Raw genomic sequence first — 144,179 nt, 5'->3', positions numbered from 1 at the left:
ATCTCAGAGCTTCTTCATCATTTTGCATTGTAAACATTCCTCAAGCATCTGGTAGCTATAATTTAACCACATATAAGAATGAAATATTACAAAAAAGCAATTAGCAATTTAGGAATTTAGTGGGTCTTATCAACTGGCAAACTTTGCTTTAGGTTAATTAACTCTAAATACCAAAGCTTTGAATCATTTTCTCTAGGACCACTGAAATTATCCAATCAACTTACCAGCTATCTAGGGGTATAGAAATCTTTTAATTAATTAATTAATTAATTAATTAACTTATTTATTTATTTTGTATATTTTTTTTTATTGGAGTTCGAATTGCCAACATATAGCATAACACCCAGGATATCTGACTCTTTATACTCTGGATACAAGGACTGGGACAAGTTTTCAATACTGAAAACGTCAATTGCCTCCCAGCTGTTGTCTTATCCTTACCCTTTGAAATGGCATTTGTCAACCTATATCTCTCAGAGGTTCTGTGGTAAAACCTACTTCTTTACTGTCCATATCCTTTTGATGTACAATCTTTGAGCAGCTTTCCCTTCCACTATTTTTAAAAACCTATTTGAGGGAGAGAGAACATGAGCAGAGGGAGAGGGAGAGAGAAAAGTAGATCCTCTGCTGAGCAGGGAGGCCAATGTGGCACTCCATCCCAGGACTCCGAGATTATGACCCAAGCTGAAGGCAGACACTTAATAGACTGAGCCACCCAGATACCCTTTTCTTTCTTCTATTTAACATTACATCTATATGACACCATTTAACTGCATGCTTCACAAGCCATTTTTATTTTAATTTCTAAAAATCTTATGTATGTTTATCCACTCCATACTTTAAGATAAGGGATAAATATTTATAGGGAATTCTTCACCTTTATTCAGAATGCTTTTAATATTTTAAATACCCCAGGATCCAATTCTCAGGCAAGATTTGAAGTCAGACTTCATAGCCTAGGATGCAAGAAGGTTGTGATGACTCTGTCCATGAAAAAGCATAATAAGTCAAATATCTTCTAGAGCAAATCCCAATGACTGTGTCTTTTAATACAGGCTACAGACATATCTGAAACACTAAAAACTTAAGCAAAGACTAAAGGGATTCAAGTTAGGAGTCATGGAACTATCTGGAGAAAGAACATTCAGAAAAGGAAAATATTATTCAAGACTAGTGAATAGTAACTGCAAGACCTACCTTGACATAGGACTGTGTCTGTCATGTTAAAGGAGCAGTAATTAAGATCGCATGCCTATGAGTGTGAAAAAGATCATGTAAGATTTCATAGTCTATTGAGATTTAGATTGTTAATCTGAGAGATGGAAGTGTACTAAAGAGGTTTGAGCAAATGAATAATGAGATTTACTCATATTTAGAAAGGATCAGTCTGCTTGATGTATTGATATGCTGGGAATAGAGTTTAGCAAGGCAAGGACAAAAAAAGGACAGTTAGACAATTCTGTACCTTTAAAAGAGATACATCCCTTGTATTTATTTAACTTAATTACAAAATGCATTATTATGTTTTTGTTGTTAAAAATTTATAAAATATAAAGGAATTTGCTATCATGATTGGACTATTTCCATCAATTTGATTATCATCTCAGATCCAGGAAACCACAAGAGCTTTGAGAATTTAATGAGGTTCATACAGCTTCCTCAAACATTACCAATGCTAATAGGATAATGGAGTTTGATTAAATTCCATCTCTTTGGAGCCAGGGCTATTGCACATCATTTTACTTATTTATACTTATAAACAAAAGGCTTGTAGAAATTTCCCATATGGATACTAAAGGAACTATATACTTAGTGCCTATTAATAGTATAGGTACCTGCCCAGCTATATAATATTACATTAATTTTGAATAAAAGTTACAATCATTCTTAATTAGAGGAATGGGAATATATTATAGATGAGTCTGAACAAAATAATAAAGTCACTACTAGAAATAACTGCAAAAATGGAGATTAAGTTAGCTGATTTAGAACAGTAAATGCAGGTGATTATTCAGTCATGTTTGGAATGGCTGAAATGTTAGTTAAGAATTATATTTGGTAAGAACAACCACTGAAATAAGTTGAGAGTTAAGATCATAATATAAAGCATGAGGGAGGTAGGGGCTGTGTTACAGGGTCTCCAGGAAATTTTTGTAAGTAACAAGTACGGAATCTGTACTTTCTGGATCACTGACACATAGTTTATTCTCTTTCTCAGAAACTATTGCCATATGTCTTGTTAAAGTCTTAAATTCAACTGAAGAGAGGAAGCTGGCAACAGACTAGGAGGACCCTAGGTTGGTCTTGGCCCATAAACACAACTAGATATCTATCAAATCATCCTAAATACCCCAGAAATCAATCTGAAAACTGAGAGAACAAACTCCACAACCAAAGGGAGAGAAGAGATCACATCAAAGAAGGCAGGGGGTGGGAAGATATAGTTTAGGAAAGAAACAGACCACACGTGCTGTGTAGGAAAGGGAGCTGTGGTCATGGAGAAGGGCAAAAAATAAAGGAGCAAACAGGGGAATGCAAAAGAAGAACATCTCCCCAAAGCAATTGGCTTGGAAAATGAGAGGAGCTGAATTTAGAAAATTCTTTCAACCAGCTTAGAGCCTGGAAATTTAAAAGTCAGTGGGCTTGGCTGGGATAGAGCCAGGAGGGTAATGAGCTACTCTAGAGAAAAAGCAGGCAAACAATCCAGAGACAGATGGAGTGGAAACAGCAATCTACAGAAAGCCTAGGGCACAGAAGAGGGGGATTATTTGCTCTTCTAGAAGTACCTCCCTGAGAGGTTACTCTTCTAGAAGTACCTCCCTGAGAGATAGCTTTGATGACTCTCCAGGAACAAAGTGGCTGGCTGGTGCTATTCCCTTTCCCAACTCCTCAGTATAAACACAGAACCACTTGAAGGAAGCAACTCAGCATGAACACTGGCTGCTAATTTGTTTACACCAACTACCATCCTCATGTATTTTGGCAGTATTCTCCTCCGTCATACTTGCCACAGTATGACTGTGGCATGGCAGGCCCCCTCCACAGAAGATTAGCACAAACCCCTGCCCACACCTCATCTTCCAACCAGAGAGATCTGCAGAGGCTCAGTTCCAGTGGAGGTGGTGACAGGTCTCATCTCATAACCAGACCAGAGTACACTAGTTAAAATTTGCTACATTCATGCCAGAGACCAAACCCTGGTGACAACAAGCAAAGAAAGCCTCTGCAGATAACTGGCCTAAAGGACAGAGTCAAAACACAACAGCAAAGTACAAGCAGCATACAGCAGGGACATTCCCTGAAATGTCAGGCCCTGTGCACTGCATGACCTCTTCTTTATAAGACTATTACTTTCAGGAGCAGGATACATAACTGACTTTTCTAACACAGAACAGAAGGCGTAGACTTAGACAAAATGTCAAGACAGAGGAATATATCCCAAATGAAAGGCCATGGCGAGGCATCTAAGTATAACAGATATAAGTAACATGCCTAATGGAGAATTTAAAGCAATAATCATAATGATACTTATTGGGCTTGAGAAAAAATAGAAGACATCACTGAGATCTTTGCCACAGTGATAAAAGAATAAAAAAATCAGAGATAAAGAATGAAATAAATGAGATTGGCAACAGGCTTGATGCAATGGCTGGAAGAAATAGAAGAATGAATTAGTGACCTAGAGAATAAAGTAATGGAAAATAATGAAGCTGAACAAAAGAGAGACAAAAGAATCACACAACATGACATTGGACATATGGAATTCAGTAACTCTGTCAAACATAATACATTTGTATTACAGGCATTCCAGAAGAAAGAGAGAAAAGGGGGCAGAAAAATTTATGTGCATAAATAATAGCTGAAAACATCTCTAACCTGGGGAAGGAAACAAACCCAGGAGGCAGAGAGAATACCCACCAAATCAACAAAAGTACACCAACACCAACATATAAAATTAAATTTGCAAAATATAGTAACAAAGAAAAAAAAAAACTTAAAAACAGCAGGAAAAAAGGAGTCCTTAACTTAAAAGGGAAGACTCACAAAGCTAGCTGGAGATTTCTCAACAGAAACTTGGCAAGCCAGAAGGAAGCAGCATGATATACTCAAAGTACAGAATGGAAAAATCTGTAGCCAAGAATACTTTATCCAGCAAAGATATCATTCAGAAAAGAAGATAAAGAGTTTCCTAGACAAATAAAAACTAAATGATCTGTGACCACTAAACCAGCCTGCCAGAAATAATAAAGGGGAATCTACAAGTGCAAAGGAGAGACCAAAAGTGACAAAGACAAGAAAGAACCAGAGAAAATTCCTGTAAGCAATGAGAAAAGAAGTAATAAAATGGCTATATATATATATATATATATATATATATATATATATAGCAGTAATTACTTTGTAAATGGCTTAAGTGCTCCAATCAAAAGACATAGGTGGCAGAATGGATAAAAAATAAGACAGATCTATATGCTACCTACAAGACACATTTTAGACCTAAAGATATCTGTAGATTGAAAGTGAGGGTATGGAGAAATATTTATCATGCAAATGGGTGTCAAAAGAAAGCCAGAGTAGCAATACTTACATTGGACAAACTAGACCTTAAAACAAAAACTGTAACAAGAGATGAAGAAGGGCACTATACTATAATAAAGAAGACAATCCAAAATGATCTAACAATTTTAAATATGCATGGGATCTCACAAATATATAAAACAATTAAAAACAAACATAAAGGAAATAATTGATAGTAATATACTAATGGGGTATTTAATATGCCACTTTCATCAATGAACAGGTAAACAGAAAATAAACAAGAAAACAATGGCACTGAATGACAAACTGGACCATTTGGACTTAACAGATATATTCAGAACATTCCATCATAAAACAGCAGAACACACAGTCTTTTGAAGTGCACATGGCACATATTCCAGAATAGATCACATATTACGTCACAAATAAGCCTTCAACACATATTAAAAGATTGAAATCATACCATGCACCTTTTCTGACCACAATGCTATGAAACTAGAAATCAACCACAAGAAAAAAATTAGAAAGACCACAAATAAAGGAAGGTTAAACAACATGCTACTAAACAATGAATGGGTCACAGCCAGGAAATCAAAGAAAATTTTTTTAAAAAACATGAAAACAAATGAAAATGAAAATACGACACTCCAAAACATTCAGGAGCCAGTAAAAGCAGTCCACAGAGGGAAGTATTCAGCAACACAGGTCTACCTTAAGAAGTAAAATAAACAAATAAACAACCTAACCTTACATATAAAGGAGCTAGAAAAAATAATAAAGCCTAAAGCCAACAGAAGGAAGGAAATAATAAAGATTATAACAGAAATGAATGATACAGAAATTTTTTAAAAAGGTGGGGGGGGCACCTGGATGGCTCAGTTGTTGAGCGTCTGCCTTTGGTTCAGGTCGTGATCCCAGGATCCTGGGATAGAGTCCTGCATCAGGCCCCTTGCAGGGAGCCTGTTTCTTCCTCTGCCTACATCTCTGCCTCTCTCTCTCTGTATTTCTCATGAATAAATAAATAAAATATTTAAAAGTAAAAAGAAACTAAAAAAATAGAACAGATTGATAGCCAGGAGCTGGTTCTTTGAAAAAATTAATAAAATCGATAAATACCTAGCCAGATTTATCAAAAGAAAAAAGACCCAAATATATAAAATAACAAATGAGAGAGGAAAAATCCCAAACAACACATAGAAATACAAACTATAAAGAGAATATAATGAAAAACTACACGCCAAAAAATTGAATCACCAGTAAGAAATGAATAAATTCCTAGAAATGCATACTATCGAAACTGAAAAGGAAGAAATAGAAAACGTGAGCAGACTTATAGCCCAGTAATGAAATTGAGTTAGTATTCAGAAACCTTCCAGCAAACAAAAGTGCAGGGTCAAATGGCTTCCCATGGGAATTCCACCACACATGTAAAAAAAGAGTTAATATATAATTATCTCAAACTATTCTAAAAAATACAAATGAAAAGAAAACTCCCAAATTCATTCTATGACACCAGCATTACCTTGATTTTAAAACCAGATAGATTCCACTAAAAAGCAAAAAACTACTGGCCAATATCCCTGATGAACATAAATGCAAAAATGTCCAATAAAAATTAGCAAACCAAATCCAACAATACATTTAAAATATCATTCACTACAACCAAGTACAATTTATTCCTAGGTTCCAAAGGTGGTTCAATATCAGGCACAAGACAGGGGTGTCCACCCTCACCACTGCTAATTTAAAATAGTATTGGAAGCAAGCCAATACTTACTGTTGCCACAGTAAGCAGGCAACAAAAACAAAAGAAAAGGCATTCAAACTTGCAAAGAAGTAAAACTTTCACTATTTGCAGGTGTGATATGACACTCTATAGAAAACCTAAAAGACTCTACCAAAAAATTGATACAACCTACACACAAATTCTTTAAAATCCCAAATACAAAATCAACATACAGAAATCTGTTGCATTTCTTTTTTTTTAATCTGTTGCATTTCTATACACCAATAATGAAGCTGCAGAAAGAAAAATTAAGGCATCCCATTTACAATTATAACAAAAATAATAAGATACCTGAGAATAAAACTAACCAAAGGAATGAAAGACCTGTACTCTGAAAACTGTAAAACACTGATGAAAGTAATTGAAGATGACACTAAGAAATGGAAAGACATCCCATGCTCATGGATCAGGAGAACACATATTGTTAAAATGTCTATGCTGCCCAAAGTAATCTACAGATTTAATGCAATCCCTATAAAAATACCAAAAGCAGTTTTCACAGAGCTAGAACAAACAATCCTTAAATTTGTATGGAACCACAAAAGACCCCAAATAGACAAAGAAACCTTGGGAAAGCAAAGCAAAGCTGGAGGCATCAAAATTCAGGACTTCAAGTTATATCACAAATCTGTTATGATCAAGACAATATGGTACAAGCACAAAAACAGAGACATGGATCAAAGGAACAGAATAGAAAACCCAAAATTAGACCTGTAACAAAGAAACAAAACATGAACATAGAGGGGAAAAAAAGAAATAAAAGGGGCAAACCAGAAAACAGACTCTTAACTATACAAAAAAACTGAAGATTACTGGAGGGGTGGCGGGTGGGGGGATGAGTTAAAGGGCTGATGGGTTAAGAGGGGCAATTATTGTGATGAGCACTGGATGTTGTATGTAAGAGATGTATCATTAAATTCTATACCTGAAACCAATATTACATTATATGTTAACTTATCAAAATTTAAATAAAAACTTGGGGAAAAAAAAAGAGGGACACAAATCAAGACACAGACTCTAAAGTATAGAGAACAAACTAATAGTTACCAGAGAGGACATGGTTGGGGGGGATGGGTGAAACTGGTGATGGGGATTAAGGAATATACTTGCTGGGATGAGCACCAGATGTTGTACAGACGTTTTGAATCACTATATTGTACACCTAAAACTAGTATTACTCTATATGTTTAACTAACTAGAATCTTTATCTGGTTTTGGTATCAAATTTTTTTTAAGTTTTAAATTTATCTAAAAACAAACAAACAGGGGAACCTGGATGGATCAATTAAGTATCTGCCTTTGGCTCAGGTCATGATCCCAGGATTCTGGGATGGAGTCCCACATCAGGCTCTCTGTTCAGTGGGGAGTCTTCTTGTCCCTCTTCCTCTGCAACTCCCCCTGCCTGTGCACCCTCTCTATCTCTGTCAGGTAAATGAATAAAAACTAAAAAAGAAAAAAAAAGAAAAAAAAAGGAATGTAGGGATAGATGCTAGCACCTGGAATGAAAAACGACATGAACTGACAAGAAAAAAAAAAAAAAATAGGGCTTAGAAGTCAAAGGCAGTCTAATGGAGGAAATCAGCTCTTGTGATTTATAGAAATTATAGTAGAGCTGAACTTAAATGGACTATTTTGAACATATAGGGTTTCTATAAATAGAAATTCTGTTTGAGGCAGCTAACATGGAGAACAAACCTAGTTCTCAACTTTTCTGCAAAGGCTTTATAATATTATGTGAGGTAGCTTTTCTGTATCAAAGATCTATCTCCTGACCAGGATAAATTTCAGAATTTTTGAGGAGGATTATGCATAAGCATTCATAATTAAATTTCCCTGAAAACACAAAAGAACAACAAAATGAATGTCTCTGAACATATGGGAAAAAAGAGAAGAAAGCAGGTAAAATAGTGTTAACAAATACTTAGACTGTTCACATTTATGTATCATTAAATTATATATGGACACACAAAGGTATATACAATAAAAATGGATGAGAAATATACAATAAGGGTATAATAAAACACAAAGGTATACAATAAAAATAGATGAGAAAATAAAGAAAAAGAAGAGAATGAGCAAATATTTCTGACTTCCTGTATAAGGCTTCACACGCAAATAACACAAGCTGACCCTGGAAAATTTCAAGACAAGAATATACTTATTAGTAAAATATGTAACCTACAGGAGCTTTGGTAGAGAATTAGATTGGGAGCCATACCATCTACAGTCACAACAAATTCACTTGACCGAACTGGCTCAGTTAGGCACTGCTGGACCCTCTCGGCATCATACCCAGTGACTTTCTGGCTGATACCATGAACAAAGGGCTTAGTACACTGCAGCTTGCATCACTAATACTACTGATTCTGGCCACTGAATGCTGTTGTCAAAACTACTCTATTTCCTTTGGAAACTAGATTTAAGAATCATCTTTTTTTTTTTTTTTTTTCCTTCAAAATGAAAGAAAACATATATTGGAAAATCTTTTGATCCTGGCAACTGAAGAAAATTTCTAAGTTTATATACTTAACATTTTGAGAAAATACACAATCTTTCATTCTGGAAGAGAAAGTCTTGGGATGCCCGGGTGGCTCAGCAGTTTAGCGCCTGCCTTCAGCCCAGAGTGTGATCCTGGAGCTCCAGGATCGAGTCTGACATCAGACTTCTTGCATGGAGTCTGCTTCTCCCTCTGCCTATGTCTCTGCCTCTCTCTCTCTCTCTCTCTACGTCTCTCATGAATGAAAAAATAAAATCTTTTTTTTTTTAAAGGAAACTAGGGACAGATGAAAAACAGAATGAAAGTATTTAGCAACATTTGGTATAATAAGGAATGTTCTTAAAATGTAATAGAATTAAAACATATAATGAGGTAAGAAAGTGTATAATTCACACTACTAAAAACTTAATTAAGTGGAGGGACACTTGGGGGGCTCAGTTAAGTGACCAACTCTTGATTTCAGCTCAGGTCACTACATCTCAGAGTCATGGGATGGGGCCTACATTGGGCTCCTTGCTACAGGGGGAGCCTGCTTGAGGATTTTCTCTCCCCCTCTTCTGCTCCTTCTCCACTCTGGTACACACACTCTTTCTTTCTTTCTCTAAAATAAAGAAATCTTGTAAAAAATTAATTAAGTGGAAACTACCATGAGAACCCTTCCTGGTATGCAAAGAGAAATGACAACAAGATGAAAACAGTGAGAAGTGAGATAACAGATCTTAAGACAGGGAAGAGAAAAGTTTCAAAGAAGAAGGAAAAAAAATATTTGAAAAACTGTCATAAAATCTATAATGGCCAAAGCATTACTGAGTTGAAAAATATACCAGTATATACATTAAAATTCTGATCCTGTTTTTTGAAGAAACAAATAATCATCCAGAAAAAACCTTCAATTTTTTAAAATTACAAGGATGACAAAAATTTGTACAGAAAAAGAGATTTTCTTTTTCAAACTGGATAATTACTTCTCAGCATCACAAAATTTAAGAAGAAAATGAAGCAATCACGGCAAAATTTAGGACCAAATTTTTTGACTTACAGTTCTGTATTCAGCCAAGCTCTCATTTATATGTGATGAACACAAATGATACTCTTATACATGCAGGGGCTCACAAATATGTCACCAACAGATAAATCTTTAGAAATTGCATGCAGAAGAGCCCCAATAAGTAAAGAAATTAATAAATATTTATAACTTGAGAAGGGATATCTGTGTAATAAAATTTTTGGCATGTCTTCCTTCATTCAGCTAAAGGCTAAAATCAGGAATCTAAACGTACAATATGAAAGTGAATTACTGAAATGGAGACCAAACTTGGCTTTGCTTTACTTCCATATTTGCTTTTGTTGCCTCCCCTTCACTGCCATGAAGCATTGTTTTTTTATCTTTGTCTATATTCCAGTTGTGAATGTATTATTCAATTGCTAAAAACTTAGCACTACTGTTTAAATACATCTGTAATAAATAATTTGGATCATTTATACACTGGATAAGGTTAGTAGATTCATTTATCTTAATTGGTTCATGGAATAGGTTTTATTTTATTCCAAAAGGATCCTTTTTATTATAAAGGAGTAATGAAATTTCCCATCTTTTGATTTCATATTAGACAACCTGAATCATTTTCTAAAAATAATTCCTTTTATCAATAACCTAGAAGGAACTGTGAAGGTTTTGGGATAACTAAAAATCAATTCATATAAATTGATTTCAAAACAGTAGTATTTTTATGCAGCAGAAAGAATCACCAAAAATAAAAGACAAAAACCTAAGTTTTAATAATAATTATATTTGGGTGATAGTTAAATTCAAAGTTTTACATTTCATTATTTTTCAATGAATCTGGCTTATCATAAATCAGATAAAATGAAATTAACACTAAGACATATAAAATCCTGGGACGCCTGGGTGGGTGGCTTACTGGTTGGGCATCTGCCTTTAGCTCAGAGTGTGATTCCGGGGTCTGGGGATTGAGTCCCACATCGGGCTCCCTGTGAGGAGCCTGCTTCTCCCTCTGTCTGTGTTTCTGCCTCTCTAGGTGTGTCTCTCATGAAGCAATAAATAAAATCTTTAAAAAAAGACATGTACAATCTTATATGAACTATAACTATAATCATTTCATATGAAACTATTATTATAAAAAAAAAAATTAAAAAAAATAAAAAAAAATAAAAATAAAAATAAAAAAAAAAGAAACTATTATTATAGTGGATAATTGGTGGAGAGTAAACATAATGAAAAATACGAATTACTTTTAGTATTATAACAAAGTATCTGAAAGACATGAGAATGCCCATGTAATTGATGTCCTAAATTAAAGCATTTTAATTATGATAAATTTAGTTTCTCAAGACTCTGTGCTTTTCTCAGACTTTCAGTCTTTCATCCTGCTTATCCTAAATGCTTACTAAATATGCCCATTTGTAGCTGGTTAACTCAAATGAGACCAACCGGTAGGTATTATTTTCAGTTCGACCTATGTTACTTAGAGTAGTTATTCAGCACTAAAAAGTTAAATATTTCTAGTTGCATTCATGTTTTTCTATCTCCCTCTCCCCAACAATTTCTCTGATCCTAATACTAATATTCACTCTATTTACAAACTGAAAGATTATTTTAAATGTTGGTGACTGGGCTCACTGACCTCTTCTTACCATTTGTAAAGAGTTTGCTTTCTCATCTGTAAAGTGGAGAAAATAATTTTTATCTTACCAGTTACATATGGTCACTAGAAAGATAAAATTAATTTCATATGTAAAAGAAATACACAATCTAAGGATTACACAAATACTAGCTACTCTTTTCCCTTTCTTTTTCCTATCACTTGGACTAAAACTTTTTAACTAGTACATGGGAAAACATAACTGTGCTGTAAGCTCAACTATCATGAAACCATAAGCAGGAAGGTGGCTTGGCCAGGAGTTCACAAAAGGGAAGAGAATCAATAACTGACAGATATAGAAAACTGGGAAATTTGTTCTCTCTGATTCTTTATTTCACGCACCCATATCCACACACGCATCCCCCACACATTTCTTCTCTTTCTTATCACTAAATATCTACTTTGTTCCTCCTTTCCTCATAAATCTCAAGCCATGAGGTCACCAAATAACTGTCACATCTCCCAGTTTATGTCACTAGGAGAGGCTATATGACTTCTTCTTAGCCACAATTACAAAAATATGAAAAATGTTCTCTCATTAATATGGGTTAGATAGCACACTATCCTATCATATCCTATCATTAATGGTCAGGAAGAGATTTTTCATACTGGTACAAACATTTCTTTTACTTTGTGCTTCCTTTGTGGACAGATTTTTTGGAAAAAATTTTAAGGATTTAAGTAATTAGATAATTAATTAATTAATTAATTAATTTACTTGAGAGAGAATGAGCCAGGGCAGAGCAGACAGAGAGGGACAAGCAGACTCTGTGCTCAGCACAGAGCCCAATGCTGGGCTCCATTCCAGGACCCTGAGATCATGACCTGAGCTGAAATCAAAAGCTTGACACTCAACTAACTTAGCCACCCAGGCGCCTCCTCTGTAGTCAGACTTACCAAATTCTACAAAGACATTGCAATCTGGGCACATATCCTAATAAATTTCAACTTCAAGCTTGGAGAAATGTTCCAAACACTTAAAGCATTACTGGAGATCACTAGAAACTATAAAACATGATGAGTTCACTCATTTCACTTTTCTTCCTTTTATATCTCTTAAGACTAATGAAAATATTTAAAGACTAATCCCAGTGACCAAAATTCTCATGATTTGATTAAGCAATCAGTAATAAATACTCTTAAAATATATTCCAGATTGTCACACTTATTACATATTAATAAAAGATGATATGAAAGAGATTTTATTAACCTATTTTATTCAATACTTTAATTCGCCTTAAAATCAACAATGGTACAACAGATTCTTTTTGAGATAATCAGAAGAACAGGGATGCATTTTTTTTTTTAGCAAAGAAATTTCAAGCACTAAATTTTAAGCCTCTTTTCTATTATTGCAACCACACTTGAAATAGATATCACAAAATTTAAATGATATTCATGTAGATTTTACATGTAAACAATAAAAATATTTTAATATGCTTGAAAGTGTTTCTTCAAAAGTCAATAGTTACTAAATAAGTACATTATCTTGTTGGCAAAAATAAAATATCCAAGTAGTACTTCCATGGTTTCTAAGAAAAATAAAAACCATCTAATAATCTTGAGAAACTGACAGAGATGGAGTTTGCTGCTATCCCTGGAACTCCTAATCAGGTGTGAGTGGATTTTCAATTGTATAAAGAATAGTATTAGAGGGTACAAAAAGAGAATTAAGAAGTAAATATAGCATATTATGTTTTCATAACCCCCCTTCGAAGAGCATAGCCACTTCAAAAGATTCTATCATCAAATTGCCTACTCTTACGAGCAAATAATTAAATTCTTCTAGTTGAAATAACCATATTTAGAAACAGTCTGTGTGTGTGTCTCACTCTTCCCCTCCTTCCCTCTCTCCCTTCCTCATCCTGAGAAAGAAAAAGAAAAAAAAAAGAAGAAGAAATACTTCACAAGAATTATAGTCCTTAAAGAAAATTACAAGGGCATCTGGGTGGCTTACCTGGTTAAGCATCAGACTCTTGATTTCAGCTCAGATCATGAACACAGAGTCCTCAGATAAAGCCCTACGTTGGCTTCCACACTGGGTGTGGAGCCTGCTTAAGATTCTCTCTCGCTCCAAAAATAAATAAATAAACAAACAAACAAACAAATAATAAATAAGTAAAGAAAGCAAGCAATTATAATCCAATCACAGTAGAGAAGTATAAATTTGCTTGTTTCAAAACCTTCCCTTGTATGTGTGAACTACATAACAGTGAATTTGACTCTATTTGGAAATTAGAGAAGCAGTCTTTCATAAAACATCTAAGAGATCCTAAACTGTCATTTCATAGGTTTAGGGGAAAAAAGTCTACTTGCATACTATCCCTACTCCTTCATAAATACATCTTCCCACAGTGAAACTCTATGCAAACTGACACATCTCTGCTCTTGCAGACCTCAAAAAGAATAGCACCCCTACAGTCTCATTTCATTCTACTTCTCATTAGTTTTATAGAATGTGAACTAATTATTTAACAGTTGAGACTTCAAATTCTCAAGAGTAAGGTCAATATACATCCAAACCAGAGGTCTGGCACTCTATGTTTGAACAAAGGGAAGAAGAAAAGCAGACCTACAGGCTGGCAATCCTACATTTATTGTATAATAATGTATAATGTATAAATTATGTAAGATTGTTGACTGTGTTATATACAATGTAACTCACACATTTCCAGAGAATTATGTTTAAAATTCATGACCAATTGAAATCAGTTAAAAAACTTAATTAAAAAAATAAGAACTGATTTTTTTAAAAGATTTTATTTATTTATTCATGACAGACACACACACACACAGAGAGAGAGAGAGACAGACAGACAGAGACACAGGCAGAGGGAGAAGCAGGCTGCATGCAGGGAACCCGATGTGGGACTCGTTCCCGGGGCTCCAGGATCACACCCCAGGCTGAAGGCAGCACTAAACCGCTGAGCCACCGGGGCTGCCCAAGAACTGATTTTTAAACTACATACCATCTGTGCGTAGAAGGCTTTGCCTCATGTTGATTAATAACTGTGGCAATACATTTGTTTATGTAAGAATGAGAGTTTCATAGGACAGGCATTTGTAGAAGATATCAGAGAGGAAATTACCCTCCCAAGTATTCTTTTTGCTTTAAGCAACAAAAAATACTGCAGTGTCTCAGTAGCTCAGTTGGTTAAGTGTCTGACTCTTGATTTTAACTCAAGTCATTATTTCAGAGTTGTGAAATTCAGCCTTGCTTCAAGCTCCGTGCTGATTGTGAAGCCTGCTTAATATTCCCTCTCCCTCTCTTTATGCCCCTTTTCCCTCCTGCTCTCCAAAATAAATAAATAGATGAATGAATGAATGAATGAATGGCAAGATACCAACCATGCAAGAAAGTAAAATCATAGAATTTCCCAAACCATTCAAACATTATTTTATAATGATACTTAAAGCTCAGAAATTGTATTACCATAAACATCTTTCTTCCTAAAGCCCAGATTAAAGCAATTAAGTTTTACCAATCATCAGATGTTTTATGTATATAGTGCATTCAGCTCCCATCTCCCAAGATGGGAACAGTAATTCAATAAAGAAGGTACACCAGCTAATACATTTGGAAATTTATAGTCAGTTTACTTCTGATAATGTCAAAATAATATGAAAAGGCAAATGGTAACTATCTCACAGATGGAGAGGGAGAATTAAGTCAGCAACTGCTTATATAACAATGAAAGTCATTTTTAGTTACAGCATTATTGCTGATAATATAAATTTCTGGAAAATTTTGAATTAAAAACTAAACTTTTTGAGCTATTTCATGTCTCCATTGATGAGTACAGTAGAAAAAATTGAGGGAAGAAAGAAACATAAAAAAAAAAATGTTCCTCCCAAGTTATAAAAACTACAAATTTAATATATATAGGGTTGGGGACTTCTTTCGTTAATTTCTTTCCATTATCACTTCTTTTACTTTACTTCTCCCTAAAGTTACTTTTTAAAATTGTATTAATTGGGCCGCCTGGGTGGATCAGCAGTTTAGCGCCGCCTTCAGCCCAGGGCCTAATCCTGGAGACCCGGGATGGAGTCCCACGTCAGGCTCTCTGTATGGAGCCTGCTTCTCCCTCCGCCTGTGTCTCTGCCTCTCTATCTGTGTGTCTCTCGTGAATAAATAAATAAAATTGTTAATTAAAAACACATTCTATATCCATTCATCATTCGATGGACACTGAGGCTCCTTCCACAGTTTGGCTACTGTGGACATTGCTGCTATAAACATTGGGGTGCAGGTGTTTCAGCACTTCACTGCATCTGTATCTTTGGGGTAAATCCCCAGCAGGGCACCTGCTGGGTTAAAGAAGATGTGGTCTATATATACAATGGAATATTACTCAGCCATTAGAAATGACAAATACCCACCATTTGCTTCAACGTGGAAGGAACTGGAGGGTATTATGCTGAGTGAAGTAAGTCAAACGGAGAAGGACAAACATATATGGTTTCATTCATATAGGGAATATAAGAAATAGTGAAAAGGGTTATAGGGGAAAGGAGGGAAAATGAGTGCGAAAAATTAGAGAGGGTCACAAAGCAGAAGAGACTTCTAACTCTGGGAAACAAACAACGGGTAGTGGAAGGGAAGTGGGTGGGGGAATGGGGTGACTGGGTGACGGGCACTGAGGGGGGCACTTGACAGGATGAGCACTGGGTGTTATATGATATGTTGGCAAATTGAACTCCAATAAAAATATACACATTAAAAAAACAAAAAATAAAGTACAATAAAAAGCAAGCTGCACAAAAACACACACACAAAAACACATTCTATACATATGTTTAGTCATAGTAGTTAAGATATATTTGAATTTAAAAAATATTTATATTCAAAATGAGAAAATATGTAAGTCAAAGTGAGTAAAATTTAAAATACTTAAAATAAAAAAATACTTAAAATATCAAAGACAATCATATTTCAGCTCAAACATGAAATCAAATGAAAATTTCAAAATGCTTTTATATATTTTTAGCTTTTCTGAAATTATTTAATAATTAAAGGATTTCTCACAGATAAAATTTATACAAATTATTTAAAATGAAAATAATAATAAAACTTTTACTATCTTGAGACAAATTTACATATATATACACACCTGGGGCTGTGGTTTCTTAGTACTATTAATATGCATTTTAATAGCAACATTTGGTTGATTGCAAACAAAATTATAACACATTTTCAGTGATTCAATTCTGCCCAGGAAATGAACTATGTATTTCATAGACATTTCTTTCCTTTTTCCTATGTACAATAATTTGATACTGTTGAACACGCACACAAACCTCTTAAAGCTGAGTGCTCTCCTTGCATAGTACAATAAATGTATTCTTTCACATAATATACTTTATTTTTATAATTAAATAATTATTTTTCATTTTATTTTTTAAAAATTGAGATGTAATTTTTATTCAGCAAAATGCACCAATCTTGGCTGAATGGTTTGATGAGTTTTGACAAATGTCACCAACCGTGTAACCCACATCCCTATCCAGATATAGAATATTTCCAATGCCTCAACAAGTTCCCTGATCCTCTTTCAGAGGAATGCTTTCCCTGCAGAGGAAATCCCACTTCCTCTACTCCAATGAATCAGTTTTGCCTTCTAAAACTTATCATAAATAGAACTGGTAATCAGTATACATTTGTGTCTAGCTCCTTTCATTTAGGGTATTTTTGAGATTCATCTATATACTGTGTGCATCAGTATTTTATTTAGTTTTACTGTAAAATTCTATGATTATGCTACAATTTGCTGATCCATTCTCCTGTTAATGGACATTGGATTTCTTCCATTTTTTTTGACTATTATGAATAAAGCTACAGTACATATTTCTGTACAAGTCTTTCTATTGGCCTAAGTTTTCATTTCTCCCAGCTAAATGCCTAGGAATAAAATTGCTAGGATACAAGTGAGGTGAATGTTCAAGCTTAGAAGAAACTTCCAAACTGTTTTCCAAGCTGACTGTAACTTTCTTTCAGTTCCACCAGTAATGTCTGAGTATTCTAGTTGCTCCATTCCCCCGCAACATCTGGAATTTTCAATGCTTTTAGATTTAGCTATTTTAGAGGAAGAATAGTGGCATGTCATTGTAGTTTTAATTTGTATTTCCCTGGTTAATACAATGCTGACCACATTTTCAAGTGTTTACTGGCTATTTGTATATCTTCCTTTGTGACAGTCTTTTAAAATATTTAAGTATTTTTCAATTGAATTGTTTATAAAAGTCCTTTATATTCCTGATACAAGTCCACTGTCTTATGTGCATGCTCCTAAGATTTTCTTTCAGTCAGTGGCTTGCATATTCGTTTGCTTAACAGTGTGTTTTAATAAGCATGAGTTTTTTGCTTTCCATGAAGTTCAATTTATTATTTTTGATTTATATAAATTTATTATTTGTGTTTTGCCTAAAAATTATTTACCTATCCCAAAGTAAAAAATGTATGTTCCCGGGGGTGCCTGACTGGCTCAGTGATTGAGCATCTGCCTTTGGCTCATTTTGTGATCCCAGGGTCCTGGGATCAAGTCCTGCATCAAGCTCCCTGCAGGGAGACTGCTTCTCCCTCTGCCTATGTCTCTGCTTCTCTCTTTGTGTCTCTCATGAATGCATAAATAAAATCTTTTTAAAAAATGTATGTTCCCAGTTTTTCCTAGAAGTTTAACGGTTCTAGTTTTTGTTTATGTATATGATTCAAAATGAATTAATTTTTGTGTAAGATATAAATTAGAAGTCAACATTCATTTTCTTCTGTTTCAATATCCAATTGTTTAAGCACCATTTGGTGAATAGACTTTTCTTGAGGACATTTTTTAAGCTGATGTAAGTAAGAAAAAAAAAAGAAAATTTGAATAGCCCTAAATTCATTAAAGAATTGAATTCATAATTGAAAACCTTTCCAGAATAAAAATATAACATTTAAATGTATACTGGTGAATGTAATCAAATATGTAAGGAGGAAATAATATCAATCTTTCACAAATATTTTTGGAAACTAATAAGGCAGTACCAACCTCACAAGACCTTACAAGAAAGTCTATGTTCATGAAATACCAGTATCCCTCATGAATGTAGATGGACAGAATATTAGCAAAGGATTTCAGCAATATGTAAAAATCATAATACAGAACAACCAAGTAGCATTTATTCCAAGATGTAAGAATATTTCATAATCCAAAAATCAATTAATGTAATTTACCAAACATAACAGAAAAAAAAGAATAAACTCATGATCATCTCAATAAATGCAGTACTACTTTTGAAAAAGTTTCACATATTTATGAAAGCAAACAGTTAGTAAAGTAAGAATGGGGAGAACATCTTCAATCCGATAAAGGGTATCTTCAAAAACATCTCAGCTAACAGTTATACTTACTGGAAAAACCTCAGACCCTTTTACTCCTATATTCCAGAAGAAAGAAAAGACATCTCTTCTCACCAGTTCCATTTAACTTTTTTGCAAGTCCTAGCTAGTAAAAGGCAAGAAGATGACATCAAAGGTATACAGATTAAGAAGAAAAAAATAAAATTGCTTTACTGTCAGTTTCAATGTAGAAGATCCCAAGGGCTCTACAAATGAACCAGAAAAAAATAACAAGTAAAGTTAGCAATGTCACAGTATGCAAAAATCAATTACTAATGAATAAATAGAAAAGAAATGCTTAAATACCATGTGCAAAAATATGAAAACATAAAATACGTATAACTAAATGTAAAGACAGATGTGCAAGATTTAAACTGCACACTACAAGATAATTGTGAGCAAAGAGATCTAAATAAGAAGAAGAGATCTAAATAAGAAGATCTAAATAAGAAGAGATAATAATTGACTGAAAGACTCGATAGTGTGAAGATGTCATTATCCTCCAACTGCTCTATAAATCTATCACAATCTCAATCAAAATTGAAGCAAGCCTACTGGTAGTATTTGACAAGGTGATTCTAAGGAATTATATGAGAGGAAAGGACTTAGAATAACCAATACAACTTTGAAAATAACAATATTTGATGATATATACTATCTAATTTCCAGACCCTCTGTAAAGCTATAGTAATCTGGAAAGTGTAGTTCCAGCATATAAAAGTAGACAAAAAAAAACATTGGAAAATAATAGAGGCAGAAATATATCCACACATACACAGTCACTTGTTAATGGGGAAAGAAAGTCTGTTCACATTGATACACTTGAGACTGAAAAAAATTACCTTAGGATGATTTCATGGATAAATGACCATCTTCTAACTCATAAAATAACTTCCTTAAAAATAGGCATGTTTCTGCACTGAACATTTAACTATTACACATTAATATTCATTAATGAAAATACTGTTCTTTGGAACACAAGTTGAGCATGAAATATATGTAGTTCTCTTTTTAGTCCCTTTTAATAACTAGTCATTCACTTTAGTTCTTTTTCCAGTATCATAGTTTTGATTACCTTTATCTGGGACAGAAAATCAAGCAAAGAGTTGGCACTTGAAGGAAACCATTTCTCTAGTTTACTGAAACACAGTAAGTACTTATGATACATAAGAGTCCTAACATATATCACCATAAAATTATAGTCAACTTTTTTTTCTCCTAGTTCACTAGGCACAATCCTAAACAGGAAATTATATAAGAACAAGGACTATGCCTACCTTAACTTTGACTTCATCCCTCCTATGTGGTACACGATAATAGTATATGCGTATTTTTATATAAATGAATATGTTCTAGTATTCACAAAGAATGAAAAATCTCTGTGCATTCTTTCCCTCAGAAGTCTCTTAATAGACCACCAGCACAATGTGGGCTATGGGAATGCAATTTACATTACTGCATAAACTATTATACAAATCTGGTACTCCATAATCAATTTATTTTACTGTTATTACTCCCTAAAATAACAAACTACATGCCCATACATGAGCCAAATGAATCCAAATATACAATTCAGTTACACTCCTAAAAAGTAAAATAGTTTTATACACAATTTAAGAAGTTAAAAATGTCTTTTTAAAACAATATTCTGTAAACAAAAACTGCTGTTTGTGTCATCAAAGTCTGACCTGCTTTGACTAGCCTGAGTCCTTCTCAGTCTCCCCATGACAGGCAGCTTGGCAATCAATAAAAGGTCACAGGAGCTGAAGGTCAAGAATTCTACATCTAGAGATCTCATATTTATTTTCAGTTCTTAGCCCTAGTACACTTGGATCTATTTCTTATCTCTGACTTATGAAGTAGAATTTTTTTTCAATGTATCACATCCAGTGTACTACAATTATACACACATAAAACTACCCTGAATGTAGTCAGGATGAAGATGAGACATTTCAAAGCAAACTAAGAATAGCCTAAGATTGATATTATGGTTTGCAAAACCAGTTCTAACTATGCCTAATTTAGTAAATATATTCTACACATGTCCGGGTTCTTAATCCAATAAATCCCATTTATTTTCCAAAATTAACCTAATAATTTACGCTGCCATGAATCACTTTGTTTATGCAAAAGAAATAGAAGCACAAAGAAATATTTCCAGAAAAGAGATGAACTACATAAAGGAAGTGAAATAAATTTCTAATAATAATAGTTTTGAATCAGAGCTACTTAAAAAAATCAGAGTAAGTATGGCAGCTATTTTTCTTCAGTGTTATGAAAACCATTTGGTAAATTATCCTAGAGTAAATGAAGATTGACAACGTTATTCACTTAGAAATCCTAAATGAACTTCCTTGAATGTTTCAAAGTTAAGCAATCATGTGACATCCTACATATCTATATGTTCATGCCTTCTGGAGTTGTAATGTTTGTTATGCAGACAGACACAGACAATTAGGTTCCCTAGGAGAGAGTTGTTGGCACAAACCAGTAAAAGTTTTCTTAATGCTAAAAACATGAAACAACAGACTAAATGGCAGCCAGGAAGAGGAAATCATGACCTCTGGCAGGACACTGTCACTCACCTTTCTCTAGTGAGTTAATCTGCCATGAACATTAGAAATAGCATCCTTCAGAAGCAAAACCATTAGCTCACCATCCAGAGAATGGCAGGAATTATACAAACCTCTAGGAACTCTAATGCCATGGTAATATAATCTGCAGTAACTCAATGGCTTAAGAGTTTTACTCATCCGTTGTTTGAACTGATGGACATCTGTTAAATCTGTGGGCCCCATGTGGCTATTCAAAATGCCAACAGATGCAGGGTAACCCACAGGAGCAAAACTCAATTTAAATGACAGAAAGGTTTGGTTGCTCTCAGAAATCAAGGTAGATAACAGTAAAACAGAATGACAAATACTTTGTTTTATTTAGTTATTCTATGCTCATCTATCCTCTTGTTTGCACACTTCTAACATCATAATAGGTCTTTACTAACTGGTGTGTATAAATGATGTAGTAGCTTCTTCAGAAGGTTGCAATAGAGGGATCTTGGCCATTCAATTCACCCTCCATGTCAAAAGCTGGAAAGTGTTTTGATACTAGCACTATGAATGTGTCTTTTCAAATTAAGAATATTCAGACTTCAAGATCTGCTGGAGATCAACCTCCACAGCCCTGTTTCTCCTGCACTGACCAATACATCCTTAACATTCCCCTCAGCTCCACTAAACTTTAGAAAAGCTACTTGACTATAGGCCTCTGACCTCACTCTTTAGATCATTTACTTTAAAAAAACTAGTGATTTTAAATTCTTTCTCTGCCTCACCGAAATGTAAATCTTCTCCCAGACTCTTGCTTGGATTACAACCCACAAATGTCTTTCCTGGGACCACAAAGCCATCTCTTTGAAATGAACAAGAAGATGGATCCCCTATATCCCACTCTGTGGGAGGGTAGGAGCCTAACTTTGTTAAGCACCAATTAGCAAACATAGACAGTCTAATCAATCACTGACCAATCTGCCTTCTAAGCCCTCCAGTTCTTTTCTACGGGCTTAACCCAGTGCTCAAAAACCATCACAGACACTTCCATCATTTGTTTCAGTGAAGTTGAGTTTGGCCTCTCTCTGCCACTGCAATAGCCTCAACCCCTACTGCAATAATCTTGAGTAAAGTCTTCCTTGCCTGTTTAACTCCAATGGGTTCAATTTCTCTTTAACACCACTTACTCTGTGCTGCTTCTTATGCCTCTTTGTGTGTCCTCCCCAGTCTCCCTTTTTTGAGAACCTAATTATCCTGCAATAGCTAGATTAAATGTATTTCATGTGAGTACAGTAAACTGAATTGAAATTACATAGGAATTAGGGAGAGACAGTTTATTTTGTTTTACTATATACTGTCCAAAAATGTAAAATTAAATCAGTCACCTTGCCCTACAAGAATTAGACACTCTTTCTTAAAATATTCAGTATCTTTAATGAGAGACTGGAAGAATGGACAAAGACGTCCTTTTTTTCCTAGCAGTTATCAGGACATTTCTTAGGTTTCCAATCTTCAGATGTTCACTTAGAAGGGGACTTCCATTTAGAAAGGGGAAAAAATGACTCAGAACACTGTGAAATTTGTCTTGCTGAAACATTTTTCAGTTACTTAAAAGACGAAGAAGACTATCATCTTCTCTCTCACCAGGCAACTTCCCTTCAAATGACTTTGTAATGTCACTGAATATAGAACTCTGCTGAGCAGGGAATAGAAACATTGATGTCTGTGGAAAAGTGCTAAAGAACTCCTTGACATTTTGTGTCTGGCACTGTAAGGAAGTTTACTTATGAGAAAAGTTATTGTGATGCTCATCAGGCATCGAATGTTCTATTTTTCTCCATACAAAATGTATAATTATGTGCAGCAATATATATGTACATCTGAGTAGAAAAAAAATAACACAGTGGGAAATAAGGGCAAGCATGAGAGAGGGGTTATTTGTTGTTTTTCCTTTCATTCTGAGGCTTGATAGAGGAAAAAGATTAAATGGAAACAAAAAACCATGATGACCACAATCTGTAAATTAGTGGTTGAAAGAGAATATTAAGATCCTATTAATTAAAAAGAGTTTCCTCAACTCCTCTAACACTCAACATGCAATCTGTTTTCATGTTTCTTTGAATCTAACGTAAAATTTATCCCAAATTGCCCACTCTGCAGGGCCATTATGACTTGGCCCCCACCATCACTCAACTGGACTCCTGCAATAATTTCAGAAGTGGCATCCTAGCTTCCCCTTTTCCTTCTGAAAACTATTTGCTACCTGGCAGTGAAAATCACCTAGGTGAAATGGTATCATGCTTTCAGCAAAAGAAAAGACAAAGCATGTCACTCCTTTGTTCAGTAACCTTCACATATGTCCAAAAAAAAAAAAAATCTCAACAACTTGAGCATGGGCTAAAAGGCACTATATGACCTTCCCTATATCTCTGTCTCCAAAATTATTGCCTTTCATTTTTCCCATTAGACCCTCTACTCAGGCCAAACTGGACTTATTGCTATTCCTTAGAAGCCACTGCCTAGAATATCTGTCCTAGAGATTTCCACATAATTCACTCCCTTAACTTCATTCAGGATTCTGATGAAATATCTCCATTTTAGATCTTCTAGAATCCCTCCTTGGAATAGATCATTTTTCTATCCAAGTTACTTTCTAACATATAAGCTTCCTTTACTGTTGTTATAGCAAAATCTCCTTGTCAGATAATTTATGAAAACAATAATCAGACTGCATCACTTCCTAGTCATATACTACCTCCTCCAGTGGGTGCTTCTCAGCCACAATGCTTTCCATGGTAAAAAAGGTTATTGATAAAGATCCTTCCCTTAACTGTGAACTACTCATCATACACCATTTTATCTACTCACTTATTCCTTTCCAGCTACTCTGATATTCTTCTTGCATGTTTTGAAAATATAAAGCTAGTTCCTATTTTAGAGTCATTGCACTCATTGTCCTCTACATGGGGACACCACTTCTCTACCTTAATCGCAGTATCAAAATACCACTTCTTAGAACTCTCCATTGCCTTACCTTGCTTATTTATTTTTCATGAGATTTATAACTACTTTATATGTTTACACATCTATTTTATTTGCTGATTTCTACACATCACAATAAAATGTGAGTAAAAGCTTTGGCTCTCTGGGTTATCAATGTATCTTTGACTCCCAGGAACAATGTTTGCCATGTAACAGGATGCAGTAAATATGTTGAAAAATAAATTATATGTATATTTATAGGCAATTTTCTTTAAATGCCACACGATTGTCAAGGACATATCAATTTCCTTGGAATTATGTCACTTTTGAAAAATTACATGTTGTTTTTCTAATTTTTTTATTTTTATTTTTTTTGTTTTTGTTTTTCTTATGTTGTAGAGAAATTTGACTTGGCTCCTCCCTTGGGCAATTCAATTTCTCATGATATTTGATTTAAGAAACAATAGATAACATAGCTTCAATTTAAAGAATTTAAAGAATTTAAATTTCAATTCATAGCTTCAATTTAAAGAAATGATCCTCATTGTCTATAACATTTCCTGTTTTAGTAATCTTGTATGGTACTAGTAAAAAGGAGGCAGGACAAAGATTAACTATAAGATTCTTGATACTGAAGTTTCTTTTTGCTCTTCTGCCTAACAAAATATGTGACTATTCATTTAGTAGCTGAATCTCAACTTAGGCCTCTTGACTAAGCTTCAATTTCCTATAATTCATATCCACTTGACTCTATTGCCTCAAAATCAATAAATGAAAAGGGAACATACTATCTTTCCTGTTCCCATCCTAACTTCTCCTTTTGTTTTGCCTTTTCTCTTGCCTTTTCCCTCTAACCCAGTGATAGTTTTTAACATCAACCTACTGCCAAAGTGAGACATGTAAGCAATCCTTAATTCTATTCAGCCCCACTGTATGCTTTTATTTTCTTTAAAGAATTTATTTATTTTAGATGGAGAGACAGAAAGAGAGTGTTTGTGAGCAAGTAGAAAAATAGAGGGAGAGGGAAAAAGAATCTCAAGCAGACTCTGTGCTGAACACAGAGCCCAACAGGGGGCTTAATCTCACCACCCTGAGATCATGACCTGAGCTGAAACCAAGAGTCAGATGCTTAATCGACTGAGCCACCCAGGTGCACTGCACTGTACGTTTTTCTATACAACTTCAATCATTGAAAAATGCAATCCAGAGTTAGAAATCTGAACAAAATATGGGAAACAATTATTTTTATTCATTGAACAACAGCTAGTTAGTTCAATCCTATGAAAGAAGTAAAACAAATGAGATATACCCTGCCACTAGCCTGGCTTTCTAACTAATTCAAGGTACTTGCTGCACCATGGTACAGGAAGGACCCAGGAGCAAAGCACAGTGGTCTAGCTGACTGGAGGTACACAGATAAGATTTCACAGAAGTTGAAGTAATAGGATTTGCAAGGCAGAATAACAGAGGGAAAGAAAATAGGCAAAGAAAGAGCTCCACAAATCTACATATGGGCCTTCTTAAATTCCTTGCTGAATAAGAATCTAGGCATACTCCAGGAGGATGGGAAAATAAAAAAGACCAAGGAAAGAACAACTATTGAGAAACTATGAACTAAGAAACTACTGTAGCTTATACAGAGCTCAGTAATATTTGAGCACCAACCATCAAGTATGGAGACATCTCACTAAACATCCATGGAAATCAACTGAAGTCCTGAAATGACCATAACTTAAGGTATAAGGTGAAATGCTAAACCAGCCACAGATTATAGTTATGGAAATCTATCCTAACAAAGCATCAGAAACAAACCTATAAAAACAAAAATACCAACAAATAACTACCTCCTTAAACAAATTCTAATATTATTTAAAGGAAGGTCCAGACATCCAAAAACATAATATTCAAAATATCCAAACCCAATAAAAAATGGCGGGACATAAAGAAACATGAAAATACAACCTGTAAGCAGTAGATAAATCACAAACAGAAAGATAGCCATAATCTGAGAAGTAACAGATTATGGATAGCAGATAAAATTTAAAACAGCTATTATGGAGATGTTAAAATATCTAAACACAAACACAAATAAGGACACAATGAGAAGGAAAATAAAAAATATAAGAGAACAAAATGGAACTTCTACAATAAAAAAAATAGTGTCTGAAATTTAAATACATACCTAGGTATAACCAGGAGCAATTTAGACACTGAAGAAGAAAAGACTGGTGAACCTGAAGAATTCTGCCTATAAGGAAGCATAGAAATATTGGACTCTTAGAAGGAATTAAGTGAGGAGAAAAAAGTATTTCTGGTGATAATGATTCCCAAATTGTTCAGAGATGATGAAGATATTAGCCCACATATCTAAGAATCTCAACAAGCCACAAGTAGAATGAACACAAAGACAATTTCATCAAGACATCATAATCAAATTCCTAAGACAACCAATAAAGATAAACATCTAAAATCAGACAAAGTAAAAGATATCTAATCTGCAAATGCTCTCTAAAGAACAATAACATCTCCTTTTTAAAATAGTAAGCGTGTCCTTCATAGAAAATTGTAACCTGAGAATAAATGGGGAAGAGGGTGCAGGGAATTATGGTTCTAAATGTTTCCTCTGCCATGTTTAGTTGACCACAGAACAGAAAGGAAATGATGTAAGTTGACAATACCTCATCTCTCTATTGATCACTACTTACATGCAACAGGTGTTGTTTTTCAGATAATACCACTGTTAGTGTTTTTAAATTTTTCTTCATATATTTATTTTAATACGATGCTTGTGTTTGAGGGGAAGGCATTTTTTAAAAGATATATTTAAGAGAGAGAGGGAGAAATAGCACTTGTGAGCAGAGGGAGGGGCAGAGGGAGAGATGAGTGAGAGAAACCTCAAGCAGACTCCCCACTCAGCAAGAGCCCACAACAGGGCTTGATCTCAGGACCCTGAGATCATGACCTGAGCTGAAAGCAAGATGCTTAACTGACTGAGCCACCCTGGTGCCCCTGAGGGGAAGGCACTTATCTGTGGAATAAAATCCATGGCTTTCATTATTTTAATGAAAAATTGGGGGGCAGCCTGGGTGGCTCAGTAGTTTAGCACTGCCTTCAGCTCAGGGCCTGATCCTGGAGACCCGAGACTGAGTCCCACATCGGGCTCCCTGCATGGAGTCTGCTTCTCCCTCTGCCTGTGTCTCTGCCTCTCTGTTTGTGTGTCTCTCATGAATAAATAAATAAAATCTTTAAAAGAAATTAAAGATTCCTCAAAAGAAAAATGTTCTCTTGAATTCAGAAGACTTTTAGATCTAAAGTCTAAATTATTATCAGATATGCATTTACAATCAGTGAACAAATACAACCATCTTTGGATTAAACACAACTACCTTTGCATTAAAAACACAAATCGATTTTTTTAACCTCTTCTAAAATTCCTTCAGTGGCATCCCATGCCCACAGGACAATGTCCAAGTTCAGCTTTTATCCTCACTTTATGTCTATTCCATTATTCTCCCTGATGTTTTGTTTCTGACACTCTATTTAGCTGAACCATTATTTTTTTTTTACTTTCTTCTTTCCACCCAGAATCCCCCCACACTAAATTAGAAGCCTCTTGCTAAATACATCCAGAGTATCCTGCACTCCTTCTATCAAAATATTTGCCTCACTTTAACTGCTTATTGAAATTCCTTTCTTTCTCTCAGAGTCAGATTTACCATGAAGCAAATGAATCTTAGGCCTCTACGTCCCTCCTTTAAGGCAGCCACATTTAAAGCCCTGGTTATTGAGTACTGACAAATAAAAGACCATTTAAAATTAGTCTCTGACTTGGTGACTTCAATCTAGCTCTTTCTATACTCGATAGGTCTTCTAAGCACAACATCTCCAAAGAAACGAGAGCTTTAAATGATACACTGGACCAGATGGATTTCACAGATATCTACAGAACTTTACATCCAAACTCAACTGAATACACATTCTTCTCAAGTGCACATGGAACTTTCTCCAGAATAGGCCACATATTGGGTCACAAATCGGGTCTGAACCGATACCAAAAGATTGGGATCGTCCCCTGCATATTCTCAGACCATAATGCCTTGAAATTAGAACTAAATCACAACAAGAAGATTGGAAGGACCTCAAACACGTGGAGGTTAAGGACCATTCTGCTAAAAGATGAAAGGGTCAACCAGCAAATTAAGGAAGAATTAAAAAGATTCATGGAAACTAATGAGAATGAAGATACAACCATTCAAAATCTTTGGGATGCAGCAAAAGCAGTCCTAAGGGGGAAATACATCGCAATACAAGCATCCATTCAAAAACTGGAAAGAACTCAAATACAAAAGCTAACCTTACACATAAAGGAGCTAGAGAAAAAACAGCAAATAGATCCTACACCCAGGAGAAGAAGGGAGTTAATAAAGATTCGAGAAGAACTCAACGAAATCGAGACCAGAAGAACTATAAAACAGATCAACAGAACCAGGAGTTGGTTCTTTGAAAGAATTAATAAGATAGATAAACCATTAGCCAACCTTATTAAAAAGAAGAGAGAGAAGACTCAAATTAATAAAATCATGAATGAGAAAGGAGAGATCACTACCAACACCAAGGAAATACAAACAATTTTAAAAACATATTATGAACAGCTATACGCCAATAAATTAGGCAATCTAGAAGAAATGGACGCATTCCTAGAAAGCCACAAACTACCAAAACTGGATCAGGAAGAAATAGAAAACCTGAACAGGCCAATAACCAGGGAGGAAATTGAAGCAGTCATCAAAAACCTCCCAAGACACAAGAGTCCAGGGCCAGATGGCTTCCCAGGGGAATTCTATCAAACGTTTAAAGAAGAAACCATACCTATTCTCCTAAAGCTGTTTGGAAAGATAGAAAGAGATGGAGTACTTCCAAATTCATTCTATGAGGCCAGCATCACCTTAATTCCAAAACCAGACAAAGACCCCACCAAAAAGGAGAATTACAGACCAATATCCCTGATGAACATGGATGCAAAAATTCTCAACAAGATACTGGCCAATAGGATCCAACAATACATTAAGAAAATTATTCACCATGACCAAGTAGGATTTATCCCTGGGACACAAGGCTGGTTCAACACCCGTAAAACAATCAATGTGATTCATCATATCAGCAAGAGAAAAACCAAGAACCATATGATCCTCTCATTAGATGCAGAGAAAGCATTTGACAAAGTACAGCATCCATTTCTGATCAAAACTCTTCAGAGTGTAGGGATAGAGGGAACATTCCTCAACATCTTAAAAGCCATCTATAAAAAGCCCACAGCAAATATCATTCTCAATGGGGAAGCACTGGGAGCCTTTCCCCTAAGATCAGGAACAAGACAGGGATGTCCACTCTCACCACTGCTATTCAACATAGTACTGGAAGTCCTAGCCTCAGCAATCAGACAACAAAAAGACATTAAAGGCATTCAAATTGGCAAAGAAGAAGTCAAACTCTCCCTCTTCGCCGATGACATGATACTCTACATAGAAAACCCAAAAGTCTCCACCCCAAGATTGCTAGAACTCATACAACAATTCGGTAGCATGGCAGGATACAAAATCAATGCCCAGAAATCAGTGGCATTTCTATACACTAACAATGAGACTGAAGAAAGAGAAATTAAGGAGTCAATCCCATTTACAATTGCACCCAAAAGCATAAGATACCTAGGAATAAACCTAACCAAAGATGTAAAGGATCTATACCCTCAAAACTATAGAACACTTCTGAAGGAAATGGAGGAAGACACAAAAAGATGGAAAAATATTCCATGCTCATTGATTGGCAGAATTAATATTGTGAAAATGTCAATGTTACCCAGGGCAATATACACGTTTAATGCAATCCCTATCAAAATACCATGGACTTTCTTCAGAGAGTTAGAACAAATTATTTTAAGATTTGTGTGGAATCAGAAAAGACCCCGAATAGCCAGGGGAATTTTAAAAAAGAAAACCATATCTGGGGGCATCACAATGCCAGATTTCAGGTTGTACTACAAAGCTGTGGTCATCAAGACAGTGTGGTACTGGCACAAAAACAGACACATAGATCAGTGGAACAGAATAGAGAACCCAGAAGTGGACCCTGAACTTTATGGTCAACTAATATTCGATAAAGGAGGAAAGACTATCCATTGGAAGAAAGACAGTCTCTTCAATAAATGGTGCTGGGAAAATTGGACATCCACATGCAGAAGAATGAAACTAGACCACTCTCTTGCACCATACACAAAGATAAACTCAAAATGGATGAAAGATCTAAATGTGAGACAAGATTCCATCAAAATCCTAGAGGAGAACACAGGCAACACCCTTTTTGAACTCAGCCACAGTAACTTCTTGCAAGATACATCCACGAAGGCAAAAGAAACAAAAGCAAAAATGAACTATTGGGACTTCATCAAGATAAGAAGCTTTTGCACAGCAAAGGATACAGTCAACAAAACTCAAAGACAACCTACAGAATGGGAGAAGATATTTGCAAATGACCTATCAGATAAAGGGCTAGTTTCCAAGATCTATAAAGAACTTCTTAAACTCAACACCAAAGAAACAAACAATCCAATCATGAAATGGGCAAAAGACATGAAGAGAAATCTCACAGAGGAAGACATAGACATGGCCAACACGCACATGAGAAAATGCTCTGCATCACTTGCCATCAGGGAAATACAAATCAAAACCACCATGAGATACCACCTCACACCAGTGAGAATGGGGCAAATTAACAAGGCAGGAAACCACAAATATTGGAGAGGATGAGGAGAAAAGGGAACCCTCTTACACTGTTGGTGGGAATGTGAACTGGTGCAGCCACTCTGGAAAACTGTGTGGAGGTTCCTCAAACAGTTAAAAATAGATCTGCCCTACGACCCAGCAATTGCACTGTTGGGGATTTACCCCAAAGATACAAATGCAATGACACGCCGGGACACCTGCACCCCGATGTTTATAGCAGCAATGGCCACGATAGCCAAACTGTGGAAGAAGCCTCGGTGTCCAACGAAAGATGAATGGATAAAGAAGATGTGGTTTATGTATACAATGGAATATTACTCAGCTATTAGAAATGACAAATACCCACCATTTGCTTCAACGTGGATGGAACTGGAGGGTATTATGCTGAGTGAAGTAAGTCAGTCGGAGAAGGACAAACATTATATGTTCTCATTCATTTGGGGAATATAAATAATAGTGAAAGGGAATATAAGGGGAGGTAGAAGAAATGTGTGGGAAATATCAGAAAGGGAGACAGAACGTAAAGACTGCTAACTCTGGGAAACGAACTAGGGGTGGTAGAAGGGGAGGAGGGCGGGGGGTGGGAGTGAATGGGTGACGGGCACTGGGGGTTATTCTGTATGTTAGTAAATTGAACACCAATAAAAAATAAATTAAATAAAAAAAAATAAAATTAGTCTCTGCAGGTTCTTAACTAAATTTACCAACTCCAAATTGTATCTGATATTACAAATAATGAGTGCAAAGGGCCAAAAGTGAACTTTAAATAATAAATATAATTATAGTAAACTATAATAAAATGGACAATCTTGCTAAAGCAAAAACTGAATTGTATGTGTCTGTTTTTTAGATATCATCTTCTAAGAATAAATTCATTGTTTGAAAGTCTAGCACAAGTCAAATCATTGTGGCAAAGCAATATTCACACTAGGAAACCCTTACCTTTTTTAGGCATTCAGGAGTAAAAATGGAAATAACAGATATTACTCAGTTCCACTATAAATTAGAAGACATTATGCAGGGTTATGGATTATGTGCTTTTTTGTCCAAATCTCAGGGGCTTCTCTAAAAATAACCACCAGTTTTATTTAGGAGAATAATTTGGGGTGTTTATGTTTATGGAAGACTCAGCATTATATACAAACAAGGAAGAGTCAAACAAGTCACCTTGTTTATATACAAACAAGTCATCTTGTGACTCTTCCTAGTTATAATATAAAGCCTGCTTATTCTGTAACTGGACAGTGGGGGAATACTTGAGGAAAAGTAATTCAATAGAAGGTGTAGGGATTGTAATCAATCCTATTTTGATCAAAGGTTTAAATGGGGCTTACTGGCCACACGAAATAAACCATTCCTTCTAGCTTGTTATCTCAAATCAAAGCTACTGATATCATAGGTTACTAATGAAGTTCACAGGTTATGTACCCTGAATTAGAATAAGAGAAGATAAATTTTTGTTTTCCGATCAATTCTTACTATAATCCCCATTTTAAAGATGCCTATAACAACTGAGATCAGATTGAGAGTTTTGAACTCTGGGGACATGGAGAGAGAAGGAAAAATCAGAAATACAAGGAAAAATCAAGTAAAAGCAATACATAATAAAAGCTTAGCCTCATTTTGCTGAGAACAGACCATAAATTCCCACTTTGGGTCAGTAGGCCTATCAAAAATAATCTTACATTTAGCTGATCAATAAATGATGAAATAAATACTTGTAAAAAGGTGTATTTTAAGATTTATTGAGACCTCAGTTCATTTTACAACTATAAAATGAAGGGTTTGAGTCAGAGCATGCTGAGATTCACCCTATTGTTAAAAATTTGACAGAATCTTGTATAATGTAATATGTTCATGGTGTACAAGGTATCAAATTTGAGATAAGTGGGTTATAAAAAATGTAGATTATAAATATCCAGATGTGATTTTTAAATTTTGACACAAGCATGTATGTGGCTCCATTTCTGTCTGCAAACTGCCAATTTTATTTGGCATATTCCCAAGCCTTTATAATAAAAACTATAAATCTGAAAAATAAAAATTCAATTTACTTGAGACCAAAATTCTGGATATTCAGATGTATGGGTTTTTAATATAAGCTTTCAAGATTTTTTGAGTATGTTGAAGTTGTAGAAGTAGAAACTAAAATATTTTAATCTCTAATAAGAAGAAATAGTATAAAATACCAAGTAGTCAGAAATACATAGTATTTTAAGAGGAATAATATTAAAGTTTAAGTAGTAACATTCAAAGAGTCAGGGACAGGCATTTTTTCAAGATTTCATGATGCTCAAAATGAAAACATAAAAACAAAACAAAAAAGACTACTTGGAATAAGTTGACAATGTTTCCTTCAAGATTAATCATAGTTTAGAACAGGTCAAATACATCCATTTATTGGAGAAGTTCTGCAATCAAAACTTTTAATAACTGACAACTGTCCTGGTGTCCTGAGTCACCTCAGTCCCTGAGAGGAATGATCTCTCCTTCTCACTAAATCACAACAGAATATGTGACAAGGCATATGATGTGTTAGTGGCCACATGCTGACTGAGCAGCTGTACAAAATGAATTAAAACCAAATTGCAAAAACATCTAAAACTGCAAACTTTTTAGGATGTTAAATGAAAATGAAAAGATGTTTACATGTATTACACAATCAAATGAAGTAGTGGTTTGAACATATTTAAAATTAACATTTTGTAAGTTATCTTTGAATGATATGTTTCATTATGAGCATATTGGAATATATAGATTCTTAATAGCCAGAAATTTACCCAAAAAGTGTGAAAATTTGTGATAGCAGCATGAATAAAAATGTTGTAAAGCATTTAACAGAATATGAATATTGAATTACTCAGTAAGAGTTAAATAATATCCAGGCTTCAAATTTTATTATAGAAGGGAATCAAATGATATTAAGGGATATTAGTGGTATAAATTCTAAATATTAATAATATGCATAATTCTTTGATATCTATAGCAATGATCAATTTACTACCTCTTAATGCCAAATTTACCCTTCAATACATGCTCTGTGATAATGAACAGAATTCCTTTAAAAATTTCTCTTTTACCGTGAGCACAATGTTAAGCTTTCTATAACCAGTAGAGGTTATAGAGGGACACTGCAAGAGAAAGGAATTCTCTTGCATTTCCAGAGGTATACTTTTGGTATATAGTATGGATGTTAGAAATGTTCCAGTTACATGAGTGATCTCTTGGTACCCTTGCAACCTTGGCTTAGGGTAGTGATCACGATGCTGCAGCTATGTCAACATAAACACTGTATGCTGTAAGACTTCAACTAACACCAGAGCCCCACATTTCTCTGATCACCTATCCCAAGGCCCCAGAGGTCTGTTTCCCAAGGCTCTCCTGATGCTGCAGCCCTATCAATGTAATGGACTTCCCAATAGAGATACCATGCCTTCTAGGCTTCCTCTTCATGCTGCTGCCCTCACTCTCCCTGAACACTCCTGTACCTGGCCACACTGGTTGTGGCTCACCTGTGCCCCTTCTGTATCCTGGAGGATTGCTTCCTGCTTGCCCCCAAACTATGGATGAGGCCAGGCAAACCAGTGAACTTCTCTCCCACCCAGTGGTCTACAGATATCGGAATCCTAGCCCAGGAGTTGCCCACCCTCCTTAAGTATGTTCTTCTCTAAATCATCTTCCCTCAATTCTAAGATGTCACATTTCTCATAACTCATAATCACTTGTATCTTAATCATTCTCACATTAAACTTTCTCTGATCACACCACTTTGTAGTTTATGTCTCCTGATTTGACTCAGATTGCTACAAAATTGGTATCAGGAGTGGTCCCAGAAGACAGGCCTTTAGAGACAGGATTTGGGAGTTAGTTTTGTCCTTGAGCTTGATTATAATGCACACTCTTTCCCAATGAGAAATGGAATGCTAGCGACCCATGGCCTGCAGTGGAATCACAACTGTAACCTGTGGTTGAGTGGGATAAAATATCTAGTGAAACATGGGGAGCTCATGTGGCTGCTGTGCTGGACTATTTTGCTAGTAATGATGATATAAGGACCATAATGTAGTACAAATTCTTTTGAGTGGAAGTAGCTTGCCCTCTGTTTTCTGAAAAGATGAGCCTTTTGTGCTTAAAAAATACAGTGATAGCCTCATTTGTAGAAGATGCTTTGGAAGGTCATGCTCATTTTACTCAGGGCCCACTACAATCACCCCCTGATGCCACTAGACACATAACTAATGGTCCCACATCAGCATGCTCTAGGGCATTAGATATGCCTATAACCCAGGAAGAAATAATTTACAGATAGAACGACTGCAAGAATTTCCTAATATATTTTGGCAGAAAACTGAATGTGTATGGGGATGGATATTATGGGTGTTAGACCATAGAAGGAATAATGAAACAAGTAGATAGAGCTAAATTAATTGATATGGGTGCTATTTCTAGAAATTTTAGATTTAATATCATATACATTATTTTAAAAAATATTTCTGAATTGTTTTCTTTTATTCCTGAGACTTCAGTTACAATGTTAGAATATTTTCCTCCTCCACTTATTCTTTATTTTCCCTAACCATTTGCTGTGTTCCAGTTAGAATATTTACTACTGAGTTATTTGAGCTCACTAATCTGTTCTATCTTGTCCAACTTACTATTAAATCTCTATTGAATTCTCAATTTCTATTAGTTTTCAGAATTCTAAATTTTCTATTTGATTTTATGCAGATGATAGTTTTCTAAGGTAACTATCATACATATGACTTTGACATATTTTGTATTTAAATCAATTGCTAATAATCTCAATAACTTTATTATCTTTAGGCCTGTTTTTATTATTTTTCTTTTCTCTTTTAACTATGGCTATCTTAACATGGAACATTGACTATGAAAAATTTAAGAGGCTTTGGATGATATATTTTTTTTTTTCCAAAAAAAGCTTCACCCTATTCTCTTACAGACAGGTATGGTAAGGTCATATTAAAGTAACTTGTTTAAAACTGTGTTGCAAGTTTGTTTTTATTACAAAGTTTATCTACCCAGGTCTCATCTCCATTATTAGGATGTACTCTTCCAGAATCACAAGTGAAGGTATGGGGTACCCTAATTTTGTCATAGACTTCAATTTTTATCTCCTCAGAATGGTGAAACTGCCTCTTACCCTGAACATGTTTTGGAGATAAATCACTGAATTGAAGGCTAATTTCTCTAAGTCTCTCTTCTCATTGGTATCTTAGCTCCTAAATTTTTAACTTTCTTATCACTCTAGTCTCAACTTTTTCCCAGTACTGTATAATAATAAAAATAAAATCTGCTGGAATGCCTGTGTGGCTCAGTGGTTGAGTATCTGCCTTTGGCTCAGAGCATGATCCCAGAGTCTCGAGATGGAGTCCCGCATAGGGCTCCCTGCACAGAGCCTGCTTTTCCTTCTGCCTATGTCTCTGTCTTTCTCTCTGTGTGTCTCTCATGAATAAATAAATAAAATCTTAAAAAAATAAAAAGTAATAAAAATAAGTAAAATAAAATCTGCCACCTTCTCACATTCTTGACAGATTGTTGGATTATTGGCTTTTGTTCAGTATCACTCGGTGGCAAATGCCTTGAAGGGGAAAATGCCTTCATGATTTTTGGTTCAACTGTCTATAGTTCCTTTTGTTCTGGAATTCTACCTTCAAGTTATGACTGCCTTGGAAGACCTTTAATTTTTTCAAAAGTTTAAAAAAAATTTTGTTTGCACCAGATTTGGTTTTGTTGTTGTTGTTCTAGGTTGGAATGTTCACCTCCCATAAGCTACCCCGCCATATATAAAAGCAGAAATCCCTTTGTCTTTTTATTTATATATATTTTCTAGCTAAACCCCATGAGAGTAGACATAATATCTACACTTTTTACTTTTTTAATATGAAGTATCTTGGCACTCTGTAACAGAATTTCATTATACCTAACAGAGAGGGCAAAAGTAGACAAAAGAAAGAAAATAGAACATTGATCTAATGCTCCTAGATACAATAGTGGCTTTGTATGTAGTAGTATCCTGGGAGTGGGCAGAAGTGATAATTAGAAACTTTTTAATTGTCCAGGTGTGTTGCTAAGAATGTTGCCCACTAGGAATCATAAAAATCATTTTCTGAGGGTCTCTGTACCAGGAACATCTGTTCTTCTAAACAACTGTTAAGAAAGATCTGATGCTATGAATATTGTACTTCTCATAATTGATTGTGTTTATTTCTGATTTGGCTACTCAGGAATTCAGAAATAAACAACAGCCTATCTTTAGTTATTCAGTTGTGCTTCTTGGGATCTGCAATTAGCTTTACTTTTGCTTTCCTATTTTTTTCTCTTTCCTAATACACCCACACCCACATCCCCTCCACATGACTAAATATATATAAAATATATATATATATTCAAAAAAATTTTATATATTCAAAAATTTGAAACAATATACCAAATATATATATATATTGTTTCAAAAATTGAAACAGTATTGAAACATATTGAAATATATATAGTTTCAAATATTTCTTTTGATATGAAGAAGAAAAAATATTCATATATACATGATTTGAAAATCAAACGCAAAGAGAATAAGGGCCTATATCTCCTCCTGACCTACATCCTTTATTTTTTTTTAATTTTTTTTTACATCCTTTTATAAACCACAGACATAATTTACATAAGATAGCTTCAGTAAGTAGTAAAGATCCAGGTATAATGGCCTGAACAAGTAAAGAACTTACTGTTTCACATCACAAGTAGCCCAGAGTTGGTAAAGTGTCATAGTTGTGTTTCGTGGTGTTTCTATATTGTCAAGGCTCAGTTCAGTATTTTCCAATTCTTCTGGCTTTCTTCTCCTTAATTCATGATGCCTACACATCTCTCACCCATGTATATGCTCAATGATACCAAAAGACCGGAAAGCAGTGTCTTCTAATACTAGAGAAAAAGTACTTCCTCATGAGCAAAGCAGAATACTTCCCTTTACATTTCATTATTTAGGGCAGTCAGATTTTTATGCCTCAACAGATTGACTAATTGGTTTATTTTTATTCTTTAAAAGATATTATTTTTATTTATTAATGAGAGAGAGATCGCACAGCAGAGACACAGGCAGAGGGAGAAGTAGACTCCATGTAGGGAGCCAATGTGGGACTCAATCCCAGTTCTCCAGGATCAGGCCCTGGGCTGAAGGCAGGCGCTAAACCACTGCGCCACCCAGGCTGACCGACTAATTGGTTTAGATGAATAATTATTCATCGCTTACTACTGGGAAAGGCACTCATGAAATATATCACTGTATAATACATTTAAAAATATCAAGGCTCTAGATTCTAGATAAAAGGAAACAGTGATAATTGATTCGGAAAAAACAAACACGCAAACATAGCTGTGTCTGCCTGATTCCTCTAATAATATCTCATGGCTTTTAGAGTGAAAACCTCAGTTATCATTAATTCATTTAACAAAAATTGACTGAGCATATAATTTGTCTCAGCTATAATTCTAGAAAATGGCACATAGAGCAGTTGACAAGAGAGGTAACATCTCAGGTATAATGGAGCTTACTATCCAGTGGAGAAGACAGAAAAAAGAAAATAAAAAGTTGGCTACTGGGTAATATCTTAGATTATCATAAGGATTAAGGAGAAAAAAATTAAAAAGCATCAATGTGTATATAACAGAAATAAGCTTGTTCTATAGGGTAACCAGAGAAGTCACTGAGATGGAATGATCTGATTAGAATTTTGTGGAAAAAAAAATAGTAAGCAAGTGGAGATATTTTGAGAAGCAAAACAGAGAGAACAAGTGCAAAGTTCTGAAGCAAGAGCGTTCCTACTCTTTGAGGAACCCTGAAGTCAGTATGGTTGAAATGAAACAGACACGAAAGAGGGAAAGGTCAGAGGGCTTTAAAATCTATTTTAAGAGAGTTGGTTTTTATATTTTTTCAAGATTTTTAAAAATTTATTCAGGAGAGACACAGAGACAGAGACAGAGACAGAGACAGAGACAGAGACATAGGCAGAGGGAGAAGCAGGCTCCCCAAGAGGAGCCTGACTGAGACTCAATCCCGGATCCTGGGATCATGCCCTCAGCCAAAGCCAAAGGCAGATACTCGACCTCTGAGCCACGTAGGCATCGTGAGAGTAGGTTTTTAATAGGAATGTGATGAATAGCCTATGGAGAGTTTCGGGTAGGTAAAACACAAAATATTGGGAATTTTAATAGAATCATTTTGGCTGCTATGTCAGAATAGATTGAATGAAGGCAAGGACAAAAATAGGGAGACCAGTCAAAAAGCTATTCCAACAATATAGGTGAGTGAATGGTGGCTTAGACTCAGGTGGCTGCAGAGAAAAAGTGGGAAGTGGTCAGATTCTGTGAAAATATTTTGAAAGTAAACCCAGAGGCCTTGCTGATGGTTGGGTGTGGGAATGTGGCCTGTGGACAGGGGTGGGAAGATAAAGATTACACAAAACTTTTCAGCCTGAGGGATTGTTTTTCAAATTCAGTATGATTTTCCTTACCATTTCTAACTTTATAAAATTCTAGATAAGGTTTCTTTTTCTTTTTCTTTTTTTCTTTTTTTTTAAAGGTTTCTTTTTCATCTATAGATTTGACCTACCCTTCTTCTGCATTTCCTAAAATCCTGCTAGTCTCTCCATTATTTCACGATCATATTTTTATTTAATTTGAGAGAGGAAGAGGAAGAGAGAGGACTCCCCACTGAGCTTGGAGCCTGATTGGGGCGGGGGGATCCCAGGACCCTGAGATCTTGACCTTAGCCAAAGGCATATGCTTAACCAACTGAGCCACCCAGGTGCCCCTCACGATTATATTCTAAATTGTTTTTTTTTTTTTTTTTTGGTCTTACCCATCCACTCCCACTTTAAAAATCTGTACTCCTTGACAGCAGAAACATTATCTTCTGCATCTTTCAATTATGTAAATTGTTTTTCCCCTTGGGTGCCAGGCTAGGCATTGGGACTATAGATATATATAATTCAACATGATCCTACTTCTGTGAAGTGTGTTCATTTGTGTATAAATGCCAGGTTTTGATGTTCAATATGTATTCATTGAATTGGGATACAGTGCAATGTTTTCATAAAAACATTTTTCATTGTTATTTACACTGTTTTTTAATACTGATAAAAATATCTTCCTTCAACATGAATATTATAAAATGCTATACCTGTAACTGTATCCCATGGGAAGGAACATACAAGGTTGCTATTTGCTTTCCTAAAGCTCATAAAAAGAATTTCAAACTGCTGGGATATATCTTAGTGACCCTGGTAAGTGATTGGCAGTGTACTATGAGGCCATTTTCGAAGCTTTTCAACAAAAAAGAGGCAACAGTATCGTTCAAAGCCTCCAGGCTCTGTTTGTTCCTTGGTATTTGGGTTTCAAGGTGACTATTTTATACTTGCAAAGGTAGTTTTCAGTGCAGAGGGAAAAGTATGTTTTGTAGATTAATGTACATAACTAAGTTGAGGATATTTGTGTTCAAGAAAATTTATTCCAGTTTAATTGCAATCTATATAAATATTTTGCCTCGGTAAAAAGGGGAGACAAAGAATGACAATTCCAAAATATTGCATAAAATATTTTTATACTTCCTGGGATTGGGCAATATACCCCAATTAAGACAACATTCAAAATGCCCAGCTGACTTCAAAATACAGTTTAGCTACTTATCTAATATATAACCTTGGCAAATAAGTGCTCCAAACCATTTCCTTGCCTATAAAAAGTAAAGAGTTTTAAATAAAATGCCTTCCTCATAGGCTGAATTATACATTGAATTGTGTCCTCCAAAAAGATGTATTTGAGTCCTAACTCCTGAGGCCTGAGAATGTAACCTCCACAGAAAACGGATCTGTCCAGATGTAATCAATTAAGATACAGTCATTAGGGCAGATCCTAATCCAATCTGACTTGAGCCAAGGTAGCTGAGGATTGCTAAGGACACCAGAAACCAAAGGAAAGGCAAGAAACAGGTTCTTTCCTAAGAGCCTTCAAGAGACCATTCCTCTGTCTATACCTTGATATCAGAGTTGTGGCATCCAGAACCGTGAGAGAATAAATTTGTTGCTTTAAGCTACCTCTTAAGAAACTTAGGAAACAAGATGGTATGGCTTCTTGAACAAGCTTTTATATCTGAAGGACTCAGAATAGAACTGGGCACATTCTCAGTGGCTCATGAGTTCGGGCTTTGCTCAGGGCATGATCCCAGGGTTCGACGATCAAGTTCCACATCGGGCTCCCTCTGATGAGACTGCTTCTCCCTCTGCCTATATCTCTGCCTCCCTGTCTCTCATGAATAAATAAAATCTTAAAAAAAAGAATTTTTTCTAATTGTTTTCCATTTATGTTACTGAAAATAGTAAATATACTCATATGCTTTTTAAGATATTACATTCACTTTATCAAATTATCATATGCAAAAAGAATTCTTTAAAATACTTGCTTCATTCATCTTTTATTGTTTATATTAATTCCAGTAGAGTTAGCATATGATGTTGTATTAGTTTAAGTTGTACAATATAGTGATTCAACAATTCTATAAATTACTCAGAGCTCCTCATGATAACTGTATCTTTAATCCCCTTCATTTATTTCACCCGTTCCCCCCACCCATCTCAACTCTGGTAACCATCAATTTGTTTTCCATAGTTAAGAGTCTGTGTTTTGCTTCTCTCTCTTTTTTCCTGTGTTAGTTTGTTGCTTTGTTTTTTAAATTTCAATACAAGTAAAAACCTATGGTATTTGTCTTTAGTTTAGCAGTGCAACAGTTGGATAGTAGGGCAGTTCTATTTTTAACTTCTTGAGGAACCTCCATACTATTTTCCACCAGTTGGCATTCCCACCAACTGTGTAAGAAGGTTCCTTTTTCTCCAATCCTCAGGAACACCTGCTTCTTGTGCTTTTTATTTTAGCCATTCCAACAGGCATGAGGTGATAGTTCATTGTAGTTTTGATTTGCCCTGATGTTGAGCATCTTTTCATGTATCTGTTGGCCATCTGGATGTCTTGTTTGGAAAAATATCTTTTCATGCCTTCTTATCTGCCTATTTTTAATTGGATTATTTCAGTTTTGGATGTAGAGTTGGAGAGGTTCTTTATATATTTTGGATACTAACCCTTTATTGTATGTCATTTGCAGATATCTTCTCCCATTCTGCAGGCTGCCTTTTTGTTTTGTTGTTTCCTTTGCTGTGCAAAGCTTTTAACTTAATCCTAATAGTTTATTCTTGTTTTTGTTTCCCTTGCCTCAGGAGACATATCTAGAAAAATGTTGCTACAGCACATGTCAGAAAAATTACTGCCTTGCTTTCTTTTAGGATTTTTATAGTTCCAGGTATCACGTTTGTCTTCAATCCATTTTGACTATTTTCATATATGGCATGAGACAGTGGTTCAGTTTCATTCTTTTGCAGGTAGCTGTCCAGTTTTCTCAACACCATTTCTTGAAGAGACTGCCTTTTCCCCATTGCATATTTTTGCCTCCTTTGTCAAAGATTAGTTGACCATATGTGAGTTTATTTCTGGGCTATTTTGTTCCATTGATATGTGTTTATTTTGTGCCTATACCATACTGCTTTGATTAATACAGATTTGTAGTGTATCTTGAAATCCGGGATTGTAATATACCCAGTTTTGTTCTTCAAGATGGTTTTTGCTATTCAGGGTCTTTGACCATACAAATTTTAGATTTTTTTTTGTTCTGGTTCTGTGGAAAATGCTGTTGGTATTTTGATAGGGATTCCATTAAACTGTAAATTGCTTTGGGTATGATGGATAATTTAACATTTATTTTTCCAATCCATGAACATGGAATTTCTTTGCGTTGTCTTCAATTTATTTCATCAATGTTTTGTAGTTTTCAGAGTACCAGTCTTTTATTTCTTTGGTTAGATTTATTCCTAGGTATCTTACTATTTTTGGTGCAATAGTAAAGGGGTTATTTTCTTAATTTCTCCTTATGCCACTTCATTATTAGGGTATAGAAATGCAACAGATTTCTGAAAACTAATTTTGTATCCTGTGACTTTAACTGAATACATTTATCAGTTTGGTAGTTTTTTGGTGGAATCCTTCAGGTTTTTCTCTATAGAGTATCATATCATCTGCAAATAGTGAAAGTTTTGCCTCTTTATTACCAATTCAAATGCCTTTTCTTTTATTATCTGATTGCTGTGGCTACAACTTCCAGAACTACACTGAATAAAACTGGTGAGAGTGGACATCTTTGTCTTGTTCCTGATCTCAGGGAGAAAGCGCTCAGCTTGTCACCACGGAGTATGATGTTAACTAAGGGTTCTTCATATGTGGGCTTTATTATGTTCCATTCACCTGGTTTTTATCAAGAAACCTATTAAATTTTAACATTCTATGATAGAGAATAAATATAGCATTTTAAAATGTTATGAAAAATCAATTCTAAAGATCAAGATTTCCTTTGGCTTGAAACCGGCAATGTAAAAGATATTCAATTATTAGTTTAGGTTATTCATCTTTTTAAGTAAATACTAATTTATTACCAATGCTCAAATGGACACATGGGTAAAAAAAAAAATACTATTTTGTTTCATGTGATAGCAGTAACTTCTAAAGATTTCTCACTTCATGACATGTATATTGATATTCTAACCTTCTCTTTTAATGACATCCCTAGTAGAAAACAGACATATTCTCTAAACAGTTGTTAAGAAATAGAACATTTTTATTTATTTTTTATTTTTAAAAGATTTTACTTATTCATGAGAGAGAGAGAGAGAAAGAGAGAGACAGAGACATAAGGAGAAGGAGAAGCAGGCTCCATGCAGGACTGAATCCTGTGACTCCAGGATCATGACCTGAGCCAAAGGCAATGCTTAACCACTGAGCCACCCAGGCGTCCCAGAAATAGAAAATTTTTAAAAGAAAAAGTAGAAGAAGAGAAAAAAGAAACATAGGCAGGAGAAGAATTAGAAGCAAGAAGAAAAGAAAAAGAGCAAACAAAAGGAGCTTTCAGCACAAGACATTAGGTAGTAAGGACAATTCTTTGAAAACATCCATCATTATTCCATTAATGTGAGAAATGGAGAAAATTACTAAATGGCATGCTGTGTACCTTGGAAAATTTCCAAGACAGATGAAAAATCTAGGACTTGATTTTAATATATTAGTGAAGTATGAGCTTCTATAATGTACATAGAAGCATAGGTTGCTTGGTTACTTCCACAGAAGCCTCACGAAGTACTCATAATGAATGGAATACAAGGAGTACTGACCTCCACAAGGAGAGGCACAGGTCATTTATCTTTACATCTGTCTCAGAACCCAACGGAAAATTGTTGTTCAAAAGTATTTTCTTTTTTTTTTTTTCAAAAGTATTTTCAAAATAGTAATTCAACAGAAACCGTACGCTGACTTTATGGCTCTACTAATTCAAAGATGATCCTTTAAGATGTAGATTTGAACAGTTTGCCTTTGCTTATTAACCATACCAGTAAACTTCTTTTTAACTCTGAGAAAATCAGTCCCAAGCATCAGTTTATTTTTTTTTTCTTTTTTAAGACTTATTTATTTATTCATAAGAGACACAACAAGAAAAAGGCAGAGACACAGGCAGAGGGAGAAGCTGGGATGTGGAATCCAGATCGCAGGATCACATACTGAGCCAAAGGCAGAAACTCAACCACTGAGGCACCCAGTGTCCCCCAAACATCAGTTTCAAAGAGAGGTAAATCAAATTATAAAACAAATTTAAAAATAGGTCAACTTTCTAGGCTTACCTTAAAACTGAAATATTTAATCAAAAAGATACTTGGAGATATTTAAACACAGAGCAAAGCAACATAAATCCTTAATTACATTTAATAAAAATTGCTTAATAATTTTAGGCTGAGAATATTATTCAGCCATTAGAAACGACAAATACCCACCATTTGCTTCGACGTGAATGGAACTGGAGGGTATTATGCTGAGTGAAGTAAGTCAATCAGAGAAGGACAAACATTTTATGGTCTCATTCATTTGGGGAATATAAAAAATAGTGAAAGGGAATAAAGGGGAAAGGAGAAAAAAATGAGTGGGAAATATCAGAAAGGGAGAACAGAACATGAGAGACTCGTAACTCTGGGAAACAAACTAGGGGTGGTGGAAGGGGAGGTGGGCAGGGGGTGGGGAGGACTGGGTGATGGGCACTGAGGGCGGCACTTGATGTGCTGAGCACTGGGTGTTATTCTGTATGTTGGCAAACTGAACACCAATAAAAAATAAAGTTATGGGCAGCCCGGGTGGCTCAGCGGTTTAGCGCCACCTTCAGCCCAGGACCGGATCCTGGAGACCCACGATCGAGTCCCACATCCGGCTCCCTGCATGGAGCCTGCTTCTCCCTCTACCTGTGTCTGTCTGTCTGTCTGTCTCTCTCTTTCTCTGTGTGTCTCTCATGAATAAATAAATAAAATCTTTAAAAAAATAATAAAATAAATTTATATTAAAAAGTAGAAGAAAAATAAACAAAGGGAGCATACAAACCAAAAATGTATGTTTCTGAGAAAATATGTTTCTGAGATTTGTTAAAAAGAAAAGAGTACTTGTTTCTTATGTTTTATGGTCAGTCTTGTCTAAAAGTAGTTCAGTAATTTCTTTTCACAATAAAAATCCCTCTAATAATACTTCTTCATACTTTATTAATTTAGCCATCAGAATGAAAAAAATTGAGTCATAAAAGTCTCTTTTACAAAATGAGGAAGTTGGACGAGAAGATCTCAACAATCAAGAGTTAAATGATTATGATTCCATAATTAAGTATGAGATATTAAGATAAATGCTCCTTCCAAACTTTATTTTTAGCCATGATAATAAGTACAGTGAACTTTTAGACATTAGGTAATACAGTGGCTATTGAGGAGCATGATATTTAAGTTCAATTTGTAACAGCTAGATGCTAATTTCCTAATATAGTCCTCCTTAAAAGAAAAATCACTGTGTCCATATGATGTATCTTTATATTATAACAGGAATCTGCAGTGAGCATGTGATTTTCAAAAGTGCACTGATCTGTGAAAGAACACACAAAATTAAATATTTATATATGGTCCTTAAATTTTTTCAGGTAATAGGAACAGCAGAGACTCATTACTACAAAATCCTATTAAGACATTATTCTTTTTTACAAAGAGGAAGAACACTCTCAAGTAGTTTTTCAAAGAGGTCAAACTTCCACATGTGCCTCATAATGGCTTGGTTGAAAATGCCAAGAGTCTGTATGAAACAAGAAAAAAGATGTATAGATTAGCCAGTAGGGAGAAGAAAAATGGATTTTCTTGAGATAATCAACAGTTCCACAAAATTTTAAATTTTTATTATCATGGATTAAAATGATAATCCTGTTATTTACAAGATGAAGCGATTTCTAAGTTTACCCAAGGTTATGCACCACAAAAGCACAGAAAAGAAAATGACCATTTGAGGAGGTAAGAAAACTGCAAGGTTTGTTGAAGTTCATGAACAGGAAGACTTTATTTAGAAATAAAGACATGATACATAATTCTAAAAATTGTGCTGCTGATTCTCAAACTGTAATCTTGGGTTCTAATTATTTTTTACAACAAAAACATTTATTCTCCAACCCAATGCTCCTATATTTAACCTCTTCTTTAAGATCAGTTCTGTTTTTAAAAATTTGCATCTTCCTTAGTTTTTGTTAGTTTAGCTAAAGGTTTGTCACTTTTACTGATCTTTTCAAAGAACCAATTACTGGTATCATCAATTCTCTGTTATTTTTCTATTCTCTATTTCATTTTTATCCACTGCAGTTTTTTTTTTTTAGTTTGCTAAGGTATAAATTTAGGTTATTGATTTGAGATCTTATATAAATGTAGGTGTATACTGGTACACCATGCTCCTTGAGAATTGTCTTCACTGCATCCTGTTAAGTTTTAAGGTGTCTTGTTTTTATTCATCTGCATTTTGTTTTATTTTGTCACCAAAAAGTATATTTTGATCTATCAATTATTTTTATTTATGCTATTTATTCCTTCCTTTAGAATTTTAATAGACTTGTGTGTATGCATACATGTATGTGAACAAGTTATCGCATAATTTCTGCTATTTACAATTTTTAATTATAAAGTACAGTTGACACATAGTATTAGTTTCATATGTACAACATATTGATTCAATAATTTATACATTAGGATATGTTCACCATGATTGGTATATTACAGTATTATTGACTATTCCTTTTTTTTTTTTAGTTCCCATGGCTTTTTTTGTAACTGGAAGTCTGTACCTCTTAATTTCCTTCACCCATCTGTAAGTATCTTCTAATTTCCCTTATTTCTTCATCAATTCTTAAGCATGTGTTGTTTAATTACCCTGCATTTGTGAATTTTCCAATTTTTCTTTTGTTACTGATTTTTAGCTTCATCCCACTTTATTTGAGAGGACACTTTCTCTGATTTCAGTCTTTTAAATTAACACTTGTTTCATGGCCTAAAATATGGTTTATCTTGAACAACATTCCATATGGATTTAAGAAGGATGTTCATTCTCCTGTTGTTGGCTATAGTGTTCCATAGGTCTACTGGGTCTAGATGGTTTAGTTTTATCTAAGTTTTCTATTTATTGACCTTCTGTCTAGATAATCTATTCATCATGGAAAGTAGACTATTACCTAGTATTATTGTAGAACTATTTCTCCTTTAAATGTTTCCTTCATATATTTCAGGACTGTGTTGTTTGGTGCATATGTTTTTAAGTGTTATGTCTTCTTGATGAGTTGACCCTTTTATCAAAAATAATATTCTTTTTGTCTCCTAATAGTTTTTTTTTTTTTTACTTATAGTGTAAAGTTATTGTATTATATTAGTATACTACTCTAGCACTCTTTTGGTTGTTGTCTGCATAAAGTATCTTTTCCATCCATTCACTTCAACCTATTATATGGATCTAAAGTTGGTCTCTTGAAGATAGCCTATAGTTGGGTAGTTTTTGAAATCCATTCTGCCAATCTCTGCCTTTTGAGAGAGAGTCTCTCTCTTACTACCTTCAAGATTCTATTTTTGTTTTGGTTTTCAGCAATATGATTTTAATGTGCTTCAGCATGGTTCTCTTTTGGCATGGATTTCACTGTAATTCTTACATGTATATATTCTTGTATTTTAAAAATTGGGGAAATGTTTGACCTTTATTTCTTCAAACATTCCTTCTGTCTCTTTTCCTCCTCTCTTTCAGAGATTCCCATGACACATATGCTGATCCTCTTGATGGTGCCACAGAGGTCCCAACAATTTTGTTCACACTTTTTTTTTTTTTTTGGTCTCTTCCTCAGAATAATTTTAATTGTCCTATCATAAAATTTGCTTATTTTTCATTCTGCCTAATAAAATCTGTAGAATCTGTCTAGTGAATTGTTTTTCTTTTTTTACTTTTCATCTCTGTAAGTTGTATTTGATCCCTTTTCATAATTTCTCTTTATTAATATTCTCATTTTGTTACAACATCATTTTCCTGGTCTCCTTTAGCTCTTTGAGCATATTTAAGATAGCTTATTTCATCTTTTGTAGAGTAAGTAAATTTTCTGAACTTCTGTAGAGACAATTTCTGCTAACTTCATTCCTCTGAATCACACTTTTGTTTCTATGTATGTCCTCCAATTTTCTGCTGAAAGCTAAAAGTTAAATATTGTAATATGGTAACTCGGAAATCAGAGTCTCCTCTGTCCTCAGAGTTTATTTTTTGGGGGTTGTTGAAGACTGCAGTCATCCTCTTGTTCACTTTTCTAATCCTTTTTGCAAAGGTTGTATTCTTAAACATATGTGATCATAAAATTCTCTGTTCCTTTAAGCATCAGTTCAACTAGTGTTTTGGGAGAGATTTCCCTGAATGCTGGAAGCATGTTAAAGTTACCCTTTTCTTGTTTGAACATTCACTAGCCTGCTTTAAGCCTTTAAGACTGTTATCTGAAGGTCTGACAAATTACTTTTGAAAATTTGTGCTTGTTTTTCAGTATTTCTCTGGAGGAATGGAATTTTGAAATTCCACCATTTTGCTGATGCCAACTTTTCCATATTTAAACTTTTAATTCAGTAAAATGTAGTAGGTATTTTACAGGATAAGGTTTAGAATACAAAGATACATGGACCTGGCTCATTTATTAATATTAGATTATAGTTAAATACATAAGGCAGCCCTACAAATATGTAATTACACAAAAGTATGACAAATAGGTGAAAAGAAGGGAATGAAAAGTGATGACTGTCTGAGCAGACATCATTGCTACTGAAATTAGAACATTAATATTATGATACATCTGGAATTTAACTGTTTTTTTAGCATCAGATAATTTAGAAGAGAATTTTACTTAGTGGCAGAATATCCTACATTGGAATTGACCGTAATATCCCCTTTACAACCATTTAAAACATAATTTATGCCAGGGTTTGAGGGGAAAAGAGATGAGATTTCTCAACTTTAAGAGTTCTGCCTTGTCATCCAGTCACAGTATGACGGATTTATCATAGAGCTAGATTTCTGTAGCTATTCCTCCTTCCCCACAGAGTCTAGTTTATTCCATGAATATTGTCATAAAATATCACCATTCTTGATATATAATCTGAAATGCAAGTAGTTTTCCTTATTGAATTTACGGTTTAAAGAAGTTTTCTTCTTTGTACTTTCCTGATTATGTACCCTTCTATCTGAACATCAACAACTGATTCTTTTCTTTATTTGAAAATTGACCTCATTACCTTAACCTTAGTCTTACCTGTACAATAAATCAAACCCCCCTCAGGCTCATAAAAAATTTTATGGAATTCTGGGATTTTTTTTTCTATTCATACATGACGGAGCAATGAATAGAATTTCCTGATCAGCTTCTTGAAATCAAATTTACATATTAGGGCTTATCTCCTATGAAATATCATTTATTGTTTTCAGACATCTACTTTTTGTTGCAGAATTTTCTGTAAATGTGAATAAATCATTCACAGTTCAAGTTGACAAAGACAGTATTATCATATAGTCACTTTACTCCCGAGAAAATTAGGCACTTCAAATTCCTGAGTCAACTGGAATCTAAAACTAAAAATCTAGATTTTCAACTGGTAATATCCTTTGAGCTTTGTAGCCTGCAACAGTCATGGAATATTGCTCCAATCAAAATGTCCCTAGCTGCCTTTGACAAGAAAAACAGAACCCAAAGTTAAATAATTTCATTGAAGAAAAACTGGTATCTTTCTCTTAGATTCTTGAATCTATTACAAGAAGATTAAAGCAAAATACTAAATTTGAGTTTAATATTTTAGGAAGGATTCTATGACTCTTCTATAACTCTCCTTTAGGAGACTGTATTTTCTTAATTCTTTGGAGAACATAGGGAAATACATTTGTTTAGTGACAAAGAAGAAAATGGATTTAAAACAAAAAGAAACTTTAAAAATAACTATTTGAGATATTAAAATCTTTTTCTTAAGATAGATTAAACCATTATTTCTTATTTTTCCGCAATATAGGCATTTTGGTTCATGCATTACATATCTTACACTAGGTTGGCCTATAATTTTGTGCACACTTTCCAAAACACCAAGAGAGGCTGAATAATGTAGACAGTAAATATTACATGTGGTCTCTGCCTCTAGAATTGTCGTATTTTTTAAGAGAAATGAAACCACTGAAATTTGAACACAAATGTAAAATAAGCCACTTTCGAAATGTAGTATTATCTTAGACAAATTTCTAAGGGTATTCTCATTAATGTCATAGATTGCTTGTGTGGTTGAGAAATATCATGATAGTTCCTCTACCTGAAAGGAGATATCCTCTAAAAAAAATGAGAAGTACATCTGAAGTTATAGGAGTATATTTTACATACCACAATTAAAATGTTGTTCAATATTAAATGAGGCAGTATCTATCCAGTAGAATGTTAAGAATTTAATTAAAGAATCCATGTAACATACACAATTTTTTTATTTAATAAATTTTACTTTAGGTTACAGTATTATACTTACAAGAATGTTGTCATATTGCATACAAAAAATAGAAGCATTTTTTGCTTCTCATCAATTAAAAATACTTTGTTAAAAATTCTTAATACAAAAATTATAATTTAGGGCAGCCCCAGTGGCTCAGTGGTTTAGCACGGTCTTCGGCCCAGGGTGGGATCCTGGAGACCCGGAATCGAATCCCATGTCAGACTCCTGGCATGGAGCCTGCTTCTCCCTCTGCCTGTGTCTCTGTGCCTCTCTCTCTCTGTCTCTCATGCATAAATAAATAAAATATTTTTAAAAATTATAATTTATATTTATAACTATATTTCAATCATATAAGTTCTTGAGTTATCTATATTCATTATCTCAAATTTCTTTCCTCCTATTATTACTTAAATTAGCTTCAAATAGGCATTCTCTTTCACTATTCCATTTGAAACTAATTTCTTCTTTTTTAAGATTTATTTCTTCATGAGAGACAGAGACACCGGCAGAGACACAGGTAGAGGGAGAAGCAGGCTCTTTCAAAGGGATCCTGATGTGGGACTCAATCCCTGATCCTGGGATCAGGCCCTGAGCTAAAGGCAGACACTCAACCACCTAGCAACTCAGGTGTCCCTCCATTTGAAACTATTATCACCAAGTTTGCCAATCATCTCCACTCTTGTTAAATTGTCAAATCTCAGTCTTTGTTCTTGGTTTACTGTTTAACACTGCAGATAATTCCTGCTTCTTAAAATATATCCTTTTAATTTCATTTCATATTCGCTTTTCTTTTTTCTGACTAAAACATCTTTCTGTACTGGTTCCTCCTAATTACCATTCTAAACTCTAGGGTGCTCTAGAGCTTGTTCTTTGGGCCCATCTTATCTTCTAGCTACCGTCACTGATTTGGTAGTCTCATCTGTGACACTTACTTATTGAAATGATCATACTTAAAGGATGACCAAATTTATATCTCCATCCTAGTCCTCTTTTCTTAATTACAGATGTATATATTTAATCCCATACTCAACATCTCCATTTGAATATCCAATAGGCATTTCAAAATTAAAATACATAAAAATATTTTTAAATATTTGAAATATTAGCATTTTAATTGGTACAGACAGGTACATGCCATTATGTACATTTCTAATTTACATGTAGCATTTTTCAAATTATACAATAGAATTTGAGAACTGTTAAGGCAATCTGGTAACACACAGGAAAGGAAATTGTTTTAAAATACATTAAAAAGCTGAATAGTCCAAACAGGTTTAATTATCGCAAATCATAGAGAACATCCATACAAATATTAAGAAATTTATTTTAGGAACGCCTGGGTGGCTCAGTGGTTAAGCATCTGCCTTCGACTCAGGGCATGATCCCAGGTCCGGGAATAAAGTCCTGCATCGGGCTCCCTGAAAGGAGCCCGCTTCTCCCTCTATGTCTCTGTCTCTCATGAATAATAAAATTTTTTTAAAGTTTATTATAGGCATTTAGACTGAAAAATATGACATTTTTATATAGTGGATGATAGTACACTGTTAAACGTACTATTCCTTTTAAATATCAAATCTTGGGAAAAGTTAAAATGCAACCATAGGAAATATTTTCCTTTTAGAGTTTTTTTTTTTTTTAAAGGAAGTATATGGATTAGTCTATATAGTATTATAGTATGCTAAGCAAATGACTATATGGATTTTTTTAAAGATTTTATTTATTCATGAGAGACAGAGATAAAGTCAGAGACATAGGCAAAGGAAGAAGTAGGCTCTCTGCAGGAGTCCAAGGTGGGACTCAATCACAGTACCCTAGGATCACTCCCTGAGTCAAAGGCAGACACTCAGCTGCTGAGCTACCCAGGCATCCCACTATATGGATTTCTAATGGAAACTCTGTGACAGGGGAGCCTGGGTGGCTCAGTTGGTTAAGTGTCTTCCTTTGGCTCAGGTCATGATCCCAGGGTCCTGGGATGAAGCCCTGTACTTCTCCCTCTGCTGCTGCTCCTGCTTGTGCTCATATGCTTCTGTGTGCACACTCTCTCTCAAATAATTTTTTTTTTAAAAAAGGAAACTGAAAATTTTTTTGTATATTAAAGCTTGCATATGTTTTCTTTGTGTAATGATTACTGTTATTATATCATTATCATATCACCATGAAAAATACACATATTTGTAAATCATGTGTTCTTTTTGAAGTTTATTTTATGGAAAATTTTAGATTTGGATAAATTCAATTATGTGGATATTATTCTTGCTTAACTTAAATTAGGTGTCTTATGGAAAATATTCAGAAACTATTAAATCAGTAAGAGAAAACAGGAAAACCTAATTATGAACTTCAAGTGAACTTTAAAAATAGCTGAGCAGGGTAGCCCTGGTGGCCCAGTGGTTTGGCACCACCTTTGGCTGGGGTGTGATCCTGGAGACCTGGGATCCAGTCGTGAATAAATAAATAAAATCTTAAAAAAAAAAAAATAGCTGAGCAATGCAACCTGTCTTAGACACCACCTACAATATATGAACAAGGACTGTTCAAGGACTGTTAAACATACAGAAACTAGATTACATTGCACAGAAGCCAATATACACCTTTGTGCATCACTGAATATCTGCAAAACGGGGTCTATTCCACTGTCAATAAGAGAGCATTATGTGATACACGATCATAACTTAATGTCAGTAGAAATTAGTCAAGTGCAACAGAAGGAAAATAGATGCACATATGTTCATCTTATTTAGACTCAAGCAAGAATATATACTTTGTCCAGTCAGCAAATTCCAGTGGAGAAATAAAGATATCTTATAGAATCCTGTTTTTTTATTAAAAAGTTTTAATATGTGTTGAATGATGACAAGTTATTTGTTGCTCCACTAAGCCTGTAATGAAGGACCTCTGAAAATAAGCCTTTATATATTTTTAGATATATCTGAAAGGAAGACCAATTGTTTAAATGACAAATTCAATTAAAAAAGGAATCTTACAATGTTTAAAAATCATCCATGGCAAGATGGTGGGAGAGTAGGGTTCTCAAGTCACCTGTCCCCACCAATTTACCTAGATAACTTTCAAATCATCCTGAAAACCTATGAATCTGGCCTGAAATTTAAAGAAAGAACAGCTGGAACGGTACAGATAGAAGAGTTTTGCGCTTTTGACAAGGTAGGTAAACAGTAAAAAAAAAAAAAAAAAACCTTAAAAATAAATAAATAAGAATCCAGTTGCGGGGGGGGGGGTGGCTGGTGAGCGAAAAGCCGGGCTAAGGGGGGTGGTGAGAGCCTCGGGAACAGGAAAACCCCGCCCTGGAGAAGCAGGATTCAAAAAATCTGTGCCGGATTCTTCCCCAAAGGAAAAGCACTTGCAGGAAACTCGGGCAGGATCCCAGAAGGGCAGTGGAGCCTCCAGTCTCCCGGGGTCACTAACAGAGGCAGTGCGCCCTGGGGAGAGCTGACCAAGCTTGGTAAAGGGCTGGAGCGTGTCGGCGGGGCCTCGGGAGCAGCCCAGGCAGGCTCCAGGACTGCGGACCCCCAGAACGCAATCCTAGCACCGTAAGCCCCAAGATCCCAGGGTGCCAGGGGACACAGCCCAGGATCCTGTGCTCCCCCCCTCCCGGGGACAGGCGGCGGTGGGTAGGGCACAGGACAGCGAGGACCCTCCTGCCTCCAGGCAGTCCCAGATGTGATCAGCGCCCACCCCACCCCCCCCAGCCCAGAGCATCCAGGCCCCTGCAGACTGGGAAATGCAGTAGTTACTGCAGAAGCTGACTCCAGGGCTGGGGACCTGGCTGCCACCAGTGTGGTTTTTCCTCCTGGTGTCACCCTGTGCCTGGGACGGGGCAGGGCCACCAGTGAACAGGGGCCTCTCAGGATAAACAGCTCCCACAGAGCCATGCACCTGGCAGGGGGTGGGGCAGTTCCCCTAGGTGCACACACCTGAGAATCAGCACAGCAGGTCCCTCCCCTAGAAGACCAGCTGGAAGGACAGAGAAAGAGCAAGTTCTTGGACAAGCAGTGCTGGAAAGCTCCAGGGAAAGTTGAGGGGCTTAAAATATACAGAATCAGAGGATACCTTCTTGGTTTTTGTTTTGTTTTGTTTTGTTTGTTTTTCTCTTTTTGTCTTCCTTTTTCTTTCTTTTTTTCTCTTCCTTTCTCCAGTACAACTTGTTTTAGCCACTCTTCACCGAGCAAAATGACTAGAAAGAACAACTCACCAAAAAGAAAGAATCAGAAACAGTACTCTCTGCCAGAGTTACAGAACATGGATTACAATTTTATGTCAGAAAACCAATTCAGAAGCACAATTATAAAGCTACTGGTGGCTCTGGAGAAAAAGCATAAAGGATTCAAGAGACTTCATGACTGCAGAATTTAGATCTAAACAGGCTGAAATTTAAAATCAATCAAATGAAATGCAATCCAAACTGGAGGTCCTTAGGACGAGGGTTAATGAGGTAGAAGAAAGAGTGAGTGACACAGAATACAAGTTGATGGCAAAGACAGAAGCTGAGTAAAAAGGAGAAAAACAATTAAAAGACCATGAGGAAAGGTTACAGGAAATACATGACAGCCTCAAAAGGAAATATCTACATTTAATTGGGGTTCCAGAGGGCGCCGAAAGGGACAGAGGACTACAAACTGTATTTGAACAAATCACAGCTGAGAACTTCCCTAATTTGGGGAGGGAAACAAGCATTCAGATCCAGGAGATAGAAACAACCCCCACAAAATCAAAAACCATTCAACACCTCGACATTTAATAGTGAAATTTGCAAATTCCAAAAATAAAGAGAAAATCTTTAAAGCAGCAAGAGACAAGAGATCCCTAACTCATATGGGTTGAATATTAGATTAACAGCAGACCTCTCCACAGGGACCTGGCAGGCCAGAAAGGGCTGGCAGGATATATTCAGGGTCCTAAATGAGAAGAATATGCAGCCAAGAATACTTTACCCAGCAAGGCTTTCATTCAGAATAGGAGAGATAAAGAGCTTCTAGATAGGCAGAAACTGAAATAACATGGGACCACCAAACCAGCTCTGCAAGAATACTAAGGGGAACTCTATAAAAGAAAGAGGAAGTCCAAAGAAATAATCCACAAAAATTGGGACTGAATAGGCATTATGACGACACTAAGTTCACATCTTTCAATAGTAACTCTGAACGTGAATGGGCTTAATGATCCCATCAAAAGACGCAGGGTTTCAGACTGAATACAAAAGCAGGACCCATCTATTTGCTGTCTACAAGAGACTCATTTGAGACCTAAGGACACCTCCAGCCTGAAAATGAAAGGTTGGAGAACAATTTACCATTCAAATAGTCCTCAAAATAAAGCAGGGATAGCAATCTTCATATCAGATAAATTAAAGTTTATACCAAAGACTGTAGTAACAGAAGAAGGACACTCTATGATACTTAAAGGATCTATCCAACAAGAGGACCTAAAAATCATGAATATTTATGCCCCTAATATGGAAGATGCAAGTATATCAATTAATAACCAAAGTAAAGACATACTTATAATAATACACTAATACTGGGAGACTTCAACATGGCGCTTTCTGCAAACGACAGATCTTCTAAGCAGAACATCTCCAAAGAATCAAGAGCTTTAAATGATACACTGGACGAGATGGATTTCACAGATATTTACAGAACTTTACATCCAAATGCAACTGAATACACATTCTTCTCAAGTGCACATGGAATTTTCTCCAGAATAGACCACATACTGGGTCACAAATCAGGTCTCAACTGATATCAAGATTGGGATTATCCCCTGCATATTTTCAGACCATAATGCTTTGAAACTAGAATTCAATCACAAGAAGAAATTTGGAAGAAATTCAAAGTGGAGGTTAAAGAGCATCCTGCTAAAAGATGAAAGGGGCAACCATGAAATTAGAGAAGAATTAAAAAGATTCATGGAAACTAATGAGAATGAAGATACAACCATTCAAAATTCTTTGGGATACAGCAAAAGCAGTCCTGAGAGGGCAATACATTGTAATACAAGCATCCCTCAAAAAACTAAAAAAAAGAAAAAAAAACCCTCAAATACACAAGCTAACCATGCACTGAAAGGAACTGGAGAAAGAACAGCAAATAAAACCTACACCCAGCAGAAAAGAGAGTTCATAAAGATTCAAGCAGAACTCAATAAAATAGAGAACAGAAGAACTGTGGAACAGATCAACAAAACCAGGAGTTGGTTCTTTGAAAGAATTAATAAGATAGATAAACCATTAGCCAGCCTTATTAAAAACAACAAAAAAAGACTCTAATTAATAAAATCATGAATGAGAAAGGAGAGATCATAACCAATTCCAAGGAAATACAAATGATTTTAAAAACATATTATGAGCAGCTATCCACCAATAAACTAGGCAATCTAGAAGAAATGGATGCATTTCTGGAAAACCACAAACTACCATAACTGGAACAGGAAGAAACAGAAAACCTGAACAGGCCAATAACCAGGGGGGAAATTGCAGCAGTCATCAAAAACCTCCCAAGACACAAAAGTCCAGGGCCAGATGGCTTCCCAGGGGAATTCTATCAAACTTTTAAAGAAGAAACAATACCTATTCTACTAAAGCTGCTCCAAAAGATAGAAAGGGACAGAATAATTCCAAACCCGTTCTATGAGGCCAGCATCACCTTAATTCCAAAACCAGACAAAGACACCACCAAAAAGGGGAAATATAGACCAATATCCCTGATGGACAGAGACGCAAAATCTCAACAAGATACTAGTCAATAGGATCCAACAGTACATTTAGATTATTCACCATGACCAAGTGGGATTTATCCCTGGGATGCAAGGCTGGTTCAACACTCGTAAAGTAATCAATGTGATAGACCAACAAGAGAAAAAATAAGAACCATATGATCCTTACAATAGATGCAGAGAAAGCATTTGACAAAATAGAGCATCCATTCCTGATCAAAATTCTTCAGAGTGTAGGGATAGAGGGAACATTCCTCAGCATCTTCCCCATTCTCAATGGGGAAACACTGGGAGCCTTTCCCCTAAGATCAGGAATGAGACAGGGATGACCACTCTCACCACTGCTATTCAACATAGTACTAGCCTCAGCAATCAGGCAACAAAAAGAAATAAAAGGCATTCAAACTGGCAAAGAAGAAGTCAAACTCTCCCTCTTTGCAGATGACATGATACTGTACATAGAAAACCCAAAAGACTCTACCTCAAGATTGCTAGAACTCATACAGCAATTCAGCAGTGTGGCAGGATACAAAATCAATGCCCAGAAATCAGTGGCATTTCTATACACTAACAATGAGACTGAAGAAAGAGAAATTAAGGAGTCAATCCCATTTACAATTGCATCCAAAAGCATAAGATACATAGGAATAAACCTAACCAAAGAGGTAAAGGATCTATACCCTAAAAACTATAGAACACTTCTGAAAGTAATTGAGGAAGACACAAAGAGATGGAAAAATACTCCATGCTCATGGATTGGAAGAATTAATCTTGTGAAAATGTCAACCTACCCAGGGCAATTTACACGTTCAGTGCAATCCCTATCAAAGTACCATGGACTTTCTTCAGAGAGTTGGAACAAATCATCTTAAGATTTGTGTGGAATCAGAAAAGACTCCGAAAAGCCAGGGGAATATTGGGAAAAAAAACAAAACACAAAAACAGAGTCGGGGTCATCACAATGCCAGATTTCAGGTTGTACTACAAAGCTGTGATCAAGACAGTGTGGTACTGGCACAAAAACAGACACATAGATCAATGGAACAGAATAGAAAACCCAGAAATGGGCCCTCAACTCTATGGTCAACTAATATTTGACAAAGCAGAAAAAACTATCCACTGGAAAAAAGGACAGTCTCTTCAATAAATGGTGCTGGGAAAATTGGACAGCCATGTGCAGAAAAATGAAACTGGACCATTCTCTTACACCATACACACAAAGATAAACTCAAAATGGATGAAAGATATAAATGTGAGAAGGATGCATCAAAATCCTAGAAGAGAGCACAGGCAACACTCTTTTTGAACTTGGCCACAGCAACTTCTTGCAAGATACATCTGTGAAGGCAAGGGAAACAAAAGCAAAAATGAATTATTGGGACTTAAGATAAAAAGCTTCTGCACAGCAAAAGAAACAGTCAACAAAACTCAAAGACAACCTACAGAATGGGAGAAGATCTTTGCAAATGACATATCAGATAAAGGACTAGATTCCAAGATCTATAAAGAACTTATTAAACTCAACAACAAAGAAACAAACAATCCAATCATGAAATGGGCAAAAGACATGAACAGAAATCTCACAGAGGAAAACAGACATGGCCAACAAGCACATGAGAAAATGCTCCACATCACTTGCCATCAGGGAAATACAAATCAAAACCACAATGAGATACCACCTCACACCAGTGAGAATGGTGAAAATTAACAAGACAGGAAACAACATATGTTGGAGGGGATGTGGAGAAAGGGAACCCTCGTGCACTGTTGGTGGGAATGTGAACTGGTGCAGCCACTCTGGAAAACTGTGTGGAGGTTCCTCAAAGAGTGAAAAACAGAACTGCCCTATGACCCAGCAATTGCACCTCTGGGGATTTACCCCAAAGATACAGATGCAGTGAAATTCCGGGACACCTGTACCCCAATGTTTATAGCAGCAATGGCCACAATAGCCAAACTGTGGAAGGAGCCTCGGTGTCCATCGAAAAATGAATGGATAAAGAAGATGTGGTCTATGTATACAACGGAATATGACTCAGTCATTAGAAACGACAAATACCCACCATTTGCTTCAATGTGGATGGAACTGGAGGGTATCATGCTGAGTAAAGTCAATTGGAGAAGGACAAACATTATATGGTCTCATTCATTTGGGGTATATAAAAAATAGTGAAAGGGAAAAAAGGGAAAGGAGAGAAAATGAGTGGGAAATATCAGTGAGGGTGAGAGAACATGAGACACTCCTAAACTCTGAGAAATGAACAAGGGGTAGTGGAAAGGGAGGTGGGTGGGGGGTTGGGGTGACTGGGTCATGGGCACCAATGGGGGCACCTGATGGGATGAGCACTGGGTGTTATGCTATATGTTGGAAAATTGAACTCCAATAATAAAAAAATCACTCATAAAGGGTGAAAACATCAGTAAAATCAGTAAAATTTGGAGTAATGAACAAAAATCCTTAAGAAAGATTAGTCTCTGTATAGAAGACTGCACTATCATTAGCGACACTGGTTGGCACTTATTTATAATTAAGCAAAATGAAAAATGAAACAAATCTAAAATGGGCTTAAAATATAAAGGACACCTTCTTGCTTGATTTTCCCTACAAATCACATACAATTTTCAGCTGAAGAAATTCTTCAATTAGCCTCTATATCATAATTCACAGTGTTAACAATGGTGGTTAAGGGTACAGACAGTGATGCCAGGGTCTCCAGTTTTAAAACCTGGATCTGGATCACTTTCTTACACAGTACACAAAAATAAATTCAAACTGGATGAGAGACCTAATGTGAGACAATAAAGCCATCAAAATCCTGGAGGGGAACACAGGTAGTAACCTCTTTGACAATGGCCATAGCAACTTCTTACATCTCCAGAGGCAAGTGAAAGAAAGAAAAAATGAGCTATTAGCTAATTTAACATATCCGCTAATACATGGTGAGATATTTGGAAATAGTGTAGAATATGAGAAAATTCTTTACTAATGACAGGTATCTGAGCATTATATGATACCTAGTATTTCTGACCATCCCATTAAAAGTCAGTAGCTGTCTATCATTATTTCCAAATGTCCCATATGTAGGAACTGTCATATCAAACAAGTATTTAGAGTGTTGACCATAGTAATGGTGCATTCCTGACATAGTAGAGGAATGGTTCCAGATATACCTGGAATAAAGGGTGAGTGTTATTTTATGGTTAGCAGAGCTGAATTAGCTAAATATAATAGTAAATCTTTTTGCTGGAACAACAAAAAAGGGGAAGAGATAAATAGGGGATGCATCTCTTTTTGATGGGGAGAAATTTCTAACTAAAATATGTCTCATGGAACAAAAATAAAATATCATACTTCTAAGTAATATCCTGTTCATGGTTAATTTCCATAATTGTTTTATTACTCTATATCTTGAGTCTCCTTTTTTGGTCATCCATGCTTGTATATGTTCTTGGTAAACACAAGCCTATTTCCAAATATTATCTTTTCTAAATATCTATTACCAATCAGTTTATTTACATTTTTGTTTAAAAGTAGAGCCAAATGTATTCATTCTTATTTTTAACCTCACTGTTTTTAAAGATCAGAACAGTCCCCGTTCTCCACTTTAAGAAACATTTAACAAGACTTACTCTGTGATTTCTTGTACATGTCTTTTAGATAATCATCAATCAGAAATGAAAAAAATTAAGAGATTTAAATGGGTTACGATGCTTAATTGTTTTTCATATATAGAGCTTCAGGGCTCTATAATGAATATCTATTATTCCCTTCCCAATTCAAAAATTGTTACCCTTGGTGTAGGAAAAGCAAAGGGGAAATTAAATGATTAATTACACATTTATGATTTAGTTTATATAATGAGACATATGAGGGGGGCTTTCTGAATTCTTATATAAATTTCTATAAATAACATAAAAACATGAACATTTCACTGAAGTAGTGAAAACTGAATGATTCACTTGAGGGTAGTTATTGAAAACCTTCAATTAAAAAATTGACATTTATAAATTATTGTATATGTCAATAATTAAAATGGTAATACATCAAATTACTACCGATAAAAAAAGGCTTATAAAAATAGCTTCCTAGATCTAAAACGAAATTCATTTCAGAAAAAGGGGGAAATGATACACCACTTCTTCATATATTTCCCATTTAAAGTATTCATGATAATGATAACTATGTCACACTTGGAAACAGTCATAAGCCATTTTATTAATATAAAGGTCTATCAGTTAATAATACCCTTGGCTTCAAGTAATACAATGCATGCCCAATACTAGCTTAAACCAAAAAGGGATTATCTTTCTCATATGTTAGCAAATCCAAAAGTAGACTGTGTTGGCTTAGATGCTTAAAGTACCATCAAGGATCATATCCTTCTGTAATGTCACGTTACCATTAGTTGCTGGCTTTCTGTTCTCACATTTGTTACTTCACAATGAAGGGATAATATAACTGCCATTGTTGCATACTTTGTGCAGACAACTAATAATGTCTGCATTGCCTAAATGTCCATGGCATATATTTGTTAAGAAAAAGGCTTGATAAAAACCACCAGTTTAACTGCTACATTATTCATAAGCTGTGACCTTAGTTTAAGAAATCACCTTAATTATTGTGATTTATGCTACTGTTTGAAGGCAATTTAAATACCCAAAATTCAGGAAGCGGTCTTTTAAAAAAAAATCTATTTATTCATGAGAAACACAGAATGCAGAGACATTGGCAGAGGGAGAAGCAGGCTCCCTGCGGGGAGCCCGATGCAGGACTCCAGGATCACGACCTGAGCCAAAGGGAGACACTCAATCACTGAGCCACCAGGTGCCCAGGAAGTGGTCTTATATAAACTCTTATAGTACAGTATAGGAAATTATTACACATACTCAATGTTAAGAATAAGAGTAAAAATCAGCTATTACCTCAAGGATATTAGCCAAATTGTGGATTACCTGTAATACAAATTTAATCCAGTGTTGCTTTTTAGCTTCTAAGGGAGGTTTTGATTTACTATGGTCTCAGAAAATAATAATTTAAACAGTTAACTCATCCATATTTAGGAAAATAACTCTGCAGCTAAAATATTTATGTGACCTAGTGCTATTAACAAACCTTAATAGGAAGTTTCCCAAGGGTGATTCAGGCAGTAATTGGGGCACAGTTTTCATATGGGATCCAAGTGGGAGTTGTAAAATCTAATAGAAATCTGAATATGGAAAACTGTTCAGAGGGTCTAGTCAGTTTTATAATACCATGCCCTGCCATTCTGGGAGAGTATAATAAGCAATGTCATAATTTATAGAAATCAGTGTAATATATTTAGAACTGGTCCCATGGCTATATAATGGCTTATAGTATCTAAATGTATGATTTCACTTACTGTTACATAGATATTTGTTTTTCCAAATAATGAGGGAGATTCTGAGTATAACTCTGAAGATAAATTATTCCTCCACCCTGAAGGAATTATGCAACAAAATAATTACCAGTAGCTTTTTTGTTTTGCTTTTAAACCAGACATGTTATAAGATTCCCTTTATAGAATTATAGGAGAATGAATAATTTTTTAAAAAGATTTTATTTATTTATTGATGAGAGACATAGAGAGAGAAGCAGAGACATAGGCAGAGAGAGAAGCAGGCTCCATGCAGGAAGCCAGATGCAGGACTCAATCTCCAGTCTCCAGGATCATGCCCTGGGCCAAAGGCAAACGTCCAACCACTGAGCCACCCAGGCATCCCTAAATAGAAGCTTCTAAGAGATAAAACCATTAGGGACTAGCCATTTTCCTTGAGATATTGGAAATTTAAAGTGTATGAAATCAGCCCATTGGACCAGCTGCTATATACGAAAGTTAATGATTTCTAAGGATTGGGCCATATAGCACTCACTTTCTTATAAATTTCTTTAAGAAAGGATGATAGTGGTAGAATTTCTGAGTGGTAATATAGACGTTAATTTATTTACAGCTCCACTGGAACTTCAGAAAAAAGTACCCTATGGCTGGAATGGCTCATGTTCTAGAAACATTTCGGGTCTCACATAACTTAAGAACATTATAAACTATAATTCAACCTTCAAATTCCAAAAAGGGTCTGAGAGTATGTAGACTAAAAAAGGCTCTCATCTCTTTCTCTCCCTCTCTTCATACACACATATATAATCCTTTCTCTCCTTTTTAAAATGTGTGAATTCCGGGGATCCCTGAGTGGCTCAGTGGTTTAGCGCCTGCCTTCGGCCCAGGGCGTAATCCTGGGGCCCTGGGATCTAGTCCCAATCAGGCCTCCCTGCATGGAGCCTGCTTCTCCCTCTGCCTGTGTCTCTGCCTCTCTCTATCTGTGTCTCCCATGAATAAATAAAATCTTTAAAAAAATAAAATGTGTGAATTCCAATAATTTCTGTCCTATGTCTTCTTCACACACCTGACTTGTGGTCAAGGCTTTCTGAGCAAAGGTAATTACAGATTGAGAATATCTCCTTTTCCTTAAAAACATTTCCTCATGACATTCTAAGGTGATAGACAAACCAGAGCCATGCCACATTTACTAGATGTCAGGCATAATTCTCAGTCTTAGTAGATATCAAATCCTTATAAAATCCTGTAAGATTAATATTATTATCCACATTTTAAAAATGAGAAAACTAAAGGACAGAGGTGTTAGGTAACTTTCCTAACTTTACACAGCAGTAGAAAGATCTGGAATCTGAACATAGGCAACCTTGGTTCCAAAGTAAAACATTAATCCACTAGGTATACTCTTTAAGATTTATTTATTTGAGAGAGAATACAAGCACGAGCAGGGGAAGTGGTAGAAAGAGGAAGAAGCAGGCTCCCTACTCAGCAGGGAGCCAGATGTGGGGCTTAATCCCAGGACCCTGGGATCATGACTGGAGCCAAAGGCAGATGCTTAACTGACTGAGCCACCCAGGCACCCCACCATACTGTTTCTTAATTACTCTCAATAAACTAATTATTTTATTATTACTATTTCAAAAAAATTAGAAAAACAAATTTTCACTTACCCAAAAGCCCACAGATGTGTGAGAAAAGTGGTCAGAGTATTTTCAATAACATACTAAAGTATGTATACATCCTGTTATATGTGTACCCCTTCAATGAAATGACCCCAAACACTGATGAAGTATGACTATCACTGAATCCCAGAATCATGAAACCACTGAAGAATCCAAGTTTGAACCTTGTCCAAACCAATGAGGTCATTTAGATTCTACATCTTCACATTTTCCCTGAGGAAATGAGCATAAACAAACTAAATACTTGAAAGAGTCAGGATGAGGGGAGGAAAAAAATGGAGAAAGTCATTAATGTAGACTACTACTCAAACACTGATAACTCCTTTTATTCTTGATGATTTTTATGGATTTATTCTCTACTTGTCCTTACTGTCGATAATAAGTAATTTCGTTCTTGAGGATTATGGGGTAAAATACATATGATACCCTTCCATATTAAACTGTCATACTTTTATGTATGGGATTCTTAAATATTGAGTTGAAATTCTTATAGACTTTTCATTCCACTTTTTCCTATAATTTCTGCCATTTTTCTCTTCGTCCATAGAAGAGATATGTGGAGTCCAGCCATACTTTGCCTCTAGCTTTGACCATCTCTCAGGGCTTGGTACTGGAAACGGGGACTCAATAATGCTTCACGTTACTGACTATGTGCACTAAACTTTCTAGAGAGATCTACCTGAAATTTGCAATTGTGTAGTTGTGACTGGCACTCTATATAAGCCATCTTGGAGATAGAGGATGGAGTAACACTAGTTCAATTCTGAAATGTTCTGCTCTTCTGTACTGCTATTCCCTTCTTGCTAAAAAAAAGAAAAAAAAAACACTTATTTTGCCATTTCAGAAGGATATTAGTAACAATAATTATAGGTAAAACTACAACTCTAAAATTATAAATTAATGTCAACATTTATATTTTTATTTTATAAAATAGTAATTTGAAATTCAATTTACTTCTTGTCACTTTCAGCCAAGTCATTAATCATCAACGTTGTTTTGAAGAATGTGGAAGGACGTGGTTCCATGCCAATAAAGATTTTGATTTCTGGACACAATACAGTTAGAAAAAGCAACAAAGCATATTCCTTAAGTAATAAGCCAGAGCAGGGATCCCTGGGTGGCGCAGCGGTTTAGCACCTGCCTTTGGCCCAGGGCGCGATCCTGGAGACCCAGGATCGAATCCCACGTAGGGCTCCTGGTGCATGGAGCCTGCTTCTCTCTCTGCCTATGTCTCTGCCTCTCTCTCTCTCTCTCTCTCTCTCTCTCTGTGACTATCATAAATAAATTAAAAAAAATTTTAAAAATAAAAAATAAATTAAAAAAAATAAGCCAGAGCATAATTAAAACATTATCACCTACTTTTATCACTTAAAGACACCCAGCTACTCAGAACTAAACAATAACTACTAGTCACTCATCCAAGCATCACCAGCACAAACAATTCTTCATCAGTATGAACTCAGGAAGGTAGGTGGTTAAAATTTTGTATGTCTGTTTTAAAAAGTTCAAATGTAGTATCTTTATAAAATAATTATGCATACTATTGAACTATAGAGAATTCTCATTAATTCTCCATAAAGACTTTCAAAATATAAAAATGAATAAAGAGTAACATAGCTTTAAAATAATAAGTACACAGATATTCCTTATAATTGGTATGATCACACATGCTGTGTAACTTTTAGATATAATTTATCTCCAGATGTCCTATATATCCTTTAGTAGTTTTTTTTTAAAGATTTATTTATTTAATGATAGACATAGAGAGAGAGAGAGAGAGAGAGAGAGAGAGAGAAGCAGAGACACAGAAGGAGGGAGAAGCAGGCTCCATGCCAGAAGCCCGACGTGGGACTCGATTCCGGGACTCCAGGATCACGCCCCTGGGCCAAAGGCAGGCGCCAAACCACTGAGCCACCCAGGGATCCCCCCTTTAGTAGTTTTCTTATGCCTTGTTTATTTTCATTAGTTTTGTTAGTGTTATTTAGACAAGATGGCAGTTTCTGGCTTAATATCCTTGATTTCTCTTCTTAGTGCCTTGGAAGCCCAGACATTATTTCAGTGTAGAAACACAATAAATTATGGGTTAGTAATTCAAACAACAAATACCTTCTCCCTATTTCATCCTTCCTATTCAACTGGTATTACCCATGTTAACTGTGTATTCTGTATATTCCATTCATTTTTCTTAGTACACTACCATTTATTTGCATTACTTTGAGACCCTTTAGCAAATGGCACTTAAAAATGATCCTCCATTTTTCTAAAAAATGTATTTTGTTTCTTCCTTCTGTATTTTTTCTCTCATTTCTCATATTTTTATATTAACTTATCCATCATCTCTGCCAATTTTTACCTATATTCCAGGAGCCAGAAAACTTTCATGATAAAGGGGGAGATAGTAAATGTTATAGGTTTTGTAATCTATTTCATTATTCTTCTTATACTATTTTTTTAACAACCACTTAATATGTAAAAATCATTCTTTGTAGGACACACACTGTGTGGTTCACAGGCCATAGTCTGCCAAACTCAGCTACATGCTCATTTTATACATATGTTTTTATGTAAAACGAATTATTAGTGCAGTTTGAAAATTAAGACGAGATATAATAAATAATGCAAATATATGTAAAGTTTTACTGAGATATACTGTGAAGAAATCATTGCTCAGGATGCCTATTAATCATGATGGTAATTATGACAAGTTGACAAAAAAAAAAAAAAAACTGATTTTTTTTATGCTAAATGATTCTTCCTTCTTATCTTCGCCCTACATATTGTATGGACTTCTTTTTGTTTTCCAGATCTATTTTCCTAAACTCCTTACATTAATATATGTCCTCCTTTTTTTCTTAAAGATTTTATTTATTCATGAGAGACCAGAGCGGGGAGGGGGCGGGCAGAGTCACAGGCAGAGGGAGAAGCAGACTCCATGCAGGGAGACTGATGTGGCACTCCATCCCAGGACTCAGGATCACGCCCTGAGCCAAAGGCAGATTGCTTAATCGCTGAGCCACCCAGGTATCCCATGTCCTCCTTTTAATATCTTTTCTGCTGCTTGCTTTGGTCACTTTTGTGAATGTGAATGATCCAAGAGCCAAGTTATTAAGCACTTAGTATGTGCGAACCATTCTTCAAAGACTCTTATTTGTATTAACCCATTTAATACTTATACCAACCACAGGAAGAAGTTGTATCATTTCCCCCATTTTATACGAGACAGAAGTGAGGCATGAAGAGGCTTTGTAAACTTCTAAGAAGCATTTCAAGAAAGTGGCAGAACTAGGGGACTCAACAATGCTTTAAAAAGATTTTATGTCCAGTTTCCCAACACCATTTGTTGAAAAGACTTTTTCCTATTGCTTATTCTTGCTTCTTTTGTCAAAGATTAGTTGACTATGTAATTGTGGATTTATTTCTGGGTGCTCTATTCTGTTCCATCGATATGTGTCTATTTTTTTGCCTGTACCATACTGCTCTACTTACAATGGCTTTGTAGCATATCTTGAAATCTGGGATTGTGATACCTCCGGTTTTGGTCTTTTTCAAGATTGCTTTGGTGATTCAGGGTCTTTTGTGGTTCCATATAAATGTTAAGAATTGTCCTAGTTCTGTGAAAAAATGCTGTTGGTATTTTGACGGGTTGCATTCTATCTGTAGACTACTTGGGGTAGGGTGAGCATTTTAATAATATTTGTTCTTCCAGTCTCTGAGCATGGTATATCTTTCCATTTGTTTGTATTGTCTTCAATTTCTTTCAGGAGTGTCATAGTTTTCAGAATATAGGTCTTTCACTTCCTTGGTTAAATTTATTCCTAGGGTATTTTTTTTTTTTATTTTGGGGGCAATTGTAACTGCACTAGTTTTCTTATTTTCTCTTTCTGCTACTTCATTATTGGTGTATAGAAATGCAGTGGATTTCCGTATATTAATTTTGTAACTGGGGACACTCCTGAATTCATTTATCAGTTCTGATAGCTGCATTCTTTTTTTCAACTTCATAAACATTGTTCAATATTTTGAAAATTACATCAAATATCAATGGAATTGGATATCCCAACATAACATGTATTTTGCATCTGTAGCTGCTATCTATGCAGAGGTCTGTGACTGATAATCATATAAACCTTCTAATGTTAGATCTGACCATTTACGTACTATTTTACACATTACAGTTATAATCATTTTATGTTTTATTGGTATTTTACTAAAATAATGTAAGTGAAATTACATTTTTCATTTTTCCTTTATGACAGTTGACAAACTGGTGTTAAATTATGTATGTACATGAGCTATATTAGCTTTGAAATTATTTCACAATAGTAAAATACTTTATTACAATACTTGTTAATAAAAATAAAACATTGTGCTTGTTTTAAGAGTGTTAAAAAAAAGGAGTGTACAAACGGTAGAAACCAAATTTCCTGTTTCAAAAGTGAGATAAACAATCTTAGCCATTAGTGAGCATTTATCATCTATCAAAGTTTTGAACAATTTGTATTCTCATTTAATCCATCAGAAACCTATGTGGTATTTATGTCTACCATTCTTATAAATTAGTAAGACAAGATGACTAACATTTTTGGAGGCAACTACATACATAGGTAACATAACCAAAGAAAAGATTTTTATTTAAGTTGGTGAAAGGCTATGGAGGCTATGAATACGTAATGGATTTTTTTTTTCCCCTTGAATCATCATGGTCACTCAATACCCTAGTTGGTTAAGTACAAGGCCATATACTGTCGCTGTTTTACTTTTTCTTACATCTCTTGATGTTCAATAAAAATTAATTTTGGGGATCCCTGGGTGGCGCAGCGGTTTGGCGCCTGCCTTTGGCCCAGGGCGTGATCCTGGAGACCCGGGGATCGAGTCCCACGTCGGGCTCCCGGCATGGAGCCTGCTTCTCCCTCTGCCTGTGTCTCTGCCTCTCTCTCTCTCTCTCTGTGTGACTATCATAAATAAATAAAAATTAAAAAAAATTAATTTTGTTTCCTAAATACTGAAATCGAATTTGTAATATTAGTGTATGTTGTACATACAATTCTTTCTTAGAAGAAGAAATATGATCTTTCAAAGGGGGGAAAATGATGCTCAGACAATTAATTCTGGAAATTCATTATACCTCATAAACTAATAAACAATAGGTAGAACTTAATAGGGATGTGTTAAGTGTCCAGACCTACAAAAAGTCTAATCATTTTCCCCACCTTTTCCAGTTTCTTCTGATTTCTCTCTCAGAAGCAATTCTCCCATTAAATCTCATGTATATCTAATCCTATCTCAAAATCTGCTTTTAGGAATATCTGAAGTAATGCAGAAAGAATTACATTTAAGGAAAACAGAGTAGTTGTGCATTACTGAAATATATATCGTCTGTGTGTTTATAGTAGGGGAAGGCTGGAAACAGATTCAGTGTTATTAGGTAATATTTGAAATCCAAGGATAATGGATTCACAAGTAATATAGTATTGAATTTGAATTTAAATTTAGTTTAACATTGTACAGGAGGACAAAACTACAAGTAGAAAAACTACTAAAAACCTTAATAATGTAATTAAGGTAGAAGTGACTGAGAACTTGTGTAGGGTGATGGCTGTTGGGAAAGGCAATCTGGTATAGGTGTTGCACATTCCATTAAGTTCTTATGGGCAAGACCAGATAAATAATTTATAGGACCAAATACAAACTAACAGAAAAGCACAAGGCACTTCACAGCACAGGGCCCTATATGAATGCTTAGGCTGCATGCCATTCAAATCTACTCTATTTGCTGAGTATGCCAAGAATGCAAAGCCCTGAACGCACTCTACTTAGACCATTTCACAGGGTTCTTTGCAATGGCAAACTTGAACACTGAGACAATGTTTGTATTATGGATTGTCCAATATTCATATATTGAAATCCTACCCCCTAATATGGTATTGGGATATGGGGCCTTTGGGAGATAATTTGGTCATGCCCCGTGAAGAGATTAGTGACCTTATTAGAGTAAGAGTATCTCTCTTTCCACCATGTGAGAACACAGGGATAAACTGGCAGTCTGCAACCTAGAAGCAGGCTTTCACCAGAATCAGACCCTGCCAGCACTCCGATCTCCAGTCTGCAGATCTGTGAGAAATAAATTCCTGTTGTTTGTAAATTACTCAGTCTATAGTACTATATTATAGTCGACTAACACAGTCTCTAATAGGAGACAAAAAGTAAACTTGCTTAGATCTTACTATTAATACAGTGGCTTCTGCAGGCTCAGTATTCCTCATTTGTGACCCCAAACCACTGCATACACAGCATACACATGAGTTCCTCTGCATTGTCCTCATGAAACTATGGGAATCAATGCAAACACAATATTCATACAATGAAGAGTCTTGTGTCTCTGCCAGCACACATGAAACAGTAACAGACTTGAGCTTATTAGCTTAAAAGTAATATCAAATTCAAAATACTAAGGTTGAAAAAAAGTACAAATTTGCAAACATTAAAGAGCCATATTAGAGACAATATCAATAACAGATTGCATGAAGTATGGGTGAAAAGGAAAGAACAGAAAACAGTTACGTGTGTACTCCAAAACAACATAATCCAGATAACTGATAAAAATAAGTGTTACAGGAGAAGGGACTGCTGAAAAGAAAAATAAAAAGCAACTACTTAGATGTTCTGAACATTTCCTCATAAATGTCTCCTGAATCTGATTCCTTCTTCCATTTCATTACTACTGTTTCCTTTCAAATGAATATAACACACCAGCGTCTCTTCCTTATACAACACTATGTAAAATGAGGCCTGAGTGATCCCTAAAAACTTAAAAAAAAAAGTAGAGAGAAAGGAAATACAGAAAGTTAAGAGGTCAAGAGATCTTGAACATCAAGGAGAGAGCTAGCATTTGTACCCAGGTCTGCCTGACTCAAAGCAAAGTTTCTTTCTTAATGTGGATGGACACTGGAATCGGATTGTAAGACATCACATGAAGAGTAAGCTTTTCTACCTTCCTTAAATACATTCAATTTATATTGCAATACTCTACATAAACATACTCTAGCTATGTATAACAAGAAAAGCTATTAAGAGATTAAATTGTACAGCATCTTGGCCTGATTTAAAAAAAGATAATCCCAACCTACAAGAAATACGATCTTCCCTTAAAATATTTTAGCAGTGGGAATGTTCAACTTCGCTAAGCAATATAGCATCATGTTTTCCTCTCCACATACATTTCTGGATTCAAAATCATTCATCTATGTAACTTTTTTTTTGGATTAGTACCCAGAACACAGTAAAACAGAAATTTGTGATTTTCAGTGTCCAAATTTCCTACTTTCCTTCTTATATTAATGGAACTGCTTTCAATAGAGGAATTGAGTAGCTGTTCCTATATTTTTATCATGATCTCCAAAGGTATGTCTCAATTTTTAAAAATAAATATATTTGCAATAAACAATTTAATATATTATTTCAAGACTGTTTTATAGTGTGGAATTTCAAAAAGCTGAGTTCATTTTGTTGCTATTTGCATTTCACTATCTTCTATATTTTAGCAGAATTTCAGCTTGACTGCATTTTTTTCATCATGCTGGTAGTTTTATGGAAACTTAAAATGGATTTTGAGGATAAAACAATATATACCAAACTATTTTATTATCTCTTTGTGGGCATTTCATTTTATGATTTGTTTGACTTCAAACAGCAAATATTTGGTGGTCTGCAGGAGAGAAAATTTAAATTTAACTTGATGTCTGTTGGCACTTAGGAAAAAATATCCCTTCAGCCTCTGAATTTAATTCCATCCCTTTCACAGGTAAGTATCTATATGTGTGCTTTATATTCTACCTGCAACAACGTGAGCCTGAGAGTTTTCCTGTGAATTGGCTCCACTTCAGGCCTACACAACAAAGTGAACTAAATGATGCCAGCATTTATAGATATGAAATATGACAACTCTAGAAATATTGCTCATTTGCAAAGCCCAGCAACTTTACTTTTTCCCCCCTCAGCTCTGTGTTTCTAGGTGCCACTTGCAATGTGTCATAAGCATTAAGCATAAGACCCATTCTCACTCCCCTTCCTCCTTCAGCACACTAGGCAGATATGACCCATTCTGCCATAATATCCAATGAATTTTGCATGAGATTCTTAAGAGCAAAAGCTATTAACTACAGCAGTGAGCAAGAAGTCAGTCTTGCTAACAGAAGATTTTTTTTTTTTTTGAGTGCTTTTGGAAAAAGCCAATGTTCTTTCTAAAGTTCTGGGTCACTTAAGATGGTTTCAGAAACTAAAGGTTAGTATACCTGACTTCCTTTCATTTGTAGACAGTTTATTTGTTTGTTTTTGTTTTTAGAAATGGCTAAAAATACTTTATAAAAGATTGTGAGGAAATACTTCAGACTCTTAGTTATAAAATTAACCCTACAGAAGTCTTCTACCAAGGTTTTATGAGTTAATCAACAGATGTTACTTGACATATAATTTAATTGATTAACCCAGAAAATAGATTCAAGTTAATACAGCAGCTCTGCTGTATTTCTTTGGTCAGCTATCCCAGTATGTCTCAAACATGTAGATATAATTACAGTTATATTTCCCCTGTTAAATAATTTTCCTTTGGAGAAATCTCTCATTTCCTAACTAGTTTGCTATTCCATTTGTTGCTTCATGTGTTAAAAGAGAATTTTGTTCAAATAACACAGACCGAATCAAATATTATCTAAGAGCAAACAAGGAGGAGTGACATTTTGAAAGTTGCATTAATTTTTTACCTTAGGGTATGATTTATCTTACTGAGACAGTCATTTATAATAGAGAAGTCTAATAATATATGCTATTCTAATCACTTGATAAGTAGTTACTTCAGTACTTTAACTGACATTTTAATTCATGAAGGAGTCTGCAGTGGGGAAAAATCTTATTTTTGTTGTTGCCTCAAACACTAATAATTTTCCTTCCAAGTTTTTATTTAAATTCAATCTAGTTAACATACAGGGCAGTATTAGTTTCAGGTGTAGAATTTAGTGATTCATCACTTACATACAAAACCCAGTGCTCATCAAAACAAGTTCCCTCCTACTCTTCATCACCTATTTAACCCAACCCCCTGCCCATCTCCCCTCCAGTAATCATTAGTTTGTTCTCTAGATAGAAGTCTTGTTTCTTGGTTTGTCTCTTTTTTGTTCCCCCTATGTTCATCTGTTTTGTTTCTTAAATTCTGCATGTGTAAAATCATATTGTACTTGTTTTTCTCTGAGGATCTTATTTCACTGAGCATAATTATTCTCTAGTTCCATCTATGTCATTGCAAATGGCAAGATTTCATTCTTTTTATGGTTGAATAATATTCTATTGTGTACCCATATCACAACTTCTTTATCCATTCATCAGTTGATGCACGCTGGCCTGTTTCCATATTTAGCTATTGTTGATAATACTGTTATAAACATCTAATACCATTTTGAAGAAAAATAAAGAGAAATGCTAAAAATAAATAAATAAATAAATAAATAAATAAATAAATAAATAAATAAATAAATAGAAATGCTGAGAAACTTGCATATAAGATCTGGCCTAGGGACCAGAAATTTCAGTTGGCTTTAAATTCTAGTGCTTGGAAAGCAACATCAGCAAGATGGCAGAACAGGAAGCTCTAGACCCTCCAAACCCCCATACGCACAATTCAAATTTATACAAATTGCCCTTGTAAAAATCCAGAAGCTAGCTAAAAGGCTCCTGCACTCCAGTCAAGCATAAAAGCTATCTCTAGGCCAGTAGGAAAACCTGACACATCCTCTTGCCACAATCCTCATCCCTAGCACAGCACAATGTAATCAGGGGGAAGCCCCTAGCTTTCAACTTCTTCTTGGGGAGGGAAGGAGTTGGACCATGCATCAAAGTCCTAGCTTTTCTGCCTTCTGCCCAAAGGACTGGCTTCTCTCTTGTCTGCTCCAGAATACTGACAGAACGAAGCATACCCTAGCCACCTGGGAAGAGTGAACAAAGATGGCAGATTGGATACAATTGCCATACCCCCACCTGCAGGCTCCATTAAAAAAATAGCTGATGGAAAACTTCAGCTCCCAACTTCTCCCTAGAGAGGGCAAAGGGTGAACATGTGTCCAACACCTCAAATTTTATGGAGCCTGCCCAGAGGACTGGCTTCTGCCTAGCTTATGTCAGGGTACTAATGGGGCCTACCAAACTTTAGCTTCCTGGAAGCCAAGGAGAAGAGGGGGAAAAAGTCATTTTCAATTAGCAGTCACCAGAGCCCTCTTCCCTGGCTCAGGACAGTCCAAGGAAATGAAAACTAATGTACCCCCAGGAGAAAAAGAGGTAAACCAAATGTCAAATGTCCCAACTTCTCTGGAAGCTGTCCAAAGTACAGCTTACCTTACACCTCAGGGTGTTTACAGGACTCCGCTAACTCTTAACACCTGAGAATCAACGTGACAAAGACCATGGTTTGATCTAATATCTACAACCATTCCCCTTGGCTCAGTACAGAATGAATGGGAAAAATCCCAGATTCCACCTCTTAAGGGAAAATGTTGGATAGAATGTCTAACAATTCAACATTTCCAGGGCTGCCCATGCTTCAAAAACTAATCTTACAAGTGTCTGTGTTGACTTCTGTGGCTGTGAAAGATGCTTTTGTTTTCATGTTTCCTTATTGTCTAACATACAAGTTTCCTCATTCTGTCATTGGTGTTTTCTTTTTTTCTATTGGATATGTTGTATTACAAACTCTCACAAATTCTGTGTATATGTACTATGCATTGACTCAATCTAGATCTAGCAGAGACATCTTACAAATGATTAAGAATTATGCATGTTAATTTTTTAATAAAATTTTAAGGACAGATAAGATGTTCTATGTATCATTTACTTTTTGAAATAAATTGCTAATTAGTAACATTCTCTTATATAACTCCAGTGGTATGTACTGCTTTTAGATACAATGGTATTATATAATAACTTATTCTCTTTGTTCAATGAGTAGGTAAAATATTAGAGTAATAAAATGATAATATAGGGGATCTAGTCTTTAGATTTTCTAGAATAGTGCGTATAGTCCATTTTTTTGACATTTCTTATACTTCTAGATTCTATGTCAACTGTAGCAGATGCTGTTGATACTCTATCATTATCCCTTTGGTCTTTACTATTATAAATTGGTTTGATCAAATTCCAAATGTCAGCACACACTTACTCTGGTTGATAGAGCCTGATCACCCTGCATGCATGGCAGGCCAGAAGCATCACAGAATTTAAGAACTCCTGGAAGTCACCTTTTAGCATCAACTGGTGGGAGTTGTTATATGTCTTTGATCCTTAATCCTTCAGAAAATAAACACCGAAGTATAGAATCTAAAACTTTTTTCAGCATTCTCCAGCAGGATTAAGTTACAGTTGATCACAGTGATAAACTGTTTGAAAATACTTCTTTCATTATATCCTTATTTTTTCTCTCTACCCCTCTGCTGATACTTCCTGGAAAAACCTCCAAAATAAAAATATGCATTCAAATTTTCTCTCTCAAAATCTGCTCCCATGAGAATTGACTAATATAATCACATCAGATATTTCATTTGCCTTTTTAATTTGAATACTGATATTTATCAATTCCATTTCATGTAAAATGTCATTTCTTCTGTTCTTGCCAACTTTGTTAGTCTTCAATACTCCTTCTTCACAAATTGGCTTATTAGTCTTTCCTTCATTCTACTACAGGAGTTATAATTTTATATACATAAATTTATAATATTTATAATTTTTAAAGATTTATTTATTTATTCATGAGAGAGATACAGAGGCAGAGACATAGGCAGAGGGAGAAGCAGGTTCCAAGCAAGGGAGCTCAATGTAGGACTTGATCCTGGATCCTGGCATCACGCCCTGAGCCAAAGGCAGATGCTCAACCACTGAGCCACCCAGGCGTCCCTATATGTAAAATTTTTATGTCAAATGTTTATCTATTTAGTTCCATATTCTAGCCTAAATAATAATAGCAGAGCATTGTAATTATAGACAAATTATGATGGGTAGTGCTAAGCACTTTTGCTTTGGTGAATCAGGCAAGCAAAGTTCAATCTCCAATTCTACATTATTTTTTTTTTAAGAAATTGAGGTATTATCTATCTACTCCAAACATTAGTTTCCTTAACTGTAAAACATAAAAAATAACACTTAGAGAACATGTACAAGAACTGGGTTATTTAATAAATGCAAATTTCTTTGCATGGTATCTGGCATGTTTTTAGCTACCCAATGATTAACACTTAATATTACAACAAAAATTCTCCAAAGTCCCCTTCTCTATGCTCTATTCTAAAAAATATTTTTCTCATTTTAGTCTTGATACATTCTCTCAATGCATAATTTATTGCCTTTCAATCTATCATTACTTCTGTTTTTTCTTATTTCTCCCTCTTTATTGCTTTACATCACTGGAATTACCTAAGTGATCCATAACATGCACTGTTTTTTACTTTCCAAATCTGTTTGATTTTTAACTTTTCTGAGAAGTATTTCACAACTCAAAAAGGATGCTTTGAAAAAAATAAAAATAAAGGATGTTTTGTTTCCTAATCAACTAAATCAATGGACTCCTTGTATTGCATAGGTTTTACTTACATGTCCAACTACTCTGGTATAATATTTATATACTCATGGAAGAAATATGCTATTAAAACTTCCAATTTCCTTTCCATCATCACCTACAAAGACCTTCCCCTTTTTATTTTACTTGAGCCATTCACTTGCAAGACCACTCCTTATATTTTCTTTTGATCTAGAAAAGCACATCTGTAATTGCAGATTTAAACTCATCTCTTGACTACTGTTTCTTTTCATAAGAGACATCTCCATGATTGGCAACTGTTTGTCAAACTGAGAGCCATAGTTTATAGAAGCCATTTTTAGTCTATAAAGAATTTACTAACCATCCAACTGGCAATACTGTACCAATATTAATTTTAATTTTTGTTCTTTGATTTCATAGGGTTTGACATTGAATTTTAAAAATTCAGGATCATTCTATGACTTAATTGTTAGAAGAGAGATAAAATAGGAAACAATTATATTTCAGTATTATTCCATTGTTTACTAATTTCTCCTTACTGGCCCAATGTTTCATAGTCAGGTATCAGTCACATTTATCACATTAGCAATTTCAAGCCATCCATATTGCCCCAAACTTTTCATCTGACAATTCACCCTTTTTTTTTTTTTTTTTGCAGGTCATATTTTTCTACTTCATTGACAAAAAAGAACAAATTCTTCCTTTTCTCATGCATAAACATACACACTCAGCTGCTTCCACAAATATTAGTTTCTCCTTTATTTCAATCATACTGAAATATTTTTTTAGCCTTGCTGTGACATGCACTGAAATTATTACTCCTTCTGTATAAATTTATCTCCTGGATTTTCAATACCATTTGTTTCATTCTACCAAAGAATTATTTCCATGGACTAAACCTTCTGGTTCTCTCATCTAACATTTTCACTTCAATGTTTCAACACTCTTCTCAATTCTATCCATTTGAAAGAACAACATCAGCCACAAAAAAACAAAACATTCTTTTGAACTTCAATATTCCCCTGCATCTACCATTTACCTCAAAATACTTCACTGGAAAAGACTGGGAAAAAGCAGGTTACACTCACCACTACTATGGCCCAACTATATTGACCCATCCTCAGACTAAATCTCACCTGTCATCCTTTTATCTAACTGCAATCTGTTCCCCACCCACAATACTCCAATAAGCCAGATTTCACCAATATCACAAATAGGTTACAAATAATATCAGTCACATTTGATATTGTTTACAGTCCTCATTTGTGACATGTTTTTGTTTTCTTGGTTTCCATAAGACTAGAATCAGTTGGATCTTATTATATTCCTGGCCACTCCTTATCTTATATAAATAAGATTTTATTTATATTCATCTTCCCAAAATATAGACATGAGATCTCCATGGAGTTCTACTTTAGACCTCTTTACCATTTCCAGATATTCTTCCTACTTTAAATGTAATACAGTTTTGTCCATGTTTTTCATCTATGTATACAGATCAAAATCTATCCCAGAGTTATTCTATTTCACAAGTGAATTAAGATACATAATTAACCAAAAATTGGAATTTATGTATAAGTATACTACTTAGCTGGTTTTCGGTTAAAGATTATTTCCTAAGACTTATTGTAATTATTGTTATTAATCTAGTATTATTTCTAATTTGATAAAATGTACTAAGTATTTATAAACTTTGACATATATAATAAACATAATATATAACACATGTAAATTACATTATATATAAATTATATCACATTAATATATTTATATATTTTGTTAGATTTTAATTATGTTTATATTTATTATCATAGTTCATATGTAGAATATGCAGAAACATACACACGCATACGTGTGTGTTTTATTCTTCCTCCTGAACATTTATTAGAGCATGGGAACTTATTTGGAAATGGACACTAACTACATGACAAAATGTATATAGGCCAATTGCTTCTGTTAGGTTGTATAGTAGTCAAATCATTCAGCTTGCATTTCTAAAATTTCCCATTGCTATTTAATATAGCCAGAATAAAATATTTGTTATACAATGAAGGAAAGTTTTCTCAAGGGTAAGAGACAAAAAAGAAACACCTCAGTTCCAAACATTTAGATTTTAATATTTTGTACTACTAGCATATTTTTGCCCTCAAAATTATACTCAGTGTGTTTTCCATATACATAATCTTGAATTTAGAAAACTTACTTTTTTCAACAGGAGATACCCTACTGCGATACCTGTATATTCTGTTTATTTCTTAAATGTTTTTCTTCCATGTTCAATATTGTATTAACAATTCTATAAAATTTCCTAATAGTAAATACTAGGTTGATGTACTTTACTCTGGCAAAATTAAATGTCCATTATTACAAATCAACCAACTTGTTTCAGTTAAACCCCTTACTAAACTATTGTTGCCATAGTGTATATTATTTCCATAAAATAGGGAAAAAGTGATTAATAAAATCATAGTTTCAGTATTCTACTCTTATTGAAACTAAAGAATACAAAAGTGAAGACAATATTGTAGACTTGAAAAAATCACAGAAAAAGAAAAAATTCAAGTGATAGTCATTATTGTGTTTAAAGAAACCTATCACTGTTTTTAAAGTTTGGAAAATATCACCAAAATAATAATTTTTTTTTCTTTCCCAGAATGGATGTTCTGATATTAACAATGCTTTAGATATAAATTGTTTTATGCTTAAAGCTACAAGTAATGCTTAAAACAAAGTAAGATCTTAAAAATAACAACTCTATAATTTTTTAAGGCACAATTCATACAAGTTTCAGAACTAGTGCTTAGATTTATCGGCTCCCCAAACTCTCTTTTACAATTTCAACCAGATAGGAAGTTTCTTTTATTTCCTGAACATAGTTTTACTTTAGACAGTGTATTGTGGAAGTTTCAAACATCTTAAGACTAATTTTATTAGCAACTTCTGTTACTTTTCAAGTCTTTGGGTTATCCAAAGTCTACATTAACACATTTATACCATACTTAACAAAGAATGGCAAATCTATACATGTATGTGACCACAGTAGTCACATAAAATACTGTTTTGTTCCATTTAGTAATATTGTAACCTAAATATACTTTGAAATATTTACTAAGTATTTAATGAAATCTACTAAACTTTACTCTTTAAATATTTTCTTGGATATAGGTCTAGAGTATTTAGGAGATCACATGAAAAAAAAATGTTGAAATGGTAACTAATTCCTTTGTGTGGACCAAATTGCTGGGCTACCAATAAGATGTTTCTATCTCTGGCTTACATTAAAGATATCAGATGTAGGCTTGTCAGATAATGGGAGTAAGGAGTATAAACGAGAGCTAAGAGTTTGTTATTCAACTGTGACATAAATATTTAAATTCTAAAATTAATATTTTCTTGGCAAATCACTAAACATTAATAACCAATAATTTTCTTTCTAAATTTAGTTTTTAATTTGTAAATTCATCTCTAGATAGGAATCCATACAATCACACTGAGAAAAGAGTCATTCAATCTAGAGCTCAGGCATCTTTAGCTGTCCTGTCAGTTGACTCAGATAATTGGCTCATGCACCCTTACATAGGTAAAGAGGTATAGAGAAGAATATTAGTGACGATAGAATGTTCATGTTTTCATTTTGGTATTGTGGAAACTATGATATGTCCAAACTGTTATCCAAAAGGAATTCTTCAGAGTTAAATTACTGAATTATTTGAAAAATAAGTTGGTTGAGGCAGTTTCACATACTGTTTCCTACATTTTTTACTAATTCTTGAGAACACAATGTATCCACTTGAAGAAAGTTGGCATTTTATATATTAGTGTCCACTTTCATAGTGGATTACACCCAACATTATCTGTCTTCACATTTCTGAGGCCTGCTTCACATGATCTCTGGAGTCTCATTTCCAGTAGACCATGATACAGAAATAAAATTCTACTTCTCAAAAGAAAGTTTGCATTTGAGTCTAGTTACAAAGAAAAAGGAAACCTTAGGAACCTTCATTTCAAATGACAGATAGCATTACATTGGCAAGTGTTGATCAGTTATGATTGAGAGCTCTGGAGGGGTGTATGTGACAGTATGAACTGATGAATAAATAAGAAATGTGGATGTTTTTACCGCCAGGTTACTTCCTGGTGTCTTCCTGAAATGAACAAATATTAATTAAATTGCTACACAAGTTAAATTAATAAAGTTCTTGAATCGCCTAACTCTAATTAGAGAATAGTCACACAGATTTCTACTTTTGTTGTTATTAATTGCTGTTGTTTCATATCCAATATTAAAATAATAGAATAGAGAAGATGACAATATCCCTGTCAATACTTTGGAGATGACAGAAATTGATAAGTTTTAAGTGCAGCATTCTAAAAATGAGAGGTGGTGTAGCTCTTTTTTTAGCAAAAGTTGTGTTTGGACTGTCAAGACTAAGAGGCAGTGCCACAAATAGTGACAGGCCCTGCAGGCTGGGGATAGACTTATTACTCTAAGGACAAACCACACCTGTAATTAGTTCACCTTCCTTCCAAGCCATCACACTCCTATTCATGAAAAACACTGCCATGAAGAGCATTACAATCCTATATGACAGACAAGAGAAGAACAGTTGAGTGAATGTGTGCATGAAAGCAGGGAGGGGCTGTAATATACTCTATTCTATGAATGTTGAATCTTCCATGGTTTTGCTCACATATTTCATAATATCTCACTAAGTATTTAATTATCACAAACAAGTAGCTCAATGGTCTATACATTATTAATTTTTGTGAAAGATCCCTTTCATAATCTGGGCAAAGTAACTTCTCTATGAATACCTACAATTATGTGAAATATATTTAAACAATCTGCATACTTTCCATCCATCTCTTGAAACTGTAAATCACTCAATTCAATTAGATGATTTTTAAGAAGGAAAAAAAATAATTCAAAAGTAAAGAAAAAATAAGCTTCAGCTTCTTGGATTTATTTTCTTGGAAATTAAAAATAATTACTTATGAAAACATTAACATACCAACAATGAATTTGAATAATGAATAGAATTCATTATTATGTGAAAATACTTTGGGGAATGCTTGTATTCTTTCCTAATATGCCACATTTTGTTCTCCAGATATATAATAGAACAACTAGTACCCTACTGTCTGGTTTAATGTAAATCAATACAACCTACTGGTATAGCCATGTTTTACTGTGAAGCTCTTGTATTTTGTAAGAAATGCCCTTGCATGTTTTTGGATAATCTCGCTCAACCTTATGAAATATTAACCAATGGAAAAACATAGCATTATTTCCCCAGTACAAAGCTAAAGTACTGACATAATTATTCAAGCAAGTGAATGTGTGGCAGGATACTTAAACAATTATTCATATCTTGCAATATAGATGTTGTAAATCAAAAATTTTAAATGCATTTATTCAAAGATTACAATCAAATGCAAAGGATAGTTACCCTCACACACTGCCTATGAGATTTGTAAATGTAACTTTTCTAAAGGGAAATGTGAGACTATGATTCAAATGCAAAAAGCTATGTATAACCTTAGCCTCAGAAACTCATCTAGAAATTTTTCTCAAGGAGTAAAGATATCATAAATATTTAGTGAAAATAATGTTGCCCAGGTAATTATTTTATCATAAATATCATAATAAGTATATTCATATTATATAAATATTATATAAAATATTTACAAAATACTGCTCAGTAATATGATTTAGTAAATTTAGTAGATAAATCATCCAAATTATTGGATGTCATACTGATACTAAAATACCTTACAAAGTTAAATGCATTTACACAGAATACAGGGCAGATACACTATCATTTAATTAAAACATTATGTAAAAACAGTATAATAATCATGGTTTTATTTTTATGAAATGCATAAACTGGGGAAAGCATTCACCACAGATATAGAAAAAGTATCAAAATTGAGAGCTTTTTTTCTGGGTAGTAAGATGTGAGTAATTATTCTCAATTTGTTTCTATGTATAGTCTATTTTTTTCTAAGAGACGAATATTACTTCTCTAATAATAAAAAAAATTCAAAGAGAATGTGTTACTGAAAACAAAATAGGAGCTTACCAATGGGCACAATGAACCAACCAACCAGATCTCCCAGCTAAAAATACCAATCAAAAAAAAATAAATAAAAAAATAAAAAAATAAAAAAAATAAAAATACCAATCAACTGAATCTATCAAAAACCCACATATCCTAGTTGGTGTTTAAGCTTAATCATAACTTGTCTGGGTAGAGAGTAAATCTTAATTAGGACTCAGCTACACATTAAGATGTAAGTGGAAACGTGCCATAAAATTGGCCTAAAACTGAACGAAGGACAGGTATGGAGTAACCTGGTTACATATGGTGTAACCAGAAAGGAAAATAGAGACAACACTACAAAATACTAGTATCCCTGGACTTTCAAAGTGCCTCCTGGTCACCCCAATGACCTTAAACTGCTCTTAAATAACTGAAATATATTAAGTCAGATGCTTGCCTGACTGAGCCATCATTGTTGGCACACAAGGCATTTTCACTCAGGGTAAAACTTTACTTGTATATCAGTTAAGAAGTTCTGGCTTTATTCAATAGAGATAAACCTTTAAATTATTTGCTAAAGAGGGTAAATAATTTTGTTTAAAAAATATGGACATTTGAAAAATGCAGTGCAGAGAACACTGTCTGGAGACCAAAGGCTGGGAAAACACTTAGGAGATTTAGATGTTCTCAACCACAGGTAATAAGAGTTTACTGAAACTACGACCGCCTTTAGTAGAAATTGCCAAGCTCTTCCTAAACCTAGTTCTTCAGTTTCTGAGTACAGAACTGGAATACTGTTTTTTGTTTTGTTTTGTTTTCTTTAAGCTTTCCTTGAAGTTAGTGTCAAGAGTTTAGGCCAATGAAATGTGAACAGAAATAATGTCCACCACTGACTGATCTAGCCTCATAAAATATCTTACATGTAAAAACATGCAGGACTTCATCAACCTGGGCCATTGAATAACTGCATAAAAGGAAGGTCCCCACTGCCACTTTCTCCCTAGGACTGAACTTTATCTAAGTGAGACATAAATTTATTTTGTGTAAAACAACCATGATTTCGAGGTCTGTTTTGGCATCCAGCTGTATCTTATCTAGTACACTGATTATATATAAAGGAATGTAAAAAGAAAATGATGATATATGATTAGAATGACCAGGTAAACAAAGGACAACAAAGTAAAGCAAGTAAGCAGATATAAATGCCTAAACAAAGAATGAGTATTCTAAATTTCACAATAACTCAGAGATTTTAATATATAGTATATTCCTGCTTAGGCTGGAATACTGGCAGTCTTGCACCAGAAGAGTAACACTAAAACCAAAATAATGTAAGGGCTTATAACAAATTATTTCACAAACTGGATGCTTTAGACTCAAAATTATTTCTTCAAAAGGTTCATGCTCGGACACCTGAGTGGCTGTGGTTGAGCGTCTACCTTTGGCTCAGGTCGTCATCCCGGGGTCCTGGGATCGAGTCCTGCATGGGGCTCCCCGCAGGGAGCCTGCTTCTCCTTTTGCCTATGTCTCTGCCTCTCTGTCTCTCTCATGAATAAATTTTTTTTTTTAAAAAGTACATGCTCTCCAACACATGTTTTCTTTTCTTCTATACAAACATATTTTTAATTTCCCTTCTTTTCCTTTTTCTCTTCCTTATTTCTCACCCATGTGAATAATTTAGTCAAGGCTTTCAGAACTGATTAGAGCAAAGTAAGCAAACCATTTAAAAATATTTTCTTAAATGGACACTTTCTTTTGTTACGTTTTGTGTCCCAGGAAAAGTTGTGAGGTCTCCATGTACCTATGTAGAGCAGCATAGTAAGTTTTCATTGACTTCATGAAGGATCTACGCTGTCCTATTTTCAACATACTAGAAGTTAAAATGAAAGAGAAACAAAAGCAAGTATGTTCAGCATCATAAGACTAGGGGAAACCTTAAAATTCTGATACAAATTATCCTAACAAGGTACCTATACAATTAATCCAAATCACAGGTGCTGATTAATAACTATCTATACTATCAGCGAGTGGTTTTCTTCTTTTAAGGAAAATTTTTGTTATTTCAAAGAACAGTAGTAACTGACTGGATAAATCAGGATTTTATCCAGAAAGAGAGGATTCAAATTGTATAATGTGAGCAAAAATAAATAGGTTTTCATAAAGATATAGAGAATTAGAAGCCACAAGAGATAACGCAGTGTCCGATGGTTACTAACTGCAGGGGGTACAGGACCACTCTTATGCTTAAAGTAGTAGAATAGTATTTGAAACTGAAGTATGCAGAAAGGTCAAAGATCACCTGGCACAAGTGCTAAATTAAACACTGGTCTAAGGATGAATACAATGCCACCATGACTTCTTAGAAGGAGTATTCAGGAATAAATATATCAACTTTATTTCTACCTCTCCAATATCTTGGAGCTAACCATTGTCTAAATCCATCACAAAACCAGTACAGTCAGAAAACCTACTCTGAAAGACAGGGAAACCGAACCTGATAATGGGGTAGAGTGGGGTAAAGTATATGACCAACACTGCAATTAAGTAAATGTCCAGAAAAGCAAAAATTTTTCTGTGGTGAATTTACATTGCACATTCTACTGAATGTTAAATATCATGTTCTAAATATGAAAGCCAAGGAAAATAATAGAAATTAAAGCTCAATCTCTAAAGAATATACATATGTCCCAATATGACATGATTTTTTCAGCATAACAAAAGGAAAAAATCACAGAATTTTTTATTAGGTATCAAAAACAAATATCAGATCAGTCTAGTTTCTCATCAAATTTCCCCATTCAAGTATTTTCACTAGATTTCAGCATGCAATCAATACCATAAAAATATTTAAATTGAATGTTTAATTCATCTTTTCTGCTCCAAAGTTTTAAGTCAATCTAATAATTTGGAAGTATCTTCTTGAGACTTGTGTGCTTTCATTGGTGAATGAGGAAGCCCACTCTGACTGATAGTGTGTGATTGCTACATATACCTAAGTGAACTTAGATTAATGTTAACTTTCATCTCTCCCAACTTCAAAAATGGATGCCTGGGTATTTATGTACAGTTTATAATTAAATTCCAATACCACCTTCAAAAATATTTAATAAAAGGCATATTAGCAGGGAGATGGGTTAAATGGGTGATGGGTTAAGGAGAGCACTTGTAGTGATGAACACAGGGTGTTGTATATAAGAGATGAATCACTAAATTCTACACTGAAACTAATATTGCATATGTTAATTAACTGGAATTTAAATAAAAACTTGAAAAAGGGGCATACTATTGATTTGAAAATTAGAGGTTATAATTCTAAAGATAAAATGTAAATAAGTTTCCAGTTTTTTCCAAACATTGATCTAAAATAATGCTCATGTAGAGAAACAATTCCCAAACATAGATTGAAATCCTACTGAGTAGTTGAGGACAACTGCTTAACATTAGAGTAATCTTAGCACCAATGAGAAGCTCCTTAATTTCCCTTCCAGCAATTTCAGCACTTGCCTAGCTCTAGAATGTTCTGACTAGACTTCCTAGATCCTTTTTTTCTGACACATCAGTGTGGGATGAACCCCATGCCTCAGTCAACAAAAAATTATCTCATCTCTAACAATTATTTCGATCACAGCAATTCCTATTCTTGCTGTAGTATATGAAAGCTATTATTCAAGATTCTTGTCAATACATAGTACTGTCTATCCTTTTTATTTAAGCTGTCTTGGTTAGCAAATAGTTTGAGAATGATTTTCCTTGGCATTTTCTTGATGACTAAGGAGTCTGATCCCCTTTTCATGTGTGTAGATGTTTTTTTCCTTTGTGCTTTTGGGATATAGAACTATAAAGTGGCTCTTGTGTCTCTTATTTTTAATGGATTATCAGTCTTTTTGTTACAGAACTGTAAGAACACTATAGCTAAAGGTCTTATGACAGTTAAATTAATTACATTTTTTACATTGTATGGCTTATTTTTCCACTTTAATAAGCACACATTCTTAATTTGAATGTAGGCTATATATTAATCTTTTACTTTGTATTTATTTCTAGATCCTTCCTAAAATTTTTCATAGTATACCATGATTAATATATTTCAATGTCATCCAGAAATTTTAATGTTTTCTCTTTAAAATTCAATATAAGCTATATGAGAATATAGGAAAATAGGAAAACATCTGATTATCAATTGGGTTTCAAACTTAGATGTTTCCTTGAACCTATTCATTTGCTGTTTTAACAAGACATTAACAACTGCTGTTTAAACAAGACTTTTAAATCCCCAGTCTCAGATAAGTCTTAACGTTTAATGTTCTTCCAAGAAATCAATCAGCTGAATCATCAGTCCAGATTCAGGGTGTCAGAGAGAAGACTACAGAATTAGAGGTCCTCTTGATTCTCACTTTAAACAGACTACCACCTCCCTCGGAGGCAGGTATGTGTCATGTCCTTGTTTTTCCATGAAGAGCTGTCGTAACAAAAATGGTCTCATTCTCAATGTTACTAGTGCTCTCTTTTTTTAGAATAATAAATCATCTGATGTTGATACTATTGGGCATTATTTGCAGAATATCATTTTTACATCAAAACTAGTAACTGGGATGCCTGGATGGCTCAGCAGTTGAGCATCCACCTTCACCTCAGACGTAATCCTGGAGCTCTGGGATTGAGTCCCACATCAGGCTCCCTGCATGGAGCCTGCTTCTCCCTCTATGTCTCTGCCTCTCTCTGTGTCTCTCTCATGAATAAATAAATAAAATCTTAAAAAAAAAAAAAACTAGTAACAGTCAGGGGCTGCTGGGTGGTACAGTGGGTTAAGTATCTGACTCTTGGTTTCAGCTCATGTCGTGATCTTGTGGCCATAAGAATGGATGCATCAGGCTCCACACTTGGCTTAGAGTCTGATTGAGATTCTCTTTTCTTCTCTCTCTACTTCTCCTGCTCGTGCTCACCTGTGCTCTCTAAATTAAATATTTAAAATAAATAAATAAATGAATGAATGAATGAATGAAAAAATAAAATAATAAAAAATAAAATAAAACAAATATTAAAAAAAAAAAGAAACAAAAACTAGTAACAGTTAGCCTTTCCTGATCTTGGTTCTTGTCTTGTTAACTTACACAGAATTCCCTGAATCAGTCTTTTCTTTTTCATTTAGGTAGAAAAATATAAAATATAAAATAGTAGATATTTATATACATCAAATAAATTAAGCATATATTAACATTCCCCATTTATCTATTATGTTATAGTCAAGCTACTTTTATAAAACAATGTCCTTTGTTTATGTGTGTAATTTTCCTTAATAATGTGGACTTTTTTGTGATTAATCAAGTTCTGATTAAATACAATTATTATCATAATTCTCAAATAATCAGTTTAATAAATAGAATTTCTTATAAGTTGCCTGTACTGTCTTTTAAGCCCTACTCCTGACATCTGGAATCACCATTGTTTCTTGGCAGAAAGGTTTTTTGTGACTTCTTTTTTCGTGCTTCAAACAGAACTATCTACTCTCCAATTATCTCTAGTTTTTTTTTTTTTAATCTCTAGTTTTAATTTAAAAAAACGTATTAAAAAATGTGGGTGCTAGTATTCATGTTAGCACATATTGAAAAAACACTGACCAGAACAGCGACACACTCAGAAACACTCTGGAGACAGAGCTTTTAAATTGTAATTAAGGTCCCAAGTCTATATCAACTTTTCCAACTTGGCTTAAATATTACTAAATCCTTTTGGGGTATTTTGTTTGGGTTTGTATCTTTTTAGTGTATTTGTAATACATGAAGTCACTTTTTTAAATGAATAACCCTTTTAGTCATAATTAAAGGGCAATTATTACTATTATAATCACTTCTGTCTTATTTTGTGGTCCCTTTGCTAATATATAATAATAATAATAATAATAATAATAATAATAATAATATAACATCAGAATTTTTTTCCAAATCAACTAGTCTTTTCTTAAATATGCACTTTTGCTTTTTGGGTTTTGTTAATACAGTATGCTTATGTATAAGCATATGTATACACAACTGTGATGTCTATTATTCTCTTCTTTGTATATTGCCTTTTTTTTTTTTTAAAGACTTTATTTATTTATTTATGAGAGACACCGGGAGAGAAGCAGAGACACAGGCAGAGGGAGAAGAGGGCTTCCTGCAGGCAGCCTGATGCAGGACTCGATCCCAGGACCCTGGGATCACAACCTGAGCCAAAGGCAGACACGCTCAACTGCTGAGCTACCCAAGTGCCCCCTCAGTATATTGTCTTAAGAAGCATGGCTATGTGGGGGACTGCTGCTGTATTTTTAGACTGATATTTTTATTGAATAATAAGAAAGGTTAATAATGTGCTAGTTACTAGAGATAAGACAGATATCTGGTTTTTCCAATTTGTGTAAAATATAACTGTCAGGGAATATTGATGGAAGTGCTTATCATAGAAAATACTTGTATCCGGAAGGGATCTAAAAACTGGAGATAGATTCATGTACAAGTAGCTTTGGTTCCATTTTAATGAATTTTAATAATATTTAGTCATATACATGTAAACACTCAATAGTTTTGGAGTTTGGACTTTAAAAGGATTTCAAGATTCACTAAAAATACCCTGCATTCTTAGGAAATAAATGTCTCAGAAATGTTAAATTGAGCAAATATTCTAGAAGACTATAGTGGTTGAGAGCAGACTTTGAAATTCAATATTTAATTCCCAGCTTGCACTCCTTCCAAAGACCATGAGGATTTTTTCAAATGAGGGCTGCTCCCTCCCCTCCAACTAAACAGAAAAAAATTATATAAGTTTATATATACATATAAACAGATTTCTTTTGCTATACAAGGCTGAATGATTCCAGTTAAGAACATGCTGTTAATCTGGTGATAAATTAAGAGCTAGACAATTGAAACAAGTGCATTAGGGTGTCTTTTAAAAAGGTGAAATAATATAGTGTGAAGTTTATAACCAAAACCAGTCCTCTGTGCCTATACCTCCATGAAAATACGATTATCAATATAAGAAAAAGAGAAACTTTCAACAGTGTTTCAATAAGGAGCTATGCTGTAGGTACTCACATTTTCAGATTTATAGTTTGGACACTTACAAAAAATAAGAGATAATGAGTGAACACACCCTTCTGGCTCAGTGCATAAGAGTTAATACTATTGCTTACAATATAGTACTATAGAATAACCCAAACATCTTGATGCAATGATTTTATATCCAAGTACGCCAGGTGTCCTATTTGAAGTTATTTCAACTTGGAAAAAAAATAAATGAATTTATTTACTTCACAAAAAGCTCTCTTTATTTCCATTGGAATTCTCTAATATGGATACTTTCCCTTTAGTGGTATTCCTCTTGGATATATATTCCTTAAAACCACAGGCCACAAAGTACATTAGAATGAGGTATTTATACATCTATATACTTATACTGCAAAAATATATAAAATATGTTGTCAAAGATATTTATAACAAAGTTATAATTTCTGATGGTTTGGTTTAGTGACATTAGTCTTTTTGTTAAAAGCAAGGAAGTGAAGGACCTCAGCTGGCTCTTCAAAGTCTAGGATTCCATTACTAACTTTAACTCAGTAAGATGTTCATTTTCAGTATTTTCTCATCACCACTGCAGCATTTTAAGCCATAAAAAAAAAAAAAAAAAAAAAACTTCTATTAATCTACAACTCCTAAATTATTTGAAGCTAAATTATAGAGGGACCTGGATGGTATAGTTATATATTAAATGTTGAAATCCTTTTCATTATATAAATCCAGAATTGATTGTTAAAGCCTGACAAGGATAATAAACACCCCTAATTACCAAGAAGCACTGTCTCCACAAGCTACTACTCTTTTCTTAAAGGCATTTATGTGCTTTTCCAGGCAGATAGATTTGCTCTGCCTCTTAGCCTGACATAAATTATTTTTATATCAATCTTTCAGAAAAGAGGTTGTCCTCTGAGTGATAGCTATGGGGAATATAGTACCTCTGGGAAAAGAAAATTAATTTGTCTCATTATTTTCTATATCTCACTATTCCCTAAGCTGCAATACAGCTCAGAAACTTATAGTGGAAGTCTAAGCCCCAACAGTTAAGTTTCATGAACAGATATCATTAAAGAGCAAAACTCCTTAAAATAAGGTTAGCTGTTGGGAATTGAAAGCAAAGAAAAAGAATAAAAGAATCCAACTAGGAGAGATATTTAATCGAGCTTCATTATTTTTACTATGACACAATTATATCACCTTGTTATTTGGCTAGAAATTGCAAAATATAAGACACCTCATTAGAGAAATGGGATGTACTATCATCTCTTAGACAGGAGGGGGTATATTTTTCCACTGGAGAAGAAAAAGGATCTCCACAAATCACATTAATATATAAACAAATTACTTAGTTTAAATTGGCTTGCATGTTATGCCTAACTCACATGTATTTTTTATCAGGTTAGATTTTGAATGGAATGGTTTAACTCAACAGAAATTAGTCTCTCAAAAATGTAAGCTCAGTGAAAATTAAAATTACTTTGGTAATTCAACTCTAGAAAATAATATTCTTGGTATATTAACATTAATTAATAGCTTCTTTAACTTTTGGAGATTTAAATATATTTACCTAAGATAATTAAATATTTAAATATTTAAGTAAAGTATATTTGATGAGAATTTAAATTAAGAATATATTTGAATTATCAAGATACTGTATGTTGTACTAAGATATAAAGATTTTTTAAAGAATTACAGCAAATTCCTTAAGTGGCTTATAATAAACACCAGATAAATCATCCTTTAACTTTTTATACAAATAATTTCAAATAACAGAATCATTTGTAAAACTGGAAATCAAAGGGGAAAATAACAGCCTTAAGACATCCATGATTATTATGAAAACATGCAAAACTGAGGCTTCTTTTTAATTAGTATCAGAGAAATGACTGTGCATTTTCAAGTGGAAATCATGTGGCAGGACATGTGGAAATTACAAAGGCCTTACCTAACATAGCATTTTCAAAGAGATACAAAAAAATTGACACTATTAGAAAAGAGATGAGAGTTAAGGGTGGGCAAGAAGAGATTGCTCCTAGCATGAACTTTTTTATAAAAATTCTAGAAATTAAAATTCCAAGGAATTTTGAAGGTGTGTCCAATAATCAAAGTTTGCTTGCAATGACAGTCTCAAATGTAAGATACACTGAACAGATAGGAGGACCTGAAAATATAAGTAGTAAGGCCAATTCATGCACCACAATCCTGTATTAAGGGATCATATATTCTCCCTTGGCATCCACTGAGGCAGTTATCACCTTTTTATGCTGTTCCAGTGTAAGACTGTATGTCTTACACCCTCATAGCACTATTATGCTCAGTAAAGAAATATTTTGTGATTATACGTTTAAGGCATGACTCCTCTCCTTTGTCAGAAATGCATGTTTCTCTCGCAGCATCTATGCCCATATGCCTATTGCATTATAGGAGCACAACACATATAAACATTAATCAGATGAAAGGAAGACAGTGGGTATTAACAGCTCAAACAGGTATTCAGAAGTTAATCAAAATACTATGGTCCTGAATAAATCTGAAAGGCAAAATATAGCCATATCAGAGGTTTCCTTTTAAGGCAAATGGCACCATTCATTGAGAAGTGTGTTAACAAAACTGCCCATAGAGTGTAGTGTGAGAGATCAAGAAGTTCCTGCATGATTACTAGAGAAAACAAACACTAAGGAGGACTTGAGGACAGTTTGAAAGGCAATTCTGAGTACACAAAAAGAGAAAAGACACTTAATGAAGCTACAGTTACTAAAGAAGTAAACTGTGTCAAATTAGATTCAAACTGGATATGGATCATTGGATTTGGCAGTCAGGTGATTTTAGCTGAGATCGAGTCCTGCCAAGTGGAGAAAGGGGTTACCAGAGAAGAGTAAGTAGAAGACAAAGGAGGTGATAAGGGAAATACAGACCATTTGTTCTAGAAACTACAGAACTGTCAGATCAAGAAATCAACCTTGATCTTCCTGTAGATATTATAGCATGTGCAACGTGAAATTACTTCGTGGATGGGTCCGAAACAATTTCCAGATAGGAACAAATTTTATGTTTTGAGAAGAATGCAGATAAGATGATGAGTGATGGGATTATGACAGTATTTGAGTGTGTTTTGTCTGAAACCCACCTATGTCTTTGAATGCTCTGCTCTAAGGTTGTTCACCACTTCTTTCAGTCAGACATTATCTTTCTCAGAGTGTTTCTTTTCCCTAAGATATTTCTCTATAGGATCCTGTCACTTGCAAAATAAAGAACTCCTGACTAATAAACTTAGTGTTGTAAAGTACTTTGAACACTTAGTTCAATTTCTTGATCCCTTCCAATATCCCTGAAAATTGATCAAACAGCTCAGCTAATTTTCAAGGTGTTTTATCAGATTGATGAGCTATTGATTGCAAAGAAACACAATAAAACCAAAAGAAAAAAACTACTAACTCCTTGTATTTAGTAAAAATGTTTTTGATTATCTTTTCAGTCTAAGGCCTAAATATTTCAGAATGATAATTAATTTTCATGGAATACTAAGCATTATGCATTATTCTAAGTATATCACAGCAAATGCCACACAAACCTTGCAGTAACTTATGATATACACATCATTTCCACTTATAAACATGAGCATTAAGCCACAGAGAAGTTGCAAAATTGGCCCAAGTTCTCCCAACTGATCATTTGTGGCATAAGTACCTGAACATTTGGAAATACCCCCAGTGGTCAGGGTTAATAATTATTCTAAGTGGTACACATGCAATCCATATCATCTGTTAAAATATTTCAAGAAAGTCAAACTTCTTGTGGCCTACAGTATCGCAGTATGCTGAAATAGACAATACAAAATTGGGGAATACTCAACAAAGAGTAATTTCTCACTTGCTTTCTGGTTGGAATTGAAGTCTTTGCAACTAAATCGGTCTCTAAATAAATTTACAGGGCAGCCTGGGTGGCTCAGCGGTTTAGCACCTGCCTTTGGCCCAGGGTGTGATCCTGGAGTCCCCGGATCGAGTCCCACATCAGGTTCCCTGTGTGGAGTCTGCTTCTCCCTCTGCCTGTGTCTCTGCCCCTCTCTCTCTCTCTCTCTCTCTGTGTGTGTGTATTCTCATGAATAAATAAAATCTTAAAAAAAAAAAAAATCTTCTCCCTGCAGTGCTCCACGTGCAGTCCTGCAAATAAATAAATAAATAAATAAATAAATAAATAAATAAATAAATAAATAAATTTACACAAGTAAAATTATTTAGTGAATGTTACACTGATGGTGATTTTTCTTAGTACAGCACCCTGAACAAACAGTTACCAGCTGCCCCTATGTTTCTTACCAACCTCACTCAAATGCTTACCCCCCCCATCACTACTAACTGCCTTCTCCCTGAAAGGGAGGGTACATGTTCAATTCTATAAATAGGTTAATCCATAATCACATTTTCACATACTATCCTATTTCTCTGTGTACATTCCGACACAATTTGTAGATTGGAAGCACTCTATTGGATAATTTAGAACATATGAAAAAGATCATCTGTGTATCTTTAAATGAATTTTCATAAACACTGAATAGATCAAGGAATCTAAACAAGATAGGAAAGATGATGAATTAAATAAGGAAAATCAATGTATAAAATGTTTTTACTCTATCAAGAGTCACCAGAGAAGTGATTGATCTAGAGCTGAAGTAATTATGAGCTCATTACTTACCAACAGGAATGCAAGCTCAATACTGGGTAGAATCCTAGAGGATCTCTGTCCTTGAAGTTTGGAAATAATGACTAGAACACAAAAGTATTCAATTAGCAGCTTACTTCCCATAAATTACTTTTTTTCTTCCAAGTGGAACAGAGTCAATAATCAATCTTCAGTTTAGCTTCTTATCCTAGATCAAAGGTAAATTCATTCTTCTGAAATGACTAAATTTAGTAACATGTAAGAGAAATACTAATTCAGAAAAAAATAAACAAACAGCATTAAAATGCTAGAAACACCACTACTGATTTCATTTCTTGCTTTGAATTAAATTTTAAGATAGCTGAGAATGTTGATTGTCTAAGCTGAATTGAGATATTGTTAATGAAGGGTTTTTTTCAGGATAGTGAGTAATTTGGAATATTAAATCATTTTCATCTCACTTTAAGTGCCACCATAAAAAATTATTTATAGTTTTAATTTGTACATTCAGTAAGTTTTCACTATATTTGTATATTGAAAAAGGCTGTTAACTCTTTCCCACAAATACTGTTTTGCTCTTTTTTTCCTTCTTCCAAGAAGGAAAACTATTAGCACAGTTGAGAATAGTAGAGTCAACAGTTTGAAATCTACCAAGGAATTTGGGTTTATGGGTGTATAGACTAAACCAAAATTGTACACAGTTACAGTTTATGCCCAGGAATATTATAGATGCTTCATGTACACTTAGCATGATTTTTTGGGTTCTTCCAATTCAACAGTGTATTTTTACAAATCATCAGAAACAAATAAAAATTTCCTTAAGTACTTCTAGAGGAAACCATTCACTAAGTTGATATCAATTATTTCATTTGCTTAGAGATAATCATATGGTTGGTTCTGTGGACAATTATCACATAATTCTATTTAGAAAAACACAATGTCTAACAATATTGGACATCCTCCTCAGAACTACATCATAACCAAGGAAGGAATTTGTTAATTCCTTGAAGATAGTCAATCAATGTGCTATCATTACCAAATAATGAGAAGAAATGTTGGTAGAAAAAAATAAAACTCCCCCCAAATTGTTCTACTGACCACGAAATAACTGTGTATAATTATCATCATCACACTTCAACTATTCTGAGAGCAGAGCATGTGACTTGAGGTGAAACTGACATATATAAAAGGATTAAAGAAGAACTGTTAGATGTTTCAAATAAGGGAAGCTAATGGCAGATATTGTCAAAGTATGGAAACAATGAGCAACATGCAAAAAGAACACAGACCTCTAAACTTTATCATAGAATATGAAGATCAGAATATACCTACTGTTTTTAAGATACATAAAATAAATATTTTATATAGCCAGTTTGGGCTGATAGAGTACTACTCAGTAGTAAAGTATGAAAACACTCAAAGGGCAGGATTTAAAATAAATTAATGCCTGGCATTAAATCATGCATTGAACAGGTACATGATAAGAAACTACTATGTTAAAAGAAGTAATTCACTAGTAATCTTAGTAACGTATAAAAGAGAACTTGATAAAGGACATTTTAATAGGATTTAGCCTAGTCTCAGAAGTCAAGGAAGACCTCAAGAGGATGTTTAATTTGACATCTCCAAGAGAAGCAGGAGTCAGTCGAAGGTTTGAGGAAAGTGGTAAAAAGATTGCAGACAGAAGAGAGTGGAGACAGCAGATAGATAAATAATAGGCTATCTAGGGCATTAAGAATGGTTGAAGGACATCACTAATAATTTGATACTTATGGATGACAATCATGACCCCTTAAATTGCTAGAGTTGCACTATCCAAGATAGAAAATTGAGTTTAACTGGCCATAAGTCTACTGCATTAAAGCCCTTTTTATGTTTTTATATCTTTGGGTATAAGGTAGGAAATTTGTAAAATTCTATTATAATATCATCCACCTAATTTCTGAATATCAGTGATACTGGAAAGTAATTTTTTCACTAAAAGTAAGGGTTTCCTCTTAATAACTTTGCAGAGTTTATCTTTGAAGGTGTAATAGAATCCATGAAATTTGTGAACTGAAGCTAGAAATAAATTATGTTTTCTAATTTCTGCTAAAGGATCTGGCAGAGAAAAGCATGTTTCCAAATATTTTATATTAGATTTCTTGCTTTACAAAAATGAATAAATAGCTCAATATTTTATAAACTAATTATACAAAATTATTTTTAAAGTCTCAACTACACTCCATAATATCCTTGTGGCAGGATATTTCCTTCCATTCTATTTAGATCCCATTATTTTACTCCACTCATCTAGGGAAAAAAAAAGCTACGTATTTTAGGACATTTGAAATTTGACATTTTAGGTGGGTTTTTCTCATATTTTCTGAGTATAGGGCCAATACTATTTTACCCTTTGAAAATAATCTCTGGTATAATAGCAACCATTTTATTAACAAGGTTATGCAGGAATGCTAATGAAGGAAAATAAGAGAATGAGGGATGCTAACTTAAAATGGACAGTTTCCAGGACACATGGGTGGCTCAGCAGTTAAGCATCTGCCTTCGGGCCAGGGCATGATCCTGGAGTCCCAGAATCAGTCCTACATCTGGCTCCCTGCCTGAAGCCTGCTTCTTCTTCTGCCTAGGTCTCTGCCCCTCTCTCCCTTTGGGTCTCTCATGAATAAATAAAAAATATTTTAAAAAATAAAATAAAACCAAATGGACAATTTCCTAAAAGCTGATGAATAAACATTCTTTACAAAATTCCAACAGAGCTTGGAAGTAAGGCAACCTTTAATTGTGTGGAGTAACTTCTCTAACAATGGTAGACAGAAATGTAATATGGAAAATGTTATAAACTCAATATTCTAAATACAATTACAAAACTGACACTAATAATGCACGGGTATAATGCACTAGGAGATGAGGCACTTATGTATAAGTCATGTTGTTTTTGATACTGCATTTAAATATTCAAGAAATGTATTTTTGAAATGTACAGTTTGGACTAAAAAGTAAGTATGAATTGAAGTGGGAAGGAACAAAAAATATTTTCCAAATAATAACTTGCATTTTGATCATTGTTAAATATTAACCATGCTAAAAATTAAATGCCAAGTAGCAGTGAAGCACACTCAGTGAGAAAGCAGATTTTTACAACCATAATACCTGGATTCTTTACCTCTTCCTCCAGTATTTCCTAGTGAGGCTACCTTGAGCGAGAAATGCTCAATCTTTATATGACTTTTTTCATCTGTAAAATGGAACAGTATTTACCTCAAAAGGTTTTGAAATTTAATGAGCTAACATATGCAAAGTGCTTAAAATACTTTCTGACCTAGAATATGTTTGATCAATGACTTAGTTCTATTAATTTCTAAAACAGGTGATGTATAAAATAACATACATAAATTTAACATAGCATTAACACATCAATATATACATTTTGTTTTTAACAAAACTACACAATTTGAAAATTGAATTTGTAATTTTAAAACAAGAAAATGGAAGCAACAACACAAAAAAATCTTCTTGGCAACAGAACAATTTACAGTTACATTACGTAATAGTTTCCCAGGAGAAAAACAAGAAACCCATCAGCTGAACCATTTAAAACTGCTAAAACGGCACTGTACAATTGACTGGAGGGTATATTTCACGGAGTAATTCAATAACAGCAAGGTGATGACCAGTGGCCTGTAATGGCATTTACATTTTGTTCTACTGTTCTTCGATAACTCATGGGAAAAAATTTTACTATAGGATTTTAATATTATTATTTAAATGATTATAACATAATATTTTTGTTAAACTGAATTCAAAACAGCAACTTCAAAATAAAATGAAAACAATAAATTATAATCCTATTTTCTTTCTCAAATTTACACATTTAACCAGAGGTTTCTTTGAAAATTATGATAGAAAAAAAAGGTTACAGGTGAAAAATCAGTTGAAACTTTTTTTTTTTTTTTTTTTTTTTGGATAATTCTTTAAAGTTGATTTCCCCAAATTCCCTTAGCTGGCTATTATACTTTACTGTGACAATAACAGTATGATTTTAACTTTGAAATCTATTTCAACAAATTATTTTCCAGTCTCATGGCACATAATGATCAGCTCAAGTAAAAAAATATATATATATATATATATAACATTTTACCATGAAAATGCATTTTTAAGCTCTTAAGAAAATCACTTGCTTTTTAAACATACTTAAGCTTAGTAAAGACAATAAAATGTTTACTCACTTTTTCTTCCACAAAAATGGTTTTTAAAGGGCCTGTTGATGTTACTGTCTCTGAATTTAACTGCAATAAAATTTTTCTTTATAGTATAAATTTGCTCAGAGGAATAACTACATGCAAGATATATACACAGGCTGAAAGATGTTAAAGAGACCTAAGTGTAGCTATCAGTACACATCAACTTATTTATTTAACATTTAAATAAGACATACTGCTAGAGAAGTTGAGGAACAGAAAAAAAAAAAAAACATTGCCTACTCTCTATGAATTAACAATTATTTTGGAGAATAAAAATATGAACACAAGCATGATAGAATGACTTGAATATGAAAAATACAGTAAGAGAATCACTTATGATATGCAAAAGACTAAAGATGCACTTCCAGGAGGATGCCTGTGTCAACATTTAAGGAGATTACAACTGCAGACATGAGCACTGAAGGATAAAGAATACTAAAAACAAAATTATAGAGGTGAGACTATTTCCAATTGTGGTAATAATGAAGAAACAGATAAGAAAGAGAAGTTCATGTGGACAATGAAAGGTGCAAGTTAACTGGATCATGTGGGATGAAACTGAAAGAAATACATCAACAAAATTAGGATGAAATTAGATTTTTGACTAACATTGAATTATCGATACATTATGTATCAATGATACATTAGATTTTTGACTAACATTGAATTATCAATGATACATTCCTGGAGTTGTACAGAAAGAAGCTTGAAATGTTGGTAAACAAGACATACACCAAAAGAGAGTAAAGTTATATTGATACCTAAGTCAAAATTAAGTATTTGGAATCTTACAAGAAAAAAAAGTTAGTAGAGTTATAGAACATCTCTGGTAAAAATCGGTGTAAGATCGGGAAAGATAGGGTAATATTCACATCGCAACTACCAGAGAAAAAGTTTATTTTGGAGATCAGTAGAGATCTTACTATATTACCTCTAGGTAACAAGCTTCTTATAGTATTTTTCAAAATATTATCCATTCTTTTCAAATGCTATCTAACGTGCTATGCAAACATGAAATTGAAGGTCACTGAGTGAAAAATAATCTTTTCTTAATGTACGGAGAAAGAAGTTAGGTACTTTGATACTCAATTTGATCAGTGTGATGGTTAATTTAATGTCAATTTGGCTGGGCCAGCAGGTGTCTGGATGTTTGATCAAATATTATTCTGTGTTTCCTGAGAGTATTTGGGATGTGATTAACATTTAAATCAACAGATTGAGTAAAGCAGAGTGCTCTCCCTCATCCAACAAGTAGAAAGCCTGAACAGCAGAAAGAATGACCCTTCATTCGGAAGGAACTCCTCCTGGATAATAGTCTTGGGCTAGAACATGGTCATACATCTATCCTGCTTTTGTTCTAGCTAAATCATCAGATCCACCTGACTCTGGAGCCTGCCAGCTTTCAGACTAGAACTAAATCATCAGCTCCTCCTGGTTCTCAGGCCTTTGGAATCTGATTGGAACTACACCATCAGCTTTCCCAGGGCTCGAGCTTGCTGACTGCTAATCGTGAAATTTCTCAGGCCACATAACTGCAAGAATCAGTACTTTATTGATTCTTTTTCCTCTGGATAAATAATACAGTAGTGTAAGGGCAAATACTGATTAAAAGTTAAGAGTCTGAAATCTATCTGTTGAAAGTAAAGAAAAAGACCTCTCCCCACTATCCTTTTCCTAGATCATTTACTTAAGAAAACTTACAAGTACTTTCTGTCTCTATAAATGTATGTAAATTTTCTCAAAAGGTAAACAAGGCTCCTGCACGCTTGCCCCAGGAATGTTGTTCTCAAGGACCTGCTATCTCTCTCTCTAAGATTTTATTTATTTTTTCATGAGAGAGAGGAGGGGGGTAGAGAGAGAGAGAGAAGCAGAGGGAGAACCAGGCTCCATGGAGGAGCCCAATGTGGAACTGGAACCCAGGAAACCCAGGTCACGCCCTGAGCCAAAGGCAGGCACTCAACCGCTGAGCCACTCAGGAGTCCCAACTATCTCTTTGAGATGTAATCAATAAGATAGCTCTCTCATCTCCCAGTTTGTGGAATGGTAGGAGCCTAACTTCCACGGGTACATCCCACCAAATTGTTAAATCTTCTGTAAGTTTATTTTTCCTTTGGATAAAGCCAATTAAGCACAAATGGCCACTGCAATTACCAAAAGAACCTATGATGCAGTACATGTGACAAATGGTGCTGTCAAGTCCTGTTACTAGAGAACTAGTTACTGATCATCTCAAGAACATGTAAGTAATCGGGTGTATATGCCTGGGTACATAAAAGGTAAGATTTCCTTCGGTCTTTGCAATCTCTTTTTTAGTGGATTGCTTGAGATGTGCATAGCATTCTGGTCTAATGTCTATTCGATAATAAAAGTTTTATTTATATTCCACCTTTGTGGAAGGGTTTTCTGAGAACACAGAAGACTTTGCTTTTTAATTAAATTTCTCCCAAAAGTAACATGTTTTTAGGGCTAGTAGAAATATACATCCAAATGGAATGGCTCTGGATACATTTAATTATGTTGCAGGTGGTAGCAAAGAAAACAAGACTGAATTATTATGATATTGAGGGTTTCAGCCATAAAAAAAGGAGACTGGGATATCATCTGACTTACTAGTCAAAAAAGGAAAAGTAGTAACTGTTTTCACTGAAATACTGCTTTTTTTCTGAATCTTGCCTCTTGAAGTGGGAAACAGATTTTATAGTCTGTTGTGGTCATTTAAAGACTGCTTGGTTTTGTACAAGGGCATTTCACACAACAAAATCCTATTAAAGAACATATGTCAAGGAAAAGTTTCGAGAAAAACTGAAAACAGATTAGATGAAGACATTTAATAGTTTGCCTCCACAACAAAACCTTATTGGTGAAGAAATCTTGTATCTAACATAGTGCTGGGAACATATTTTATGGTAAAATCTTTCTCCTGCAACCAAAATATGCCTTGGCATCTCACATTCTGAGATATGAAGTAAAGTGATAGCAGGGAAGTTGGAATGATTCAGCTATGTATTGTAACACTAAAGAAATATATTTTCATGTTCAAAGTAATGAAGACATCTAGTTACAAAGAGGGTAGATGAGTAGATGATAGAGTAGGCAATTGGCTACATATGAGCTGGAGGCAAGGTGACAAACAGTGGTTTACCACGTTCTGGGGCTATCAGACAAGCAGTGCAGGTGCAGTGCCTGTGCTCTTCTTTCAAGCTTTTGTCCTATAATAACCTATAGCTTCATTATAATATATTTACAGCAATGTCAACCCCCGTCCCCTAAACCGTGGGGGAAAATGGCTATGACATTCTGGCAAGAACATTGTAAGACCAAAAACTCTCCCTCCAGCCAGTAGTAGGAGACCCTTAGACAGTTGGAAACATTGGTTGGAGACCACCATAGGTACAACCCATAACCTATGTAAGCATTAACAAAAGAGACACCTCTAACCCTGGCACAGTTGCCACCTCTGGGCCAGCCCGTTCTCCCATCTTGAGAGTGTACAGTCCTTAATAAACTGCTTTTGCTTGCTATTTCCCTCTGGCTGTCTTTATTCGCACACGGATGCCAATGTAATACTTTCATGGGGTGGAATCCAAGAACTGAGACCTCCCTTGCCACAATGCAAGTGTCCACTGATAACACTGAAACTTTATGTCAAATTTCTTCAAAATAACATGTCCAATTATATTTTAGATGATAAAAATACTGGTTGATGAAAAACAATGGTCAATTCCATTAAACCACCCAACAGTTCTTTAGGAGAGTGAAAGTTTATCATATTTTTACAAACTAGTAAATTGTGTTGTTTTCTACCTACATAGTGAATCAATGTATTTTTCATAGTTGAACATCTGATCTGAGGGCATTATCTTTTTATCTTATTTGTAAAAGCAAAATATTTTAAGATTTCAAGTTAATAGTCAAATATGCATATGCCCTAAACACTATAAAGATTAACTATTTCTCAGTTAAACAATGAAAACAAAAATAACTCCTGGAAATATGAAAATGAAATTCAGTTCTCAGCAACATCATCTGTAAATCAGAGTCAGCAATCCAGCCCCAAATATTCACAAGATAACTGAAGAGCTTATATTTACATATTTTTAACAACTAAGGAAAATACAGCACAGTTTATAATTCACTTCAGGAATATAAGATATAAAAAAAAAAAACAAACAGAAAAAAAGAGGATATCAGGTTACCCAGTATTTGAAAAACAAAAGCATATTTGATATCTTTAGTTTCGCTTGGGATCTATATATAGATCTAAGAGAATCTGGCTCACTTTGCACCTGAAATATGCTACAGTTTTTCCAAGATATTTCCACACAAAAAGAACCTGAATTGGCAAAATCATTATACTATCACAATAATTTTGGCTGGGGGCTTGCTTAGGGAGAAGAAAAATGGGAAATATTTTAACTGCCAATTTTTGTTTGTTTTTTTTAAAGATTTTATTTATTTATTCACAAGAGACACAGAGAGAGAGAGAGACAGAGAGGCAGAGGGAGAAGCAGGCTCTATGCAGGGAGCCCGACGTGGGACTCGATCCTGGGTCTCCAGGATCACGCCCTGGGCTGAAGGCGGCGCTAAGCCACCGAGACACCCAGGCTGCCCTTAACTGGCAATTTTAATTAGAATATGGAACATACAAGAAATTAGTGGTGATCTGAGTACAAAGGAAAAGATTTCAGGGACTGTATAGAGTTCAGATGTTAAAGGATAAAGTATTTCTACATCAGAGAGGATAGGTGAGTAAACTCAAACTGTATCTTAACATATGCAGGGTATTATCCGGCATTCTCATAAACAAAATGAAAAAAAGTTTTCCTTTACTTTGGCTTTGCAAATGGGCTACTTTCAGTTCTCATTTAGCATAAAGACTACCGACTACCAATCTTTTTTTTTTTTTTTTTTTAAGACTACCAATCTACGTTTTTCTCATAGTTCAATCCAAAATCTCCAAAAAGTGGCATTTTGTCGGTGGTGGTAGTTTTTGTATTGCCTGTTTGGTTGTTGCTACTTTTGCCCTTTCATCGAAGTCCTGAGATAGATTAGGGGGTTAAACTCAAAATTTCTTATCTCACCTTCTCTTTTCGTTCCTCTTTAAACCACGTATTTTGAAAAGAAATGTCATGACAAGATAGCATACTCTTCTCTTACCTTGCTTTGAAGAGTACCTGAGACTGAAGATAACGTGAATTTATAGTACTTGTTATATTAATGCTGGCTTTAAAATGTACATTGTAGAGTGCTATTAGACATACTGTAAAACCGTATTTTCTTAATTATGACTTTTCTGATGGACTTCAATATGGTCAACCGAATTCACCATCATAAAGGGGAAGAAAACTGCGTCCTTACTAAGCTGTGGACTTACCTCAGGGCTTTTGTGACGCCTCAACGGCGTTTTCATGCTGTTTTTAGGAGGTACACCCATTATTTTTCCCTATGAAAATAATCCTAAATCAACTGATGGTATGTTTTTCTGGAGGCTGTGTGCGCCCCACTAGTTCTCACTGTGAAAAATCTAGAGTCTCTCCTATCCCAGTTTTCCACTCAGAAGGCTTAAGACAAAAAGCGCAGAGCGCTCAGAACCGGAAATGAGGGGAGCTCAGTCTGAGGAAAACTTACCGCGAAGAGCGAGCGGAAGGTAGAGTGGCTTCACCGGGCTCTGGGGGCTGACCTGGAACCTTCGGCAGCCATGGGCTCGTCCCCTCTTGTTGTCAGACTATTTAGTAACGAGTCTGACACCATTTATTCCAGGGAAAACGACCCAGGTCAGAAGAGTCAAGAGGCTCGCACCAACGCTTCTCCTGAAATTTGGCCCGGAGCCGCCGCTTTATACCGCTGGAGAACCGGAAGTCAGCAGCAAGGCATGATGGGCTGGGAGGCGGGGAATTTCCTTATAGGGCGAGCCGCTCCTGATTTCTCGCGTGGGGGGGCGGGGCTAAGGCTGCGTCGGAGCGTGGGAAGCAGGCGTCCTGGACAGGTGCTTGCCCTAATTGCAACCTGCCTGGTTTAGAAAGCTGGGTCCTGGGCAGGCCTCCGTTTGGTGGGTCCCGATATTTGAATTAACTTTATCAAAACAATCAAATTCAATTTTAAATTGAACTTGAATCAAACTGAAAAACGTACTATAATGTGAATTAATCCATTTACACCCTGGGATCCCGGGGTGGCTCAGCAGTTTAGCGCCTGCCTGCGACCCAGGGTGTGGTCCTGAAGGTCCGGGTTCAAGTCCCACATGGGACTCCCTCCATAAAGCCTGCTTCTCCTTCTGCCTGTGTCTCTGCCTCTCTTTCTCTCTGTGTTTCTCATAAATAAATAAGATCTTTTAAAAAAAATCAATTTACATCACAATATTTATTACTTTTTCTTAGGGAGAAGAAAAGTGGGAAATATTTTAACTGGCATTTTTTTTTAAGATTTTATTTATTTATTCACAAGAGACAGAGAGAGACAGAGAGAGGCTGAGGGAGAAGCAGGCTCCATGCAGGGAGCCCGACGTGGGACTCGATCCCAGCTTCTCCAGGAAAAGCAGGCTCCTCCCACCCCCACACACACACCCCCAGCCCAATGCAGACTCCATCTCAGGACCCTGGGATCAGGCCCTGAGCTGAAGGCATATGCTCAACTACTGAGCCACCCAGGTGTCCCTCAAAATAATGTTTTTAACTATTTTTTCATATTTTTAAAAACAAATATTTAAGTTGTTTTACAGATATCTATTTTAGGTGAGGTTACAAATTATAGTTTAATAGTCAAAATATTAATGAACAAATATTTTTATTAATCTGTAATCCTTTCTCAAATATTCCACTTGCAACTTTCAATATGTTGTGAAAGTTTAAGTGTTGGGAACTGAAACAATTATACTTTTCTATTTCTGAGCTAAAAATACTGGAACCACATAAAAATGACAAAGCAACTTGCTTCAGGAAATATTTGCCACGTGAAAGATAAACCTTTGAACAAATTAAAATAGCGGTGAATAAAAACTAACACCTTACTCAATCCTCATTTAGAAATCCTTGTTTCACTCTGCCCATGAAAAACCTTGATGTTGTAGATCGTACACATTCTCAGCCAGTTTTCCACTTTGAAAGATTATTTTAAAGTCACCCTGTCTAGGTCTTAAGATTGTATAAATGTTCTCTCCAGATTTCTTGTCAATACCAAGGTTCTATCAGTGTGGCATTCTCCCTTAATGTGAAGTCTAATGAACTTCAGTGTGTTTAATCAACAGGTATTCTGTAGGGACTTTCAGGGGAGTGGGCATTTGATAAGAGGTTCTTTTGAAAGTAAATTAAATGGTTTCATTAAAAATAACTCTCCCACAAATATATAAACATAAAACAACTTACTTAGAGCCTCTGGAGAGTGACTAAAATCAAAGAAATTTTGTCAGGGTTCAACGCTTAGAAGAAAATAACAGTTATGGGTTAGTTTACTATTTTTATGACTTTTAGAATGAAGAGGGTCCCTAGTCCCACACCATGTAGAGCTGTAAAACTGATACAGATATGTTCATATTACTAACTTGATGAACCAGCAGATGTATTTCAGAATATTTACAACACATTAAGTATAGAGAGGAATCTTGGAAAGGAGACGAGAGAGCCTAGGCATCAAATTCTGTATATAATCTCTTCCTAGTCTGTATAATATGAATATTCAAGAGAGATGGCAAACATCTCCAACTAAGTCTATAGGACTGAACTGAAAATTCAGCTGCTTTGCACAGCAGCAGATACAGATTTGAGTTGGGGCAAATAAACTGCTGGATAAAACAAGAACAAACATTAATGTTTCTTTAGAGAAACAATAGCAGTTAAGATTCTTTTCTATGTGTAGTTTATAATTTCAGGATACAAACCGAAGTTGTTCTACATAAAAAAAGAAACGTTATTCATAAGAAGGAGAAATGGCAACTTAATGGAAACTGACCTTGAGATAACCCAGATTTTGAAATCAGCAAACATTTTTAAGTTATTGTCACAATGCTCAAGAATATAGCATATACTTGCCATAAGTAAAAATGTAGGAGTTTCAATGAAGAATAGAAAATAAAGGGGATAAGAAAAAGCAAATATAGTGAGAAAACCAAAAAGAAAAAAAAAGATCAAATAGAAAAATGATTTAAAATATGAGTGGAATCTCATGGACAGATGGAATAATACCAAGTACTCACATGCATGCAGAATGGAGTTGCAGAAAGCAAGAGAGAGAATGTGGCAGAAAGAAAAATATTTTAAGAAATAAATAATAACTGAAGATTTTCCATATTTGGTAAAAGATATAAATTTATAGGTTCAAGAATCTCAGTGAACACTGAGCAGGATGAACAAAATAACCTAGGAACATAGCAAATAGATACAACTTTAAACTGAAGATAAAAGTGCATTTCATACAGGCGAATACATTTCAAACGACTGCCTTCTCATCAAAAACATAGAAATGAAAGGCATTGCACCCATACTTTAATGTGCTGGGTGGGAAAAAAAGTAGTGCCAACTCAGGGTTTCATATCTTATCATTCCCTAGTTCTCTCAGATATTTAACATTTCCTAAATCTCTAGGCCTTTCCAATAATGCCCCTGCCTTATATAAAATTTAAAGTGTATTTGATATTTTATCTTAAACCAGTCATTTGTTATTAAGTGGTCTGAGTGAGATTAAACAGATAGGTTTGGAATTATCTTTTAGCAGTGATAGTTGCAGCTTGTCACACCTCAATGAGTCTCTCCCTCATGGGTTTGTGCATCGGCCTCAACAATCAAACAAAAATTTGTACAGCTTGTTAAAGCAAATCTCCCAATATCTATTAACAGTGAAAGACTGACATGGAATAGAAAAGCATTATGATAATAATGAGAAACTTTCTTTTTGTTTGCTAGAACATTGTGACTATCAAGATAAAACAGTGAGGCAGAAGTTACATTTTTCATTAAAGATCACCAGAAAGTTAAGCAGGTATCAATATTGATATCAATATTTGGTTTTCAAATTTGAGTTTACTAATAGTATAATGTTCAGAGTAAAAGACTAACAAATATTTGTCATTAAAAAATGCCTTGGTTCTTTGCTCTTTCTGTGAGATGATTAAGATAAAACATGCAACTACATTCGAAAGAAGTTAACTATATCAATAAATAGAATACTGGGCAAGAAATAGAAAGTTAAGCTGTTAGAACACATCTGGTTTGATAACCATTGTTTATATGTTTTAGCTTATGTAGGGTGATATAAAAATTACCTATGGGACACTATTTAGGGTATATTTTATCAAAAGAAGCCATTTTTTTTTATGTTAACAACACTTAACATGAGACTTCCCCTCTTAAATTTTGAAGTACACAATAGTAATAGGCACTACGTTGTCAGGTCTCTAGAACTTATTCAGTTATCATAACTGAGATGTTATATCCATTAAATAACAGCTCCCCATTTCCCTCATGTCTCAGCTCTGGGCAACAGTTATCTTACTCTTTGCTTCTATGAAGTTGGTTGTTTTAGATGCCACATAGTAGAGGAATCACTGTCCTTCTGGGACTGGCTTATTTCATTTAGCATAATGCCTTTCGGATTCATGCATGTTCTTGCAAGTGGCAAGATTTCCGTCCTTTTTTAATTTTGAACAAATGCCATTCTATATACATACCATATATCCTTTATCTGGATGGACCCTTACATTATTTCCATATCTTGGCTATTGTGAATAATGCTGCAATGAAAATGAGAATGCAGATACCTCTTCAAAATCGCAATTTCATGGAATGAGCACTGGGTATTATTCTATATGTTGGCAAGTTGAACACCAATAAATTTACACACACACCACACACACACACACACAAAAGATCCTGATTTCAATTCTTTTGGATAGATACCCAGAAGTGTGAGTGCTGAATATGGTAGATATGTTTGTAATTTTTTTTAAGGAATCCGCATAATGTTTTAAATAATGGCTGTACCATGCTACATTCAATGTGGGGGTGAGGTGTCATTATAGTTTTGATTTGCAGTTATCTGATAATTAATGGTGTAGAGCATCTTTTCATATACCTGTTGTCCATTTGTATGGCTTCTATAGAGAAATGTCTATTCAAGTCCTTTGCCCATTTTTAATCAGGTTATTTAATTTCATTTTATTTATTTTTGCTATTGTGTTATGAGTTCCTTGTATATTTTGGAAATTAACCACTTATAAGATGTATGGTTTGAAAATATTCTTCCTCACCTCATTCCAGGTTGTCTTTTCATTCTGTTGTTTCTTTTTTCTGTGCAGAAGTTTCTTAGTTCGAGATAATCTCACTTCTTTTTGATATGTTTGACTGTGCTTTTGGTGTCATATCCAAGAAATCATTGCCAAGGCCAATGCCAAGACACTTTTCTCTTATGTTTTTTCTAGAACTCATGCAGTTTCAGGTCTTACAAAGAAATGTGTTTAATCCATTTTGAGTTGATTTTTGTGTATTTTGTAAGGTAAGGATACAGTTTTACTTTTTGCATATGGATATTCTATTTACCTGCACTATTTGCTGTAAGGACTATCCTTTCTCCATTGTATGTTCTATTACCTTGTCTGGAGTGGTGGTATCACAAGTGTTTGCATATGCCCAATTTCATCAAATTGACCATATTGAATATACACAATTCTACCCTGATAAAGCTGTTAAAAACAACATAGTAACAAAAAAGCCATTTCTTGTTCTTTAAACACACACTATTCCAAGCAACTTTTATATTTTCAAATAGCAGAAATAAAGTTTGCCAGAGTGAGTGGAGCTGAGTCCACATCACAGGAAATAAACCAGAGGAAATTAGAGTAAGGATACAATCTTTGCAAAACTTTCCCTAAGTTTACTGTCAAATTTCACTCTCTGCTATATAAATAGCAGCCACCTCCTTGCACTACAACCCTGTCACATCTCATAAACCTGGCTGAGTGAACTGAGTAGATGGGAAACCTCCAAGGGAACATCAGTTATTGCAGTAAGTGGGATCAGTGATTCAGGAGAGTTCACTCATAAATACTTTTCCAAAGTCCCAACTTCATGTAGGTAGGAACCAGGCTACTGACAGTGCTATTAAATGAGTTCTTCTCTCTATTTTTAGCACTTAAAGCTGTTCTGAGATATTTCTCAATATAACTATAAACATAATAGTTTCTTGGCTAAATTCCAGTCCAAAAAAATCACACGCCAGCCCTCTAAATCCTCTCTGATCTTAAAAATGTATACAAAATATTAAAGGCTATTTCTCTTAATCCTTGCCAATAACTCAGCCATTTCTCTGACACTGGAGCCAGCAAGATTGTTGAACTACATAGTAATAGTGGGTACACAGTCTACAGAATTTAGAACAAACATGGGTTCTGATTCCTGACATCTAAATTAAAATGTGACAATGAAAATAAAACAATGTGGAATTTATAATGGTGCTTCTATAGTTGTGCAGGTGTAAAGCATAAGGAAGCCAAACAAACAGCAACAATCAGATGTTCGGCATTAACCCAAGAAAACACATGTGAATGAGCACATCTTTAAATCTGGGTTTACAGACTCAACTAAGACAGTGGCAAGATAAGTAACCCAAAAATGTGAATTAGGCCAGGTAAACGGTGGTGGGTTGGGCTGAGGATCCTAATAAATTACACCTAGGTAGACATATTCAGATTTATTTTATTTTTAACAGCTGATTCTGGCATAGAAGCCACCAATGTAAAACCACTGCCTTAACTACATCTCCTTAAGGGAAGCTGTAAAATTTGTTTTTTTTTTTCCCTTTGTAATTTCTCATACCTTTCTATTCACATTAGCTACCATGTGAATGTATTCTACTCTATGTAAGTTTGTTTACTATAAGCAATGATAACTAACACTATACACTAGCTATTAATTTAATCTTCACAATAATGTTGTAAGGTTATTTCCCCCCATTCTCCATAAAAGGAAACAGGAAGATTAAATCTAATAACTTGTCCATAATTGAGTAATTATTAATTGGCAGGGCTTGGATTGGCTCAAGATATAATGAAACTAATATCAATATAATGACTACATAATTCATTTTGTTTTTTGTTTTGAGAAAAAGGAGCTACAGTGCCTATTTTGAGAGCATTCCATCAACTTTCAAAACAAAATGTAAAAAAATATATAAAAAAGGAAAGGGGGAAAAAATGAAAAAGGGGGAGGAGCACCTAGGTGGTTCAGTGAGTTGAGCATCCAACTCTTGGTTTCAGGTCGAGGTCTCAGGGTCCCAGGATCAAGCCCCATGTTGGGCTCTGAGCTCAACAGGGAGTCTGCTTGAGATAATGTCTCTCTCCCTCACTTCTGCCCCTCCCCCTGCTCACATGCGCTCTCTCTCTAAAATAAAGTCTTAAAAAAAAAAAAAAGGAAAGGAGGGAAAGTCCTTCTTATTGAAAAATACTAGGCAAAGGATTTGATTCAGACAAAACTCTATTTAAATTGCTAGCTGTGTGAGCTTTTCTAAATTCCTTCAATATTTTAAACATAAATTTGCTGGACAGTGTTCAATAGCCCTAACCAGTCCGCAACAATTATGGTGAAATATAATGAAAGGTATCAATATTGTAATTAAATGTGAAACCTATCCTAGTGTTTCAATACAATGATTTATAAGAAATAAATATTTGGTCATTCAGATGACCAAAGATGCATTTCTCAGATATATTTGTGTTTTCACACACAGTTCCTAAAAACATTTCAGAGCCAGAAAGGATAAAAAATGAGTGTCTTTTTATTAGTGAAAGTGATTTTGGGCCCCACCCAAGGGTGGGGCTGTTTGCTAGGAGGACCAAACAGGTGATTAGAGGCTGGAACTTTCAGCTGTATCTCCCCACCTATGGGAAGGAGTGAGAGACTAGAGGTTGAATCAGGCAGTGGCCAATGGCTTAGTAAATTGTGACTACCTAATGAAGCCTCCAAAAAAAACTGAAAAGGACAGTTTTTTTGGTCCCTTTTCAAGAAGCTTCCAGAATGCACCAGGTACCACAGAGGTAGGTCCCAAGATCCAGGAAGACAGATGCTTCATTGCTCAGGACCTGCCCTCTCTATCTCCTCACCTGGCTGTTGGTTCATGTCCTTTAATAAACTGGTAAATGTGTTTTCCTGAGTTCTATGAGCTACTCCAGCAAATCTATCTACTCTCCAAACTAACTGCTTGGTCAGAAGCACAGGTAACAGCCTATGGCTTGGGCTTGGTCTGGAGTGGGGGGTAGGGAGCAGACTTGCAAGACTGAACTCTTAAATCATGGGATGTGACACTATTGTCTGGTAGATAGTATCAGAATTGAGTTGACTCCATCAGGGTGTCTGAGAATTGCTTCAAGTTGTATGTGGGGGATCCCATACTTCATATTGGAATTGGGCCCAGGAGTCCTAAAAAAAGTACCCACCTACCAAAAGGGCATGGATTTCCATAGTAGTTTATTGTTGGTTCAGAACAGATGACTCTCATTAGACATCCATCTCTCAAGTCACAGAGATGTCTGGTGCCCCAAACTATATATAGCACATTTGTGGTTTGTGCTTTCCGTAGAAACCTCTGCAGTTTCACCTCCTGTCTGCCTGATGCTATTCCCTGTTACTGTGAAGTTTCGCCTGCCCACTCTTCTCTCAGTAGGAGAAAACTTTTTTATCAGAACTTCTGAATGAAGACTCCATTCTGTCTACAGTAAGGTTAACTCTGCTTTCCTCTTTGGGTCAGGCCCCAGGGTCCTTGTTCAGTGCAACCAGTTCATATTAGTATCAGCCAGTACTCAGCCATTCCTTTTCAATGTCCTTCATCTTAAGGAGTAACTGTGTCCCATTTACTCCTTGCCTTTGTCCAGAGAATATATAGGTATTCTATCTCTAACACAAACATTTTTTGGTCCATCAAGAAGTACTTCACTTTAGAATCTACAAAGCACCTGTTGATATTTCTCAGGACCTCAAGGAATAAAAACTTTAGGAACACAAAATTCTGTCTACCTTCCAGAAAGAGGGAAAAATATTTTTCACTTTAATACCTTCATTTTAATAGGAGTATTATTGATAAAATACATATGATTTAGAAAGTACAGTATATTATATTAATTAGCTATCAGTGCTAAACATGAATAAAATAAGTTCCTGTAGCAGCAAAGCCAAAACAAAATAGAGTGCAGATTGAGTCTCCAGTAAGACACCCTGCCAGCCCAGATGTTGGCTCAATATTCTACTGCATATAAACTGAGGTAATAGGGCATAATCCATATATTTGTTTCAAAAGTCAATTAAATGATGTAATATATTAATTAGGTACCACAGTTAAAGCACTTCATGTCACATGATGTTACTTGGTAAACGGTAGCTATTAGCTATTACTGCTACACAAATATAGTTTTTGGAAAATAGTAAAAGAGCCTAGAGATCAATTAATCCTTGAGGAAAGATGGTAAGTAATAAGTTTCAACTACAGAACTATTTTATAAGAATAATATTTTTAAAATAATCTTTTGCTGTCCTGAACAATGTGGCCAATGTTGTTATATTTATTCCATATCAAAATGTATTTTGAAATTGGTATATGATTTTAGGCATTCATGATTTTTGAATTCCTGCTTTATGACTTATTAACTACACATATTTGGCAAAAATTTTTAAGTTCTTTTTTAAATTGTTAAAATAATATTGATGAAAATAAAATATTATTAAAATAATAATGATGAAAGCATATATCCCAGATAGTAGTTTTCATCTGGATCTAGTTGGTTATCATATACACAAATGCCTTATACTACTCTTGGCATATAATGAATGCTCAAAAACTGTCAGCAGCTTTCTCTTCCTCTAATCCCCTCCTCTTCCTGCTTTCCCCCCGTCCCTTCTTTTCTGTATAAGTACTGATTCTCTCAGTGTTAGAGACTGAGTATAATTACTACTAGTATTATGATTACTATATTTGAATATTAAAGAATGTTACCTTATTGGGTGACATTTGTTCTATAATACCCATGTGTTTAATGTCAATAGTAGGAATATGATTTTTATTTTGCAGGTTTTGAGCTTTCCCTATAATTTAGTCAGCTCCAAAAATAAAAGCCTTCCTTGTACTATCATTAGAATAACAACTTTTGATATGAAGAGAGATATTTTGTGGTGATGATAATGATGCTAATGTAGATGGTAATGTGGTCGTGGTGATGACCATGACCGTGACTACCATCATGGTGCTTTAGTGATGGGAACTCAGAGGTATGGTAATGATTTTTTTTACTAACTCCCAGATTTGATTTGTAAAATGTTGATTCAAACAGAATTCTTTGTCATTTTTCCCATCTTTTTAAATTTTTAATTCTAGTTGACATATAGCATAATATTAGTTTCAGGTATTAATATAATGATTCAACACTTCCATATGTCACCTGGCACTCATTACAACAAGCGTACTCCTTAATCGCCATCATGTATTTCACCCATTCCCCCATCCACCTCTCTCTGGTGACCATCAGTTTGTTCTCTATAGTTAAGAGTCTGTTTCTTGGTTTAATTCTCTCTCTCTCTCTCTCTCTCTCTGCCAATTTTTCCCTTGATTTTGTTTTCTTCATTGCTTTAGAATTATTATATCATTGATAATAATGTTTACCATTACAATGATATTAATCATCATTTAACAAAATGGATGCTCCTTTCTAGACCTTGTAGATAATCAATTACAGAAAATCAAAAGACTACACAAAATTGCATAGATTCACTGCAACTGTGAATATATCATACTTTGATTTTATATAATCTGTGAAAACTATAGCATGATGATGACACTAGGGGCTAGTAAGAAATTGTATCCTAAGTCCAAATGTTTTATTATATACCAAAGGCAGATCTTACAAACTAATAATGTAAATGGTAATTTATATTACCATTAGAAATAGGTTGGAGGAATACTCTTCCTCTAATTGGAGTAGGTTTCCTATAAGAAATTAGGGAGATTATAGATATTGATATCTCCCAGCCTAATACCTCCTGATATTTGTATCCTTTTTTCTCGGTGTAATAAACTCTCATTTTTATGTTGTTTATGTTGTAGAATTCTCAACTGTCCAAGCTTCCAGCCAATTTCTCTGGTTTTATTGTGTGACTATTTCTCAGTTATTCATTTTCAGATCTCTGTATTGTTCTGCTGACATACTTCCACTGATACATTTTATCTGACTGTATCTTCTTAGTTCTTAAAGTGACTTTTACCAGATTTGGAACCTGATACACATTTCATAATCCACTTGCCTTTGTTTTTGAGACATCTTATGTGTGTGACATTTCCTTATATGTCCAGCTTGGGTCAGATTTGCTAAGTGACTCCATCTACAAGCTCTCTACATCATCTACAACCTTGAGTTTAAGAGACCTGGCATCTTCCAGCATAGTGTACATCACTAGTCTTTTCAACTTACTTTCATTACATTGTGAACAGTATTGTATCCAGAATCAGACTATCATCCTTTCCCCTGGGCCATATGATTCAGTAATATTCTTTCCTATGCATGAAAAAAAAAATCAGCTTTCTTTAAATAAAACACATACTTTTGTTCACATTTCATTGATTCCCTTCTTTAATATCTCCTTTAGGAAATTCATTTTGGAACTCATCTAAATACACTAAAACCAATAAAATAAATCAAGGCTTTCTAGGTATAACATCTACTTTCAAATGATATGCTGAAGCACATCTCTCTATATCACATTATTCTCTGGGTGAGAGGCATCCCTAGCATTACTGCTATTCCTAATGAAAACCTTGGCATGATTATATTAATAATTTAGAAGCAGAGGGGAAGAGTTGCTTGGTTTCATTTAGCTGTTCATTTTGATTAGGGTTTAGTCAAAGCCCAAACCACAGTAGATCATGTCCTCTTAACTATACACATACACATGATTGTTGCACATTACTAAAAATTCTTTCTCTTAAATTTTCTTAAATATTCCACTTGTCTAGGGAATACTATAACTTTATAGAACTTTTCAAATGAGAAGTATAGGCCTATCCCCAGGGTCAACCAAGGATACATATTTAGAAATCCTTCCTCTCAGTGGGTTTTGCTATACATTTCCTTCCATTTTCATATGTGCATATTTTTAATGCCTTTGCCAACCCAACCAATCAGAGTCCTGGCTCTGTTATTTTGCCTCAGATGTTATGCTAATCTGGAGAAGATTTTAGTTCCTTTAGGCTGTTCAAAGGTAGAGTTTTTCAAGACATGGAAAACTTTATCTTACTAATATGACTTTCCAAACAAAAATCTTAAAATCTGATTTTTACCAACAGAATCTCCAAGTCAAACACACTATTTTCTTGGTTATATTTATGCTTCTTATAGGATAATACTAAAATGCTTTTATGAAAATAGGATCTTAGTCTAAAACAAACCTTTCCTCCTCATCAACAGCTTCAAGTCCTTACAGCAAAATTGTGGTGAACGGCTATACTAACATAACTCCGTCATTTTTCTCTACCTTCATAAACATTTATCCCCAGCATGGTGAAAAGAAGAAAGGGAAAGAAAAAAGGTGTATAAAAGTTGAAGAAAAATATATCCTACCATATGTGTTACCAGGAAAAGAAAGAACTACAAACAAGGCAATAAAATAATTTATGTTAGCAGACATTACAGCTTAAGCCCTTTACAGTGTTTTATGGTGACATTTAGGCATGTGTATGTCTTTCAAATTTGCTTATAGTGTTGTGTTTTCAAGGGTAACAACATATATAAGTCAAAGAACACCATTAATATTCTTGGGAGACAATTCACCCATCAGTCTTTCAGCTTTTTGCCTGTCTTACAAGCAGAGACACAAACTTTCTTTCTTCTGGACTGTCATTGCAAGGATGTCAGTAGAGAGAATATTTGAAACAAAGAGATTGCATCTCCTTCTGGGATAAGGGGCAGGTAAGCTTACTTCCAAATATAAAAGATCTGTTTTCCCTAAACTTGGTATTCTTCTACTGTAACACATGCCATTGTATGTGCAGATATCACCTAGACCACTTTGTGTCACTTTGTTGAGAAAGCACATCAAATGCTGATATCCTGGTCACTATTACAGTCATGACAGGTTGTATCATGTCTCTGACCCAGATATCTCATGTCTTCTGCCAGCATTGGGGAAACTGAGGCAGACTAACTTGTGAGCTTGTAAGTAGGAAACAACCTCAGACTCTTCGCTCATCTTAACAAATATTTGAGGTTTAATTTATCTGTAATTATAATGACCTACCAGAAAACAGAAATGGGCTTTTGTTGACATAAAATGGCTAGCATTTATTTTCTCTCTGTTTATTTGTGGAACAATCAACTTAAAACCATTTCTTAGCAGCTTTTAATAAGTATTTTAAAATTGTGATAAGACTCCTCCTTTATACTGCAAAAGGATACAATCACAGATATTTGATATAGAAGTCAGATAAATAGAATCTGTGCTTTTCTCACATTCTTTTTTAGTAGTATTTGATAGATATTACAATGCTCACTTCCTAACTCGGTGATGGCAGGGAAGATAGAAAAAAAAAAAGAGAGAGAGAGAGAAAGAATGACCTGATCAAAACTCCTTGTAAACATATTCATCAAACTTCAGGATGGTATTTTTTAATACAAAGTTAAAATGTATGGATTTATGGAGCACAGACTTATAGAATATATTAATGTCAGCTAAGTAATTATCAGAGTATAATATGTCTATTTTTATGACTAGTTTTTTGTGTACATCATGTATTATGTGCATTATTTAAAGACTTCATCTGTTATATCTGAACCAAGATATTACTTACATGAGGAAAAACGAACTATGGAGCTGAGTAGAAAGCTTTCAACTTTTCATCATTGATTATGATGCATTTGTCATAGGTGGTCTTTATTATGTTGGGGTACATCATCTAACTGCTCTTAAAGGGTTACCAAAAATTTCAATATTTCTAAACCCAACAGTCAATTATCAGTGTTCTATTGCTTAAGCTATAAATAGCATTTACTCAAATTGACAATTCTGTTCTTTTTGAAACTCTTATTTCAATCAACTTTAAGAATATCACACTTTATTGACTGGCCTGCTTCTCTGAAAGTAACTTCCTCACTTACTTTTCTAATTTTCTATTCCTTTCCTGGAGAAGATACAGATAGAAACAATAATAAAGCCATTGGAGTGGCAAAATAATCTTTCCTCAGTAAAGATGGAGTGATGTGATTTTACTTTTATAAGGTGAGATATCATGACAATTTTCGCACCTTACCTAAGAATTATATTAATTGTTTTGCTCCCCCCCCAAAAAAACATATTCCACAGAAACTGATTTCTTTCTATGTGAGGGCCATTATCTGTTCTTCTTAGTCGATGCAAAATACTTATAAAATAGATGATGAGGAAAAGAAGGTAGCTCTGATGAGATACATGCATTTCAAACAGTAAGATATAAGTCCAATGCATAAACTGGAGCCACCTCACTTAAATTTCTGGGTGTGATAAAACATTCTTTTAAAATTTGAAGGACAAATTCCTACAGCTTGCAAGTTCGGCATTTAGAAATTGGGTCTCTTTTGATCTGGAATTAATATATGCTTTATTTATGTGTCCTAGACCAGTTCACTCAAATGGCTACCAACTTCGAATAGGACAGGAAGCAAAAGTAGTTTATTTAGCACATTCAGGCTGCAATACAAGTAGCTTTGGCACTTGGTGTTTATGAAAAAACGTGTAAATTATTATCAAAGAATTATCTTATTTGGGAGCTCTCTTGATCCTGTGGCAAATTTCTATGAGAAAATCACAGTGGATGATTTTGAACTGTTAAATAAAGCTATAACTTCTTAGGCTTAGGGGAAATAATCATGAAAATAATCATTTTCCCTTAAAGAAAAGCTATTAGACTGCTATAGGACTTTTTAATAATATTTAAAGCCTAATTATAGACTACCAGGTGAGCAACTGACTGTCATAGACTGGATATTCATAAACAACAAGCTGTGAATTAGGAAATGCCCAGGATTGCTTCATCTTCCAAAAGTCAGAGTATATATTTCCTTGTAGAAAATTGTGGAGCAGTTATTTGTGTAAATCTGACTATTATATCTTAAATTTTGGCATATATATATATATAAAAATATTTAACCCCCCCCCCCAAACTTGGCAAATTAATTGTTGAGACTTCTGAAAAGTAAATATTTATCTTTGGTCATCAGAGGTCAGCCAGCCCTGGATCTGTATGAGCAGCGACTCATGACAAGAAACTTTACAGAAGAGGCATATCAATAGAACCTTCGAGATAGCCCAGGTTGTTAGAAAAGTTTTATTCTGTATGACTATAACTCTCAAGGCCCATTCTGTGCACAATATTTACAATACTGAAAATAAATAAAATTATCCAGTCTTTGGATTTATTTAGCCTCTCCAGAGTCTATTCAATGAACTCATTAAGAGAAGATCCATGATAACATTGACGGGGTCTATTTATGAGTTCAAATATAAACGACTTCTTCCCAAATCTGACCATGCCATCCACATTTACATTTAATAAAATAAACTTCTCTACTGACATTAAAAAGGAAAATAATTATTTTAATAAAACAGACATAATTAAAAATTCAGCAAATATTAGAAGGGAGAAGAAAAATATGTAAAAATTTGTGCCAAAACATCTAGAAACCAAGTGGAAAAAATAGTGTTGTAAAAATATATATTGACACAACTAACTCAAGAAGAGAAAAACTGAATGAATCCATAATAATTAAATGAATGGACTCAATAGTTGAAACTTTCCTCAGAGAAACAATCAACTTAGAAGAGTTTTAAGGCAAGTTCTAACAAATACCCAATAAAGGGATAAATGCAATTTTATCCAATTTTTTCATAAATTAGAGGAGAAACTTTTCCCCAACTCATTTTATTAGGCTATTAAAACCAAAACCATGCAAAGATTTCTTTTTTGAAGTAGCTTTGGATTAAAGCATAAAGATTTACCCTTGGAGACAGAACAAGGTTTAGGAACAAAGGGCCAAGATTTTAGTCTAGGCTCTATTATTAACTATGTGACATTGAGCAAGTCATTTCTCTAGGTATGTTTCCTCATTATAGTATTACAAGGTTGTTTGTGTAAGTCAATATGCAATAAAGGTTTTGCAGTATACACCATTATATGAGCACATAGTATGTATTGTAATTATTGAAAGGGTAGGAAGAACATGAAAATTTTCTTAACAGAAACAACTCAAGAGATAAGGAATAGTAGGAAATCTAAAGACCTATAAGATAAAAGGTCCAAAAGATTAAAAGATCTATGAACTAAAAGGCTTGAAATTTGTTTTTGCCAAGGATTTTTAGAAGACATAAAAGCTATTTGAACCTTAGAGACCCATTGTAAGTGCATTAAAAATATGGTTCCTGATACTAAAGGAAAAAAAAAAAAACACAACAAAAAACCTGAATAAGGTTTGAAGAAGTCTGAGACTATTTCAGAGTTAGAAAAAGAAATTCTTTTAGATAGGCCACTGACAAGAAATCATTGCTCTGATTCCAGTCTTGGGCACAGATAGTCACAATTCAGTTAATTCATGGTTCTCTGTGTTATTCAGGTGGAAATAAAAGCCATTTCAGCAAATAGTTAGCTACTATGATGAAAACACACACCACCTTAAAGGGTAAATTGAAATATATTCAGTTCATTTTAATACAATGCTTTAATTTTGAAGAACTAAGCAAAAATTCTATATAGGGTAGAAGAAGGAGAGAAGAGATCCCTGAGGAAATCTTGGCTAAATGAGGTCTAGCTTGCTGTATTGACAAACACAGAAAAATAAATAATCATTGTGCTGAGTTGCAAACTTAATGATGAAAGTCATAGGGACCAAACTCAAGTCAAATTGTTTATATATATTATATATATAATATATAGGTCCCATTGACCTATATATTTTGAATAATTTGGTTACAATATGTTATAAATCACAGAACAATGATAATGATCTACAGTGATTTTTAAAATGCTATATTAAGAATCTAGACAAATTTGGCTTATCATCTATTGTATTTGTAACTAAAGTGTCAATCAATGATACTTAGGACAATTAATGTCCCCTAGCTCATCCCATGAATTTAAATGCTGTAGTTTTGAAACTATTGGGAAGTCTATTGAAGTCCAGTCTGCCTTGTCTAAGACTTTCAATTCCACTCCATTATGGGAATCCTAAGGTTCTAAGAAATCATTGTTGTGGCAATGAATGAGAGGAGATAAAAATCTACCTTGGGCCTATCTTGATGCATTATCTTTGAAAGAAAATTGCTGGCAAGTTGGAAGAGTTTGTCTTAGTGTGTCATGTGAGTAGAAAAACTGAGGTAATCTGTTCTCCCAGGGTTACACACAGTGGAAAAACTCCAGGGCCCTTCAATTTCATTCTTTCCATTCCTGATTACTTCTCAAACATAACATTATATATATTTGAGAATTGGCAAGCCTGTGATCCTTTACAGTATAACATCACTTGCAAGTCATGCAATATTCAGAATGGTAGAAAATTAAGTGTACAGTAGTAGAATATTTGACTACTGAAAAAGAAGATTCTCTCTAAGCTATTAAGTTGTCCCTGTGGATTTGGTAAACTTTTTGCCTGCTGCTCTGGTCGATTTGGGAATGCTGAAGCAGAACTATCTTGGCAAAAAGCAAATCCCTAAGCATCTTGTTTGTTCAGGTGGCACTGATGTCTAGGCTTGGATTAGAGGCATAACTCCTTCTTCAGGACTTACTGAGTTCAAACATAAAACTACTTCTCAGGGTTGATAAAATTCTGCCTGTGGTGTCACCCACTACTTTATGTACCCCAAATCATGGCCTTTCTTTCCTCTACAGGGATTTTTTTTCTTTTTGTACTACATTTTCTTTTCAGGGAAGCAAACATGATTTTCAGGGATGTCCCATTGACCTACTGTACTCAAGGTGCAAATTTTCGGAGATTTCCAGTCTCTCTGGAAATAATTCATTTTTTCTAGTCATGCCATGTATTATAGAATAAAACATAGGATTTGTGGTATGGTAAACAATAACAACAAATAAAACAGGCACTTCTGTGGTATGTTCCTTTTACTATATAAAGATCATTGAGAAAAAGTCCAATAGAGTAAATATATCTGGTTTTACCATAATAATAAAGGTGCCCTGAGATGCTTTATATAGTAAAAGAATATGTCTTTATAACAAAATCTTTAAGAGATGGTAGTAATTATTTTTAGAAGTAAATGGAAAATTCTGCTTTATTTCCATATTATTAATGTTAGTAAAAAGAATTTTATTGCATATGACATAGTATCATAAAATATTTAACAGGAGCTACCTGATTATCTGAGTAGTGTGGTGAATTCTCTGCTTTTCTGTAGTGACTAATGATACTGAGCATCACTATCACTTCTTTTCCCCTACCTGCAGCCTCTGGGGACAACAGTTCAACTTTCTGTTACTATGAATTTAACTTAGTGTTTTTTAGATTTCCCATATAAGTGAGATCATGCAGTGTTTGTCATCTTTGTCTGGTTTATTTCACTTAGCACAATGTACTCAAGATTCATCCAGGTTGTCACAAATGGCAGGATTTCCATCTTTTGAAAGGCTGAATAATAGTCCGTTGAATATATGTATACATACTTTTTTTTTATTTGGGTGTAGTTGACGTACATGTTACATTAGTTTCAAGTAAACAACATATTGATTCAACATCTCTATACATTATGCTATGCTCACCACAAGTGTAGCTACCACCTGTTAGCATACAACACTATTACAATACTTTTGACTATATTCCCTATACTGTGCCTTTTATTCATGACTTATTCATTCTAACCAACCACTCTCCTACACCCATTTTGCTCATCCTCCCACCTACCTTTCCTCACCAGTTTGTTTTCTGTATTTAAGGGTCTGATTCTGCTTTTTGTTTGTTTTTCATTTGTTTTGTTTTTTTAGATTCCACATATGAATGAAATCATATGCATATCATACTTTATCCACTCATCTGTGGGCCCCACTGGGAGTAATTTTAAAAAGATAAGATTGTGAAAAGAGCTAGTAAAGGAGAGGATTCACCATACTACTTCATATAATGTGGATTTAGCGTATACTAAGAGAGCTCATCTTAGCCTTAGAAATAGTATGTTCCTGAGATAGTGCACCTTGTAGTTTCTTTGGCATGGCTTATCAGAAGGAATTACAGATATTACAAAGATGGAATAGGTTGTATGATTCTATTCCCTGGGGCCTCCGAAAGACATTTGGGCCAAGGATTCTTAGCTCCTATCTTACACTAAGGAAGAGAGATTTAATAACATATGTTTTCTACCAATGAAATTACTCAATTTGTTCTTAGACCTTGAAAGTTAATAAAAATTATTAAAATTCATACTAACAAAGACTTGAATGATTAATGAGCAAAGTACAATGAAAAAAATCCCCTAAGGAAGAAAAAAACACAGAATTAAAAATCATATATAAATCACTTTTGGTATTAATAGAAAAAATCTGTTAGGTCAGATTGGCAAAGCATACTTAAATTACAAGAACCCAATGAATTGAGTTATTAAAAGAAATTTAAAGACAAATGGTCAAACTTCTGGTTCAGATAACATTAAAAATAGTGTTCTACTAGTATACTTCCAGATATAAATATAAGCCTGATCTTTCAAGAGACCTTTTAGTTGACTCAGGAAGAAAACTTTGATCTTTCCTTAAAAGTTACATGATCAATAAAATCTATCAGGCTAAAGCACATAAAAAAGAAAATGTTAGCAAAAAATATATATATAGTTGTACTCACATTATTAATGTACTAAAGTTTGTTGAGATAATCAATGAACATCATGAAAGATGTTATGGGGGAAGAAACAACTGTTGTTGATAACTAATTAGATCGAAGGCAGAGCACTGAGTATTCTTGCAAGAAAAATATCTCAGAGGTAATTATCTCCATTTTCTAAATAAGAAAACAGGTTAAAAATAGTAGATAAGTAGATTTCTGAAGATCGGTCATTTATTAAGGGGCATAGTTTAAATTCAAGCTAACAACTGCTTAATTTCAGCTTTCATGTTTTTTTCTGATAAACAATTATTTCTATAAATTGATCCTTAATAAACATAAAGTTTTAAAATTGTAAACCTGATAGATTTCTTCTATTCATATCAAACAATGGCTTCATTGATTAAATAAATGTCAACCATTGGTGTTGCTAATAAGTATAAATCTAATCACTGTTCTAAGGAAAATAAGATGAATGGATAAAGAAGATGTGGTTTATGTATACAATGGAATATTACTCAGCCATTAGAAACGACAAATACCCACCATTTTCTTCGACGTGGATGGAACTGGAGGGTATTATGCTGAGTGAAATAAGTCCATCGGAGAAGGACAAACATTATATGGTCTCATTCATTTGGGGAATATAAAAAATAGTGAAAGGGAATAAAGGGGAAAGGAGAAAAAATAAGTGGGAAATATCAGAAAGGGAGACAGAACATGAAAGACTCCTAACTCTGGGAAACAAAGTAGGGGTGGTGGAAGGGGAGGGGTTGGGGGGGTAGGGGTGACTGTGTGGCGGGCACTGAGGTGGGCACTTGACGGGATGAGCACTGGGTGTTATTCTGCATGTTGACAAATTGAACACCAATAAAAAAATAAACTTATTTAAAAAAAAAGACAAAAAAAAGACTTGCAAGAGGTTTCATTTATATGAGGGTTAATGGAAAACCTTTTTTGAAGAGACAATGATAGAGCTTAAGGCTATTTTAGGAGTAAAGATTCTCAGTTTCAGGCAACAAAAGCTGACTGTGGGCGATTAGAAAACAAACAGACTTTATGGAAGGGAAATCTAGTGTTTACTGAATCTCTTGGAAGTCTGGAGAACAGGCCTTAGAGATCACAGTCGGATCAAGCCCCAAATGAGATTATGCTAGTGTTCCAGAGAATATAGATGACTGTCTCTGAGCACCGGTGGCTTGTAGCATCAGCAGTGACACTGGTCCCATCACATGGCCACAGCACCAATGCACTGCCATGCATTGACTGTTGCAGATGCATGGCCGTGAATCAGATGCCCTGCTGCTGTTGTTGTCATCCATTTTTGGTATGATTCTGTAGGTTTCTTACCTTTTCCTCCTAATATTCTATCAGACTGGCAGAGAAAAGTCCCTTTTCTGGTTTCAAGGAACAAACTTGGGTGCCTGGCATGTTCCCTATATGTACTTTAAAAGGCTTTAGCAGTGTCACACACAATTTGATATCATTTGTTTTAATTATTATTCAATTCAAATTTATTCTAGTTTTTTATTAGAATTTTTATGAGAAGTATTAGAATTATTAGAAATTTTTAAGATTTTAGAATGCAAATCTAAATTTTTTTTTTACAAATTTTATCTTCTGGCCTATAAGTTATTTAGAAGTATGCATTCTAGTTTTCAAACAGATGGGATTTCTGTAACTATTATTATTGTTATTGCTTTGTGACTGCCTTCTAAAATGACTTTCTTTTGTTGGATGAGATTTGTAACATACATTTTTAAATTTTGTGAGACTTGTTCTATTACTTACTACGGGGTCAATTATTTTGTATATGTACTACTTGTGAATGATAGAAATATTATATACCACAAGTGTAGAAAGCAGTGTTTTATATATGTCCCTTAAATCAAGTTTGTTCAACACATTGTCCAAATCCTTTATAACCAAACCACTCTTATTTCACCTTAGTCTTTATAAAAGAAAGAAGTATATTAAAAATATTTCGTAATAATCATGGAACTATTCATTTCTCTTTGGGGTTTTCTTACTGTTTCTTCAAATAGTTTCAGGCTATTTTATTTGATACATTCAAAGCTAATTTGCTAGGAATTGTTAACATTGTTCAAGTGGATTGAAATTTCTGTCAATATGTATCACTCTCTCTGATAAACATTTGAGCATTGATGCATTATTATAACTATTAAACCAAGTATTTCTCTGCCCAAATTCATCCTCTTGCCTGTTTGGTGAAAATGAATAGATGTCCCTCCCTTAAACATTTACTTTTTCTTTGGCTACATTAAGCTTGGTCAGGGGTGGGAGGAGGGGTGGTCCTGGAGAAACACAAGGAGTAGAGGGTTTACTCACTTGACAAGTTCCTATAGCATGTGTGGCTTGTCCCCAGTCCCTGGCCCCTGTAGCATGCGTGGTTTCCTCAGGGCACAGTGTTCCTCAGTACACAGTGGCCAACGCTTTCTCCCCAGCATCTACCTTGGGCTGTTAGATAACAAATATCCTCTGGTCTTTCCTAAGAAGTCTAGAGGGCAGATTTCCTGCAAACCCCGACTCGATCCCGGGACTCAATCCAGGGACTCCAGGATCATGCCCTGGGGCGAAGGCAGGCGCTAAACCGCTGAGCCACCCAGGGATCCCCTATTTCTCTGCCTTTCAAAGAGCCATGGAATGCCAGCCACAACAATTGGGTTCTCAGTCTTGGGTTACAGAGAGCTCTTCCTTCAGTGCTAGATATCAGTCCTATGGGTAGTGGATATTCCTTATATCCAATATTCCTATATTTTTTTAGAGTTCTCCTTAGTTGTTTTCTGATCCCTCATTACTCCAATACTCTGTTATACTTAATAATTCTTGATACTAAACTCCTCTTTTTCGAATTCCTGTGTAATTTCTTTTTTCTGTTTGGATGCAAATTGATATGCAATTTGTATTACTTAGCTAGGATTAGCATAATAAAATGCCATTGACTGGGTGACTTAAAAAAAAAGTAAAATTTACTTTCTCACAGTTGGAAATCTGAGATCAGGGTGCCTGCAGGGTCAGACTGTGGTGAAAGCTTTCTTCCTGGCTGTTAGAAGGCAACTTTCTTGTTGTGCCCTCACATGGGTGAGTTCTGCCGTTTCTTCCTCTTTTTATAAGAGCGGCTCCAATTGTTTTTTTTTTTTTTTCCCATCATATCAGGGCACTAACCCTTATGATTTCATTTAACTTTAATTACATTCTTAGAAACTCTATCTTCATTACAGTCACATGGAATGTTACGGCTTCAACATATGAAATGATGTGGGAGGTGCACAATTCAGTCCACAGCACATATTTCTTTCAATTCATATTTGCCTGTATAACATTTTAAAATAATTTAAATTTAGAACTTTCTATACCTATATGAGTTATAATTTTATCTAGTCTACCAATAAATTTTTTTCATATTCCATATCTTTTCACAGATATTTTGAGGTAATATAAATATTCTTGGCAGCTTTTCTGTGGGGATTCTTTTTGACCTAATTTTAAAATGCATCATTCCAAATATTATGTATGTATGAATACATATATATATATACACACACATATATATGTACACATATACACATATACACATATATATCTCCTTATTTTTTTTCCTTTTACTTAAGTGAACTTCCACCTGAGCCCTTCCTTAACTAAATTGTAGGGTTGGGATTTGGGACTATACATAGTTTCAATTCACCCATGTGAGTGCCTGATTTTATTTGGGAGTCCTCTGGAGAGGACTATCAATAGATGAAGCGTTAGTCTTTCAATGTGACAAGAATTTACTCTGGTTCAATCAGGGGATCCTCCTTCGAGGATCTGGACTTAAATCTGGAGTCTGATCTTAATAAAATGCTTCTTTTGTATTTTGTGTGTTGTACAAATAACTCATTAAAGTCTAGATTTCAGATCTTAAGGGAGTGGCAGGTACTCTCAGAGGGTATTCTAGTTCTACTGCTTGCTAGTTCTTCCAGATTAGCATTTTTCTTGAAGTTTTCAGCCTTTGGGGAATTCCTTTAATTTTCTATCAAGTCATCCATGTATTTTAAGAATGTCCTTTTTATTTTATCTCACGTTTTAAATGTGCTATTCCAAATGGAATTTACTGTACTGCCTTGTCCGCATATTATTCATTTCGTATTTTCTGCAGGTAATCTGTATTTTACTATTTTTTTCTGCATCCCTGGTCCTTTAGGTTTATATTATCTCATCCTGAGTTTTCCTATACATGTCGTATTTTTTTTTTTTTTTACAGTTTAAACCTATTTTGGACAAAGCCAGGCTAGTACATACCTAATATATTGCAGCAGATTTTTAAACCAATATATATATTTCAAACACTAGAAGATTATAACCTGCTTTAGGTACCAAATCATATCTAGTTCATATTTGTAGCCTTGAGAATCAGCACAATGTCTTAAATGTTTATTGAACTAAATTGAATTTATAACAATATTTGTTTATTTGTTTCTTCCCCCAAGGCTTCATTCTGAATAACTGAAACAAAGTAACAAATCTCTCAAGATTGCCATTTAAAGAATGAATTTTAAAAAGTGCATTAGGAATATAATTAAGTAAGTAGACTGATGAAAGATCATCTGTGCTCTTATACAGTCTCTTTTCTTGTGATATCTTCTGACACCTGCTATTGAATATGAAATCCTAGGAAGAAAATCATTAATTTTTGAACTAGAAGCAAAGGACACTAAGCTGGAATGAGTGTGAGATTTTAATTCAACTCAGTCACTTTACAATTTAGTAAGTAGAGACAAAGTAGTTTGAGTGCTATTTAGCTATATTGTACTAGAGTTCTGAACTTCCTATTTATATATATATTTCTTGTGTTTCAGTTTACATAATGTTTTTTTACTAGATATGTTGCATTCTTTGTCATTTTATGCTTCAAAAAACATAATTATTTGGTGTTATCCAGTCTTATCAATATTCTTTTTGGTTGTAAACCCATAGATATAATGCAATAATGGTGCCATGAAAGATGGGAACATGCTTCTAGTGCTAAGCATCTAAGCACTTAAATTTAGTCAGGAAGAGGCTCCTATGACATTTTCTTTCATCCAAAGTGTTTTTCATTTTTCCAGTTTATTTTTATTATTTATTTTAAATTTCCTCAATCCTCACATTTAATGCCTGTCCTGGTCTTTATTATAGCCTTAGGCTCTGCTTTATATTTATAAGGTTTTTCAAACAATGCTTCTGTCATTTGCTTCAGATTTTGTCAAACTCAGGGATAGCTTTATTCAGCTGCAAACTCTTAAAAGACTCCAAGAGAATATTACCATGTGAATGAGCTTTAAATTCAATAAATCCAAAAAGGAAAACCTGTCTTGCAATTCAACCCTTTTCTTCCCCAACTTTTGAATTGCTTTCTCTGGTAAGGGTACAAATTTGGAATTTCTCTTTAACAATCTAATTTGCTTGATAGTTTTCATGTTTTCCTTTACAATTCATTTTTTCTCTAAGTTTTAATTATCTATTATTTAAACCAGAACCCTGATCTAATTCATACATCATAGTTACAGAGGTAGTTTGCTACCAGTTTGCGGAGTAAATGATGGCCTCCCACTTTTAGTATAATGTTTTGTATCACTCATATTTTCAATGTGTAATATGTTCATTGTCCCCAATAAAACCCAATTATATAACTTTTATAGAACCTAAATATCCTTCATAACTAATGTCATTATTTATATATTTTATATATCCATAGAAGACAAAAAGTTATGTTAGAAATTTTAAACACAAAACACCTACTCAAAGAAATCAAATTATTTTTAGTAAGAGCATATTGGGAGGAGTGTAAGATTCTCTCTCCAGAAGATTAGAAAGCGAAGCATCAGTCATATTACTTATAGTTAAATGTGGGATTTTTGCCAGTTGCAAGAAAAAATAAATCTATTTAGTAACTTATGTAAATCTAAATGCTCTATAACAATTTTAGGTGTTTTTATTCCTTACACTAACAACTAGTTTACAACCAACAGGGAATTAGCCACTCAAAAGAATAGAATTGCTTTATAAAGAATTTTAAAAATTGCTTTTTATCAGGAGGTTTTTGGTCTGTACAGCCTAAATAAGTTGTTCCATGCCCACTAAAATATTCTTGAATAATATGCAACTTTTGCACTTCAGGTTTCCAGGGAACCCTATCTCCAGACAGCATCTTTCTACTGTTTCTATTGCTTGTCTCAGCTTCAGGGCTTTGCCCTAAAATTAAGCTCCTCAGGAATCACAGCTTGAATTTATATTTAACTAATTGGTTCCTATTCTAAAATTGAATTGTTCATGCCAAATTTGTATAATGAGAGAGCCATTTCCATACTGCTTCCATTCTTATCAACATTTCAGGCAAAATCTAGCAACAAACCTTAGACTCTCACTTTTCCTCTGGCCATTCTTGTCCAACCAGGTGAATTTTGGCATCCTGTAGGCCATATTAAGCAACAAAGAGAATAAAGGAAACACATGAGGAAAACAACAAACACATTTGTAACAAAACTACATGACAGGCAAAACCTGCAAACACACACACACACACACACAAACCCTGCAAACACCATATTTATTTAACTGCTGCTGAAAATATCTGAAATAAAAAATCATGAAAAGTTTCATGGGAACAACTTCATGGGAAGTTGTTACAAAGGTCAAGTCAGTTAATGTGAAGAGTGACTTGGCTTTTGAAGTTGCCAAAAAATTGAATCAAACAAATTTTCTCCAGATTGAGGGTAAGAGTATTCAGTATAGTGTTTGTCTAAATATATTTAAAATTAAGACAGAAGAATATCTGATAACAACCCTTATCAATCAAGATTCATCCAGGAGACATAGTAATCTAAACACAAAAAATTTAATATAAAGAATTACTAGTTATAACAAAGCTATAACTTTATTTTTTTTTTCAAAGCTATAACTTTAAAGATAAAATAAAACTCTAAGGAAAATCTTAAAGTTTAGTAAGACTTCCTAAAGAAGATGTCTCCTTCCCCAAGCTGGGATTTATATCTTTCTAGGGAAGGTGTGGTTGTAGCCTACAGGATGAGGAAAAGTACCCTGGGTTGCTAAGCCAGAGCTGGTTGACAGTCACTAGACAGCTTAATACACTAAATAAAAAAATGTAAGGATGGTAAGAGGAGAAGTGAAAGGGAGATAAGCTCACTGTTGTTTTATGATTAATGATTGCATGTAAAAGTATGTTCTCATTCATTTGGGGAATATAAATAACAGTGAAAGGGAATATAAGGGAAGGGAGAAGAAAAAGACTCCTAACTCGGGGAAACGAACTAGGGGTGGTAGAAGGGGAGGAGGGTGGGGGGTGGGGGTGAATGGGTGACGGGCACTGAGGGGGGCACTTGACGGGATGAGCACTGGGTGTTATTCTGTATGTTGGTAAATTGAACACCAATAAAAAATTAATTTATTTAAAAAAAAGAAAATAAATAAATAAAAATCATATGCAGGGCAGCCCTGGTGGCTCAGCAGTTTAGCGCCACCTTCGGCCCAGGGTGGGATCCTGGAGACCTGGGATTGCGTCCCATGTCAGGCTCCCTGCGTGGAGCCTGCTTCTCCCTCTGCCTGTGTCTCTGCCTATCTCTCTCTCAATCTCTCTCTCTCTCTCGAATAAATAAATAAAGTCTTTTAAAAGAAATCATATGCAAAAAATTTAATGATTAAACAAATATAGTTAATGCTACTGGGTAAAATTAGAGGCTAGAAAGAGGGAGAAGAAACATAGAGAGGATAATACAAATTACATATATATTGTTATTTCTTAGGAAAATTTTAAAAATATCGTATATTGGAAGTGTTAACTACTCTAAAAAATATAGATTGTCTTAAATCATGCAATGTGTTACATTATGAAATTCATGGATTTTGTGACACACCCACTGCTATACCCCTTTGCTGTAAAGTGGGGCTCTTGATTGAATGTGACTTTATGTGAAATCCATGTTAATGGATCTCTCTCTCTTTTTTTTTTTAATTCTTTTCTCTACCATTTGTAATGGTAGTTGAAGAATTTCTAATTCTTTAAATGGCAACGATTTTTGCCAAGCTATAAGAGCCAGGAGTGTGCTAGTGTTGCTTCACAAATGGTTTTATTTAACTCAAAGAAACATGTTTTCCAATAAGTCATCTTTCTCTTATTCATCTTCATATTCCATTTCACTTGAATCAGTTATCTCCAAGTCAAAGCTCCTGATGGTACATGTTATTTCAGGGCTGCATCTCCTTGAATGTATAGTTCCGTTACTTACTTTACAAGAACTAGCACTTCCCAAGCTAGATTGTGTTATATCTTTACCCTGTTATTAATCTTATGACCAGGAGGGGAGTTGAGGATAGATCTTGAGGGGGTTAGCAGTTTTTCCTGAAGGGGAAGCATTTTTCATCATCAATGAACAAACAGGTAGTACCATCTTTTGTTAATTGGTTTTGGGATACTTCTATTTTATATATTTTACTCATCTGTTTTGGGCTCCTTCTTTTGGCTCAGAGGGTTACAAAAATTTCAGAGTTCAAAATGGTCAAAACATCAACCCAGATTTCCTTATCTCAGATTTTAAGATCCTGCTTTTTTTTCAATGAAGGCCTAACTTTGGTTAGAAGACCTATCAGGGTTGTGAATTCAACCTCTTCTGGTGATCTGTTAATCTTACAATTAAGTCCTGGTGCTGGTCCTTAGCTTTCCTGCCCTCCAGCTTCAGGAAATTTCTGTTCCTTTTAATACTATCTAGAAGACTCTCTGCTACCCTCACATGTTCACTTTTACACTTCCACTTGTTTTGGAATGGTGCTCAGCTTTTCATTGTCCTTCCCTAGTGCTTTGAGAATATAGCAACAGATATCTAATACCATGGTCCTTTAATTACTATATTGAAATGCCTAAAATATTTCAATGGCTAGTGTATTTCTCTTTATTGGGTTTTCTTCTTACCTTACCATCTATGACACATATTATCAATTGCTTTGCAGTCCTATGCCAAGAGCTATCAATATAGCATTTGTAGCCATTATGTGGTCCTCCTTGCCAGCTGACTGGTGAGTAATGCAACTAAAATTCCCACTTTATAGGCTGCCTCCTAAAACAACTTCTAGTATTAATTGTAGTTTGGATTGGCTGGAAAACTGTCTCTGAGATTCTAGATCTGAGTACAGGCTATGTAAAAATGAATAATCTCCAGAACAAAACTTAAAAGAAATAAAGGAAGTAGTATTTAACATAGAAATTGAACTGCAATGAAGCTGCAACAGAGGTTCAGTGAATCCTTCAGCGAAGTTTAAAGCTTGGGTGGCCTTTCATAATGTTCCCATTTGAGAGAATATAACAATAAAGGACCTTGTACATTCATATCAACTAATGTACATGCAGGCTGCCACCAGGAAGAGGCTAAACTTGGATTTGAAGCTCTCTTCTACAGAGGGAAAATGATGAAGTATTCAGTTGTGTCTCATTTGACCAATATTTTTAATACTTAGCAGAATTAGCATCCCACTCCTGAAAGTGTCTGAAAAGCATAACATAACATCCACTACAATCATAAAAATATTTTATATCATTCTATGCAAATAAAATTTTAAAAGCAGGAGGACTTGACAATTCTCAAGGAAAATGTTCTTTGCTAAGTTGACCACAAAAGATTTAAGCAGTTGACACCCAGTGGTTTTAAAAAGGAATTGTAGAAAATTATTTAACCAAGTCCATTTTTGTCAAAGCAGACAATCTTTAAAGAGCGGATAATTCAAATGTAATTTAGGATAAAAAAACATTTATCAATCATTCAACCAAAAGCTTATTGGACATATAATATGGAGTGAGTTCAAGATGTATACAAAATAGATAAGATAGACAAAATTATCTTTCAACATGAAATTTGTGTTATGGTAGGTGTAATAAACACTCATACAATAATACACTTTTAAGTAGTAATAGGTGAAATGAAGAAATCTGTGGTACCTATCAGCATTCCAAGGATTTGGATCCTTTTATAAATATAGAGTCATAGAAAAATAATTTAAGCAACTTCCTAGCCATAATTTATGATACACACACCCTCTCAACTTCTTGCATGCAGATGAGGATATGTAACTAAGTCAGGGTAAAATGAACATCTAGTTGCATTAAGCCACTTCTAAGTCAGAGCCAAAAGTTACCGCTATCCTTCATGATTTCCTTTCCACAAAGATAGCTAAGTATCTGAGCCTAGTAGTCTTTGAAGCCATATGTTGAAGAGAGCTAAGGCTCTATCAGCTGAACCCCAGAATTACAATATGAAGAAAAGACCCTCCTGCTTCTTTGTTTTGGAATTTACTGGATTTCATATGATGAGAAATACATATATATTGTGATTAACCTCTAATAATGGTAGGGAGGGTATATGTCAAAGCAGGTAGCATTGCATTCAAAGGAAAGGGAATTGAGAATGACAGAAAATAGTGATAGGCAGGGTATATTTAGTTAAGGAAATAATGATGGTTTCTCCAAGAAGAATATATTTGAGCAGATACATGAATAGTGAAGCAAGACCATATCAACATCAATTTTGAGAATATTCTAAGCAGATAATCAGCCCCTGAACTGGAATACCTTTATACAACCTGAAGGAAAAAATGGTGAAAGAAATTGGCTGATGTAGAGGGTTAAAACAGCAAATACTATGAGTTTGATAGGTGAACAGGGCAAGACCAGATACAGCCTTATCACCCAAGTTACAAACTTGGAGTTTTATTATAGAAAGAGTACTATTTGATTAATTTTGAATATGAGATACCATTGTAATATTTTAAACATCACTACATATTACTTCAAGAGAGCAGAGGTGAATGAATTCAACCCTGTTAGGCAGCTGTTATAGTTACCCAAGTGAGAATACTGCTAATTTTGTTTAGACTGGTAATGATAGGAAATGTAAATAAGGCTTAAATGCAGTATAGATTTTGAATTATTATTAATCAGTTGATCTATTAGTCAATTGACATTGATCTATTAATTATACAGTAAGAAGGAAATTTTTAAAAACTCCAAGGTTATGCCTAGTTTTTTCATCTGAATTATTAGCATATGGAAATATCCTTTATTGGGATCACTGAAAACCTGTAGAACATTTTAGATGAAGAGAAGGGAAATCAAGATTCTGTTTTCAACATGAAATTGATGTTAACCTCTATCAGGTATGATGTTAAGTACACAGTAAACATTACAAATCTAACATGATTTTAAGAAAGAGGTAAAACCTTGGGGCACCTGGGTGGCACCATTGGTTGGGTGTCAGACACTTGGTTTTGGTTCAGGTTGTGATCTCAAGGTCATGGGATCAAGCCCCGTATCAGGCTCTGGGCTCAACATGGAATCTGCTTAAGACTCTCTCCCCTCTGTATTTTCTCCAAATCAATCAATCAGTCAATCAATCAATCAATCTTAAATATATATATATATATATATAAAGTGGTAAAACCTAGAGGTATAAAGCCAACATCAGTATATAAATAATCTGTAAAAAAAAAAAAAAACCAAATTAGTGTTACTATTAAGAAAGGAAATATGGAGGATAGGAAGTTATTTCAGAAAGAGGAGAATGAATCACCAAAGAACACTAACAGGGGCTGATCTTGAAGTAGAAGGGAAGCCAAGCATACACATGGGGTACATCAAGCCAGAGTGAGAGTTTTTTTCAAGTATAAGGGAATTTGAGTAGGTCAAGTACAGAGAAGCTAGCTAAGGTCACAAATAAAATTTTGCCATTGATTTTGGCAAATTGAAAGTTTATTTACTTTTCAAAAAGAGGGTTTTTTTTTTTTTTGGACGTTTTAGGGTAGAAGTTTATCCTAGTTCTTGCTGATTTATAAGAGAGTAGCAGGTGAGATTGTAAAAGTAGGAAGTATAAACAATTCTAAGAAGTAGTATTGCTGTAAACAACTAATGAGGCAATTGGAGGAGAGATCATATTTTGTTGTTTTTAATATGTGAACTATTCAACATGGTTATGTACTGATGGGAATGATGCTCCAGTGCAGAAGGAAAAAATGATAAGGGAGAAGAAAGGGGGTAACCACATAAGCAGAGTCCTTGAGTAGGAAAAAACATACCTAGGAATTCATATGGCCTTTAAAACCAGAGCAACTCCTTCATTGAAACAGGAGGAAAGCCAGAATGTGGAAGAAAAGTTAGGCATGTTGGTAGATTTGGTGGGGAGAGGACAAACTAATTCTCTTCTGAAGTTGTTACTCTGTCCATTGGGAGTGAGGGGGCTGGAGAGAGATTTGGTGGTTTAAAAAGAGAGGAGAGTGTGTGAAATAGCAATCTGGGAAAGAGTACAATGAATTTCCCTCAAAAAATGTGGAAGAAAAAAATGTGGAAGAACGGCAGGTGCAATTAAATGATGGAAGGTCAGAAATGTGAAGGTCCAGATGAGGATCAAAATGGTTAAACTTTCAGTTCTATTGAGAATGATTAGGTGTAGTATGAGGTTAAGGGTAGAATTCTTTAAATTAGGATATAACTTCATTGTAACTAATGGTTGGATCTTTAAAAACTGGAGACCATTAAGGAATTGGCACAGAAAGACATACTTAAGAAGGCAAGTTAGAAACATCGAGACCAGCTAGACCCTATTGCCCTCAGCACCATGCCAACCAAATTGTGATTTTTCAATATTGTTAACAGAAAGATACATACAGATGAGTAGGTCTTCTTCCAGTCTTACCAATGACATTCCTCTAAGTGTATATAGGAAATCATGAAATTAAAAAGCAAAACAAAAACTGCATACATTCTCTACCATTATATTTCAAACCTTCCCAGGAAATATAGGCTTTGGAATAATTCTCATGATATCAGGCTTATGGTCATGGCCATTCTGTTGTGTAATGTTAAGCACATCGGGCATGTGGCCATGGTCTGTGTTTTTTTGTTTTGTTTTGTTTTTTTCACTGAGGCTATGAAGGCAAACATCATTCTCTTTTGAGGGTACTTCAAATATGACAATCATTAACTTTTGTGTGTCCAGCATACTTTGTTGTGACAGGATCAATATATGATGGTGAGATTTACAACACACGATGGACAGAGAGCACAAATATAGTGATTTCTTATCTTAGTCTTTAGCAATGATATGTATGTTCAATTCAAGAAGTTTAGAATTCAAGTGATCTATCTCTTGTATTTTCATGTTGTCAGTAGTTGAGACTCTGAATGGGATACTCATTCTAATTTTTATGAAACATTGAATCATTTCTTAAATATAAAGAACTCCTATCATATTATTGATATTGTTTTATATTCACTAATGAAAAATTAATCAATTGAGTCTTAATGTTTTTACTATTCTGAATGTAGTGTGAGACTGTCTATAAGGGATATGAATTAGTTTCTTTTGAAGTTTGCAAACTACCTTGAGGGAGAAAATAAAAATGTAAAATAAGTCAAAAACATGTAAATACCACTGAGCAAGATTGACCGTACAATTAAAGTACGTGAACACAAAAATAGAATAAATATTTTAGACAGAAAAATCCAGGTAATTGTTTATGGAGAATGGAGAATGTGAACAAAATTTTAAAAAATTAATCATCAAATTTTACAGACAAGAAGGACACATGGTCTCATCATTAAAAGTATCAAATATAGCATCCCTGATGGCTCAGTGGTTGAGCATCTGCCTTTGACTCAGGGTGTGATCCTGAAGTCCCGGGATCGAGTCCCACATAGGGCTCCCTGCAGGGGGCCTGCTGCCTGTGTCTCTGCCTTTTTCTCTGTGTCTCTCATAAATAAATAAAATCTTTTTTAAAAAAAGGTATCAAATAAAAGGGATGGAAAGAAAGTGAAACACTGGTAAATGGAGAAACTCGGTTTGATAGATGGTAAATATTTAAAACAAAAAAACAATTAATACGTGTTTTTACTTTTATTTTTCCTTCTGGGTAACTGTGAACTTTGAAGTCCATCTTGCATAGAAGAAAATTTTTGAAAAGAAAAAAATAGGGATGCCTGGGTGGCTCAGCAGTTAAGCACCTGCCTTTGGCTCAGGGCGTGATCCTGGAGTTCCAGGATCAAGTCCCACATCAGGCTCCCTGCACGGAGCCTGTCTCTCTCTCTCTCTGTCTCTCTCTGTCTCTCACAAATAAATAAAAATCTTTTTAAAAAAATGCCTAATATCTCAGGTAATAAGAGCTAATTAATTATTACAAATAACACTGAATATTCATGTTCCCAAGAATATTGGATCATTTACATGAAAGCCCCATTTCTGTATCTTATACTCAAATTATGGTTTTTGCTATTCCCTACTACCAAAGACTCATACTCTAAACTTGAAAATCCCTCAAGATAAGGTTTCACTGGTTTATTTCTTTAAGGAAATAAAATCAGGAATAACAGAAACAATAGAAATTCACATATGCCATGAATTGGTTAAACCACAATCATTTTTGTCCCTTTTATTTTTATCTCATAGGACAAAAGGATGGTAAATCAAATCCATGCCAACAAAAGCATTTAATTTCAGCAAGTAATTAAAAAAATTCCCTAGCTAATATTAAATGCTTCTTTGGGGAAGTGACTTTTCAAACTATAAGAAGGAGTAGTACCACAGAGAGGCCATAGAGATTTCGTTGCTAGTTGTAAAATAAACAAATTCTTAGAGAATGGATATGTTTTTACTCACTACTGTGCTTATAATGAGATTGAATTTAACTTTTTGTGTACTAATTGTATTAGACTGTGTACATAAAAGTGATGGAATAAGGGTGATTTGGGGATTAGGCAAGCAATCGGAGGTTTGGGAGAATGATACAAAATTAATATGTGCTTGATTTTTTAACTCTTGTATGTGCATTTCTTTGAAGAACGTGAAGCAACAATAAGAATCTTTTAGTGGGATTAGAGATAAAGTCAAACCGGAGTTATGATATAATGATATATTTATTTTGGTTTCTGTGTGGTTTTATTTTTTAACTTTTTTTATTTTTTTTGTTTGTTTAATTTTGGTTTGTTTGGCTTTTGGTTTTCAATTTTGTGCAGAAAAAAATCCTCAAATCAAAACTACAAGCAAAATCCTAACTAGAATGTGGCCTAAATAGAATAAAAATCTCATTTTATACAACCTAGCACCAGCAAACAATAACATTCAGTAATCAATCAATGGCATCTGTGCTCTCTAATAAAGAAAATAATATGAACATGGTACATTATTAGAGGACCCATTTTACAAATAGATACCACACCTCCTTTGTATTCAAACAAAATTTGCTAGATCAAATTCTAGGATTACATGAAAAGATTGTACAATTTGGTTTCAGAGGAAAATCCACTGTTTAAATCCTCTACTATTTAATAAAAGTCCATAGTCAACCAACTGAGAATACCTATCATTTCTAAAGAGTTGTGTCTTTTGGTTGGTTATATTCCTAATATATATTTAAATAATTATTGATTAATATCCTAGTCAAAGATGAGAAAACAACTGTTAGGCACAAAGGTGATCTCAGTTCTTCTCTCACACTAGCCTTCCGCACAGTAAGTACTCCTTTAGGTTAACGTATTAATTATCAGTTAAAATGAAACTACTGATTACTCAAATTTAAGAAAAATATGTAGAATATATTCTGTTTAATGATATTTCCATAAATCTATAAAGTGTGAAGTAAAATTATATGATACAAATTGTATATATATATAAATTTATTTGATTTCATTAGGTTAAAGGAGAAAGTATATAAACTAGAGACAGTGTTTTACAAGAGTCATAGGATGCATTATCTGAACTTTAAAAATTATTCTAATAGTCAACCTGTATGCATATAAAACATTAAAAAATAATTTCATAAGATATTTATACATATTGCAGTTCCTTTTTGCTCCTTTTAAAATGGGAATGCCTAACACATTTCTTTCACTTTGATCCTTCATATTTTAAGTATATATTTTAATTTTCCATCTGTCTTTACAATATGCTACATATATGAGCAAAAATGTGACATATACACAAAAGTTTCCTTTTACTGGTTTTATAAACTTTTAATACTTCCAACATAAATATGAAAAAGCACATTGAATTATTTTTATATGGCTGTTTTATAAATGGAATTTTATTATTTGAACCCTGGCTACCTTGAAAATGTAGCTGATTCACATTTCTAACTATTACTTCATCAGTAAAAGTAGTAAAGGATCATATAAAACAAAAAGAAATTAGTTTAGCTTTCCATTTTAATTAGTCACACCTATCTTATTAGGTATTTAAACCTTGATAACCTAGATTCAGAATTATTAAGATTAAGGTATAATTAGCTGTTCAAATCAATTGTGTCATTCAATTCTATTAATTCTGTTGCTAAAATTTATCACATAATTAATCCTAGTATTATTCATTATAACCCACAATTAACAGTCTAGTCAGTCTATAGATGGAAACTGATATAATTCTAAAAAAATACTGCACCAGCATTTTTGCTCTCACATTTGCATTGATTGTCTCCTCTTTCTATGAATAATAACAGAGGTAAATTTAACTTAAACCTTTTACGTTAGGTATTAGCAGTTTCTAGTGTTTTATCAATTATTTGAAGAATTGTATCTAGCTTAGTAGATGGTTTTAGTTAAATACTGTTTTAAGAACAGCATGCCATTTGGCTGTCTTTTTCTGTCAACATGAAAGACGAGAACATTCCTAAAATAAAAAATCTCAAAACAAGCGTATTTCCCAATAAAATATGTTAGCAATATAAATCAAATTAAAGGTAGGCAAAGTACATATAAATCGTAGGTTGCATTGATTTTATTTCACAGAATGCAAACCTTTAATAGCATTTGTTTTTATTATTTATTAACATTGGAAACTAAACTCAGTAAAACATTTTAACATTTTTTGAATGGAAAGACATTTTTAAAAAAAATTCAAAACAAATGTCACTTTAAATCTATGCTTCTAAACACAAATGGGTCTTTAGTTTGCTTTGCATTTCATAGTCCAGTAGCTTTCCATTTTTTCCTACCATTTCTTATATGCTCTTTTATCAAATCGGAAACTACTCTTCCTTATTCTCTTTTACCTGTTGAGCTTTTTCCTATTGTTTCCCTGAGAACATAGATCATAAAAGAACTCCCACAGGCTCCTGCCAAGACGTTTATCCACCCACCCACATTTGGATGATAGATTCTGCGTTTCTACCTGCCACTGTGGATGAACTATATCTATGTTCCTAATTAATATCTATGTCTCTTTCCTTGTGAATAAATTCCTTCCCTTAGGAACATCATTTCATCAATTTGTCTTCTCTCTCAGGGATCAACATGTTTTTCCCCCTCTCTACTATATATCATTCTCATTAGCTACAATAAATTTTTGATTTCCTCAAACTTAAAAGAATAAAATGATAAAAAGTCACACTCCCTTTAACCTGCCTCTCTCTTGCTTCTGATCCACTATTTCTCTCTTTAGAGCTCCAATTTCTCTCTTGAATGTTACCTAGAAAAGCTCCTCACCACTTCTCACCTGATAGCCACATGATGTGTCCCAAACCCCTATGTCTTCATTATCATGAATTATTGTCAGCTGCAATTGACACAGTTGATCATTCTTATACTCTTCAAATAGCTGTGTTAATTGGCTTTGAGGACACCGCACTCTCTTGAAATTACTTCTTCCTCCTTGGGTATTCCCTTTCAGTGACTTTTGTTAGTTCTTCATAGTCTAATATGAAAATATTAGAGGGCTCCAGGACTTGATCTTTGGATCATTTCTCTTTCTTTCTATTCTCATATCTTATACATTTAAAAAATCATTTTAAATGTCATCTATGCTTGATGTCTTCAACATTTATATTTTCTGCATTTTATACCCCTTTGAACTACAAGGTACATTTCTGACATTGCAATTTGGAAGCCCAATAGATACAGCAAGAAATTATCATGTTGATTGAAGTAAATTTTACTTATAATTAAAATTCACTAGTTAATGTGTTTATCTTGGTAAGTTTTGTCATATGTATATATCCATAAACCATTTCCAAAATCAAGATAATGAATATATCTATTACCCTTTTATATCACAACCCTTCATAATACTTGCATTCCATTCTTTCTCATTCTCATGCTTTATTCCCCAGCCCTGGTCTCCAGATCACAATTTATCTGCTTTCTGCTACTCTAAATTAATTTATATTTTCTATCATTTGCTATAATTATAATTACACAGTATATATTCTACTTTGACTGGCTTCCTTCACTCAGCATAATTATTCTAAAATTCATGTGTGTTGTTGCACGCATCAATAGTTCATTGATTTTTGTTAGTTGGTAGTGTTCCATTATATGGAAATATCACAATTTATCCATTTACTTGTTTATGCATTTTTGTCACCCTCCCCCCAGGTTTTGGGTTATTACAGATTATGTTCCCATGGACATTTGAGTACAACTTTTTAAAAAATATTTACTTATTTATTTGAGGGAGGCAGGGACAGAGACAGAGGGGAAGAGAGAGAGAGAGAGAGAGAATTTCCAGCAGACTCCCTGTTGAGTGCAGAGCCCAACATGGTCCTCAGTCTCACCATTCTGAGATCATGAACTGAGTTGAAATCCGTTGCTGGAATCCATTGTTGGAGACACCTGAATGGCTCAGTGGTTGAGCATCTGCCTTTGGCCCAGGGCATGGGGATCAAGTCCCACGGTCCTGGGATCAAGTCCACATCGGGCTTCCTACATGGAGCCTGGTTCTCCCTCTGCCTATGTCTCTGCCTCTCTCTGTGTGTCTCTCATGAATAAATAAATAAAATCTAAAAAAAAACATATAAAAATTGCTTTAAAATAATCCATTGCTTAACCACCTGAGCACCCAAGTACCCTGAGTACAACTATTTTTATGGGGAGAGACTTACCTTTCTTTTGGGCAAATACCAAGAGGTAGGATGGCTGAATCATCTGATTGATATATGCTTGACTCTAAAAACTAGCAATCTGTTCCCAAAATTGTATAAATACTTACACTCCTATCAGTAATGTATACAGATATTTTTACCAATAACTAGAATCATCAATGTTTCTAAATTATAGCCATTCAAATAGTAGTGGTTAATGCATTAAATTATGCATCTAATTTGTATTTTGCTAATGTCTAAAATGTTGAGAATGTACTCATGTGGTTATTTGCCATGCTTTAGATTTTCTGAAGTATCTGTTCAAACCTTCTGCCCATTTTTCTATTGAAATGTCTGTGGCCTTATTATTGCATTATGAAAGTGATTTTATAGATTCTGAATTAAAGTTCTTCTGATAATGTGCTTTGAAAATATTTTCTCCCAGCATGTGGCTTGTCTTTTCCTGCTTTTAATCCTGTGTTTTGAAATGCAGACATTTTGAGGGCACCTGGTTCAGTCAGTTAAGCGACTGGATTTTGATTTCAGCTCAGGTTGTGATCTCAGGTCATGAGATCAAGGCCCACATAGGTGTCCATGCTCAGTGGGTAGTCTGCTAGAGATTCTCTCTCTCCCTCTCCCTCTGCCCCTACCCCAACTCATGTGTGCGTGCTCTCTCTCTGTCTCAAATAAATGAATAAATCTTAAAAAAAGAAATGTAGACATTTTTAGCCCAACTTACCATCTTTTCCTTTTATAATCTTATTTAAATTCAATGAATTAACATGTATTATTGGTCTCAGAGGTAGAGGTCACTGATTCCTCAGTCTTATATAACATCCAGTGTTTATTACATCATGTGCTCTCTTTTTTTTTTTTTTTTATTTATGATAGTCACACACACAGAGAGAGAGAGAGAGAGAGAGGCAGAGACACAGGCAGAGGGAGAAGCAGGCTCCATGCACCGGGAGCCTGATGTGGGATTCGATCCCAGGTCTCCAGGATCGTGCCCTGGGCCAAAGG

At 34.5% G+C, this 144,179-nt stretch overlaps 2 long non-coding RNA genes across 9 annotated transcripts in view; both read right to left on the bottom strand.

The window, feature by feature from the left end:
* The window catches only part of LOC118351949 (uncharacterized), a 48,892-nt gene extending 35,087 nt beyond the window's left edge, over positions 1-13,805 (bottom strand). Inside the window, exon 1 of the long non-coding RNA XR_004808232.2 lies at positions 13,443-13,805. This is a non-coding gene — a long non-coding RNA (uncharacterized LOC118351949). The remainder of the gene's footprint in view (positions 1-13,442) is intronic.
* Positions 13,806-46,243: 32,438 nt separating this feature from the next.
* On the bottom strand, positions 46,244-105,390 carry LOC112678781 (uncharacterized). 8 transcript variants are annotated; one of them, XR_007404897.1, is made up of 6 exons: positions 105,101-105,390; positions 99,458-99,517; positions 98,379-98,463; positions 95,262-95,332; positions 71,130-71,232; positions 65,214-65,708 (listed from the first exon to the last, which is right to left on the bottom strand). It is a non-coding gene; the product is annotated as an uncharacterized LOC112678781 (long non-coding RNA). The 8 variants fall into 8 exon arrangements; XR_007404895.1 differs by having other exon boundaries at positions 98,392-98,463; XR_007404896.1 differs by lacking the exon at positions 105,101-105,390 and adding an exon at positions 104,630-105,058 and having other exon boundaries at positions 98,392-98,463.
* Positions 105,391-144,179: the final 38,789 nt, after the last annotated feature.

The sequence above is a fragment of the Canis lupus genome, chromosome 22 (assembly GCF_003254725.2).
Source record: "Canis lupus dingo isolate Sandy chromosome 22, ASM325472v2, whole genome shotgun sequence".
In the NCBI taxonomy this organism is placed as follows: Eukaryota; Metazoa; Chordata; class Mammalia; order Carnivora; family Canidae; genus Canis; species Canis lupus.
Note: the sequence above shows the minus strand (reverse complement) of the source record. Positions and strands in the feature narration are given on the sequence as shown.